Consider the following 144179-nt stretch of genomic DNA (forward strand, 5'->3'; position numbering starts at 1 on the left):
TGTGAAGTAGTCACCCAACAGCAACAGCACTGTCAACAACCGCGAATAGGAAAAGGTAATGGATTAAATTAATATACATAGTGCTGCTACTAGAAAAGGAAAGCTGTCGCGTATAATATTGGTCTCTAAGATTAATAATGTGCAAGAGAAGCTACGCTGTCACACATAAAGTTGATATTTTTTGCGCGAGTTACACTTTAAGATTGTTGCTGTGGTCTTCAGTCCTGAGACTGGTTTGATGCAGCTCTCCATGCTACTCCATCCTGTGCAAGCTTCTTCATCTCCCAGTACCTACTGAAACCTACATCCTTCTGAATTTGCTTAGTGTATTCATCTCTTGGTCTCCCCCTACGATTTTTACCCTCCACGCTGCCCTCCAACGCTAAATTTGTGATCCCCTGATACCTCAGAACACGTCCTACCAACCGGTCCCCCCTCCATGTCAAGTTGTGCCACAAACTCCTATTGTCCCCAATTCTATTCAATACCTCCTCATTAGTTATGTGATCTACCCATCTAATCTGCAGCATTCTTATGTAGCACCACATTTCGAAAACTATTCTCTTCTTGTCCAAACTATTTATCGCCCATGTTTCACTTCCATACATGGCTACACTCCATACAAATACTTTCAGAAACGACTTCCTGACACTTAACTCTATACTCGATGTCAACAAATTCCTCTTCTTCAGAAACGCTTTCCTTGTCTTGCCAGTCTACATTTTATATCCTCTCTACTTCGACCATCATCAGTTATTTTGCTCCCCAAATAGCAAAACTCTTTTACTACTTTAAGTGTCTCATTTCCTAATCTAATTCCTTCAGCATCACCCGACTTAATTCGACTACATTCCATTATCCTCGTTTTGCTTTTGTTGATGTTCATCTTAAGATAGATGACACAAATGTGCCAATAAAATTTTTAACGACGACATAATTGTCTGATGTTTTGGGCTCGAAAATATTCTAAATTGCCATCCTCAAAGATCTGATTTTTGAATGAGAGTCAAACGCTCTGATTTTAAAAATTCATCCGACATTCGAGCACAGAGTTCATCTTGCGACAGAGGAAATTTACTTTGAAAGTAACGCTCTTCAAACAACTATTCGGAATACTTCCCCGCGACCTGTTAGGAACGGATCCGTTTCAGCAGTTGCCAGAGAGCGCCAGATGACAGCCGTCGCCGTGCTTGCGCAGCTACGATGACGCAGGAAGTCCGTACATTCGTGCGCATAAAACATTAAAGTATCTTACATTATATCATAAAAGAAACAAGACATGGGAATTTTGCGAACCAAACTAAAATGCACAATTCGCCTTAAAGCGCACATTCGTATGTCCAGATTCAGATGTAAATTTTTTTGGAGTACCAGTACTGTATTATCTCATGTTTGGTTCTTTATTATGGCATAACGCCATACGTGCTAGAAGACGAAAAGGTGAACTTGAAATGTAGGCAACAGTTGAAACTAGCCAATAGTGCTGAATTAAACACTTTGTTTCAAATAAATTGACTGCCTCAGCAGAGAAGATTAATAAAAGTCAAATTTCTTTAACAAACCGACAAAAATAAATTCACTGTTCTGCAAAGCGATTAACGCTTGACTCTCAGAAAGGTGGAAACAAAATATGATCTGCAAGTAATAACATATTTTACCCTTCCGTAATATGTGAATGTATTTTAATTCACTTGATAGCTCCCGCCCACAGAAATCCGTTTTGTTTTCATTTGATGTGAGAGCAATAAACGAAGAAGAAAGAGCAAAATCACTAAACGTAAAGACAGGTCACATGGAGACTACCACCTCCCCACTACAACTCAGATTGCTCTGTGCATCAAGTCCAAATCTACAATATTTCCGAACCGCGGCAGTATTAGATAGTGGCACTCCCCTCCCTCGAGCGTTTGACGTAGGAAGCCAAAAATTTAAAAAATCGACTTTTCAAAAATATCTTCATTTTGTAGTTCACATCTTTCTGAAGAGTCTGCTACATAAAATATATATGTTTGAGGGAACGTAATACATGTTATTTGGCCTTCAGTGTGCCGAAGTGCAGTGCCACGCCTCTTCACACAGCATTCTTCCATCGCACGTCTCTGTGGAATTCGAACGTGCAACATTTTGTAAAGGGCCCATCAAACTATATTCAGGCCAGTGGAAATTAAAATGTCCTGTGGTGCCTCTCCTGCTCCCAGTAGGCCGGTTCGACATCCTGCCCCTCTTAAAAAAATCTCGCAATTAATACTGGATGGTATTATTTGCAACCGGAAGAACAAAATTTGCAGTCTTTGCTGCCTGTTAGCTAACAACTTGCTGTTTTGTGACATAGAATTAAATATGGGATACATAAAATGAGTGAAAACAAGAGCCAAGCAAGACAGAACACATTTCTTCAATCCTTAAGTCCTAGCATTTTTTTTCTCTCTAATCTTGCCACAGCTTTATATGGCGTAGTTTCCTTTCTGGGAAAGGATCTATTACCTCATCACAGTTCGTCAACATTTTTCAACATGAAAAAAAAACGAAATGTCGTTGTCTAATACTAGAAACTCTGTCAATACAAATATTACCCAAGACTGGTGTGGTTTCTCGGTCTGATTACGTGTATTTTGTCACTGTCTGCTAGATAAAACGAAATGGGCCTGGCTAATATTGCAGCAGTTGCTACACACACCAAATAAACGAGACTGTTTTGGCATAAATGGTCATTTTTATAACACGACAGAATATAATTCATGAAGTACCAATATCAAATGCCTATTAGGCATACTACAAGCAAAAAGTTTTGTGTTAGGAAATAGTTTCACACTTTATTCATACTCTCTAGCTTCTGAAGCATGAGATCGAAAAGTAGTAGTACGAAATCTTTATATACATTTTGAATTGTCATATTCTTCCGTAATTTGTGTGAGTCTCCTTTTCTTCTCCTTCCATGTTCTAACAAACAATCTTGTCATCACTAACTCTGTAACTAGTCCTGCCAGTGTCAAAACTTATTCTCTGGTTAACTTCACCGACCCTGCCACAATCACCGGTTTAGTTATCCCGCATTTATTCTCCGGCTAGACGTTATTATGTGTTCGTAGAACGCGTTTTCCGTGCGACTCCCAGAACAGAACTTTAGCGGCTGCTAGCTGGGGATTGTATAACTGGCCCTTAGTAGTGTAGCAGTCTGGCCAAAAATTTTCTGTCGAAATTTCATTTCCTTGGACACTCGGAGAAGACAATACATAATCTTCGTTGCCTGTTATTCCTGTCAGTCATTTATTTATTTCCACTCTGGTGGTCTCAATCTAGGGAATTCGCTAGTAATTATAACAATGCTGATCATTTGTAAACCCACTGAACCACATCAACAGTGACTGGCATTCACCCGTTGAGCTCTATTCGCTCAGCTCGTGTAGCCCCATCCTCTTTTGTCTGCAGGGAAGTTTATTTGTAGGTGCGGCGGGGATTCCCCTGGCAGACACATCACGTACACTATGCACGCATTCAGAAATCAACTTAAAATTTGATCAAAAATGTTAAAAGAACCAACAGGGATGCGTTGAAAACCATATGAGTAATCGATAGACCAACGTGTGCTGCATGCTAGGAGCTTTGTGAAACAAAGTCTTTTTCCTCAATAATATGAATTTGCCTCTCAACCCCCCCCCCCCCCCGAAACTGCCGTCCGGGGTAGATACCCGGTTTGTCCTCGCTCCCTACCCCCAGTTCCGGGCCTGTTGCGCATACGTGAATCTGGCAGCTTAGGCGCACCAGTAAAATTTTTGCTGATAGCATCTGCCTGCTTGCTGCTATTGCTTATGCTTCCATGCGGCTAACTGCCACATTTCTGCAGCCAGAAGCGGGAGAAGGTACTACTCATACGCGACTCAACTGCACATGCGCATAAGCTCGCTCCAACATCAGAGGCAATTTGTTGTTATGAAGTATTGCGTAGTCTTCGTAAAGCCTTTGACACATCTTGCTGTTGGCAGACGCTTGTATGAGCACTGTCTTGTTGTATACGGCGCATTTCCTTTGCAACTTAAGTTTTATATTCTTTTTTTCTGTCGTTCGTGTTTTATTGCTGCAGTATTATCCTGCAGTAGCGATATACAGTACTACTCTTCGTTATAGTATTGGTTCTTATCAGTCAAAGTTACAAAAATTTAACTGAAAACTAAAACAATGAAAACTTCCCGGAATTCTAAAAAATTTCCGGGTTTTTCCCGGTCATATACACCCTGGTATTCTACAATGCTCTTGAACTGCTTCCACTGATACACACGCTGTTAGTGCTACAGAGGAAAGGTAATCTGAAGACTGTTTCTCGTCTCTCTTGTTACGCACAATAATATTCCCAACTTACTTTCTGTTTCTGTTAAAGCTCGCATTCAGTGATACTGTATCAGTCTTGTCATCGCTGATTCCCTCTTCTGCCCTAACAGATTGGAAAAGTTCCGGTCCATCTGTTAGCAGCAGGCCTAAGATGTTATCTTCACGAGTCGGTTTTCAGATGAATGGCTCGAGGCAGTTTTTGGGTAAACCACTTGCATCAGTTTGTCATAATTCTCTGGCCCTGCCACCAGGCCCGGCTACCCGAGTCTCCCACTGCAGAGGTGGCAGGTTAAAGGTTCCATCTAAAACTATGAATAACTAGGAAGTGCACGCCAGATGTTCTTACTTTCTATTCAGAGCTCTTCATAGACGATATTTCTCGAATCGTCAGTGAGGACTAACCTGAGGCGGTCTTTTACATAATATTCTACAATCCTCCATTCCGAAATCACTGATATTTGGGAAGCACGTCAATACGAATGGCAAAATTTCAGCTCGGTTCTTGATTGGTGGCTGAGTTACAGTAAGGCTAGTGTGCGAAAGGACCCTGCCTGCTACTGTTCTGAGGCAGCTTTTAGGAAAAGCAGGACAATGCAATTTCACAGTCAGTGTTTGAAAGACGTACTCGGCCCTTCTGCTAGTCTTAACGGGAACCGATAAGTTGAGCAAAGACAGATCAAAACTGTTTATTCATGTCGACGTGAAATTTTTCAGTCGATTGCAAACATTTTTATGAGAGTACAACAGGGACATGAAGGAGACTTTAGCTCTATTTGAGTTTCTCTACACCTGACTCAACCGATATATTGCTACCTGCTGCGCGCGTCTCGGGAGGAGCGTGAAAGTAAAAATTAAGCAGGGAGCGTGAAAGTAAAAATTAAGGAGGGAGCGTGAAAGTAGAAATTAAGGAGAATGGAGGTCACACGGTGGCTTACCAGCAGTGTTTCACACCGCGACTGCAACAGGAAAAGGCCGGAACAGCTGTGGTACTCAAACTGTCCTCCGCCACACACCAGAATGTATCTGTGAAATCATCATATTTCAGACTTACCGATTTGGAAAGTTATTTCAGAAAGGCGTTATCTTGTGAATTTTGGAGCAGTTTTGACACAAAGCGGGATGCATTACATTTTATCTTCATTTGCACTATAAATATGATAGCAGATCTGGTGCATTTATTGTTTACAAGCCTGAAGATAAAGATTTACAATATTCAGGACTCAATATTTTAAATTGAGTTATCTGTTTTGCAGATAAATGGTATGTATAAATTACGTAGAAAACGACCTCCTCTCTCGCAGGCGAATTGTTTGATGTACCGGCTAGCCTGGATTTCGCATCGTGTAGCGTGTGCTTCGCATACTTCGGTACAAAATTCAATATTTAGACTTTTCTGTCGCACTGGACTGAGATTTACGTATTTATATATCAAAATAAATTTTAGCCATTTCTCAGATACCAACCACACACTTAGAAGCACTAGTTTAAATAAATGCGAACACGTTTCAAAATATATGACGTCCGTTTCGACAGCGGATGTCTGCCGTGAGTGCTATTGTGTTTGACGATGCGAAGAACGCAGGTGGAGTTCTGGGCTGTTTTCCGTCTGCTGAAGCGTGCCATACCGTTCCAAAGTGCCGTAATAGCAGAGTGCAACAGGTGAATGGCGTTAGGCGCGATCCGAATTTTGGGGAGTCACCGTTTTTTTAGGACGCTCTAGTGCGGTCATCACTCGCCGTCAGAAAATCACTGCTGATTGCTGCATGTTGTAGAAGAGTTTGTCCAATTTAATTTTGTGTTGGGTTTTCAACTTTGAGAAACACGTAGTCTTTGTGAAATAAATGAAAATCTGAGAAAAGTCTGAAAATTTTGAGGCTTTCGTTGTGAAGCCAACATACTACAGGGCAGGAAGCACGAAATTTGGATTTAGGAGCCCAAAACATATGATTGTGGAATCGCTGAGAAAAGATCTATTGCAGTTTCTTACCAATTGGTATCTTTTGGTCATTGCACGCAGTATGGCTCTGGATAGTTACTGCTAGATATTTTACGGTAGGTGACTTACTGTTTCCAGCAATTTGTGATCAGCAGTGTAATTGTACAGTAGTGGATTTCTTTTCCGGTGTATGCACAGTATGTTACATTTATTTATGTTGAGGATCAACTGGCAGAGCCTGAAGCATTCATCAATGCTGTGGAGGTCACTCAGCAAGTCAATACTGCCTTCTGCCGTCGCTGCTTCCTCACAGAGAATGTTAAGGAGCTTCTGTCTGTAACACCGCCACATGAGGGCCACAGAAGCTCTTGTTCAGAATGCAGTCTGCCACTTTGGTCACACATGCATGCACGGGGATGCCAAGTCTAATTGTATCACAGCAGAAAGGGGAATGAATGTTCCTAATGTGGTCTGCTTCCAAAACGCCTACAGAGACGCGAAAGTGTACTTTGGGAAACTGCCGTATAATTCCAGTGATCGCTCCATGTCTCACGTGATTGAGTATAATTCCCTGAGAGATGGCAGTTTGTTCTGTAAGAGCAGCAAGCGAGGTGTGTGGGAGAGGAATGATTTTAGGTGGATCTTCAATTCTCTTTATTTGAAGGTGAGCTCGGAAGACTGCTGCAGATGGTGTGAGCGAGATGTGGTGTGAGCACTGCTACAAATGTGACATTGCAGTTAAACAGGAAAAGTACTTGTGCAGTGCACGCACAGAAGTGAATTCAGTGTGAAATCTTAAGTGAAGATACATTCTAACTGAACAGCTTATGTGGCAGTAATCTGAGTATGGTGCAGTTCACAGTGATGTGATGTAGCAACATAGACACTGCTAGCAAACAGTTTGCAGTAATTAGGTAATGTAGCGGACTGGTGGGAAGAAGTGATGTTATTGCGGCTGGGTGACGTGTTACCCAACAACCGGTATTCTCGCATTTGTGTCTTGGAAGAGATTGGGCGTTCGTGTTTCGAAATACAGGCGGTTGTGAAAGACGTCAGCTGTATTCTTGTAAGCTGTTTGAATATTGTATGTGGGACGAGAAACACAAGACAGAGAGGGAGAGAGAAGTGGAGTTTATGAATGAGTATTTGTCAATTGTTGCTGAGCTTTTGCGGACATTGCTTCTGAAATGTTTTACAGAGTGAATTCTCAAAAGGAAGGTTTGTCACGCTGGTTTACAGGTATCTCCTGTTGTTGCAATAGTTGTGTTACTGGAGGAATTGTGTGGACTGCAAAAGGTAGAAATGAATAGAGAAAGTGTTCATTTTTTCAATTTTTTTTATTTTAATATAATGTACAATGAAGTACATGATGTCATTTCCCCTACTGGCACGTATTAAGGCTCTGTTAGCATCTGGACGAGCTGACGATGGTTGCACAGTACGGCGTAGTCCAGTGGGGTCCTCCCGTCATTAGTCCACACCCCCCTGTCGGCTCCGGCCTCCAGCAACGCAGCCGTCGCTTCTGCGCGGCCACAGTATGCCGCGAAGTGCAGCGGCGTCCACTCCTTCAGAGACCTGGCGTTGGGGTCGGATGCCGCAGAGAGCAGCAGCCGCACCACAGCCGCGTCGCCTCTCTCTGCAGCCCAGTGCAGGGTGGTGCACCCGCTCTCGTCCCTCGCCCTCACGTCCGCCCCAGCCGCCAGCAACAGCCGCACCACCTCCACCGCCCCCACCTTAGCCGCCTGTATCAGCCACCTGCCTCGCTGTGCCCCAGAAAGGCTCCTGCACAAAACATCGACACACTTACTCTACTATCGAGACACACACACCAAATGAAAGAAACTGTCACAGCCACAAAACTGGCAATAATTCTGAATACACTTCTTCCGAGCAACAAGTCAAAAGTCTAGAAATCTCGCTTCTGCGATATGGGTTAACCAGCGTATTACAAACAGATCCACAGCACTAGCCCATAATCAAAAACTTTAGCCATCTCCCATCAAAAATAGGTGCACTTCATCTCCTACAAATTCATCTGGCACATTTCCTCATAATTCACTCCACAGATCCGCCTCCTTTCACCTTGGCATGAAGTTGCTATCCAATCCTTCATCTACATTCAAACACACCCCTAAAACTACCTTCTCTGAGTACCAATTCCTTCTGTCACTTAGGAAGAAAACACTGGAAACTAAACATGTCTGTAAGCACTGAAATACTACTTCCTCACCAGACAGCTAAGTCATTCAGACCAGTAACACGGAAATTTTCTGACATGCCGACAAAAAATATAAAAGTCACTGCTTCGTACACAATAAGTTGGTCGACCTATCTGAAATACAACAAGGGCACGAGGTCGACTCTCCCTGACACACACACACACACACACACACACACACACACACACACACACTCACTCACTACCCGCTGCATAATAATCGTCACATGTGCTCATATAATCTTGCATGCAACAAGAGATACATCCACTTGAACATTCATCTCGATCTACTTACACACTTTGCAAGCCACCATATGGTCTGTGGCAGACGGTATCCTGCACAACTACTATACTCAGTCATGTTAACTTTGTGTAACTTCTTGCAATTTTTGAAAATTCTGGACACAAACTAAGTTACACACCGCTACAGGCAGCGTAACACTTTCCATTTAGAGTTAAAAAGGTCTTCGGAACTGTAAACGTACACCAACTATGTTGCTCTCGAGTAAAATTTCTGTTTCAGTTGTAGTAGAAACACTTAAACCGTAACTTTAGACCAATCTCAAAAAAGTACTATATTTCCTGTATCTAATGCTATGCATAGATTAGATCATGCCAGAAAGAAATTAGGTGTCTGTAAGAAATAGAAACAGACAGTGTTGATTCATTATCGCATGTTCACTTACAAATATCAAAATGCTTGTATAGATCTGGCATTGCTGAAGTTGAACCAATGTCGCGAGAATCTCTCCCCACATCTGATGCAAGTTAAAGACTAATCCAAGCAAGAGTCGGCACAGAGAGAACTCGGGGCTAATGTTGCCTGTCACAATAAAAAGATTGTAGTTTAGACAAAAGTCAGCCTTACCGATATTGGACGATTCAACAAAGACGACCGAAAATAAACCACGCGGTTTGCCAGAACCGCCAAGAAAATCCACTAAGAAATTTGGGGAATAAATCCATCATTGCAGGCAGCATCTCAAAATAGGTAATTGGATCAACCATAGTGACTTTTGTATGGCTAAAAAAAATAGTGCTGACATTACACAAATTAGCTGTTGCTGTAAAAACAAAAAAATTATTTTCCTTGCAAGAAAGCTGTCTAGCGTAAGACACTGCATGAAATACGATTTACTTGCAACAGACCTCTAAGTAAAGGAAAGGTCCCTCTAGAGGGAACTCATTACTGACTGGCGATGCAAATACTTGATACAAGTCAGGAAATTAACAGAACTCTTTTATGTCGACGGTGGTGAACCAACGACATTCCTCTTAGAAGACGGTGACAGGGTCGTGACATTGGCACCAAAATGGACAATATGATAGTGGAAGCAACAGCGGTGAATGTTGTATCCAACACTGGGTTTATCTATAGGTCTACATCAATGTCGTCTTCACCGAAATATTTCCCATTACATATTATACATTTATTCCAGTGCTTCTTCCAATGCTTCAAACTATTCTGGAACAGTCCTTACAGTATAGTTTAGTTCTCTCAGATGTGCAGTTTGAATCTCATCTCTGATGTAAAAGACAGCTCTTTAAGGTTTGTCTTTATTTTTGAGAACAAAATGTCACACATGGAGCGAACGTGGGGCCAAGGACATCACTACAGTATTGTTTCTAGCCAAACATGCACAAGCACGCAACGAAGTGTGAGCAGGTGCGTTATCGCAGTGCAGAAACGGTGAACTGTTCCGCCACAAAGCCGGACTTCTTTCCGCATTGCTTCAAGCCATCGGGGTTGACCTGGTGAGAAGTTCTGCCTACTGGCCGTTTCATCTTGGGACAAGGAGTCGTGGTGCACTGTACTGTCAAAACCGAAGATTACTGTCAGAAACGTAACATTCACATTTCACTGGTCTCGGCCATCTGTCACCGAGACGATTGAGTTTTAGTTTACGCATCGTTTGGTTTAACTCTCAGTTCGTTTTCTATTATGAACTTCTCGTCATCCACATCTTCTTCTGAAGGTTTATACCGGCCGTTAACACCTATTTCACTCGTAGTATACTCACCAAAAGCAGTATATAATATTTCTAAAACCACGATGCATTTTAATCCGTCCTCATAGCAAATTTTAGTACAAATGCGGTAATCCGTTTTTACAGTAATACTCATAAAATACCAGTAACCTTTCTGACGCCTGACAACACACTAAATAACCGATACGCATAACCTCGTACACACAATGACAAAAAGGAAGTATGAATCTGAGTAATAAAACGCGTGAAATGATGAGTTTCCCGTTACTTCTGAGCACTACTCGTATCACAAGAATGGTTGCGCTTCAATCCACCCAATCAAGGGGTACTTTTACCTCTTAGAGGAAACACAATGGAAGAGCAAGTCTTCAGTTCTCCGGTATAATTACACCACATTTCGTTTATATTCTGAATATATCCATACATTTAGGAGGGAAGTGTAGATGAAAATGCATTCAGATGAACAGGCATTCGGTTCTGTCATATATTTGTAATAGATGTAGCAACCCTGGCTTTTGATTTCTATTCCTGTGTTGCTGTGATTTACTCCACAATGTTGTGTTTCGGGAGAGGGCTATCGTCTGCTGTCTTGCAGTGGTGCCAACTCATTTACCTAAAAATGAACACTGCCCGGATGGGTCTGCACAGTGCGTTGTCACCGATTTAAGGTGCGCACCGCGGAAACGCCGGCATGGCATTTCGGAACCGAGGTATATAGAAAAAGCAGGCAGGCCATTCTGGCCCCAAGCGAGTAAAAAAACTCGCAGACGGCCTCGCGCGCCTTGAGAGGAGAGAGGGGGGAGAGGAGAGGGGAAAGACGGGAGAGAGGAGAGGGGAGAGAGGGGGGAGAGGAGAGGGGAGAGAGCAGGAGAGGAGAGGGGAGAGAGGGGGGAGAGAAGAGGGGAGAGAGGGGGGAGAGGAGAGGGGAGAGAGGGGGGAGAGGAGTGGGGAGAGAGGGGGGAGAGGAGAGGGGAGAGAGGGGGGGAGAGGAGGGGAGAGAGGGGGGAGAGGAGAGGGGAGAGAGGGGGGAGAGGAGAGGACGGGAGAGGAGAGGACGGGAGAGGAGAGGACGGGAGAGGAGAGGAGAAGACGGGAGAGGAGAGGACGGGAGAGGAGAGGAGAGGACGGGAGAGGAGAGGACAGGAGAGGAGAGGACGGGAGAGGAGAGGACGGGAGAGGAGAGGACGGGAGAGGAGAGGACGGGAGAGGAGAGGACGAGAGAGGAGAGGAGAGGAGAGGACAGGAGAGGAGAGGACAGGAGAGGAGAGGACAGGAGAGGAGAGGAGAGGACGGGAGAGGAGAGGACGGGAGAGGAGAGGACGGGAGAGGAGAGGAGAGGACAGGAGAGGAGAGGACAGGAGAGGAGAGGAGAGGAGAGAGAGGGGGGAGAGGAGAGGGGAGAGAGGGGGGAGAGGAGAGGGGAGAGAGGGGGGGAGAGGGGAGGGGAGAGAGGGGGGAGAGGGGAGAGAGGGGGGAGAGGAGAGGGGAGTGAGGGGGGAGAGGAGAGGGGAGGAGAGACGGGAGAGGAGAGGAGAGGACGAGAGAGGAGAGGAGAGGACGGGAGAGGAGAGGAGAGGACGGGAGAGGAGAGGAGAGGACGGGAGAGGAGAGGAGAGGACAGGAGAGGAGACGACAGGAGAGGAGAGGAGAGGAGAGGACAGGAGAGGAGAGGACAGGAGAGGAGAGGACAGGAGAGGAGAGGAGAGGAGAGGAGAGGAGAGGACAGGAGAGGAGAGGACGGGAGAGGAGAGGACAGGAGAGGACAGGAGAGGAGAGGAGAGGACAGGAGAGGAGAGGAGAGGACAGGAGAGGAGAGGAGAGGACAGGAGAGGACAGGAGAGGAGAGGAGAGGACAGGACAGGAGAGGAGAGGAGAGGAGAGGACAGGAGAGGAGAGGAGAGGACAGGAGAGGAGAGGACAGGAGAGGAGAGGAGAGGACAGGAGAGGAGAGGAGAGGAGAGGAGAGGAGAGGACAGGAGAGGAGAGGACAGGAGAGGAGAGGAGAGGGACAGGAGAGGACAGGAGAGGAGAGGACGGGAGAGGAGGGGAGAGGAGAGGACAGGAGAGGAGGGGAGAGGAGAGGACAGGAGAGGAGAGGACAGGAGAGGAGAGGACGGGAGAGGAGAGGAGAGGACGGGGAGAGGAGAGGAGAGGACGGGAGAGGAGAGGACGGGAGAGGAGATGACGGGAGAGGAGAGGACGGGAGAGGAGAGGAGAGGACGGGAGAGGAGAGGAGAGGACGGGAGAGGAGAGGAGAGGACGGGAGAGGAGAGGGAGAGGACGGGGAGAGGAGAGGAGAGGACGGGAGAGGAGAGGAGAGGACGGGAGAGGAGAGGAGAGGACGGGAGAGGAGAGGAGAGGACAGGAGAGGAGAGGAGAGGAGAGGACGGGAGAGGAGAGGACGGGAGAGGAGAGGACGGGAGAGGAGAGGAGAGGAGAGGAGAGGAGAGGACAGGAGAGGAGAGGAGAGGAGAGGAGAGAGAGGGGGGAGAGGAGAGGGGAGAGAGGGGGAGAGGGGAGAGAAGGGGGAGAGGAGAGGGGGGAGAGGGGAGTGAGGGGGGAGAGGAGAGGGGAGGAGAGGACGGGAGAGGAGAGGACGGGAGAGGAGAGAGGACGGGAGAGGAGAGGAGAGGACGGGAGAGGAGAGGAGAGGACGGGAGAGGAGAGGACGGGAGAGGAGAGGAGAGGAGAGGAGGAGAGGACGGGAGAGGAGAGGAGAGGACGGGAGAGGAGAGGAGAAGACAGGAGAGGACAGGAGAGGAGAGGAGAGGACAGGAGAGGAGAGGAGAGGACAGGACAGGAGAGGAGAGGACAGGAGAGGAGAGGACAGGAGAGGGAGAGGACAGGACAGGACAGGACAGGAGAGGAGAGGAGAGAGAGGGGGAGAGGAGAGGGGAGAGGACAGGACAGGAGAGGAGAGGGAGAGGAGAGGAGAGGAGAGGAGAGGACAGGAGAGGAGAGGAGAGGACAGGAGAGGAGAGGAGAGGACAGGAGAGGACAGGAGAGGAGAGGAGAGGAGAGGAGAGGAGAGGACAGGAGAGGAGAGGAGAGGACAGGAGAGGAGAGGAGAGGACAGGAGAGGAGAGGAGAGGAGAGGACAGGAGAGGAGAGGAGAGGACAGGAGAGGACAGGAGAGGAGAGGAGAGGACAGGAGAGGAGAGGAGAGGAGAGGACAGGAGAGGAGAGGACAGGAGAGGACAGGAGAGGAGAGGACAGGACAGGACAGGAGAGGAGAGAGAGGAGAGGAGAGGACAGGAGAGGAGAGGAGAGGACAGGAGAGGAGAGGAGAGGAGAGGACAGGAGAGGAGAGGAGAGGAGAGGAGAGGAGAGGAGAGGAGAGGACAGGAGAGGAGAGGACAGGAGAGGAGAGGAGAGGACAGGAGAGGACAGGAGAGGAGAGGACGGGAGAGGAGGGGAGAGGAGAGGACAGGAGAGGAGGGGAGAGGAGAGGACAGGAGAGGAGAGGACAGGAGAGGAGAGGACGGGAGAGGAGAGGAGAGGACGGGAGAGGAGAGGAGAGGACGGGAGAGGAGAGGACGGGAGAGGAGATGACGGGAGAGGAGAGGAGAGGACGGGAGAGGAGAGGAGAGGACGGGAGAGGAGAGGAGAGGACGGGAGAGGAGAGGAGAGGACGGGAGAGGAGAGGAGAGGACGGGAGAGGAGAGGAGAGGACGGGAGAGGAGAGGAGAGGACGGGAGAGGAGAGGAGAGGACAGGAGAGGAGAGGAGAGGAGAGGACGGGAGAGGAGAGGACGGGAGAGGAGAGGAGAGGACAGGAGAGGAGAGGAGAGGAGAGGACAGGAGAGGAGAGGAGAGAGAGGGGGAGAGGAGAGGGGAGAGAGGGGAGAGGGGAGAGAAAGGGGGAGAGGAGAGGGGGGAGAGGGGAGTGAGGGGGGAGAGGAGAGGGAGGAGAGGACGGAGAGGAGAGGACGGGAGAGGAGAGGACGGGAGAGGAGAGGAGAGGACGGGAGAGGAGAGGACGGGAGAGGAGAGGAGAGGACGGGAGAGGAGAGGAGAGGAGAGGACGGGAGAGGAGAGGACGGGAGAGGAGGAGAGGACGGGAGAGGAGAGGAGAGGACGGGAGAGGAGAGGAGAAGACAGGAGAGGACAGGGAGAGGGAGAGGAGAGGACAGGAGAGGAGAGGAGAGGACAGGACAGGAGAGGAGAGGACAGGAGAGGAGAGGACAGGAGAGGAGAGGACAGGACAGGACAGGAGAGGAGAGGAGAGAGAGGGGGGAGAGGAGAGGGGAGAGGACAGGACAGGAGAGGAGAGGAGAGGAGAGGAGAGGAGAGGACAGGAGAGGAGAGGAGAGGACAGGAGAGGAGAGGAGAGGACAGGAGAGGACAGGAGAGGACAGGAGAGGACAGGAGAGGAGAGGAGAGGAGAGGAGAGGACAGGAGAGGACAGGAGAGGAGAGGAGAGGACAGGAGAGGAGAGGAGAGGACAGGAGAGGAGAGGAGAGAGGAGGGGGGAGAGGAGAGGGGGAGAGAGGGGGAGAGGAGAGGGGAGAGAGGGGGGAGATGGGAGAGAGGGGGGAGAGGAGAGGGGGAGAGGGGGGGAGAGGAGAGGGGAGAGGGGAGGAGAGGACGGGAGAGGAGAGGACGGGAGAGGAGAGGACGGGAGAGGAGAGGACGGGAGAGGAGAGGACGGGAGAGGAGAGGAGAGGACGGGAGAGGAGAGGACGGGAGAGGAGAGGACGGAGAGGAGAGGAGAGGACGGGAGAGGAGAGGAGAGGACAGGAGAGGAGAGGAGAGGACAGGAGAGGAGAGGACAGGAGAGGAGAGGACAGGAGAGGAGAGGAGAGGACAGGAGAGGAGAGGAGAGGACAGGAGAGGAGAGGAGAGGACAGGAGAGGAGAGGACAGGAGAGGAGAGGACAGGAGAGGAGAGGACAGGAGAGGAGAGGACAGGAGAGGAGAGGAGAGGAGGCTGCAGTGCCGTGCATTCAGCTTTGAGACAGCCACGAGCAAGGCTCGCTGTAAGTGTGCCGTGGCACATTGCATTAATAGTGCTCGAACGACGACAGATGTTACTTATCACGTTTTTCCCAAGGATGAGCACTTGCGACGTGAATGGATGGTTCGATGCAAACGCAAGGACAAAGTGAATGTGAAAACTGCACGTGTGTTATGAACGGGATTTGAGAAATGAGCTTCTAGGGTTACCTTCAAGGAAGAAGTTATCACCAGTAGCAATCCCCTGCATAAACATTCCGAATTGGCGTGGACAAGAAATTGCGGAAAGCGGTGATGCAAACAAAAGCGTAAGACGTCTGCACATACATAACACCTTCAATAATTGAAACTGAAAAATTACCACAATACAAACGAATTCACATAAATGCAACACTTTTTGACGCATTGCTTTACGGGAGTGAATGACTCGTTATGTTGTACAGGAAATTAATAATGTTGCTCAAGTTTATTTGCTTTTCCTCCTGGATAAAATAGCTACATTTGTCTTAGAAATAGCCGTTTTTTTATATTCTCGATATGTTAACTATTTTAAAGCTAGTATATAGTTCAAATGACAAATTCAGCATATTTCGCGTAATTTGTTTACATTTACTTCTGTAACAATAGCTGGTGCTGACCAGTTGACTTTGCAGCGTAGTGGTGTGGATTCTGACTCCCATGTTGGAGGTTATGGGTTCGTATACCTGTATTTCCTCTTACATTGTATTTTTACATTTTATCAAACTAGGCTATTGTAGCCGCTTATGCCACTGATATTTAATCCCTTTTGTCAATTGATCTTATTTTTAGCGAGAAATTAATGCAGTTGCATAGTACTTGGTCAAAAATTTTAGGAATAGTAGGCCTACTCGGTAAATAATTTTAGGAATAATAAAATTAAAATTAAATTTATGCTTTAGAGATCCGGAAGTCGTGCACAACGCTGTGGAGCAAGAAGTTTGCAAAAGCGAGCTTTGACGGCTTTAGAAACTGTGTCACCGAAAAAAAAAAAAAAAAAAAAAAAGTTGACCGAACCACATGTACAGATTCCGTTCATGCACCCACTGAACTAGTGACTAAGAATTTGCAAATTAATGAACTGAGGGCCGAGATTGAATGCACAGAAAGAAGCGGCACTAAAAAATGTGATGCAGCCTTACTTAGTAAAACAAAAGATCTCCGACGTTCTTTCGCTGAAGCGGGCAGAAAAGTCATCTGACGTGAAAGAAAAAGTAAAATTGCACAAAAGTGTAAATAGTGTATTGTCAAATTGTTTTACACCGGCGCAAATAAGATGTCTATTAAACGAAAATGAAAGGGTAAAGCGGAATTCAGAGGACATTGCCCATGCATTAACTTTAAGAGCTCTGTCACCTAAAGCATACACTTAGTTGCGAAAGCGAAAAATTCCTTTGCAGTGCAGGGCAACGCTTCAGAAATGGACAAAGGAATTTAAATGCAGACTTGGCATTCTTGAAGATATCCTGTGTTTATTGAAAGCCAAGTCACACACTTACTACTCTAGAGAGAGACAAGCTGTTGTGACATTTGACGAAATCAATGTTGATGGCCGCATATGTTACGATTCGTCTGAAGACGTAGGAGACGGACCACATTCCAATGTACAAGTTTGCACGATACGTGGGTTGTGGAAGCAGTGGAAACCACCAGTTTACTATGATTTCGACACTGTGATGACCAGTAATTTGCTTCAGAGCATCAGTAATGCAGTTGAGGAATCTGGAATCTGTGTTGTTTTGATGTGTGATATGGGCGGAAAAAATATAAAAGTTTGGAAGGAACTGTCTGTCAATACAGAGAGAGCTTATTTCGAAAATCAAGCAGACTGCACCACGAATGTATGGGTTTTCTTCGGTGTACCACACCTGTTAAAGTTATTACGGAACAGTTTCTTGGATACAGGTAATACGCTACCTGATGGGTCCAAAATATCTAAAGCAGCTATACAGGAACTTTTAAAGCATCAGAAGAATGACTTAACGATAACACACCACATTACTGAAGTGCACTGAAACTCAACTCGACAAGCAAGGCAGAATGTTCAGATGGCAGCGCGACTATTTTCACGACAAAAATGGTTCAAATGGCTCTGAGCAATATGGGACTTAACTTCTGAGGTCATCAGTCCCCTAGAACTTAGAACTACTTAAACCTAACTAACCTAAGGACATCACACACATCCATGCCCGAGGCAGGATTCGAACCTGCGACCGCGGCGGTCGCGCGGTTCCTGTAGCGCCTAGAACCGCTCGGCCACCCGTGCCGGCATTATTTTCACGACAAACAGCTCAGGCTTTCAAGTATGTTCTTCATAAAGACATCGAAAGTCATTTTATTGAACTCGTTAACGACGTCTTTGATGTCTTGAACTGTAGAGTTCCAAAATATGAATGCTCATCCCTCCGTAGTGGGTTGCGAATCCATCTCTCAATTTGAGAAAATACTTTGTACAGATTCTTAGACATCTGTCCAGCAATGTGCGTTGGTGACAAAGAAAGAATGTTGCCTTCCCAAAAAGGTTTTATAGCTTCAATAAAATCTCCCTTTGGTCTTTTCGAAAGTATGAAAACTGTGTAAGTTAGCTATTCATTAACTTGTAGACTGAATCAAGATTGCCTGGAAAGCTTTTTTCTAGGGTACGAGGATTAGGTATATTTCGTAACAATCCTACACCTTTTGAAGGAAGGAACAGGGCAAGTCTCCTTATACTGACGGGTAATGCAAGTGATATTTCTCTCTCTGGGAACACGTCAGTTACTAAAGAATTAAACACGGAGTCTTCCCAGTGTGACGTCGACCCGGATCCTGCATCCCTAAGTTTCATTACCAGTGAGCTCTGTGTGTATGTTGCTGACGAAGCGCCACTATGAGAAATCCCAGAAACTGTGAATGTGGAAGAAAATTTGGTGACATGTGGTAGCAATGGGGGATGACTCTGTAATGTGAGATGTTCTTCCGGATGCGGTAAAATACATTGCAGCCTATATTGCATTTAAGTGCCACAACATTGATAAATCACTAGGCTTTCCATCAGCAAAAAGTGAAGGAGATCATGCTACAGACTGGATATCAATTACATCTCGTGGGTCTTTACACTCCAACGCCAGTATGGGAAAACAACGGTGTTGCTGTTTGAAGAAGAATTTGCTGCTTTTCACGGAAATGGAGTGTGTAGACAAAAAAATGTCGTAAAGTCTCTGTGCTCTATTACAAAACAAAAGTTTCCTGAGGTCCATGAACCAGTTATTACTCTTTATGTAAAAACGAGAACATTTGTAAGGATTAGGCATCTTAATCAAGAAGCAAAGTTGGAAGCAATGAATAAATGTGCCGCAAAGAGGAAGCAGTTATGGATTGCATCGTCGTCTGGTAAACGGCAGTAGAAACAGACTACATTCATATTTGCTTCTTCATCAAACGAGCGAGTTATTTTTCAACTTAATTATCATTTATTTACTGTTAATGTGTGCAAAACCTCTCATGTCCCTTGTTTTGACTGAAAGATAGTGTCATGAATCCCAAGTATGTCAGATGATACGCGCCAGACCACACAACGAGGTATCATCCAATGTAGCTTGTCCAGTACATCTCTCTCTCTCTCTCTCTCTCTCTCTCTCTCTCTCTCTCTCTCAAACAGCCATTCCAAATGTGCCTAGCAGTCGATGGTGTGCAATTTGACTATATTCTCAATTAAAATGTAAAACCACACTTCACTAAGGAGAGTATTTAGTTTGTGGATGACAAGGCATCAGTTATTTTGAATAAATGTTTAGCTTATTTAAAATCTATTCTGTCTACGTACAATTTCGAGTAGTTTCTAATTTCTGACAGCAGGTCTTTTGCGTTGTAGAACCACCCGGGTGCTTCCAGGCAGAGACAGGCTGAGCTGACAGAAGGTCATGAGATACCGATATCTACACATACAGATGGCAGCAGTATTGCGTACACAAGGAATAAAAGGGCAGTGCGTTGGCGCCGCTGTCACCTAGAACTTACAACTAAGTATACCTAACTAACCTAAGGACATCACACACATCCATGCCCGAGGCACGATTCGAACCTGCGACCGTAGCAGTCGCTCGGCTCCAAACTGTAGCGCCGGTGCTGCATCACAGACTGGACCACCTGTGATGGTGTACTCAACGATGAACCTGGGTGCACGTTTGTCAAAACGTCATTTTTTCGGATGACTCCAGGTTCTGTTTACAGTATCATGATCGTCGCATCTGTGTTTTGCGACATCGCAGTGAACGCAAATAGGGAGCATGTACTCGTTATCGCCATACTGGTGTATCACCCGGCGTGATGGTATGGGGTGCCATTGGTTACTCGTCTCTGTCACCTCTTGTTCGCATTGACGGCACTTTCAACAGTGGACGTTACATTTCAGACCCGTGGCTCTACCCTTCATTCAATCCACACGAAACCCTACATTTCAGCAGGATAATTCATGACCGCATGTTGCAGGACTTGTACGGGCCTTTCTGGATATAGAAAATGTTCAACTGCTGCCCTGGCCAGCACATTCTCCAGATCTCTCACCAATTAAAAACGTCTGGTCAATGGTGGCCGAGCAACTGGCTCTTCACAATACACCAGTCACTACTCTTGATGAACTGTGGTATTGTGTTGAAGCTGCACGGGCAGCTGTACCTGTACACGCCATCCAAACTCTGTTTGACTCAATGCCCAGGCGTATCAAGGCCGTTATTACGGCCAGAGGTGGTTGTTCTGGGTACTGATTTCTCTGGATCTATGCACCTAAACTGAGTGAAAATGTAATCACATGTCAGTTCTAGTATAATATATTTATCCAATGAATACCCATTTATTATCTGAATTTCTTCTTGGTGTAGCAACTTTAATGGTCAGTAGTGTATCTTCTAACAGAAATCATTGGGTCATTATTGCCTCATATTCCTAGACATCTCCAAAATCCAAACTGATATTCCCCGACATCAGCTTCTACGAGTTTTTCCATTATTCTGCAAGGAGCTCATGTTAATAATTTGCAACCCAATGACGTAACTGGTATTTCATTAGTGCTCACACCTGTCAGCAACTGCTTTCTTTGGAACTGAAATCTCATATTATTCTTGAAATGTGAGGGTATTTCACCTCCCTCATACATCTTGCACACTAGATGGGAGATTTGTGTCATACAAGATGGGAGAGTTTTGTCATACCTTGCTCTCCCAAAACTGTCAGTAGCTCTGAAGGAATGCTGTCTGCTACGAGGTTCTTGAGGTCATTGGTCCCCAGACTTACACACTACTTAAACTAACATGCTAAGAACACCACACACACACACACACACACACACACACGCACACACACACCTTCTAGACAGTCCTCCTTAGCCATTTTGCACTTCTCGTCAATAATTTTTTAAACATTCATATTTCCTTTTGCCTGCTTTATTTGCTGAATTTTTATAGTTTCTTCTTTTAACAGTTGAACTCAGTATCTCTTGCATTAACCAAGGATTTCTATTTGGCCCTGTTTTTTACCTATTTGATCTTTTTCTACCTTCTCTGAAAGCTACCAATTCACCCCCCAAAACTTTATTCTTTGTTTTTCATTGTCATAGTTTGTTATTGTGTGTGCTGTAAGTCCATTGCTTCCTTCTCTAACAGTAAGTTTCTCACTTTTTTCGTTGTAACATAACCTGTTGTGTTTGCATCCCAATCATTTCCCCACTACTTACCTTTCCAAGTCTTGCATCTCATCCTGGCATTCTATTTTTTTATGCTTTGTTTCACATTCTCTACGGAGCATACTGATTTTGACATCAGCATGTGCTGCATAATTATTACTATTATCCTGGACACTAAGTATACAATTCGACACTATCGATTATGTCTTCAGTGTGCATGTACCACATGTAGGTGTGTGTCACCTTATATTGAGCCTTTTTAAAATTGCTTTACTTGTAGGTATGTACTTCTTGTGCCAAATTACGCGTTATTACCCGCATGATTTGTATGCACGAAAATTGAAATATTTCTGTTTGATGCCTGCTCCTGATATAATTTCAACACATTCTCTGTCTTCCATGACTGCCAGTCGAAATGGGTGTGCTTCTGTTGCCTGCCTGAGGTGCAGGAGGGTTTTAAATGTTCACTGGATTCCAAAGTCGATATCTGCAGCTGATTATCTTGGTCAATCAAAACAGGAAGTTCTTGAATCTCTATACAGGAGGGAATCAACATCTACATCTACATGGTTACTCTGCAGTTCACACTGAAGTGCCTGGCAGAGGGTTGAATGAACCTGTTTCATACTATTTCTCCACCATTCCACTCTCAAATGGCGTGTAGGAAAAAGGAACACCTCAATCTTTCCATTGGAGCTCTGATTTCTCTTATTTTATTATGTTGATCATTTCGCCCTACATAGATGGATGTCAACAAAAAATTTTCCATCGGAAGAGAAAGCTGGCAATTGAAATTTCGTAAACAGATCTCGCCGCAAAGAAAACCGCCTTTGTTTCAGTGACTGCCACACCAACTCGCGTATCATATCAGTGACACTCTCACCCATATTCCGCGATAACAAGAAACGAACTGCCCTTCTTTGCACTTTTTCGCTGTCCTCCGCCAATCGTACCTGGTAAAGATCCCACACGATGCAGCAGTATTCCAGCAGAGGACGTACAAGTGTAATGTAGGCTCTCTTTGGTAGGTTTGTCCCATCTTCTAAGTTTCTGCCAACAAAGTGCAGTCTGTTTCGCCTTTCCCACAATATTATCTATGTGGTCATTCCAATTTAAGTTGCTCGTAATTGTAATTCCTAGGTATTTAGTTGAATTGACAGCCCTTCAATTTGTGCGATTTATCGTATACCCAAAATTTAGCGGATTTCTCTTAGTACCTATGTCGATGACCTCGCACTTTTCTTTGTTTGGTGCCAACTGCCACTTCCCGCATCATAAAGAAATTCTCTCTAGATCATTTTGTAACTGGAATTGATCGTCTGATGATTTCACTAGACGGTAAATTACAGCGTCATCTGCAAACAATCTAAGGGGGCAGCTCGATTATCACCTAGATCATTTATGTAAATCAGGAACAGCAGAGGGCCTATGACACTACCTTGCGGAACGCCGTATATGACTTCTATTCTACTCGATGATTTGCCGTCTGTCAGTATGAACTGTGACATCTCTGCGAGGAAATCAAGAATCCAGTCACACAACAGAGACGATACTTCATACGTATCAAATTTGATTAATACCGGATGTACACGTGGACAAGGAAAAAAATTCCCGGATTTTTCCCAGATTTCCCACTTAAAAATACACTTTCTCCCGCGTGAAAACACTTTTTCCGTCTTAAGTGACAGTATATTTTCCCTCGGAAGTGCAAAACTTATCAATCCTTTGAATTGTTATGGTTCTGGACATGGGCGTAGAATTTACTGGCACTTTAGAAAACGAAACTCAGGGAAAAAGACACGTTTTGGAAATATCTTTGATGTGCAGCGACATGTACGTTGTGTATTTTCGTATTACCACAGCACACATTGGAATTCCACCAAACACCACATGTTACTTTCCGAATCACTGAAATCGAGATTGTGATGCGCTTTTGTAAGGCAGTCACAGATCATGTCACATGATCTTGCCAGCTCATGACAACGAGTATTCAGAGCATAGGACGCGTGATGTAGTCAGCCAATAGCAACTTCCTTGTTAAGCAGCGGTAACACACAAGTTAATGGCTTACATTAATATACATAGTGTTGCTACAAGAAAAGAAAAGCTTCCACATATAATATTGGTCACTAAGGTTAATAAGCTGCAAGAGAAACTAATCTTTCGATATAATGTTGATTTTTTGCGCGTGTTACACTTTAAGATACATCACACAAATGTGGCAGTAAAATTTTCAATAATGACAAATGTCTGATCTTCAGGGTTTGAAATTCTTCTAAATGGCTTGTCATCAAAGAGTTGATTTTTAAATGGAGTCAAACACACTGTGATTTAAGAATTTCGTGGTACATCCTCACGCATAGTCCAACTTGCGTTAAAGGATATTTACTTTGAAAGTAATGCTTTTCAAACCAGCATTCGCAATATTTTTCCACGACCTGCTGGAAACAGGTTCGTTCCAGCAGCTGCCAGAGAGCGCCAGGTAAGAGGCGCCCCGGGCTTGCGCAGCTAACATAACGTAGGAAGCCCGTCTGTACGTACATGTAAAACATTAAAAGATCTTACATTACGTTGTAAAAGCAGTAAGACGTCACAGGGTACTCCAAGAGATCATAATTTCGTGAACCATACTAAAATGTGCACATTTAAACTGCAACGTAAAGTGCACATTCGTATGTCCAGATTCAGATGAAAAGTTTCTTGGAGTACCAGTACTGCATTAGCTCATGTATGGTTCTTTATTATGGCATAATGCCACATGTGCTAGAAGATGAAAACTTGCACTTCAAATGCAGCGAACAGTTGAAACTAGCCAGTACTGTGGAATTAAAAATTTCGTTTCAAATACATTGGATGCCTCTGCGGAAAAGGTTAATGAAAGCCAAATTTCATGAAAGCCAAATTTCTTTAGCAAACAGACAAAAATAACTTCATTGTTCTGCAAGGCGATTAGTGCTCGACTGTTAGAAAGGTGGAAACAAAATAAAATCTGAAACTAATAACGTATATCAGCCTTTGGTAATTATGGGAATGTATTTTGATTCACTCGATACCTCCCGGCCAAAGATATCCGCTTTTCTTTCATTTGACGCAAGAGTAAACGAAGGAGAAACAGCAAAACCACTGAACATCAACACGGGTCACGTGGAGACTGCCCGCTGTAGTTCAGACTTCTCTGCGCATCAGCCTCGCATCTACGATATTTGCGAACCGGGTCAATACTAAAAAAAATCGAATTTTCAAAAGTACCCTATGCGCATCTTGTAAAGCACATCATTCTGAAAAATTTGAAACAAAAACATACGTGTTCGAGAAAATATAAGACATGTTATTTGGCCTTAAGTGTGCCGAAGTGCAGTGCCACGCCTCTTCGTACAGCGTTCTCCTATCGCACGTCACTGTATTTCGCTCTGTGGAATTGAAACGTGTATATTTTGTAAGCGATGACATTAAACTATATTCAGGACTGTGGAAATAGAAATGTCCTGTGCTGCCTCTCCTGCTCCCAGTCAGCCAGTTTGACAGCCTGCCCCTCTTTATTTTTTAAAAAACTCACCATTAATAGCGGATGACATTATTTGTAACCGGGAGAACAAGAATCCTTCAGAAAATTTGGACTCTTTATTGCCTAATAGCTAATAACTTCTTGTTTTGTGTGACAAAGTAAAATACAGGATACATAAAACCAATATAGACAAGAGACAAGCAAGAAAGTACACATTTCAATACTTATCTCCTGGCATTTTTTCTCTCTAATCTTGCTACAGCTTTAAATGGCGTGCTTTTGCTTTCTGCACAAGAATCTATTACCTCACCAAAGTTGGTCAAACTTTTTGCTGCATTAAAAATCGAAATTTCGTTACCTAATACTGAAAAAGCTGTTAATACAAATAATACCCAAGACTGGTGTGGTTTCTGGATCTTATTACATCTATTTTGTCGCTGGATGCTAAATAAAACAAAACAGGCCTTTCTAATATTGTACCAATTTAGCGAGACTGTTTTGACACAAATGGTCATTTTTAAAACACGATAGAATATAATTCACTAAGTACCAATATCAAATGCCTATTAGGCCTACAACAAGCAAAAAGCTTTATGTTAGGAAATAGTTTCACATTTCATTCATACGCACCAGTTTCTTAAGCACGAGATCGGAAAGTAGTATTACGAAATTCTTATATAAATTTGGAATAGTCTCGTCCTTCCATAATTTGTGTGATGTCCTCGTTTATTCTGCTTCCTTGTTCTAACAATCTTGTCATCACCAATTCTGTGGATATTCCTGTCACTGTCAAAATTTGTTCGCCGATCAACTTCAGTAACCCTGCCCGAATCACTGGTTTAGTTACCCCGCGATTGTTCTGCCATTAGGCGTTGTTACAAATTCGTACAAAACGTTTTCTGCGTTACTTCCGAATCAGAACTTAAGCGGCTGATAGCCGGCGACTGTACAACTGGTCCTTACTAGTGTAGCAATCTGGCCAGAAAGTTTCTGTCAAAATTTCATTTTCTTGGATACAACGAGAAGATAATACGTAATCTTACCCACTTGTTATTCCTGCAGTTGTTTATTTCCATTCTGGTAGACTGAATCTATGGATTTCGCTACGAATTATAACAAAGCTGACCATTCGAAAATCCAATCAACCACATCATCAGACAGCCACTGGCATTCATCCGTTCGGCTTTACTCAGCTCAGCTCGTACGGGCCCCATCCCCTTTTGTCTGCAGAAAGTTTATTTTCTAGATGCGATGAGGATTCTCCTGACGTATCACATACACCACGCACGCATTCAAAAATCAACTTACGATTCATTCAGAAATGAACTTAAAATGTGTTCAGAAACCAACAAGGATGAGTTTCAAAATCATATAAATGATCGATAGATCAACGTGGTCTGGATGTTAGGCACTTTGTGAAACAAGTTTTTTTTCCCTTGAGAACATGAATTTGGCGCCCCCTTTTCCCGGTACCATCTAGCTGCTTGCTGCGACTGCTTGCACAGTGGAGAGCCACATTCCTGTAGCCAGAAGCGGGAGAATATGCTTCACAAACGCGACTCAATTGCGCATGCGCATGAGCTCGCTCGTAACTGCTAACACGAATGTAATGTAAACAGTTGTGACTTCACGGTCATCGGAAGGAATTTGTTGTTATGAAGTATTGCACAGTCTTCCTAAAGCCTTTGACACATTTTGCTGTCGGCAGACGCTTGCATGAGGACTCTGTTGTCATCGTATATGGTGCATTTCCTTTGCATTTCAAGTTATTTTGGTTTTTTTCTCTCGTTAAGTTTCATTGTTGCAGTATTATTCTGCAGTTGCGGGATACAGTAATATCATTTGTTAGAGTAACGGTTCTTGCTAGTCAAAATTACAAAAATTTAACTGAAAACTAAAACAATGAAAAATTCCCAGAATTCTAAAAAATTCCCAGGTTTTTCCTGGTTTTCTCCCGGATGAAAAAATTCCCGTGTCCTTGAAATGCAGCAAATAGTTGAAACTAGCCAATAATGTGGAATTGAACACTTCATTTCAAACAAACTGGCTGCCTCAGCGGAAAAGATCAATAAAAGCTGAATTACTTCAGCAAAGCGACAAAATTAACTTCATTGTTCTGCAAGATAATTAATGCTTGACTGTCAGAAAGGTGGAAATTGTATTAAAATCTGGAACTAATGACATATTTTAATCTTCCATAATTGTGTGAATGTATTTTAATTCACTTGATATCTCCCAGCCACAGACACCACTCCCTTTCATTTGACATGACAGCAGTGAACGAAGAGGAAACGGGTAAAGTCACTAAATGTGAACACAGATCACCCCCCCCCCCCCCAACTACAAGACAACCTGATCTGCGCATCAACCCTGGATCTATGATATTTCTTACCAGGGCAATACTAGATGGTTAGATGGTGGCGCCACCCCCCCTCCACCCCTCCCTCAAGCGCTTGAGATAGGGCGTAAAAAAAAACTTTTCAAAAAATGTTCATTTTGTAGCGCACTTCTTCCTGAAGAGTCCTATGCATAAAACATATAACTTCGAGGAAATTTAGGACGCGGTATTTGGTCTTAAGTGTGCCAAAGTGCAGTGCCACGCCTCTTAACACAGCGTTCTCTTACTGCACTGCACGCCACTGCACTTTGCACTGTGTGACTCAAATGTGTATTTTGTAACAGATGCCATCGAACTACATTCAGGACAGCGGAAATTAAAATGTCCTTTGTTTTTTAAACAAAATAATCTCGCAATTAATACTGGATGGAATTATTTGTAACCGGAAGAGGAAGATTTCTTCAAAAAATGTCGATTCTTTATTGCTTAATAGCTAATAACTTTCCATTCTGTGTGACATAAAATGAAATACAGGATACACAAAACCAGGTAAGACAAGAGACAGACAAGCAAGGCAGAACATATTTCTTCAATCCTTGCATTCTTTTCTCACTAATCTTGCTCTAGCTTTACATGCCGTGCTTTCCTTTCTGTGAAAGAATCTGTTACCTCATCAAAATTCGTCAACTGTTTTGCTACAAGAAAAATCGAAATGTCGTTGTCTAATACTAAAAAAACTTTTAATACAAATAGTACCAAAGACTGGTGTGGTTTCTCGATCTCATTACGTCTATAGCCACTGTTTGCAGGATGAAAGAAAATAGGCCTTTCTAATATTGCAGCAACTGTAACACACACCAAACAAGCGAGATCGTTTTGGTAACAATGGTCATTTTTATAATACAGCAGAATATAACTCTGCCAAGTAATAATATGAAATGCCTGTTTGGCCTACTACAAGCAAAAGGCTTTATGTTAGGAAATAGTTTCATGTTTCATTCATAAGCTCCAGTTTCTAAAGCATGAGATCGAAAAGTAGAAAAGTAGTAGTACGAAATTTTTGTATAAATTTGGAACCGCCCCGTTTCTTCTCCTTCCTCGTTCTAACAAAATCTTCTCATCCCTAATTCTGTAACTATTCCTATCATTGTCAAAGCTCATTCTCCAGTTAACTCTACTAACTCTGCCAGAATCACCGGTTTAGTAATTATCCAGCGATTATTCTCCGGTTAGGTGTTATTACGTGTTCGTACAACGCGTTTTCCGCGCTTCTCCCAGAATGGAACTTAAGCGGCTGCTAACCAGGAAATGTGCAACTTGCCCTCTCTAGTGTAGCGACCTGGTCAAAAACTTTGTCAAACTTTCATTTTCTTTGATACAGCGACAAGATAATACGTTAATATTTCGTATCTGTTATTCCTGTTAGTCGTTCATTTCCACTCTTGTAGTCTGAATCTACGGACGTAGCTATACGCTCATCATCTGCATACCAGTCAGTCACACACACACACACACACACACACACACACACACACTACACTCACCCGTGCGGCTTTATTCCGCTCAGCTCGTGTAGCCCTGTCCCCTTTTGTCTGCAGGAAAGTTTATTTCCAGATGCGACGAGGATTCCCCTGGCAGGTACATCACATACACTATGCACGCATTCAAAAATCAACTTATGATTCATTCAGAAATCAACTTAGAATGTGATCCAAAATGTTCAAAAATCAACAGCGATGAGCTTCAAACTCTCTTGAATAATCGATAGACCAATGTGCTCTAGATGCTAGGTGCTTTGTCAAATAAGGTTATTTTTCCTCAACAATACGAATTTGCCCCCCCCCCCCCTCGCCACCGAAATTGCCGCCTGGTTCAGATACTCCGGTTTGCTGCGTGCCGAACCAACAGCGACATTCCTCTTTCCAGAAGTGAAAGAAGTTACTACTCAGACGCAACTCAACTGCACATGCGCGTGATTCCGCTCGTAACTGCTTAAATGAATCTGATGTAAACAGTTGTGACTTAACACTCATCGGAGGTAATTTGTTGTGACGAAGCACTGCATTGTCTTCCTACAGCCTTTCACACATTTTGCTGTTGGCAGACACTTGTATGAGCACTGTTTTTTTTTGTTTATATATGAACCATTTCCTTTGCATTTTAAATTTCATTCCCTCGTTCATATTTTGTTGCTGCAGTATTATTCTGCAGTAGCAGGATACAGTAATGTCCTTTGTTAGCGTATCGGTTATTACCAGTCAAAATGACAAAAAATTAACTGAAAACTAAATCAATGAAAAACTCCCGGGATTCTAGAAAATTCCCGTTTTTCCCGATTTTCTTGTGGATGAAAAAATTCCTGGGTGTTTCCCAGATCTTCCGGGCCGTATACACCATGTAATAGTCTTGTTAGGAATGGTATCAAAACCCTTCTGGAAATCAAGGAATATGGAATCGATCTTAGATCCCTTGTCGACAGCACTCATTACTTCATGGGAATAAATAGCTAGCTGTGTTGCACAAGAACGATATTTTCTGAATCCGTGTTGGTTATGTATCAATAAGTCATTTTCTTCAAGGTGAGTCATAATGTTCGAGTACAGTATATTCTCCAAAATCCTACTGCAAACTGAGGTCAGTAATATGCGTCTGGAATTCAATAGGTTACTCCTATTTCCTTTCTTGAGTAATGGCGTGACCTGTGCTACTTTCCAGTCTTTAGGAACAGACCTTTCGCCAAGTGAACGGTTGCATATGATTGCTAAGAAAGGCACTATTGTGTCTGCATACGCTGAAAGGAACCTGATTCGTATTCCATCTGGACCAGAAGACTTGCCTTTCTTAAGTGATTTGAGTTGTTTCACAACACCTAAAATATATACTTTTATGTCACTGATGCTAACAGCTGAATTCTTGAATAGTTACTTTGCCTTTTTTCGTGAAGGAATTACGGAAAACTGTATTTAGTAACTCCGCTGCAGTGGCACCACCATCGGGAACATTTCCATTGCTATCGCGCAGTGACGGTGTTGACTGTTTTGTCACTGGTGTACTTTACATACGACCAGAATCTCTTTGGGCTTTCTACCACATTTTGAGACAATGTTTCATTGTGGAAACTATTAAAAGGGAATTAGTCAAGTCCATTCAAAAGACTCCTGCCACATTAAATTACTTGTTTGGCTTCCACGTTTCCCTTTGTATAGGGGAGAAATTTCTGTATTATACAATAGCTTATTGCATTCTGCTCTGGTTAATTTGAAAAGTCAAGTCTCACTGCTGTTGGTCCTGTGTGTGTGTGTGTGTGTGTGTGTGTGTGTGTGTGTGTGTTACTGAAGCATAAATTGGTCCGTACTTTATTTTGAAACCCACCAGCTATTGAGTCATCTTGCAAACATGTCAGTTCACTTTGAGATGGCAGTATATTTTCAGTAGGACCAACTATCTTTGCCCACGTCGGTTGCTCTTTTCTAAAAATAAAAGTTAACTATACCATGGAATTATACAAAACTTCTCCTCGGTGAATCAAAACCACTACTCATCACACCTGGTGACCTCCATCATCCATCAGTTTGTTTACGAGTGACGATCCATACAGTGCTGTACGCATCTCCACTCAGCCACACCCACTGCATTTCTCACTTCTCGAGAGCAGATGCCTCAACCATTAGACCAGCTGAGTGTGTTTGCTGGCGTAGATGGAATTACCATTGTGGATGATGTTTGTACCCATGGTTTGCAGACACCATCACAAGAGGTTCTCCCGTACATCATCTGAAGTAAGATAACAAATCCACGGATCCGATTTTCCTCTTGCTACTCTTCCCACAAGTCCCCCAGGATAAACTCTAGTGCAAGTGTCGATGAGAAGCTGAGTCAGAAGTGGAGGTGTGCTCAGGCAGCCGACTGCTCAAGGAGACTGCCTGCAATAAGCAGCAAATCTGGGCTCCTGTTACAGTGCGGCACAGATTTCCAGTAGTCACTACAGACGTAACTGACCAGGGAACCATTTAAGGAATATTTGAATTACATTTTAAGACATACCCAAAACAAGCTGTATCCTCATTACTGTACTAAATATTAACTTTTTGTCATTATTACTTCTATTTCTGTTTACCTTTCTTTTGCCATTTCTTCCGGAGTGTCTTCAACAACATATCTACAACCATTCACATAGGTTCTGTTGAGTGGAATTGCGTGAAAAATCCCGTTTCCATACCCATTTAATTCAGAATCAATTTGTAAAACACACAGTCATCACTCAAAACAAAATCTAGATTCAACACATCAATATATAAAGAATCTTTGGAAATGGGTATGATTTGTATGGGACACTTCCTACGTAACTACAATTGAGTGACTGAACTGAACGTAATTCTCACTGCAAATACAGAGAACGAGAAAACTTCTGCATATGTGCTCAATCTTCAAAATATCACAGCCAAAAAAGTGAGAAAGGAGTAATGTTTAATGGCAACTGTAACCTCTATCCAAAAACTGAAGGAATCTGTATTTTATTTTATTTACTGTATCAGCTGGTTAATGCCAAAATAAGCAGTACTGTGAGGGTAAGACTTTGGCACCTGTGGTAACACAACTCACCGGAAGCGCGAGACGGCTGCGTCATCAGGTGGAGGGGTGTGTCGGGCAGACGTGGGAGGCGCAGCTGCAGCAGGAGTCCGGCTGTGGCCGCTGTGGGGTTGACGGTCAGAGTTGGGGGTGGGCCCGCCCCCTGTGGCGGTTGGCGAGCTGCACAGAGAAACACTGTGTGGATGGGCGTGTTCACACAGGGGCTCACTGCAGGCGGTACAGCAGAGGGACTGTCCACCGGGGCAACAGTACACTCAGTGCCAACAACACCAGCCTGTCACTTAACGTGACTGTGCCACCAATTAACTGATCTTTTTCTGCACTACTTCTGCTATATTCCCCATTAGCGTAGCTTAACATGCAAAACAAAAAATTGTTCAAAATGAAGCACAAACCAAATTCTAAACATAAGGGCCAACAATTTTGCTGCCCTGACAGAACAACTTTCAGACAGAATTTAGAAGCAGTGAAAGTCAACTGGCTGCTACTTTTGGTTGTGAGGTAATTTGAAAACTGATATATGGATGCTGAATTATATCACTGGAGGGAGAGAGAGAGAGAGAGAGAGAGAGAGAGAGAGAGAGAGAGAGAGAGAGAGATCCAGCGATAGAGAAACAAACTGATAAGTTGGAATATCAACTTACTGTTGAAACTATATGGTCATGGATATGCAGGCGCTGTTTTATGTGAAGCCTGAGGGAATGACGAAGATGGACAAGAATTACAAGAGCTATGCTATAAAAGTTATCAGGAGTATATTCAAAATCTGCATTTGAGTAAAGCAAATAGAACTGTACATATGTGTGTAATGTCTCTACAATTCGATTCATTGAAAAGAGAGCAGTGGTGATGTGTTTCTTAAACAACAATTTTCGTGTTGAGCAGTTTGCAGTAGAGGCCACCATTAAAAGAAAAAAATGGATTACGCAGTGTATGCAATTTTTATATGATGGACAATGTTTACAACTTGTGAAGTAACCTGTAGTCTATTGAATATGGATTTTTTTTTAATTGAAAAGGAAACAAAATAGACTTGTATGGAGCATATGTATCCGAGAGACAGAGGCAACAAACGATAGCTGGATGAAAACGTCACATCAATACTGACGTTGTGGGAGATATGTCTTACACCTGTAGGTGGACAGCAAATATAATCTGCTGTATGCCAGTAGCAGGAAACCTGATAGGATTCCCTGGACGACCTCTGGTGACGCCACAGGGAACTTCAAACAAGACCAGGGGGGGGCAGAGATTGCCTCTCTGTTTAGTGAAAGGGAATGCACGGAAAACATTCAGGGTGATAGCTGAACAGAGACAAGAAGGAAATGTGATTGTAAAGCACAGCATTGAGTGTGACAATATTATTGTGCTGGCTGGATTATTCTCTTCTTGTTTGCCCCCAGTGTGCATGAGTAGCCCCAGCGCTCATAGCTCCTGCTTTACTGGATATCTCAGGGAGTCATACCCTGCTCTTTGGTGCCAGTCACCTAGGGGTAGCGTCTTTTTTAGTAATCAGGAAAGTCCTCAGTCCCGGGTTTGAACCTCACAATCACTTAAATTTTGAATAAGAATCATCAGCATTGGTGTCTGAAGACTTCCAGCATAAGGTGTCACCCTCTTTCAGCCAACAGCCTTTCCAAAGAGGGCGGAGGGCCGACAGAGGTTCAGGGCACACTCTTTCCCTTGAGGTCTGAAACTGCCCCTAAATGAGGAAGAATTGGCAATGATCAACAACGTGAGGATACAGAAGGCAATGTAAACCACTGCTTAAAGATACATAACGTCCGTCAATGAGGCATGTGATTCAATAAGTCTGTGCTGTACAGACTCTCCATTGGCAAGACTAGTCCCCCATTCAAACCTCCAGGCAAGGAGGCCCAAGGGGGAGGTGACCATGAGAAAAAAGTTGAGTTATCAACGAAAGGATAACGTTCTACGAGTCGTCATGTGGAAAGTAAGGAATTTGTATGTGGTTGGGAAGCTAGAAAATAAGAAAAGGGAAATGCTGAGGACGTATCTAGCTGTAGTGTCTGTCAGTGACGCGGAAAGAAAAGGGGAAAGGGAAAGGGGAAAGGGAAAGGGGAAAGGGGAAAGGGAAAAGGAAAAGGAAAGGGAAAAGGAAGGATTTCTGGCCACATGAGAATAGGGTAGTAGCAACAGCAGCAGATAACATGAGTAGGATTCAGTATCAATAGAAAGGCAGGGCAGAAAGTGAGATACTGTGAACGGATGAGTATAGATGTTCTCGTGAGAATCGAAAGCAAACCAACAACATCCATAGTTCAGGTATACATGATGACGTCGCAAGTTGAAGGTGAAGAGAGAGAAAGTATGAGGATATTGAAGACGTAATTTGGTACATATGTAATAGTCATGGAGGGATTGAAACACAACTGTAGGGGAAGGAGTAGAAGAAAGGGTTACACGAGAATATGTACTTGACAATAGGAATAGGAGAGAAGTAAGGCTAGTTAAGTTCTATAGTAAATTTATCCTAGTAGTAGCTGGTATAGTCTATTCAAGACAAGGGGGTATACTTGGGAAAGGACTGAAACATGGGAGGTTTAAAGTCAGATTTTGAAATCAGATACTGGACAGTACAGCAAACCCAGGAGTAGATTTAGACTCATAACAATTTAGCAGTGATGAAGAGTAGGCTGAATTTTACGAGACTGGTCAGGAGCAATCGGTGTACAAAGAAGTGGAATACAGTAGTACTAAGGAAAGAAGAGATGAGATTTATGTTCTCTGAGGCTACAGATACTGCGATAATTAACAGCTCAATAGTTGGAAAGAAAAACGTAGGTACAAAGAAGCTAACTGTGAAGAAACCATGGAAAATACAGGAAAACCTTTAGTTGATCAATCAAAGAAAGAAATTCAAGAATATTCAGGAAAATTCAGTAATTGAGAAATATGTCACTTAAGGATGAAATGAATAGGAAGTGCAGAGAAGCTAACGTGAAATGGCTGCACGAAAAATGTGAAGAAATCAAAGAATAAATGATCCTTGGGACGACTGACGCAGCATATAGAAAAGTCAAAGCAATCTTCAACGGAATTAAAAGCAAGCGTGGTAACATTAAGAGCACAATGGGAATTCCAGTGTTAAATACAGAGGTGAGATCGGATAGTTGGAAAGAGTACACTGAAGGCCTCTCTGATTGGAACAACTTGTCTGATGGCGTGACAGAAGAACAAGCAGGAGTCGGTATGGAAAATATTGGTGATTAGAATCAGATTTTAAAAGCGCTTTGGAAAATTTAAGATCAAAGAAGGCATAAGGTATAGACAACATTCAATCACAAGTTCTAGAATCATTGGAGGAGGTGGCAAAAGGTCTATTCTCACTGGTGTGTAGAATGTATGAGTCTGGCAATATACAATCTGACAGAGAGAGAAATATAATCATCACGATTTGGGAGACTGCAAGAGCAGAGAAGTGTGAGAATTATCGCACAATCAGCTTAACAGCTCTAGCATCCCAGTTGCTAAGAAGGATAATACACAGGAGAACGGAAAAGAAAATTGACGTTCCGTAACATTCATAGGATTTGTGGTCCTGGCGAAAGCGTTCGGCAATATCAAATGTTGCAAGATGTTTGAAATTCTGAGAAAAATACGGGTAAGCCACAGGAGAAGTCGAGTAATTTGCAATATGTACAAGAGGCAAAAAGGTAAAATAAGAGTGGAAGACGAAGAGCGAAGTATTCGGGTTAAAAAACGTGTCAGATTGGGATGTAATCTTTCGCCTCTACTGTTCAATCTATATACCGAAGAAGCGATGACGGAAATAATGGAAAGACTGAAGAGTGGAATTAAAATTCAGGGTGAAACGATATACGATTTGCTGATGACTGATTCCCTCAGTGACAGTGAAGAACAATTACATGGTTTGTTGAATGGAATGAACAGTGTAATGAGTACAGAATATGGAATGAGAGTAAATAAGAGAAAGGCAAAATTGATAAGAAGCAGTAGAAGTGTAAACAGCGAGAGACTTGGCATCGTGACCGACTATCAGTAAGTAGATGACGTTACGGTGCTATGCAACGTAGGCAACAAAGCAACCCACGACGAACAAAGCAAGGACGACGTCAAATTCACACTAGCACTGCCAAAAATGGAATCGTGCTTACCTGGCTTCTGCTGGTGGCTCACCGAGCAGACGGGTGACTTTGTTGACTTCTTGTGGGTAGTCGAGCACAGCGTCTGCCCAGCCCCACGTGGCCATCACCTGCGGGTGGTGCTTTATGAAGGCGACGGCAGCCCTGGTGGCGTCCGGGCACGAGTGCCTCACTGCCCTGACGGCCGTCGCCGCTGCGGTCTCGACGGCCAACTGCGAGATCAGCTGCCGCTCGCAGGCAGCCTTCAGGCCCGACAAGCCGTACTTGTCGGCCGCCGAGAGCAGCTGGGCGGCCGTGTCGGGCAGCTGGGGGGCCTGCAGGGTATACGTGTAGGCCACCAGGAGCCTCAGCACCGGGCCCTCCACGTCGTCGATCCTCACCTGGCCGCAGCTGGCCTCCAGCATGCCGTGCGCGAACATCGCTGCGAACACGGGGCTCGCGGCTGCCAACACGGCCCTGTGAGCCGCCACCCTCGTCTCGCCCGCCACCAGCGTCACCAGGGCGCCTTCACCCCCGTCTAGCAGGGCGGCCAGGGCCTCGGTTGTGGTGTTCTGAACCTCCGTAACTGCCGACATGGTGGGTGGTCCTGAAACACAGTGCCACTGAGCAGCCCTCACACTGCACCCTCAACACTTGTACGAGGCGCATGCATACCTGCATGAAACAACAGCTGTTGAAGTGTTGTCCACCCTAAATCAAATGCAACGTCACCAGTTTCCTTCAAATGACAATGGTCCGTACTGCTTCGTGATCACCTAAGGTTTGTAACTACCAGCGTGGTACTATGATAGACTGCTTTCACCTTCTAAAAATGTTATTGTTCTCAGTCAAAAGATGGTTTATATATGTCATAGCAAAAAAATGGCAAAGCAACAAACTTCCTTCAGCACTAAAGTTACAGGACTTATATTTAAATCTAAGCTCGTGGCACCTCTGAGAAAAATTTTCTTCCTCCTTATCTCAGGTTCCACAGATCAGTGACACATCAGAAGCAATGTACATGTAATGCAGAAATCAGTTTCCTTGGTGAATGTCTCAGGGTAGGCACGATTAAACTTGACAGGCCATCGTGGCCGAGTGGTTCTAGGCGCTTAAATCCGGAACCGCGCGCCTGCTACGGTCACAGGTTCGAATCCTGCCTTGGGCATGGGTGTGTGTGATGTCCTTAGGTTAGTTAGGTTTAAGTAGTTCTAGGTTCTATTGGACTGATGACCTCCGATGTTAAGTCCCATACAGCTCAGAGCCATTTGAGCCGTTTTGAACCACTGTAAGTCTAAATTCATTGGTATGTTTAACTCTCCTTTGAACAGATTGATATCTGCGTCTTGTTTCTTCAGAAAAAGATGCAGCGCCCACCTCCGTGGTAAAGAATGCTGCATAATACTATCGTAAATCATGTCGCCATTTTATCCGAATGTTGCAAGCTATGGTGTACCCAGGTTTTTCCAGGTTGAGCAGTTTAGGAATGAAACTCGTTGTCTCCATTTCCAGAACATGTGTTGTGGAACTTTCGCACAAATATATATTTGCATCTCCTTCTGGCGTGGACATGTTTGTATAGCATCTTTGCCCCACAGAACGTTCGGATACTTATTAGATGATAGATACGTCATGGCTAAACCAAAGTAAGCTCCATCACAGCTCCAACAACACTCTTGACTCTCCTGGTCGTATGAGGGGGCAAACGACGGAGTCAGTGAAATAGTTCCACACACTACAGTGTAGCTGGTTTCCTAAATTCAGACAATTGGGTTTCGCGAGCACGGCGTCCACTTTTTTCGAAACCTGCCGACTTAGCATCTCCATTCCACCAGCGTAAGACGTCTGCCGGACCGTTACGGTGCCAGGAGAGCGCCTAAGAATTCGTGCCAAGGCTTCTGTGGCGGCCGCTCGAAGTGGATGGAGACTTCGAGGCAGTGCTGCACAGAGTGTAGCGCCGGAGGTCAGCGCAGGGTCGCAGGCCAACACGTGCACTGCAGGCTTCTGGAAGCCACCCGACCAACCCAAGTCTTCCTTTCCCATCCCTCATTAGTTAGTTGTACATTTGCTTCCGTTTTATATCGCTTTTTGGTTTTTTTCGCCTCCCCATACCAAGTATCCACTCAACGTTATAGGCTCAAAACTTGGCGTTGTAATCGCATAATGAACGGCTTTTTACTGTTGTTTACAGGTATTGTTACGGTATTTTCCTACATCCAAGTGCTGCTGCATGTCAATGAACGAAGTGGTAAAAGCTGTAAAGCCGTTTACATTTCCATACAGTCATCGAGCATCGACATGTTCCTCGTCTACGAAACAGACGTCATTGTCTTATAAATCTTTAATATATCCCGAGATCAGTGGTGTAGTATTCTACTTTATTGTGACACTCGCAATGCGACTGTAGTTTACACTGAGCTTTCGCAGATTCTTTCACTCAAAGAGTTTTCTAGGTAATCACAAATTTGCCAAGATACTGAGCAAGATCGTGTCTGAATTATTAGTAGACAGAGAGCCATGGTCCCGATCACCTTCAGCATATTTTGGAGACACAATCTTCGTGCGTGTCTGCGCCAAGTAACCGACAGAGAAACGTGTGTGAAACTCAAGTAGTGGACTGGATATGCAGGGCGCGGCGGTGAGACACTCTGGGCTCACATTCGGGAGGACAGTGGTTCGACCACACACCGTGCAGTGGTCCGCAGCAGGTCTTCAGACAGAGGGCGAATGAGTGGATGTGGCTGCTTGTCATTTGTGTCTTCTGCACCGGTTTTCTGTTTGCTGTCCACCCACACAGGTTTTTCTTCATGGAGTCTCTCTCAATAGGAGTGCCGTGATGGTGCCCTAGAAGAGGCATTACCTTTAAGGTACCTGTCTTCCATTATCGAATGTTCCAGAAATTACAACAGGTATTTAGCTGTCTGTGTGTCTTTTCCCAGGAAAACCGTGAGGAAGTGGTCTCATTTCGTCCATCATTAAAGTTGTTTACAAGGTTTCCAATGAGTACGACGTGCATTAAACTACTTTTCAATATTGATACAATTTCCAATGGTGGTGATGTTTCCTTCTACAGTGTAATTTCTGTGTGTGGGTCACACAAGTCAGAAATGATTTCACGGTGCCATCAATTTGGAATCATTACAGTCGTCTCATCAGTATGAATTGCAGAGTTCCTTATTCTTTTTCCATCCGAATTAGAAATTAATCAGCAAAAGCACTCTACGCCCTCTCGAAGGTTTTTTATTAATGAGAAAACATTTGACTGAGCTTTTGATATTAATGTTATCACTTTCTTCCACCCCTCAGAGGCGTTTTCGATGTGATGGGGCCTTCCACTGTAATTCCAAATGTCTGATGGCATCTGGTCTTTACCAACCAACTAGTCCAGAAATAGTCCAACAATCGACGAAACTAGTTTTTCAGACAGTATTTTCTGAATAGATAGCCAACCATGGTCCAATATTTCTAAGATAATATATCGTACTCCGGATAGATTGTTAGATAACAATGTCTTTCTTAGTTTTTCTTAAGAGGGGACTTCTTTCCACGTTGTTGATTAAAATGAAAATTGCAACTCGTAATCTCTGGTTCAGGAAATAAATTTCCAGCTGATTGGAATGGACATTAGCAACTTCCAGACTCACGATGAGAGAAGAAGGTTCGATCCGAGCACATTAATTTCATTTGTAAAGTAATAGTAAATATTAGAGGACTATGTAGTATGTCTCAAATACTGAGGTGCATTCTGACTCCTAACACGTACACAATTGTCTTCATGATTCAAACCAACTGTTAGTGGTTAAATTGTGCTCTAAGCAAAATTCTGCCAGGCAGCTTCCCCTTTCATTCCCTTACTTCAGTTCTTTTCTCCTCCAACTTTTCTTCCACTTCGTATCCCGACTATCGATTTCGAGTGCCGCATCACAAGTTTTCATCTCGCTTAACGATCTGACCAATTTCTTTTCTCTCTAAAAGCATTTCCTTAATCTCTTCGTCATTTTCGGAACCAGTTGACGTGCAGGCCAGTACTTCTGTAACTGGTTTGGCTGTGTGTCTGTCCTGGCTGTGGTAGCGACTTCACTGTGCAGCTCAGATAGCAATAAGATGTTAGTGTTTTCGGCCGAGAACGATATTAAACAAATTTCCAGTTACCTCGGAGAGAAATCTAAAGAGGAGCTATTCTCAAACACACACATTTCTTGCTACCAGATGCTGAAAAGAAGACAGGCATTGTGAAGAATCTAGCCACATCAAGATCAAGGACCCAGAGTAAAATACGTAAGCATAATCATCCGACTGAGCTACTTATAAAACTACGGGGGCGTTCGATCTGCAACGCTACACTTTTTTCTCGGCCAATTTCTGTTGGAAAAATGCGAAATTTGTGAGACATCGTGGAATATTCCCGCTTCAGCCCCTACAGCTTCATGAAATTCCAACAGCTGACAGCACTGTATGTAGCCTCCAAAATGGCGTCCGTAAAGGAGGTGCGACCCAAGCAGAGAGCTGTCACTGAGTTTCTTTAGGATGAAAACCAGAGCATCGGAGATCTTCATATCCGCTTGCAGAATGTCTGAGGAGATTTGGCAGTGAACAGAAGCACCGCGAGTCTTAGTGCGAGGTGTCTGTCAGCGTCAGAAGGGCTTACTGGTGATCAACGCCTGGCCTAGCAGCGTCATCGTCGCAGCAGGGTTGTGCATATCTGGCCGACCTCCACGTGTCGGTCAGCTGCAGACGGCTGTGACTCCTGCGATGTGGGAACGTGCTCTCATTCAAGGTGACCGGTGGATCACTCAGAGCTGAACAACCCGCATCTCGCACCTTCCGACTTCCGTCTGTTTGGTCCAACGAAGGATGCACTCCACGGCAAGCAGTACACGGATGATGGGCAGGTCACTGATGCAGCAAGACGTGAGTGGCTGGTCAACTGTTTATTCACTCCGTCAGTTTTATCAGTTTAATGAAACAACCAGATGAAACTGGCCATGTCAGCTATATCAACACTTTTTCAACCACTCTCTGGGTTTGCAATGTAGCTAATTATTACGAATTGTCATCTCACATCGAAAGCGTAGCTTACCACGGAGCTGGGAGGAGCAGAATTTTGGTTCTCACGCTGGCACAGCTGATTTCAGGTGAATAACTTCAGTACTTTCGGAGATATAAATTTTTACCTAAGGGACGACTGTGATTGGTTCATCTATAGCATCAATTGAAACTACAACCAGAAGTACAGGTCCATAAGATCTAATTGTCTGGAATTTTCTTTAGTTTCATTACCACAGATTTCTGACTAAATAGAAAGTACTTTGGAAAATTATTATTTCATCGTGTTTTGGTTGTTTAAGTGTTTTGCAGGGTCTGAGGACATACGTTGAAATTTTATGGAAATTAAGTAAATGTATGTGTGATAAAGTTTCTTGTACAATAGTGGAATTTGTGGCGTATGGCCGACTTACTTTGGTTTTGTAAAAGGCAGCCAGAAGTGTCGTTGAGTATTAAATCTGTAAGTAATTTATGTTGCGGAATGGAATCTAATTTTGTCTTCATTAAATTTTATTTAGTTTTGGAATTACGTGATTTCCAGTCTAAATTACATCCAGTAATCTGATTGGCTGACATAAAAATACCTGAAGTATACAAGTGCTCGAAATGATCTGATTGGCTGTTTAATATATTAGCCAATAGGAATTAAGCATATCCTGTGCGTATCAGTATGGCTTTGTGCCTCCGATCTACGAGCCGATGAAGTCGTTCGGGAGCCATCTTCTGGTAAACGCCTATGTTAAATCACGCTGATCAAATTTATTCCAAAATAAAGAAATTTGCGCGTTTTATTGCTTCTCTTGCCGTTGACAAAGAGCGACTACAGTACAGAATATTTTGTGAAAGCTTGAGATTTGTGAGTGATTTATTTTAGGAGATATTCGCATGTGAACATTTTATTTCGTACACAAACACTGCGCGGCGTGTTTCGTGCTGATTACGAGACATTATATGCATTATAGGAATGTTTCTATACTGAGTCTGGGCGAGTGATTTCACTGACTTTTGTTTTCAAGGTTTATTGGAATGCCGCAATTGTTAAATCAGCCCAGAATTTCGCCATTCTGCATGGTTTTCGAGGAGCTAAGGGCTGCACTGAGTGCAGGTGATTTCTGGAGGAGACAATATTCCATAAAAGCACATTTAGAAAGTCTGTAGAACCAACGTCAAATCCTGACTCTGTGAATACATCACAACTCCATTCGTATTGCTCTCGCACAGATCACGAAGACAAGTTTACACTGATCACTGCACACACAGAGGCACTATAATGATTCTTCACACACCCCTGAACGTGAATGGACCATGAGAAACTCCTAGTAAGTGATACGATGCATGTACCCAGTGCCATGCACTTCACAGTCGTTTCAAGGGTGTAGATAAGTGAGACTCAGTTTGGGAGGAGGAAGAATCACACTTATCTTTTAAGGGACTGCAACTGATTGGTTCCTCCAGTAAATATAAGGACCTTGCTGCTCTCTCACGTAAACAACTCTGATAATACGTAGCGAGTCCGTAATTATGAGCAATACATCATCCATCCGCGGTAACTATAGACTTTGCATTACTGTACTGAAACTTCCTGCAGAGCTGAAAGGAACAGTTAGAACTTAACGGTCGTTAAATACTGGAAGAATCCCATAGTGTGTGGCGTTTTCAGTCCTTATTACGACCATGTGCTCCCTCTGAACGTCATCACGTCACCAGCGCACACAAATGCAACTGTGAGGCCACATAAATGGACGGCTGTGTGTCTATCAAACGTCAGTTTTCGTCATTTGGTTTTTTCCCTGTATGCAGACATCGTAAAGTGATAAATGGGCAGAATTACTCACAACAGAGTCAGTGCCCATACTGACACATACGATGAGTTTCATTAAGCACTTAGCCGGGGAACTGCGATTGTGCAACACTAACGCATCGTAGGTAACATATGACACACGTCGCCCGGCTAAAAACCAGGACGCCCTTCCTGCTGAAAAAGACACACACGAGATTCTCCTGTCCTCCGGCAAAGTGGCTCTGCTTCCCCACTGTAACCACCAACCTCCGAATACCATGCAGTCCTTAAAGGACTGCTTAAAACCTGTTCGTGTCTAGAAGTCAGATCCCTTATCAGTGAAGAGCCGTCGAATGACTAATCAGTTGAGTGGAAAAAGCTAGTGAAAAGTCGAGAGGTATCGATTACATTTATCAAATCACCCACCAAATGTCTAAAGTATGGCAAGCTGCAATCATTCTGGAGTCTTATACATGTGAGAAACAGATTTTCTCTAGAAAAAATTAACAGCAGCTACTGCACCTTACAAACACATTTTCTTTTGCGAACTTCCAGCGTGTTGCAGTACCTTAGGGCGACAACTACTATTCATCAGTACATAAAAAACCAGCCCAAGTTGCAAATTTTTACTTTTTATTCATTCGATGACCAGTTTCGAGCCGAGACCAATTTTGAAATCGTCGCAACATAATCGGAAATGGGATTTCCGAACGTTTCAAAAATGTACTACGAACATTTGACATGTTCGTAAATGCTATGATTTGAAAATGGGTCTCGGCCCGTAATTAATCATCAAATAAATAAAATGTAAAAATTTGCTACTTGGACTGCTTTCCCATTCTACTGACTTTTTTGCAACAGACTTTTTGGTCGTAAGTTTCTCTGTATAATAAATGCCTCTGAAAATCCTACACGAGGCAAAATTCTAACTTCAATAAAAGTCAAAGGGAAGAATCGTTAATCTCACGAAATAATCTTTTTTCAACTGCCGATGTCAGTTATTTGAAGTGTGCGCGCACGCGCGCGCGCGCGCGCACACACACACACACACACACACACACACACACACACACACCAAAAGTTGTCTTGCCTCACCTGAGTCCCGCGAGTTCTGGAACCTGTACAGAAAAATGGAATAGACAGCAACATGAACATCATGTCCGCCCTTTTTATTGCTCATGAAAGCCACACATTGGATGATGTACCACCACACAGCCAGACCTTCAGAGGTGGTGGTCCAGATTGTAATACCTCTAATACCCAGTAGTACGTCCTCTTGCATTGATGCATGCCTGTATTCGTCGTGGCATACTATCCACAACTTCATCAAGGCACTGTTGGTCCAGATTGTCCCACTCCTCTATGGCGATTCGGCGTAGATCCGGCAGAGTGGTTGGTGGGTTACGTCGTCCATAAACAGCGCTTTTCAATCTGTCCCAAACATGTTTGGTAGGGTTCATGTCTGGAGAACGTGTTCGCCACTAGTCGAGCGATGTCGTAATCCTGATGCACGATGGGGGCGCGAATTGTCGTCCACCAAGACGAATGCCTCGCCAATGTGCTACCGATATGGTTGCATTATCGGTCAGAGGATGGAATTCAGGTGTCTTACAGCCGTTACGGTGCCTTCCGTGACCGCCAGCGGCATACGTCGGTCGGCCCACCACATCATGCCACCCCATAACAGCAGCGAACCTCCACCTTGCTGCACTCGCTGGACAGTGTGCCTAAGGCGTTCAGACTGACCGGGTTGTCTCCAAACATGTCTCGGGCAATTGTCTGGTTGAAGGCATATGCGACACTCATCGGTGAAGAGAACGTGATGCCAATCCTGAGTGGTCCATTCGGCATGTTGTCGGGCCCATCTGTTCCACGCTGCACGGCCTCGTGGTTGCCAAGATCCTCGGCATGGACGTTGGGAGTGAAGTTGCGCATCATACAGCCTATTGCGCACAGTGAGTCGTAACACGACGTCCTGGGGCTGCACGAAAAGCATTGTTCAACATGGTGGCGTTGCTGTCAGAGTTATTCCGACGCATAATCCGTAGGCAGCGGTCATCCACTGCGGCCTGAGCGAGGCACGTCATAGACAGTTCCTGTCTCTCTCTCTCTCTCTCTCTCTCCCTCCCTCCCTCCATGTCCTAACAACGTCGCTTTGGTTCACTCCGAGACGCCTGGACACTTCCCTTGTTGAGAGCCCTTCCCAGCACAAAGGGACAATGCGGACGCGACCGAACCGCGCTGTTTACCGTCTAGGCATGGTTGAACCACATAGAACACGAGCCGTGTATCGCCTTCCGGGGGTGGAATGACGAACTGATTGGCTGTCCGACCCGCTTTGTCTAACAGGCGCCGCCCATGCATAGCTGTTTACATTTTTGGGTGGGTTTAGTGACGTCTCTGAACTGTCAAAGGGACTGTGATACAATATCCACAGTCAACGTTTATCTTCAGGAGTTCTGGGAACCGCAAAACTTTTGGTGTGTGTGTGTGTGTGTGTGTGTGTGTGTGTGTGTGTGTGTGTGTGTAGGGGGGGGGGGGGTTGTAGTTACACTCACCGGACGAGAGGGCTCCCATGAAAAGTGAGTCATGGTAGGGCAATGAAACAATGTTGAAACATTGTGAGGTTGTGAGGACATGGGGAAGAGTAACAGTAAACAAACCATTAAAAATCGCATTTTAATTTCCACATGAGAGGGTAAACGTTGTTAATTGCGTTCAGTGTTTACATTCCACGTTACGAACTTCGGTCAGTGTGGAGACGGTGTGCATCGGCGGCAGCCTCGAACCTCCCCTGGACACGCGCGGCCCCGCCCCCTGCCTGCGGCGCCACGGGCAGTGCTGACGCGGCCCGCGCCACAGGCAGAGTTGAGGCGCGCCGAGTCACAGCTTCCTGGGCGCTACGGACGTGCGTACACGCACAGCTGTCTTTCCGCCCTGTTCTTCTCGTAGCTGTTCAGTGGTCTGACTGTAGTTCCAGAGTGCACGTTGCTGTGTTCGCTCTCTGCAGAATCCCACTTACATTCCTGTAATTTCGTCAGTTTACTTGTTTCCTACGTGAGAAACGTCACGTCGCCGTGGTTGCACAGAAAGAAATCCTGGATATGCGCACTAAGAGCGACAGTGAGTGTGGATTATCTGACGTTGCTAACAGTGATGGGTCTTCAACAGAATCTCGAAGCTGTAGTCCTCAGCCATTTACGTCAGAGGGGAGAGCGAGAGTTAAAGTCAGCAGTTCCTCTGAATCCGAGGAATCAGAAAGCGACAGTGAAACGGTTCAGAAAAATGCGCACTTACGTGACACATCTGACTGGAAAGAAACCAATTTCCAGCCATTAAACCATTGCTTCAATGACGAGTTCAGGACACAAATACCAGATACTGACCGAAACATTCTTTCATTTTTTGTGATATTTATGTCTCAAGAACTTTCAATTTATTGCAGACGAAACAAATTCGTTTTTACGTTTACACCAGAAAAAATACTACAGCCGGTGTGGCCGTGCGGTTCTAGGCGCTTCAGTCTGGAACCGCGTGACCGCTACGGTCGCAGGTTCGAATCCTGCCTCGGGCATGGATGTGTGTGATGTCCTTAGGTTAGTTAGGTTTAAGTAGTTCTAAGTTCTACGGGTCTGATGACCACAGATGTTAAGTCCAATAGTGCTCAGAGCCATTTGAACCATTTTTTTGTGAATTCTCGACTGTCAAAATGGAAAGACACTGGATTTGAGGAAATGTATCGTTTTGTTGCTGTTTGCCTTCTAATGGTGCAAGTTAAGAAGTTAAAATTAACTGATTATTGGTCCAGAGATACACTTTTGAACACACCAGTTTTCAGCGAAATTATGTCCCGAGACCGTTTTTGTCTACTTCTGAGAATCTTACACTTCAGTGATAACTCTGCGAGTACTGGAAGCGACAGTCTATTGAAAATTAGGGCTAGTGTTGGCAAAGTTCGTAAGACATTTCGTAATTCATGTCGCCCACATCACAAGATTTGTATAGACGAAAGTCCATTGCTGTTCGAAGGACGAATATCTTCTAAGCAAGTTACTCCAACCAAGCGAAATAGATTCGGAACAAAGACATTCGGACTGTGTAACTATCACAGTGGGTGTATTTTATATTTGGAACAGGGTCACATTCTGTATGTCAGTGACTGGCTGGTACCGCAGCCGGGCCTGCTCCTCTGGCTTCACATCATGGAACAGCCGCGTGTGGCACTGTTCGTGAGAACAGGCGTAACATGCCAAAACTGGAGACGAAATTAAAACGAGGAGAAACTGAGTTTAGGTCCACTGACAAGGTCCTTGCTATCAAGTGGTGCGATACGAGAGACGTGTACATGTTGACCACAAGTCACACAACACGAATGGTTGAAACAGAGAAGACTGACAAATACTGACGAAAAAATAGAGAAACCGCAATGTATTGTAGAGAACAATTCGAGTATGGGTGCAGCTGACCGTTGTGACATGTAACTCAGCTCAGTGGAATCAGCGCGTAAGACTGAAATGGTATAAGAAGTATTTTTTTCACATTCTCGACTTGTGCATTCTAAATGTTCATGCTCTCCACCGGTGGTAACAGGGCGAAAACTGGCACCCGTAGTGTCACCTTTCTCTCGTAAGGGTGATTGTAGAAAAATATGCTACAGAGCGGAGGAAAGCTTGTAGGGGAAGGTACTGCGATGACGAGAATCCTCTGCGATTCACACAGAGACATTTCCCGGCTGTTGAGAGTGAACATTCGCAGGAAAGTACGCTAATGCGCAGATGCGTGGTTTGCACGAAACAGTAAGTGCGCCGGAAACAAATAGAGACCGACGCAAAAGTTGCGACGCTCCATTACGCGTTGCACCCTGGTTTGAGACTAATCATACAAAGAAGCATTACTCATCATTGGGAACTAAATCTGAGAAAATTTATTCACACTTCTGAATTAATCACTAAAAAAAACGCAAAAATGTAAGAAATATAAACCTATTTTTATGTCCGCCAAAGCCCGGTAGATGCAACAAGTGTACAATTATTTAAACGATACCTGACTTCTTCATATGTAGCAGTTTACTGGCGAATGAACGGACTTGGTGATTGAGATGGCACAATATCTGTACTGTGGGAAATGTAATTACGCCGAGTACTTTGCGCCAGTATAACAAAACCCTTCATTAATCTGCATACGGTACATTTAAATTATTAACATGTAACATGGGCACATTCTTTCATCCTGAACAGTACAAATGTATATCACGCTATCTACTTGTACAAAACATGTTTTCCATAACTGATTTAAACGCCTTCGATCAACGAGAAACAACACGCCAAAGTCAAAACTGTTTTCTCAGTGCGATTTTTCTTGCTACTTTGCCTCTGTTGTCAGTCAATACTGAAAATTAAACTCTTTGTTCTGGGGAGGATGGGGGGCTTAAAATTTGTTGTTCGAATGAGAATGGCTTTGAATAATTAATAGAAGGAGTGTGTAATACACCCTGCTTTCATCTTGTCATGAAAATCAACATATTTTCGACTAATTTGTGGATTATTGGAAAATAGTAGGGGAATAAAAATTTTTATTCCTTATCTTTGTGCAGTCAATCTATTGCACTCTAAATTTCATTTTCATCGTGCGTTCACACTACTAGACATGCTAACCCGAAGTTTACATTGTTTTCGGGCCTGATTTTCACGCCCAACTTTCTTTCCAGTTGTACAGCTTGGTATGATCTATGGAGCAGTTTTTTTTAGGAAAATCGGAATGAAAATGCCGCATTTCTGACGTTTTTACGAAATCTTCAATTCTGTGCTAAATTCATTCAGTACTGAAAAGTGCTTTGGAAATGTAACTTTGTATTTAAGAACCTTTTGTTGTTAGGTTACTACATGCCAAGTTTCACGTTCGTCATAGCATGAGTTCAGGAGATGCAAGAAGCCAAACTGAAATTTTTTCGGGTGCCTAATTTTTTGGCCGATTTACCTACAATTTTCCGGCTGAATATGGTTCTTAGGAGAACGCATAAAGTTGTACAAGATGGCCGGCCAAATTTTATTTCTTTACAAAAACGATTGCCCGAGATATTACAGCTCAAAGTAGGCACAATTTCACGCTGGCTCTGCGCGGGCCGATCCGGTGAAAGAGCTGCGTGCGTTAGATCCAGTACGTCTGGGAGCTTAACAGTCTTTTCATTTCTGGGGCCAAATAACTTCACTCGGCTCCAGGTCAGTTCTGTTGGGTTCATACTGTAATGGTACAGTAGCAAATGCAGCATTTGTAGGCTGCGCGCGATGCTGTGAAAATGAGTGTTATTCATGTTTCTACGACACACATCTGTGGCATAGAACAACGGAGACCGTGCAAATAAGGAGTATTTAGCTTTTCATTTTTGCACAGAATAATTAAATTGTTATGTTTTCCTAATTTGTTAACTGTCTTTCATAAAATATCGATAGTTGAGAATTTATAATTGAAATGAAATTTCGCGTGCAATATGCACTTAAAAATAAGAAGTTGTGCATTATTCATAAAAAATGATGAATTTTACAAATACGAGATGCAGGTAATTCAAATTGAACGAGACTAACCTACCCGAGGCAGTACTTTAACCAGTGAACCATGTATTGCAATAAATAACCAAGCCATTACGTTCCGCTGTACATTCACTTTTAGTTACGTTGTAGCTATATGTGACAGTCCCTCGGAAAACTTCAAAGCCGATTATCTATGTGAATTTATGACAAACAGCAAGAACAGCCAATTTATCGGCACTTCTTACCCGTGTTCCACGCGCGCGTCTCACCACGCAACAGGAAGCGGCCTCGGCCATTTTGGTACAGCGCGGCAGTAGAAGCACAACGATGCAGGGGCCGTGACTGCACACGATGTCTGAAATAGAAACTACGTAGCTGAAGCGTGGTTAAGAAAAACGTTGGTGGCTGTTAATGCGTTTGAATATCTTCATGGGCGTTGCCGTTGGTGGGGAGGCTTGCGTGCCTCAGTGATACAGACGGGTGTACCGTAGGTGCAACCACAACGGAGGGGTATCTGTTGAGAGGCCAGACAAACGTGTGGTTCCTGAGGAGGGGCAGCAGCCTTTTCAGTAGTTGCAGGGGCAACAGTCTGGATGATTGACTGATCTCTCCTTGTAACACTAACCAAAACGGCCTCGCTGTGCTGGTACTGCGAACGGCTGAAAGCAAGGGGAAACTACGGCCGTAATTTTTCCCGAGGACAAGCAGCTTTACTGTATGGTTAAATGATGACGGCGTCCTCTTGGGTAAAATATTCCGGAGGTAAAATAGTCCCCCATTCGGATCTCCGGGCGGGGACTACTCAAGAGGACGTCGTTATCACGAGAAAGAAAACTGGCGTTCTACGGATCGGAGCATGGAATGTCAAATCCCTTAATCGGGCAGATAGAAAATTTAAAAAGGGAAATGGATAGGTTAAAGTTAGATATAGTGGGAATTAGGGAAGTTCGGTGGCAGGAGGAACAAGACTTTCGGTCAGGTGAATACAGGGTTATAAATACAAAATCAAATAGGGGTAATGCAGGAGTAGGTTTAATAATGAATAAAAAAAATAGGAGTGCGGGTAAGCTACTAAAAACAGCATAGTGAACGCATTATTGTGGCCAAGATAGACACGTAGCCCATGACTACTACAGTAGTACAACTTTATATGCCAACTAGCTCTGCGGATGAAGAAATTGAAATGTATGATGAGAAAAGAAATTATTCAGGTAGGGAAGGGAGACGAAAATTTAATAGTCATGCGTGACTGGAATTCGAGAGTAGGAAAAGGGAGAGAAGGAAACATAGTAGGTGAATATGGATTGGGGGAAAGAAATGAAAGAGGAAGCCATCTGGTAGAATTTTGCACAGAGCATAACTTAATCATAGCTAACACTTGGTTCAAGAATCGTGAAAGAAGGTTGTGTACATGGAAGAATCCTGGAGATACTAGAAGGTATCAGATAGATTATATAATGGTAAGACAGATTTAGGAACCAGGTATTAAATTGTAAGACATTTCCAGGGGCAGATGTGGACTCTGACCACAATGTCTTGAGCTGTAGATTAAAACTGAAGAAACTGCAAAAAGGTGAGAATTTAAGGAGATGGGACCTGGATAAACTGAAAGAACCAGAGGTTGTACAGAGTTTCAGGGAGAGCATAGGGGAACAATTGTCACAAATGGGGGAAAGAAATACAGTAGAAGAAGAATGGGTAGCTCTGAGGAATGAAGTAGTGAAGGCAGCAGAGGATCAAGTAGGTAAAAAGACGAGGGCTAGTAGAAATCCTTGGGTAACAGAAGAAATATTGAATTTAATTGATGAAAGGAGAAAATACAAAAATGCAGTAAATGAAGCAGGCAAAAAGGAATACAAACGTCTCAAAAATGAGATCGACAGGAAGTGCAAAACTGCTAAGCAGGGATGCCTAGAGGACAAATGTAATGATGTAGAGGCTTATCTCATGAGGGGTAAGATAGATACTGCTTACAGGGAAAAAGAGAACCACTTGTATGAGTATCAAGAGCTCTGATGGAAATCCAGTTCTAAGCAAAGAAGGGAAAGCAGAAAGGTGGAAGGAGTATATAGAGGGGCTATACAAGGTCGATGTACTTGAGGACAATATTTTGGAAATGGAAGAGCATGTACATGAAGATGAAATGGGAGATACAATACTGCGTGAAGAGTTTGACAGAGCACTGAAAGACCTGAGTCGAAACAAGGCCCTGGGAATAGACAACATTTCATTGTAACTACTGACGGCCTTGGGAGAGCCTGTCCTGCCAAAAATGTACCATCTGGTGAGCAAGATGTATGACATAGGTGAAATACCCTCAGACTTCAAGAAGAATGTAACAATTCCAATCGCAAAGAAAGCGGGTGTCGACATGCGTGAAAATTACCGAACTATCAGTTTAATAAGTCACGGCTGCAAAATACTAATGCGAATTCTTTACAGACGAATGGAAAAGCTGGTAGAAGCCGACCTCGGGGAAGATCAGTTTGGATTCCGTAGAAGTGGTGGAGCACGTGAGGCAATACTGATGCTACGACTTATCTTAGAAAATAGATTAAGGAAAGGCAAGTCTACGTTTCTGGCATTTGTAGAAACGTAGGTTTCTGGCATTTGTAGACTTAGAGAAAGCTTTTGACAATGTTGACTGGAATACTCTTTCAAATTCTAAAGGTGGCAGGGGTAAAATACAGGGAGCGAAAAGCTATTTACAATTCGTACAGAAACCAGATGGCAGTTATAAGAGTCCAGGGGCATAAAGGGAAGCAGTAGTTGGGAAGGGAGTGAGACAGGGTTGTAGCCCCTCCCCGATGTTATTCAATCTGTATATTGAGCAAGCAGTAAAGGGAACAAAAGAAAAATTCGGAGTAGGTATTAAAATCCATGGAGAAGAAATAAAAACATTGACGTTCGCCGATGACATTGTAATTCTGTCAGGGACAGCAAAGGACTTGGAAGAGCAGTTGAACGGAATGAACAGTGTCTTGAAAGGAGGATATAATATGAACATGAACAAAAGCAAAAAGAGGATAATGGATTGTTGTGGAATTAAGTCGGGTGATGCTGAGGGTATTAGTTTAGGAAATGACACAGTAGTAAAGGAGTTTTGCTATTTGGGGAGAAAAATAACTGATGACGGTAGAAGTAGAGAGGATATAAAATGTAGACTGGCAATGGAAAGGAAAGCGTTTATTAAGAAGAGAAATTTAACGTAGAGTATTGATTTATAAAAGTGTCAGGAAGTCGTTTCTGAAAGTATTTGTATGGAGTGTAGCCATGTATGGAAGTGAAACACGGACGATAAATAGTTTGGACAAGAAGAGAATAGAAGCTTTCGAAATGTGGTGCTACAGAAGAATGCTGAAGATTAGATGGGTAGATCACATAACTAATGAAGTATTGAATAGAATTGGGGAGAAGTGGAGTTGGTGGTACAACGTGACTAGAAGAAGGGATCGGTTGGTAGGACATGTTCTGATGCATCAAGGAATCACCAATTTGGCATTGGAGGGCAGCGTGGAGGGTAAAAATCGTAGAGGGAGACCAAGATATGAATACACTAAGCAGATTCAGAAGGATGTAGACTGCAGTAGGTACTGGGAGATGAAGAAGCTTGCACAGTATAAAGTAGCATGGAGAGCTGCATCAGACCAGTCTCAGGACTGAACACCACAAGAAGAACAACAACAACAACAGTAATAAGATATCTAATAAATAAGTAAGACCTACTTCCAAGAGCGTAACAACACCAGCGTAGATATTCAAACCTGCACACTGCGGAATAAAAGACGGAAAGTGTATCGTTCAAGTTTGGGAAGAAGAATTTCCAGAATTTCGACTATTTCCAGGAAATGTATACAAAGCAATGTGTAACTTTGGTGTTGGTAAAGGTGGAGAGGGATTTTCGATTTCACACGGCGGCATAACCGACGCCAGCTGTTATTTTAACAGTGTCAACCACAAACCAAGGCGCTTAACATCGGTTCAAACCACACTGATGGGAAGTCTCTACAAGGTGGACACCGTGACAGCAGACAAGGTATGTCGTAGTTGAATGCTAATTTCAAAATTTCTGATTTTCAGGGTGATAATAGACCTGCTTAGGCAATTACAAAAACGCTATTAATATAGCTTCTTTATCGTTTACAGATAACTAGTCTGAGCTTACATTCGCATTTCACACAATTAAACAACAACATAGCTCTCACTGCAATGTTAAAGTGTCTTCTCAGTTATTCCCGAATTCGACAAGTGCAAGTAAAATCACGAGTGGAAAAACAAAATGTGAGGCATTAATTGACGCTTCCAACAAAGGTAGCCTAATCAAAAGTTATCCAATTTATGTAAGCTGCTTCCATGCGCAAGCACAGAATTCTCGATTTCTATGAGGACTCTGGCCGATCTGCAATGCCTGGGCAGAGCTTGAAAAGGATTCCAAAACACAAGGTGAGTTTGTCCCAGGTTTCTAAGTTTTACTGTAGACAATGCAAACGCATACTGTGGGAAAAAGAACTCTACGTTCATTTAAAAAAAAAATCGTGGGAGATTGAAATCAAATGGCTGCGCACATATACTCCATACTGATTTAAATGTGGTACGAACGCTGTATCAACAGATACTGAAATGTTAGTAATTACGACTTTCAACTATTTCTCAAATTCATCTAAAAGGTTATCCAAGTTGAAAGAGTTCTTTCAATTTGTTGATACAGAATACAATGCTTTGTCAAGATATGTACCTACAAGGTGGTTAAGCCTAAAGCCTGCCATAGAAAGTGTGTTGAAAAATCTTCCTGCAATCATGCCATACTTTCCTAGTGTAGATGATTGCCCCAGCTTTACCAAAAACAACTTGATGGGTGTGAGTAGTTCAGGAATACAACTTCTTTTAGTGGAATTATATGTTCAATTTTCCTTGCACTTGTTGTTGTGGTCTTCAGTCCTGAGACTGCTTTGATGCAGCTCTCCATGCTACTCTATCCTGTGCAAGCTTCTTCATCTCCCAGTACCTACTGCAACCTACATCCTTCTGAATCTGCTTAGTGTATTCATCTCTTGGTCTCCCTCTACGATTTTTACCCTCCACGCTGCCCTCCAGTACTAAATTGGTGATCCCTTGATGCCTCAGAACATGTCCTACCAACCGATCCCTTCTTCTAGTCAAGTTGTGCCACAAACTTCTCTTCTCCCAATCCTATTCAATACCTCCTCATTAGTTACGTGATCTACCCACCTTATCTTCAGCATTCTTCTGTAGCACCACATTTAGAAAGCCTCTATTCTCTTCCTGTCCAAACTATTTATCGTCCATGCTTCACTTCCATACATGGCTACACTCCATACAAATACATTCAGAAACGACTTCGTGACACTTAAATCTATACTCGATGTTAACAAATTTCTCTTCTTCAGAAACGCTTTCCTTGCCATTGCCAGTCTACATTTTATATCCTCTCTACTTCGACCATCATCAGTTATTTTGCTCCCCAAATAGCGAAACTCCTTTACTACTTTTAGTGTCATTTCCTAATCTAATTCCTCAGCATCACCCGATTTAATTCGACTACATTCCATTATCCTCGTTTTGCTTTTGTTGATGTAGTGGTGTGGAAATGTTGGGAATTTGGATCTCACGGGGAGCGTGCAAGAGATAAGTCCCTGCAGACGCACCATCCTCTGTGCCCGCGGTGGCTCAGATGGATAGAGCGTCTGCCATGTAAGCAGGAGATCCCTGGTTCGAGTCCCGGTTGGGGCACACACATTTTCAACATGTCCCCAATGAAGTAAATCAACGCCTGTTTGCAGCTAGGGTGTCCATTTAATTATCATTTCATTTGTTGATGTTCATCTTATATCCTCCTTTCAAGACACTGTCCATTCCGTTCAACTGCTCTTTCAAGTCCTTTGCTGTCTCCTGACGTATTTACAATGTCAATGGCGAACCTCCGTGGACTTTAATACCTACCCTTAACTTTTCTTTTGTTTCCTTTACTGCTTGCTCAATACACAGATGGAATAGCATCGGGGAGAGGCTACAACCCTGTCTCACTCCCTTCCCAACCACTGCTTCTCTTTAGTGTCCCTTGACTCTTAGAACTGCCATCTGGTTTCTATACAAATTGTAAATAGCCTTTCGCTCCCTGTATTTTACCCCTGCCACCTTCAGAATATGAAAGAGAGTATTCAAGTCGACATTGTCAAAAGCTTTCTCTAAGTCCACAAATGCTAGAAACGTAGGCTTGCCTTTCCTTAATCTTTCTTCTAAGATAAGTCGTAAGGTCAGTGTTGCGTCACGTGTTCCAACATTTCTACGGAATCCAAACTGATCTTCCCCGAGGTCGGCTTCTACCAGTTTTCCCATTCCTCTGTAAACAATTCGCGTTAGTATTTTGCAGCTGTGACTTATTAAACTGAAATGACAAAAAAAATGAAACAAAAACTGTCAATTTGTGAAATATACCGTGTGACGTAGAAAATAAAAACGGAGGTAGAACATAGGATAAATGATCTTTTTTTGTTATAAGGTGCAACAGTTGCTAGACAAATTGGAGGACCAGATCCCGGATGAAAGAAACGCGACTGGAAAAATGCAGACATATACAGGGTGAGTCACCTAACATTACCGCTGGATATATTTCGTAAACCACATCAAATACTGACGAATCGATTCCACAGACCGAACTTGAGGTGAGGGGCTAGTGTAATTGGTTAATACAAACCACAAAAAAATGCACGGAAGTATGTTTCTAACACAAACCTAAGTTTTTCTAAATGGAACCACGTTAGGTTTTGTTAGCACATCTGAACATATAAACAAATACGTAATCAGTGCCGTTTGTTGCATCATCCGGAGATATTGTAACCTAAAGTTGACGCTGAGTACCACTCCTCCGCTGTTTGATCGTGTGTATCGCAGAGCACCGAATTACGTAGGGATCCAAAGGGAACTGTGATGGACCTTAGGTACAGAAGAGACTGGAACAGCACATTACGTCCACATGCTAACACCTTTTTATTGGTCTTTTTCACTGACGCACATGTACAATACCATGAGGGGCGAGGTACATGTACACACGTGCTTTCCGTTTTCAATTAATGGGTGGAATAGAGTGTGTCCCGACATGTCAGGCCAATAGATGTTCAATGTGGTGGCCATCATTTGCTGCACACAATTGCAATCTCTGGCGTAATGAATGTCGTACACGCCGCAGTACATCTGGTGTAATGTCGCCGCAGGCTGCCGCAATACGTTGTTTCATATCCTCTGGGCTTGTAGGCACATCACGGTACACATTCTACTTTAACGTACCCCACAGAAAGAAGTCCAGAGGTGTAAGATCAGGAGAACGGGCTGGCCAATTTATGCGTCCTCCACGTCCTATGAAACGCCCGTCGGACATCCTGTCAAGGGTCAGCCTAGTGTTAATTGCGGAATGTGCAGGTGCACCATCATGCTGATACCACATACGTCGACGCGTTTCCAGTGGGATATTTTCTAGCAACGTTGGCAGATCATTCTGTAGAAACGCGATGTATGTTGCAGCTGTTGGTTACAACACGCAACTGAACGTCGGAGGTTTCAAGCGTCAACTTTAGGTTACAATATCTCCGGATGTAATTAACATTTTACAATGCAACAATCGGCACTGATTACGTACTTGTTTATATGTTCAGATGTGCTAACAAAACTAACGTGGTTCCATTTAAAAAAACGTAGGTTTGTGTTAAAAACATTCTTTCGTGTATATTTGTGTGGTTTGTATTAAACAATTACACTAGCCCCTCTCCTCACGTTCGGTCTGTGGAATCGGTTCGTCAGTATTTGATGTGGTTTACTAAATATATCCAGCGGTAACGTTAGGTGACTCACCCTGTATATGAAGTATGTGTGAAATATTTAAATAAATAGTTCGTTTTTTATGAGTAACGTTCTGTCCTTAATGGATTGTGTATCACTTGGAAGAACCCTGTGTTTCAAAATATTTTGAAATTAGACGAATCACTTGGCATTGTTGATATCCTTGGTGTAGATAATACGTATTCAGGGATCGCTATGGTTTCCAATTTCTTTTGGGGGGAGGGAACGAGAACTTGAGAGCAAAGTTGGCTGCCGTGATTTTAAGACAGCATTGTCTCATGGAAATTGTTGAGATTTGCACGCTCAGCTGAAAAGTACTCCTCTTCGTTGTGTTGCGTGTGTTCTGAAGAAAATGTGCAAAAAAACAATTATTTTAAAAAGTGTCGGTTTCGATACATCTGTTCCCATTTTTCCTAACTGGAATCTGGGGGCACCAAGGCCATTCTGCGCTCCGTCGTCCCGTCAGCCTCGCTGCCGCACACTCCTCTCCCCCACAGCAACAGGTACTTTTTTTCCGCGGGTGTGGCCGCACTGCGCCAGCTGCCCGGGGAAGTCCCGGCCTCTGTGGAGCCTGGGCTGGCCGCGGCGGGCTGCCGCTCGCTCTCTCTCTCTCTCTCTCTCTCTCTCTCTCTCTCTCGCAGTGGCTGTGTGTCTCCTCAGTGTTTCGGCCTTGCAGCCGGAGTATTTGCTTCCGCGCCTCTCAGCAAAACCGTAACCACACCCGAGTATTCTGGCTTTTGAGTTTATATCCCGAAGGAGGATTCCGACGTAGAAGCCGGTTGAGCTACCCGCTCACGCCTTGTGACAATACCTTAAACGAATGTACATATCCGAGTTTCATCTATAGTGCCTCTCGAAAATAAAATGTCAGCTATGTTTTACAACAGTATAAGCAACCCTGCCGTGTTCACGATTCATTGTTAAGTTACCTCGTTTATACAGAAGATATACAAGCACAATGTGTGAGACACTAATGAAAAACTTCTGAAATCGTCATTTATTCTGATTTTTTCCACGACACACGAGTTGGTAGGCGCTACAAACAGACCTGTAGTAAAAACGTTCGTACTAATTTACATGTGTAAATGTCCAACTGTTCCCAGCCATTAGATTACAGTCGTTTTCAACGAAACGAATTTTAAACAGGAAATAAAATAGCTTCATACATCGAAAATACAGCTGAGCTTAAACTTTTTTAAACATGCACATTAGAAAAGATAAATATTCCCCTCTTGCAACTGAAAGGAGAAACTATAAGATAAAAAAATTTTATTTGAAAGAACAAGCATCTTCAAATGGTTCAAATGGCTCTGAGCACTATGGGACTTAACATCTATGGTCATCAGTCCCCTACAACTTAGAACTACTTAAACCTAACTAACCTAAGGACATCACACAACACCCAGCCATCACGAGGCAGAGAAAATCCCTGACCCCGCCGGGAATCGAACCCGGGAACCCGGGCGTGGGAAGCGAGAACGCTACCGCACGACCACGAGATGCGGGCAAAACAAGTATCTCTTGCCTCTTTTTCTGTCCCCCCCCCCTCCTCCAGCGTGTACAATCGCAAGATATTTCATTAACATTCAGTGCTCCTCACACCATAGTCAACCAAGATACTTAAAGAAGAGCACCAATATGTTCACAGTTTCTTGCAAAAGCAACCCAGTACAAACATAACTTCCTCAGATTTGCAAATAAGATAAAGAAGCACGAATTCTGTTGCTTCTGGTCCATGAAGTTGTTTTTGTATGTCAATCCCTAAAACAGGTGGAAATTTAAGTTCAGGAGTACACTATTTGTTAAGAAGTGTAATGAATTGCACAATTAATTGATTGCAGAAATTTCTCAGAACAATGTGTGTTGGTCAACTACCGCCAATAGTTTCACATTTACCTGTGTCATGGAGGGAGACACCACCATTACGTTTCTGCCTGCGACAGATCTGGCGTTCGCCGTGCCTAGATGACGTGACGTCACCAACAAGCGCCGAGGCCTTCCTTTGTTTGAGTCGGTGTTGCCGCGACCAGACAAGTGGATGTTTCTCAGACACCCGCCACTGGCCGTCTCACGTATTTTTTTTTTTTTTTTTCCACAATGCGCTTGTCCGTGACGTTCATAAAGGTACAAATATTTTGTGAATCTATTTTGATATTCTGTTGCAAAAACGTTCTCGTCCCTTACATTCTCGCATCACCTTCGCATGATTAACTAGTGACAGACTCCTTGGTGCCGAGTATAAGCAACTTTATTTCTCCACAATTTTTCGGCAACCGGACAGCCGATAACTGAAAACTATCCTCTCACGATTTAGCACCTTCCGACTACAGGTGTTCATGAAATATGCCTTATGGCGAAGGCTTCATGTCCTACAAAACATACTGTAGTTTGTAACCCGTAACACAAGATTCACACGTCATTTTTAACTTATTTTTCTTAAGCCTTTTGTGAAATATTGTGTTTCCAATATTACTTTTACCGTGAATGACCGAAATTGGAGAATGTCGACTTTCTCCGGTGAATGTCAACAGATACCAAATACGTCGGTGAAAGGTCGAATATTTCATTACACTGTTGTACATTCGGACCCTCTTCGGTGTGTGTGTGTGTGTGTGTGTGTGTGTGTGTGTGTGTGTCGACAGTCACATATGTTCTGGTGGAAGTCCAAAACAGAAGAGTCAAACAAACAAGCGACTGGCTCTCTCCCGCCAAGTCCTTTGTTCTGCTCGGAGTCAATCAGCTTTGTCAGTCTTACACAAGGTTTGATAACGCCAGCAACGTTTTCTTAATTTTTTTCCGGTACCCTAATTTATACTAAATGGATACTGCAGTAAATCGTGATCTTTTTCATGTAAAGTTAAATGCATTAATTGCGGGTGATGGAGAAGACACCCTGTTTTCATTTTTCTCAAGAAAAGTTTTCTAGAACGCTTTCTGAAGTGGTTTCCGCTAAAATTAAATGCAACACACCTTTGGATCGCTAACTATTAAAACGTTTTGGTGTTTTAAAAATTAATGATGAAGAGAAGTTAATTGTAGCATTAAAACCAGGGGAAACGAACATACAGTATTATCTTACCAATGAAGAATTGTACAGTATAGTCTAGTATATGAAACTCATGTCAGAATAGGCCACCGAAGAAGAACACACATGCTTAAAGAGTTGCAAGTTAAATACAAAAATATTACGTATGGACTTGTAATGTTGTATTTAAATTTATGCAAACAGCGTCAAATGAAACGCAGTGCACCTAAGAAAGGTATTGTTGTGAAGCCAATGGTTAGTTCTGAATTAAACTCAAGATGTCAAGTTGATCTGATAGATCTGCAGTCAAACAGAGATGGCGAATATATGTTCATAATGGTGTGTCAAGATCATTTAACTAAGTTTGTCCAGCTACGACCTTTGAAAAGTAAAAGAGCTGAAGAAGTAGCGCATCACGTTCTTTGAATATTTTTAACATTTGGTGCACCAGCAATATTGCAGTCAGATAATGGTAGAGAGTTTAGTAATCAAGTCATAACCGAAATATGCGCTATGTGGACAGATGTTAAAACAGTTCATGGAAAGCCTCGTCACAGTCGAACAAGCCATTCAGGATATACAGAATACGCTAACTGCATAGACGAACGATAACGACACAAATATATGGTCAGATGGTTTATCCTTTGTTCAATTTGCCAAGGACACTACATACCACGAAGGAATACGCCAAAGTCCTTATGAAGCCACGTATGGCGTTAAAACAAAAAGAGGCATAGCATCGTCTTTTTTGCCTGGCGAACACATAGCAAATACTGAAACTGAAGAACTCTAAGAAATTGCCAGTACTTCTGAAACCGAAAGATAGCTTGAAGAAGCTGTTAATGCTTATAAAAAAACTTGAGCTGTCGTCATACCGAAAACCACATTCCAAAGAAAAATGTTGAAGAGAACCTACAACGTCTTCAGATCAAATTCTGTCTGAAAAACACGAGTTGACTTCTACAAAAAGAGAGACAGCGAGAGAAAATCATCTACTGCAAGCAACAAAGGTGTTACGAACCTCATAAAAACACCTCACAAAAACAATTTCCATCCTGCTTAAATTGGTGATAATGTACGAATACGAGTCCCTGATGTCGACCGTGGTCGTACAGATAGCCAAAATGTGTTCGCGGTTGTTGTGGGAATAGAAGACTCCGACTTCTATAAACTGGCAAATAAAAATGGTACCTTCATGCAGCTTTACACATGTAATCAGTTCGTAATTTGTAAACAGAAGACAAGGCTATACAAGGCGTCGTTGCAAAAGGAAGAGTTCCACAAAAAAATGCAGTTGTAAAAGCAAGGGGCTCTTGTGCGATTGCAAGTGTCATAACAGTTCAAGTTGTTGCAATAAATAAGATATGAATCATATAATTAAGTAATTTTTTATAAATATTATTTTCTTATGTAGAATGTACTGTGTATTTTAAGTTCTTGGTCATTCCTTTCAGAAAGAGGCGAAAAAGTTACGTCACACTTGTGACGTTTTATAGCGACTGAATTACGGAGAAGAAAATATAAATCTCCAACACGTTCAACTTTCACCATTAGTGCATGGTGAATGTCAACATTTACCGGTTTAAGTCAGAATATTTCGGACATACACCAAGCGACTACGTGAATGTTGACATTCACCAGTGAAAGTCGACATTCTCCAGATTTCGGTGTTTCACTGTAACAGCACCACCACCAGATATCCGGCAATTGCTTCCGAAGTCTACAATGATACACTCGTAATGTGCGTTCACTGTCGCAGTCGAAAGCATGCTACGATTGCCCTCACATTTACTACTTGACAGTAGCGTGAGTTGGCTGCTACAACTACCAATGAAGAGAACCACAACATTCAGCTCCGTCTCCAAATTGCCATTAACGTTGATATCATTACCAAGATAGACATAACGCTATCACTCACACCACAGGCAATGAACAGACTTTAACAATGTACGGTAAAAGATTACTGAGTTAAGCGGGACAAAAATTTAAAATGTGGTGGGAGACTGGAATACGGTAGCAGGTATAAAAAGAGAAAATACTAAGAAAATATAGACTTAGGGGGAAGGGATGAAAGGGGAATGCATCTGATAGAAGTCTGCACAGACCATAATGTAATGACCGCAAACACTTTGCTCGATAACCTTGAAACAATAATACATACTTGGAACAGAAAAAAATTGTTTAAATGGCTGAGCACTATGGGACTTAACATCTGAGGTCATCAGTCCCCTAGAACTTAGAACTACTTAAACCCAACCTAAGGACATCACACACATCCATGCCCTAGGCAGGATTCGAACCTGCGACCGTAGCAGTCGCGCGGTTCCGGAATGAAGTGCCTAGAACCGCTTGGCAGCCGCGGTCGGCCTTGGAACAGAGTTTTCGAACCAGATTTTAAACTGTAAGCCATTTCCTGGTACAGACGGACACAGACGATAATTTATTGGTTACAGACTGCAGTTTACAACTACGCAAAGTTATAGTAAACGGAATCAGATTAAGGACGTGGAACCTGAATAAGTTAAGGCGCAGAGTTTTTCATTAATGTTACAGGCAACGGCTGATTGAAACAGAGGAAGGAATCGATTACAATGCGAACAGATATCTTCACTGAGACAATAAGTGGTCACTGCAGCAGAGAATGTCAATCGGAAAAAGGTACAGTTTAAATCTTTGGATGAAACACGAATGTTTAATTTAACAGACAAAAAATATAAAAACGTAGCAAATAAAGCAGACCATGGGGAACAGAGATGTCTAAAAATACGCTGACAGAGTCGAAAATCGCAAAAGCGATTTTGCAGTTGGAAAACTTGGGTGGCGACATTAAATAAGAAAAAAAAACTTTGCTCAAAGGAGAAGCAACTGCCGAAAGCTCATTTGGGTACCCAGAACTAAGTAAATAAGAAACGGATATATGGCGGAAGGAGTATGTAGAGAGGAGGGGGGGGGAGGGGCTATACGAACTGATATGAACGCAATGTTAGATTCCTGTAAAATGTCTGAACACGAGAGACAATACTGATCCTACCACTTAGCTAATTAGATAGGCTGAAGAAAGGCAAACCTGTGTTTATAGCATTTGCATATTTAGAGACAGGTTTTGACAAAATTAAGACACTCTTTGAAGCTCCGGAGGTATCAGTGGTAAAAAACAGGGACGCAAGATTATCTACAGCTTGTAAAGAAACCAAACTCCAATGACTTTGAAGGGAAGCAGTTATTGAGAAAGCAGGAGTAGAGAGGATACAAAATGCACACTGTCAGTAGCAAGAAAAGCGTTTCTGAAAAAGAACATTTGTCCACATCGAATAAATTTTAATGGTTGAGAGGTATTTCATAATGGAATCTGTGTGGAGCGTAGCCTCTTCCAGCTATGCAAGTGAAACATGGACGATGAACAGTTCTGTCAAGAAGACAATGGACGCTTTCTAAACGTGATAATAAATAAGAATGCTGAAGATTAGATACGAAGATCGTATAACTAAAGAAGAGTTACTGAAATAGAGGAAGAAGAGGATATTATGGTACAACTTGTCTACAAGAGGAGTAGGTTGACAGGGCATATTGTGAAGCATCAAGGAACCGTCAGTTTGGTAATGGAGGCTTAATTGTAGGGAAAGACCAAGGCTTGCGAATGGCAAGCAGATTAGAATGGATGTAGGATGAAGTAATTACGTGGCGATGAAGAGGCCTGCAGAGGATAGACTACTGTGGAACACTATCAACACACAGACGAATTGTTTTTCTTATTAATGAAGCCAAACAGCAAATAACATCACTTTTCATTAGTAGGTCAGTTGCGTATTTATTGCCAGAATATTTGTTTAATGTAGCCTCTAGCACATATACTTGTGATGTATTTGTGTATATATCTCTGTTAGTTTCTGCAAACGGCCTTAGGTTAGGGAAAAGTTATGACTAACGCAGTTTTCTTATGGCGACTGTCAGCAAATATGAAGGTTATTACAGTGTGTATACGTGCACAACGAAAAAGAATTCCCAGATTTTCCGGTAAAAAATAAACTTTCTCCCGGGTGAAAATACACTTTTTCCGTGTTAACTGACATTACACTATTCCTCAAAACTGTAAAACTTATCAATCCTTTGAATGGTTGTGGTTTTATACACCGGCGTGGAATTTCCCGGCACTTTAGGAAACGAAATTCAGGGGAAAAAACACGTATTGGAAAGATGGCTGATGCGCAGCAAAATGTACACTGTATATTTTCGTGTTACAAAAGTATCAATTCGAATGTCACCAAACACGGCATGTTACTTTCTGAAGCATTGAAATTGAGATTGCAATGCGCTTTTCAAAGCAGGTCATAGCTCATGTCACGTGATCTCGCTAGTCGATGTAGTGGATATTCAGAGCAGAGGACACGATGTAGACAGCCAACAGGAACATTACTGTCAAGTAGCGCGAACACACAAAAACACGAAACGCTCATGGTTTAAATTAACATACATAGTGTTGCTACAAGAAAACGAAAGCTTTCACCTATTAGTGTCTAAGATTAATAAACTGCAAGAGAAGTTAAACTTTTACATATGTTTATTTACTTTTTTTTCTTTTTTTTGCGCGTATCACTTTTAAGATACACTACACAAACGGGCCAGTAAAATTTGTAACAACGACATAAATGTCCTATCTTCTGGGCTCGAAATTATTCTGAATGGTCGTCCTGAAAGGGTTGATTTTTAAATGAGATCAAATGCTCCGTGATTTAAGAAATCCATCGTACATTCTCGCACATACATAATCTTGCGTAAAAGGAAATTTACTATGAAGTAACGCTTTTCAAACAATCATCCGCATTATTTTCCCGCGACCTGTTAAGATAAAGGATCGTCTCAGCAGTTGCCAGAGAGCGACAGGTAAGAGGCGTCACCGCACTTGCGCAGCTACGACGACGCAGGAAGCCGGAATGTTCGTATGTATAAAACATTGAAAGATCTTACACTATGTCATAAAAGAAAAAAAGACACTAGAGAATACTCCAAGAGCATGGGAATTTCGTGCACCATACTAAAATGCATAATTCGGCTTAAAGTCCACATTTGCATGTCCTGATTCGGATGAAAATTTTTTGGAGTACCGGTACTGTATTCTCATGTTTGGTTCTTTATTATGGCATAATGCCAAAAGTGCTAGAAGATGAAAATGTGCACTTGAAATTCAGCGAAATGTGGAAATATACACTTTGTTTCAAATAAGTTGACTGCCTCTGCGGAAAAGGTTAATAAAGCCAAATTTCTTTAGCAAACCGACAAAAGTAACTTCATTGTTCTGCAAGGCGCTTAATGGTTGACTGTCAGAAAGGTGAAAACAAAATAATCTGAAAGTAGTAAATTTTAGCCTTCCGTAATTATGTGAATATTTTCACTTGATAGCTCCCGGGCACAGAAAAAATCCGTTTTGTTTTCATTTGACGCGAGAGCAATAGACGAAGAGCGAACAGCAAAATCACTAAAACGTAAACATGAGCCACGTGGAGACTACCCACCTCTCCACCACAACTCAAGACTGCTCTGTGCATAGCCCCCCGTATCTACGATATTTCCGAACCGGGGTAATACAAGAGTGTTTTTTTCATATTTTCAAAAAATTTTGATTTTGTAGCGCAGATCTTTCTGAAGGGTCTGATCCATAAAACACATGTTCGAGGAAATGTGAGACATGTTATTTGGTCAGCAGTGTGCCAAAGTGCAGTGCCACGCCTCTTCACACAGCATTTTTCTGTCGCTCGTCACAGTATTTCGCTCTGTGAAATTCGAACGTGGGATATTGTGTAATGGAAGCCATCAAACTATATTCAAGACAGTGGAAATTAAAATGTCCTGCGCTGTCTCACCTGCTACATGAGAAAACGACATGTCGCTGTCTAGCACTGAAAAAGCTGTTAATAGTAACAAGACTGGTGTGGTTTCTCTATCTGATTACGCGTATTTTGTCACTGTCTGCTACACGAAGTAGGCCTGCCTAATATTGGAGCAGTTTTTACACACACCAAATAAACAAGATATTTTGGCATTTTTTTATAACACCAAATAATATAATTCAAGAAGTACCAATATCAAATTCGTTATTCGGCCACCTACAAGCAAAACGTTTTTGTGTTAGGAAACAGTTACACATTTCAATCACACTCTCCAGTTTCTCAAGCATGAAATCGAAAAGTAGTAGTACGAAACTTGATATATATTTTGTAGTCATATTTTTCCGTAATATGTGTGATGTCCCCGTTTCTTCTCCTTCCTCGTCCGAACAAACAACCTTGTTATCACTTATTTTGTAACTATTCCTGACAGTGTCAAAAATTATTCTCCGGTTAACTCCACTAACACTACCGCAATCACCGGTTTAGTTATCCCACGTTTATTCTCCGGTCAGGCGTTATTACGTATTCGTACAACGCGTTTTCCGCGCTACTACCACAATACAGCTTTAGCGGCTGCTATCCGGGGACTGTACGACTGGCCCTTACTAGTGTAACAGTCTGGCCAAAACTTTCCTGTCAAAATTTCCTTTTCATGGATACACCGACAAGATAATAAGTAATCTTTCTTACCTCTTATTCCTGTTACTCGTTTATTTCCACTCTGGCAGTCTCAGCCTATGGATTTCGCTAGTAATTGTAACAACGCTGATCATTCGCAATCCTAGTCAACCATATAAACAGCAATTGGCATTCACCCGTTCGGCTTTGTTCCGCCCAGCTTGTGTAGCCCTGTCCCATTTTGTCTGCAGGCAAGTTTATTTCCAGACGCGACGGGGATTCCCCTGGCATACACATCACGTACGCTACGCACGCATACAAAAATTCAACTTATGATTCACTCAGAAATCGACTTTCAATTTGTTCAAAAATGTTCAAATCCTACAGTGATGCGTTTCAAAATCATATGAAGACTCGATAGACCAACGTGCGCTGGATGCTAGGCGCTTTGAGAAACGATGTCTTTTTCGTCAAGAATACGAATTTTACCCCCCCCCCCCCCAAATTGCTGCCCGGGACAGATACCCCGGTTTGCCACTCGTCCCCTAGACCCGCGCCTGTTACGCATGCGTGAATGTGCCAGCTTAGGCGCGTCAGTGATATTTTTCCGGGCAGCACCTGGCTGCTTGCTGCTATTGCTCATACAGCTAACTGCCACACTTCTGTAATCAGAAACGCGAGAAGGTACTGCTCATACGCGACTCAACTGCGCTTGAGCTCGCTCGCAACTGCTCAAAAGAATTTAATGTAAGCAGTTGTGATGTCACGCTCATCGGTGGCAATGTGTTGTCATGAGGTCTTCCTAAAGCCTTTCACAGATTTTGCTATTGGCAGACGCTTGTATGAGCACTGTGTTTTTATGTTGTACATGGCGCATTTCCTTCGCAACTCTAGTGTTATTTCCGTTTTCTATTCTCTCGTTCACGTTTTACTGCTGCAGTATTATTCTGCAGTAGCGAGATACAGCAATAGCCTTTGTTAGAGCGTTGGTTCTTACCAATCTAAGTTATAAAAATTTAACTGAAAACTAAAACAATGAAAAATTCCCGGAATTCTAAAATATTTCCGGGTTTTCCCCGGATGAAAAAATTCCCGGATTTTTCCCTGATCTCCCAGGTCGTATACACACACACTGGTTAGTAACCATTTTGGCCACTCTGCCATTTGTAGCATTTTCCGTAAGACGTGTATTCCTTCATGAAACAACAAACAATGAATGGTTACGTATTATCCATCACTTTCGAATGCACTGGCAGTACACACATTTTTTTCTTATTGTTTATTTTTTTGTTTACACGTCAAGCTCCGTAGGGCCAAACTGAGGAGCAAATCTCCACGGTCATGCAGCCTGTCAGTACATGAAATTACAACATAAAAGTGATGACAAAAATAAAATGTTAAACGCGAAAAAGTCAATCCATAAAGTCAATCAACAATACAACAAAAATCACCTTAATTTTTCAAGGAAATCTTCGACAGAATAGAAGGACTGGACCAATGAGGAAACACTTCAATTTCGATTTGAAAGCGCGTGATGTACTACTAAGATTTTTGAATTCGAGCGGTAGCTTATTGAAAATGGATGCAGCAGTATACTGCACACCTTCCTCCACAAGAGTTAAAGAAGTCCGATCCAAATGCAGGTTTGATTTCTACAGAGTATGAACTGAGTGAAAGCTGCGACATAAGCACATATTCACATTAATTTTTTTTCTTTACAATTTTAATATTCTTTGCGCTATTTGGTGTGGACCACAATTTGTCTTCTATCACTACCGGTGGATATTTTGCCAAAAATTGAATCAAGAGTCGTAACTACCGTGTGTTCAATTTATGTCTCTTATTTGATTTATCTACACGTTGGCAACCTAACGAAGTATATGCTGAAACTGAAGTCTGTTCCCTGTGTGTGTGTGTGTGTGTGTGTGTGTAGTAAGGGTGCGTTGTAGGACGTTGAATGTGAATGTAGTATTTGCCAGAGCGTAGGTAAGAGGTTTCATGTTGAGCTGATTTTCGATTTTTTGTTTAAATATTTTTGGAAGGTTCTTGAGTTTCTCCCGGCGTATTTGATAATCAAAATATCCACGGGTATGCTGCCGGTCTATAGTGTCCAACGGGCACAATATTTCGGCGATCATACATGTCGCCATCATCAGGTGAACTGACGGACTGAGCTCCTGTGAACGTGCCGGCACGGAGATCCGTACGCTATGGCTGAGCAGCCAGTTCCCTCTGAGCAGCCATAGCGTACGGATCTCCGTGCCGGCACGTTCACAGGAGCTCAGTCGATATTTTGATTTTTGGAAGGGTTCATGTAAGAGTAGGGACAAAGGGATTGGGCGTTAGTATTCTGATAATAATCATCATCCTTTGAAATGTTATTCTACTATTGTATCTACTAATGTAAGTAGTGAATTACATGAACTCCACAAAACACTTAAACCAAAACTGAAATCAGCTGAACACCAAACTTTTCAACCACTCTGACAATTATTGCATTCACTTCTAACTTTCTATACCTCTCACCGAACAGAAGTAAACAAACGTTAGTTTTCAGCATATAATTCGTCAGGTTGGCAGCATGTACATAAACGAAAGAAGAGGAGACATGAATTGAACACACTGCAGTGACGACCTTAAATTACAGCTTTTGGTAAAATGTCAACAGCTACTGACAGGAGAAAAAAGAGTGAACACAAAAATGTGTTGACCAGGTGAGAAGAAACGCAGATTTGCGCCAAAAACTATTTAACTGTAAGTAATTACCTTTTCACACAAAAATACGATTAACTTTTATAATCTACAATCGTCACATATCAAAACAAACTGAATCATTCTACATTCCACCAAAGATGCCTTAAAGCAAAGGGCAAGACGCGTCTTTGGCAAATAAAGTACACTGCAGCAAGAAAAAAAGATTCATTACTTACCAAAGGAAACGATCAACAGCTGTACATACTTAGCAAATTACATCGTATGACATACCATCAAATTAGTTTCTGTTTAGCTTCTGTAGGTCAATTTAGAGTATCGTAAATATTAAAGTGTTCCATGTCACTGCAATTCTCATTTGACTTGTTATCAAATGCCGTTTAAAAAATTAAATCGATCCATGCTGAAAAACTGTAGTTACCTTCACATCTCGATAGGTAAATAAATTTTGGATATTTATCATGCGACCAAATAATGGACTCATTAGAAGTTATCATTCGCAAAAAAAAGGAAGTTTCGATTTCTTGAACCGTTTAGGAAATCTGGGGCCGATAGCAGCCACGTGGTTGACGAGGAGCAGGGCCAAGTGTGGGCCGCGTGGCGGGCGGCCCGCCGACGTACCACCGAATATCTCGAGAACGCTGATAGCTACCGCTCTGCTCTCAACTTTAGAAACAATTTCGGTATGTTGACTGTATTTCATACGCAATAACGTACTACCTAAAATTAATTATACGCAAAGCCCACGCAAATGCCTTTTCACCTGTGAAATTTACCGTACAGTAATACATTTGTGGGGCTGAGAACCATGAAGCACCTAATCGTCGATTGTTAGACAGTAGCATTTATTCATGCTTCTGACATCTGTTGGGTCAGTTTATGTGTACTGAAGGGCCACATTGTACCTATATCTGAACACTCACTGAGAGCTGTCACTGGTTTCTCTGATGTTCACTTAAATATAGGGGGTCGAAGACTAATTGCTCTTGGCGCTTACAGCTCTTAGCGCCTCACTTGTCTTCTAGTTAAGTCACCTTGTCGGCAAATGGTACCAACTGAATTTAATCATTTACGCAAAGGGCTGTATATATCTGGAGTTGGCTGTCTACTGTGAAGAAATCGGCTCTCTAGTGGAGTAGCAACATGAACTCTATTGAACGTGTATTAAGTGGTAACAGAAAAGAAAATTACCTGGAAAAGTTGGCCGCAAAGAATTTACGGCATTCAATACGAAATCCGTTGTCACAGAAAGTGACGAAATCAAGCGTGACTACAAGCCAACAGGGAAGTGTACAATAACCGTAAGTTTTTAAGTGGATGCAACGTAATAACGCCCGATTTTCGGCCCAGAAGTTTTATTAGTTAACTAACAACAAATGAATTATGAACATTGCCGAAAAAAATACAAAACCACGAAAAGTTACACAAAACACGCGAAACGGAGGGTAGTGGAAGCTCAAACATTATTCCGTTCTTACCATAAAGTACTTAATTATGGGCAAAACAACAAAATTATTTCTTCCTTTTTGCAGAGAAGTGACGCCTATTATTACTATTATTATTATTATGGACAGCTGCTGATGAATGTGTTGATGAGCATAGCTGTTACATAGCAGACGTTATTAATTTCGAGCTATCACATTTATCTAAATTTAAAAATTTGTGAACACCCAGAACGTATACCTGCGAGGGACTACAGGCACATCGAAACAATGTCCGACGGAATGTGGCGCTATTTTCCGTTCGTTCCACATTATCCTAATGTAAGCTTTCAGCTATCAGATGACTGTAGCATTACGACAAATAACAAGCAGCGAATTATTAACCACCGGACATTCGCCATTCGTTTGTTGGCAACAATTCTATTTTATATAATTAAAGTACGACAATGGATTAGGAGCAGGTCTGCCGTGAGTTAGGCGACAAACCAGACAAAAGCGTGCAGAACAGCACCCACAGCTCCCTGAAACTCCAGCACAGGCCAGCTGCCCGCCTTACCTTCCTCTGGAACTCTCGCGGAGAAGAGATGCTCTGGCGGCGCACTGCCCTCCCTACACGGCTGCTGCGTCACGACTGGGCCGCACCGACGGCCGGGGCGCGCGGCTGCCCCCACCCAGCTCTGACGTCACGGGGCGGCGTTGCCAGCTCGGCCCGCGGCAGGCGAGGGAACGGCTGCAGCAGGCACTGCCTGCCTCCATCCCTCCCCCTCGTACCGCGCTATAGAGCTGGCAGCACACACCCCTTCGCATCGCGTTTCAAAAACCGACTTTCTTATATCGACTTCCCGATACCGCTTCTGGGTGGTTATATACAGCCTTAAAAATCTATTTTTGGAAACCGCTTCTAGTTGCCTGTTTTCCAATTCCGCAATCGATTTTCGCTTCCATGTGGTTTTGAAACATGCTTCGGCTGAGAGGTTTCTTCTTATTTTTAAAAACTTTCAGGTAATATGGACGGAGTGACTTTTTGTACAGTGAAGGACAAGTAGAAATATTATACCAACTATTTACACCTCGTCTACGTGCATAGGAATAGCAGTTGCACAGGCTATATCAGATAACGTAACAGCTCTTTTCCTGGTGCCATATTTAACTGGGCAGCAAATGCGTTTCAGTAACCACGAGACCGAAAAGCAGTTTCCGAAATTCGGTTTTCGTCTTTCCGATGAGGTGTCGCATGTAGAAGCCATTTTAAGGCATGTACACACTAGGACCTAGGCTAGCGTCATCAGAAGCCCCGTCTTTAATGGGAATGGCCATTTTCTCGTTCTGTGTCCCGTACACTATCCAAAGGGATGCCAAATGCCCCGGCTTTTTCGTAATCATAAGTGACATTTTGTTTCATTTTGTGTTTTTAATTATTTCTACGTCAATTTCGCATGACAGACATTTTTTAAACATTTTCGTGAGTCTTGCTTTGTCTAGAATTCAAAGATGGAATACAGAAGCTGTATTTTGGTCACAGGATGAGGACAGGTGTGAACAGAAGATTTGCCGTCATCACGCTCGGTGAAAGTGACTCAGGCGTGAGCTTCGCGATTCGTGTCCATCACTCACTACTGCAGAAATAACGGACGGATGTAACAAGTTTTCGATAAAGAACGTTACAGGGCTATCAACGAGCAATTGTACTTGCAGTTACGAACTAGCTATTCACTGGTAGATGACATACATTTGCAATGATGCGACCGACACGATGTCTTCGGACTGTTTGAGAGAACAATGAGAAGCAGGCGGCAGTTTCAACACTAGATTTGGCAAACTTGCTTTAGTGCGCTCCAATCTCTGTTGTCCGTTGTGTGAAACTAGCTTGAGCCCGTTAAAACGGGGAAACGAAAGTCGTCTTGCTCTAAAACCATGGAAGACGAGTTCGCTTTTTTGAAGGAAATCACGACTATACAAAGGTGTGCTGCGACGTTCAGTTTTTTCCACTGAACAAACATCGATGGCTTGCCGATATAACGCATCACACGAAGAAAAATAAGTACCTGTGTGCAGTTTCTTCGCCGGCCGCGGTGGCCGTGCGGTTCTGACGCTGCAGTCCGGAACCGCGGGACTGCTACGGTCGCAGGTTCGAATCCTGCCTCGGGCATGGGTGTATGTGATGTCCTTAGGTTAGTTAGGTTTAAGTAGTTCTAAGTTCTAGGGGACTTATGACCTAAGATGTTGAGTCCCATAGTGCTCAGAGCCATTTGAACCATTTTGCAGTTTCTTCGGGAACTGACAGTGTAACTTCTTGCTTTGTTAGTACGAATGAACTACAAACAGACGAAGATGAAAGCATCGCTACCGCAAAACACACACGTTCTTTCCGCTAAAGGACTGCATGGTTCTTGTCATCCGAGACCTGTTTCAGAAGAAACATGTTCTAGGACAAAATGCGAGTCCATCTCAGAGAACGTTTTATGGCCTTACGCAGTGCGTTAACTTGAGTCAGGATATGAAGATGCAAAGTATCTGCCTGTGATGGCTGACGCATCAAATGACAAAACCTGAAAGCTGGTACCGATTCTAGCTGGATAATTCATTCGTGCAGAAAGTTGGTCAGCACTACATAATCCCTCTTATGAACAATGGCGGAGAAACGGTAGCATTATTAGCTAACTGTAATCTGGGTATTTTAAAAAAGAAAAATATATGCACGAAATGTGACAATCTCGTAAACTATAACTGTAATTTCAACGTTGGTAGGCATAAGATGGCAGGAACAAATAATGTTTATTGGAAACTGAACAGCGTTCTCTAGATGAGCATAGAAGGCATCCGTTGTGCTGTCCACGTGGCACAGAGCGGAGGTCAAGTGCAGAAATTCTTTGTACTGACACAGAAACGACAGTGAATTAAATTTTTCCAGTATTTTCACATTTACACTCAGCGTGTGGAGAAACTGAAATCCTTCTGTGATTTCGTTGGTACTGAATACAAACGAGTTCTAGGTAGTATTGTTGCCGGAAGTTGGAAGAGTTATTGATCTGTATAAACCTCTGAGATCTTATTTTCTGTTTCAGGATAGGTGTCTTACATTGGTGCAAATTTTGTGAGAATCCACGGACATGTCTTTGCCTTCATTTCACACAAAGCTAATGAAAATCTTTTCAGATTCAATCCAAAAGTTTGAAACAACCACGATTTCAGTTACACGTTCAGGTGAAGAGTTAGAGCTGCTTAAAGAAAAAAAATCAGTGGCAGGAAATTTGGTAAACTTCAAACTTCAGTTAGTTTTTCGATTTTAATTAACTTGGTAAAGGATGGCATTTTCAGTCCGGTACGAGCCTGTTAATTTGTTTTATGACACTTTTGTGACTTTTTTAGAGAAGGGAAGAACTTGTGTGTTTCATCCTCTGAAATAGTTTCATTGGGTGACACTGAAAATTTCCGTTTCTTGGGCTTAACTTTTAAATTGTCTGAAATTCTTAAGAGAGTAGACTGATGTGCAACATTTGAGTTCAGACAGGATGGCTGAACAAAATTGTATCCCAGAAACTTGAGGAATGGGAAAAAAGCTAATTTGAAAACTCTTGAGAGATGGTGTGATGTATTCCATACACTTTAAAGTACAGGTACTTCATGTAAAAATGTAGAGACGCATGTGAGGTTTGCTCGTGCTTTACCAGGCACAAATGCTGTTGTGGAAAGAGTATTTTCAACTGTGAATTCCTTTTGGATTGTTAGGAAAACCGTTTTACGACAAACTGTTGAAGCAATTGTTATAGACTCGTTATGAAGGTCTCACCTGCAAGGATTTCTGCAATCTGCTACTAACCTAGTCAAAGCTTTCGAAAGCTGTTAGGTCTTCTGTTCTGATAAGTACCAAGTTAGTAGCAGTGCACGCCGTACAGTAGCTGAACTGTTTGCTTATTTTTGATGTCTACATTATCGTCCATTTGTCAGAAATCGTTCTATCAGCTTCTCAGTATTTTCAATTGTAGTCAGTTTCTGGAAAAAGCAATGAATTATCATATGAAGCAGTGGAATTACAAGCATGTTTTGAAGTGCCTTGTTAGAATGTGTCTTTATGTGTATGAAGTTTAGTTTTTATTTATTTTAGTAAAGCAATGCAGTCATATATGCAGAATAGTTTCTTTTTGTCCAGTGTCCTGTTTATCCCAATTTCCGCAAATACCCCGCTTCCTCGTGTGTGAAGTGAGTCCGAGAACTGTTGAGTGTGTGCAGACGGCAAATCCGGCCGGCCTCTCTCGCAGCTGGGTCTGCTGGCGGGAACAGCAGAGCGCCGCCGCCTGGCTGCCGCCGGGTCCCCACCGCCGGTGCTCCCGTGTCCGTCGCCTCAGCAGCGACCAGCCGTGTGTCCGGGACGGCTGTGGGAGTTTTGGACGATAGCCACCGGTAGCACTGAGTGTGTTTTGTTGCCCGGTTTCGCTCTTTAAGTGAACCAGACTGCCATGAGAAGCTCTGCAATTTACAGTATCAAATACATTAGCTGGCCGTTATTCTACGATCATCGTAAGAGTAAACCGGACGTAAACATTACACTGTGTGTTATTCCGCTTCTGCTGGGATCTCATTGAGTCGCGTTCACGAGGAGCGGCAGCCGAGCTGACTGCAGTGCAGTAAGGATACGTTCTGCGCTGTGCGTTACCCGTACCAGCGAGCTGGTTCCATTAACCTGCCGCGATTTGAACGTTGCAGTTAAATCGTAAGAAGGGACGAGCAGACAATATACGTAGCTTAGAATGTCATTTAGTTTTTGAAGAGAATGAAGTAATGTTCGGCACTATTCCAGCAATACTGCTCGCTTCTTGGCGGACCGAACAGAATGCGTAACATTCTCTAGTTCTTTATCTTAGCTAAGAAGGGTGATGGAAATTCCAACTTAAACACCGTAAAATATATCTGCGTCAGATACCTGTAATGTAAAAGCGTATTGCACAGATCCAGTACGGGTATGTCAAGTGTTGTCCGGGAAACCTCACTACGTGCCGGTAACGTTGGAAGCGAAGATAAGAGCGTAGGCAGTCAGAAGGCTGGAACACCCTCGCCTGGTATAAGACATTCTGTACACCCGTATATCGGTGGTAAGATTGTCATCAACCGTATGTTTTGATATCTATCTAAAGGTTTGGTTCAAATGGCTCTGAGCACTATGGGACTTAACATCTATGGTCATCATTCCCCTGGAACTTAGAACTACTTAAACCTAACTAACCTAAGGACATCACACAACAGCCAGTCATCACGAGGCAGATAAAATCCCTGATCCCGCCGGGAATCGAACCCGGGAACCCGGGCGTGGGAAGCGAGAACTCTACCGCACAACCACGAGCTGCGGACTGTGTAAAGGTTTCACAAGGCCATTGAGTCATATTTGAAGAACAATATTTGTAAGAGGAGAAACGGCGAGATCGGAATCTTACGATGACGGCCTCGAAGGAATAAGACTAAATAGAAAAGTATGAGAACTACCCTGGTAAGGCACTTAGCCAAGAATCGCTCTGAAAGATGCGATGAATGGGGAAGTATGGCTTCTGGGTGAAAGTGTCCGTCGTGAGTACTCGTGACAGGTTCATTGCAAATTGTTGTATTTACATTCGTTATGCTCACGTATTTTTTTTTTTTTTTTTTGGGCGCAAAACTGCTATGGTCATTAGCGCCCGGTCTGTGACTTAGGAAACAGTAAGAAACCGAAAACGGAAACCAGCAGCAATGGGAACGAAAGTCAGAAAATTGGAGAAACTAAAAGCAGAAGGAAGGCTTAAAAATCCACTACAGAAAGGGGTTGGTTGTCCCAAAAAAAGCTTCAAATGACTGACGTTTTTTCACTGGCACTAACAAAGTCGAGAACGCGATCGGCTGAGCGCGTGTCATCTGCTAAAATGGACGATATATCAGGCGACAGCTGTAGACGGGCGCGTAACGGATTAAAATAGGGGCACTCAATTAAAAGGTGTCTTACCGTCCACAGCTGAGAGCAGTGGGGACAGAGTGGGGGAGGATCGCCGCTTAAAAGATGTCGATGGCTAAAAAAGTGCCCTATCCGGAGTCTAGTTAAAATTACCTCCACCCGACGACGCGTTCGGGAGGAAGAGGTCCAAGCACAAGGAAGAGTTTTCACGTCTCTCAATTTATTTTGGGGAAGTGTCGACCAATGCGCGTCCCATAAATGAACAACACGACGACATAAAACGCTCCGTAGATTGGCGAAGGTAATCGATTGAATAGCTGGCCGATGAAGACAGACTGCAGCCTTGGCTGCAACATCGGCCGCCTCATTTCCGCAGATACCAACGTGTCCCGGGAGCCAGAGGAACGCCACCGAGACGCCCCCCAGGTGGAGCAAGCGCAGACAGTCCTGAATCCGGTGGACCAGAGGGTGCACAGGGTAAAGAGCTTTGAAAAGAGAGCCGAGAGAATCTGAGCAGATAACGTACTGTATCCGCCGATGGCGGCGGATGTAGTGGACAGCCTGGAGAACAGCGTAAAGCTCCGCAGTATAAACCGAACAGTGGTCGGGAAGCCGAAAGTGATTTGGGGTGTCGCCAACAATATAGGCACTCCCTACATCTAACGATGTTTTCGAGCCGTCGGTGTAAATAAATGTGGCGTCCGTCATTTGTGCACATAGAGCAGCAAATGCCCGACGATAAACAAGTGAGGGGTCCATCCTTGGGAAATCGACAAAGGTCTCGGAGCAGGCAGATCCGGGGACGGAGCCAAGGCGGTGCTGTACCCCAAGTTGTCAAGAAGGTTTTCGGAAAGCGGAAGCAAAGAGAATGGAGCAGTCGACGGAAGCGGACTCCCGATGGTAGTAGGGAGGAGGGGCGGCCTGCATACCCTACATCAAAGGAGGCGTCGAAAAAAAGGTCATGGGCTGGATTAGCAGGCATGGAAGACAGATGGCTAGCATAACGACTCAGGAGGACTGCTCGCCGATTGGACAGCGGAGGTTCAGCAGTCTCAGCATAAAGGCTTTCCACAGGGCTGGTGTAAAAAGCTCCAGACACTAAACGTAATCCACGGTGGTGGATAGAGTCGAGACGCCGAAAAATAGACGGCCGAGCAGAGGAATAGACTATGCTTCCATAATCCAATTTCGAGCGCACTAAGGCGCGATATAGGCGGAGAAGGACCACTCGGTCCGCCCCCCAGGAGGTACCATTCAGGACACGGAGGGTGTTAAGCGATCGCACACAGCGAGCCGAAAGATAGGAAACGTGGGAGGACCAGCACAGTTTTCTGTCAAACATAAGACCCAAGAATTTAGCGACGTCTGAAAACGGAAGGTTGACAGGACCTAGATGTAAGGAGGGCGGAAGAAACTCCTTACGTCGCCAAAAATTGACACAAACTGTCTTACTGGGTGAGAAACGGAAGCCGCTTTCGATGCTCCACGAGTGGAGGCGATCGAGACATCCTTGAAGACGCCGTTCAAGAAGGCTGGTCCGTTGAGAGCTGTAGTAGATCGCAAAATCGTCCACAAAGAGGGACCCCGAGACATCAGGAAGGAGACAATCCATAATTGGATTTATGGCGATGGCAAACAGTACAACACTCAGCACGGATCCCTGGGGTACCCCGTTTTCTCGGGAGAAAGTACGGGAGAGAGTAGTGTTCACCCGCACCCTAAATGTGCGCTCTGCCATAAATTCGCGAAGAAAAAGGGGCAGCCGGCCTCGAAAGACCCAAGAGAACAGTGTGCGGAGGATGTCTGTCCTCCAACACGTATCGTATGCTCTCTCCAGATCAAAAAATATTGCTACCGTTTGGCGTTTCCGGAGAAAATTGTTCATGATATAAGTGGAGAGAGCAACAATATGGTCAACTGCAGAACGATGCTTCCGAAATCCGCATTGGGCTGGTGTTAAAAGACTGCGGGATTCCAGCCACCAAGCTAAACGGTAATTCACCATACGCTCCAAAACCTTACAGACACTACTCGTGAGAGAAATGGGGCGATAGCTAGAGGGGAGATGTTTGTCCTTTCCAGGTTTCGGAACGGGAACGACAACAGCTTCCCGCCACCGTCTGGGAAAGGTACTGTCGGTCCAAATTCGATTATAAAAGCGAAGGAGGTAACGCAGACTATGGGTTGATAAATGCAGCAACATTTGGACATGGATACCATCCGGTCCTGGGGCGGAGGAGCGAGAAGAAGGGAGGGCATGTTGGAGTTCCCGCATGGAGAAAACAGTATTGTACACTCCTGGAAATGGAAAAAAGAACACATTGACACCGGTGTGTCAGACCCACCATACTTGCTCCGGACACTGCGAGAGGGCTGTACAAGCAATGATCACACGCACGGCACAGCGGACACACCAGGAACCGCGGTGTTGGCCGTCGAATGGCGCTAGCTGCGCAGCATTTGTGCACCGCCGCCGTCAGTGTCAGCCAGTTTGCCGTGGCATACGGAGCTCCATCGCAGTCTTTAACACTGGTAGCATGCCGCGACAGCGTGGACGTGAACCGTAAGTGCAGTTGACGGACTTTGAGCGAGGGCGTATAGTGGGCATGCGGGAGGCCGGGTGGACGTACCGCCGAATTGCTCAACACGTGGGGCGTGAGGTCTCCACAGTACATCGATGTTGTCGCCAGAGGTCGGCGGAAGGTGCACGTGCCCGTCGACCTGGGACCGGACCGCAGCGACGCACGGATGCACGCCAAGACCGTAGGATCCTACGCAGTGCCGTAGGGGACCGCACCGCCACTTCCCAACAATTAGGGACACTGTTGCTCCTGGGGTATCGGCGAGGACCATTCGCAACCGTCTCCATGAAGCTGGGCTACGGCCCCGCACACCGTTAGGCCGTCTTCCGCTCACGCCCCAACATCGTGCAGCCCGCCTCCAGTGGTGTCGCGACAGGCGTGAATGGAGGGACGAATGGAGACGTGTCGTCTTCAGCGATGAGAGTCGCTTCTGCCTTGGTGCCAATGATGGTCGTATGCGTGTTTGGCGCCGTGCAGGTGAGCGCCACAATCAGGACTGCATACGACCGAGGCACACAGGGCCAACACCCGGCATCATGGTGTGGGGAGCGATCTCCTACACTGGCCGTACACCACTGGTGATCGTCGAGGGGACACTGAATAGTGCACGGTACATCCAAACCGTCATCGAACCCATCGTTCTACCATTCCTAGACCGGCAAGGGAACTTGCTGTTCCAACAGGACAATGCACGTCCGCATGTATCCCGTGCCACCCAACGTGCTCTAGAAGGTGTAAGTCAACTACCCTGGCCAGCAAGATCTCCGGATCTGTCCCCCATTGAGCATGTTTGGGACTGGATCAAGCGTCGTCTCACGCGGTCTGCACGTCCAGCACGAACGCTGCTCCAACTGAGGCGCCAGGTGGAAATGGCATGGCAAGCCGTTCCACAGGACTACATCCAGCATCTCTACGATCGTCTCCATGGGAGAATAGCAGCCTGCATTGCTGCGATAGGTGGATATACACTGTACTAGTGCCGACATTGTGCATGCTCTGTTGCCTGTGTCTATGTGCCTGTGGTTCTGTCAGTGTGATCATGTGATTTATCTGACCCCAGGAATGTGTCAATAAAGTTTCCCCTTCCTGGGACAATGAATTCACGGTGTTCTTATTTCAATTTCCAGGAGTGTAGCTTTCGTGATTTTGAGAGGAGAAAGCAAGATGTCGCACTTCCGCTGCACGTTGCTTCGGGAGAAACGCTGGCGGGTAATTTGAAGAGCTCGAAATCTCAGCAAAGTGCTGACCCAACGAGTTAGAAATTGCGACGGGGTCCACGAATGTATCATGCGCGACAGTGAGCCCAGAGACCGGGGAGAAACTAGGCGCGCCTGAGAACCGTCGAAGCCGACTCCAAACTTCCGAGGAGGGAGTGAAGGTGTTAAATGAGCTAATAAAGAATTTCCAGCTTGCCTTCTTGCTATCGCGGATGACGCGACGGCATCGCGCACGGAGCTGCTTATAGCGGATACAGTTGGCCAAAGTAGGATGGTGACGGAAAATGCGAAGAGCACGTCGCCGCTCACGTATTGCGTCACGGCATGCCTCGTTCCACCAAGGAACTGGGGGGCGCCGGGGCAATTCGGAGGTGCGTGGTATTGAACGTTCCGCAGCTGTAAGAATAACGTCGGTAATATGTGTGACCTCATCGTCGACGCTGGGAAAGCGACGGTCATCGAATGTCACTAGAGACGAAAAAAGTGTCCAATCGGCTTGGGCAAATTTCCAGCGTCGCGAGCGCATATATGGCAGTGGAGGCTGCAGTCTAAGGACACATGGAAACTGGTCACTCGAGTGTGTATCATCAAGGGCGAACCATTCGAAGCGCCGAGCTAGCGGAACAGTACCGACCGCAAGGTCCAAATGAGATAAATTTGTCGTGGAGGCAGACAAAAATGTGGGGACCCCAGTGTTGAGGCAAACTAGATCCGCTTGGTGGAAGACGTCTAGCAATAGAGCCACGTGGACAAGGATGTGGAGATCCCCAAAGCGGGTGGTGGGCATTGAAGTCCCCAACCAGCAAATAGGGGGGTGGAAGCTGACCAAGAAGATGAAGGAGATCAGCTTGTGCAATTGGTGTGGATGATGGAATGTATACAGTACAAAGAGAGAACGTGTATCCAGAAAGGGAAAGACGGACGGCGACAGCTTGGAAGGAACTGTTTAAGGGGATTGGGTGATAATGGAGAGTATCATGGAGAAGAATCATGAGTCCTCCATGGGCTGGAGTGCCTTCAACAGATGGGAGGTCATATCGGACGGACCGAAAATGAGGGAGAGCAAAGCGGTCATGGGGACGCAGCTTTGTTTCCTGAAGACAGAAGATGACCGGCGAGTAGGATCGTAAGAGGATCGACAATTCATCCCGATTGGCTCTAATGCCGCGGATATTCCAGTGGATAATGGACATACGGTGAACAGAAAATGAAGGAATGTGACCAAGGGTGCTGTCAACTCAACGACTGCTCAGAGCTTGCGACCGACAGCATGGAATGGCATTCAGCCGAACGCAGAAGATCCTGATCCATAGGTTGGTCAGGAGCAGCCCCTGCCACCAGCCACCAGCGACCAGCAGTGCGCCTCGGCGACACAGAAGACGGCCGAGGGCGATTTCCGCCAGGTGGTGCTGTAGATGGGACACGCCTTGGCGGAGAAGGGGAGGAACTGGGTTTCTTTGTAGCCTTCTTGGAAGTATGATGTTTAGATGAAGGAGGAACCGATGGTTGTGAAGTTGCGGTACATAAAAACTCTTCACGAGTATGCTCTTTTTTCGAAGACTTGGCGTCTGACTTTTGGGCTCGAGATTTAGCAGAACCCGACGAAGGGTGAGCCATAGAGTGGGCAGGCGAAAGTGGTGAGGTTGAATGGGCGATCTTTGCGCTGGCCGATCTGACGACCGCGGTACTAAAGGTGAGGTCGCAAGTCTGTGTGGCCGCCTCCTTTGTTGGCCGAGGAGAAGCAAGGACAGTGCTGTATTTTCCTGTCTGAGGCACGGTGGGCTGTCGACTGGCGAATAATTCTCGAGCAGCAAAGGTCGACACCTTTTCCTTCACTCTTATTTCCTGGATGAGCTTTTCGTCCTTAAAAACGGGGCAATCTCGAGAGGAAGCAGGGTGGTCACCCATACAGTTGATGCAGCGAGGAGATGGAGGTGGACAAGCACCCTCATGGGCATCCTTGCCACACGTAACATTTGGCCGGATTGGAACAGGACTGGCTGGTGTGATTGAACCGCTGACATCGATAGCAACGCGTAGGGTTTGGGACGTAAGGGCGAACGGAAATTATCTCATAGCCTGCTTTGATTTTCGATGGGAGTTGAACTTTGTCAAATGTCAAGAAGACAGTGCGGGTTGGAATGATGTTCGTGTCAACCCTTTTCATAACTCTATGAACAGCCGTTACGCCCTGGTCAGACAGGTAGTGCTGAATTTCTTCGTCAGACAATCCATCGAGGGAGCGTGTATAAACGACTCCACGCGAGGAATTCAAGGTACGGTGCGGTTCCACCCGGACAGGGAAGGTGTGGAGCAGAGAAGTACGCAGCAATTTTTGTGCCTGGAGGGCACTGTGTGTTTCTAACAACAGGGTGCCATTCCGTAATCTGGAACAAGACTTTACAGGACCTGCAATTGCGTCGACACCTTTCTGAATAATGAAAGGGTTGACTGTGGAGAAGTCTTGACCTTCGTCAGACCGAGAAACAACAAGGAACTGTGGCAACGATGGAAGAATCTTCTGTGGCTGAGCTGAGACTCAGTATACTTACGTTTGTGAGCAGACATAGTGGAAGGTGAGGAAACCATTGCAGAAGAATCCCCCATGATTACCGGCGTCTCCGATGGCGCGCTCCTCTTGTGGGGGCCCTCTCTGAGGGCACTCCCACCTTAGGTGATTGTTCACACCTCAGGTCACACCTCCCGACAAACGGACGGAGGGACCAATCGGCACTTTCGGAAGGTATCAGCTCGGGTAATCACCCCTCCCTGGGCCTGGCCGTTACCAGGGGGTACGTACATGTCCTACCTGTCTACCCAGGGCGGGGAATTACGCGTTACCCGGTCACCGGCTATGCACAAAGGGCGTGGGTCGGCCTTCAGACACGCACAGGGAGGAAGAAAGAGAAAGGGAAAGGAAAGAAGAGAGGTCTCAAACGCCGCAGCGGAGAAAAGGGTAAAGAGAAGAGGTAAGGAAAAGAGAAGGACAAAGGAAGGAAGAAGACATAAAAGCAAGGAAGGCGAAGAATGCAGTACATTTACGAGCGTCCGTCTCCGGACGTAGGCACAAACCATACTCCCAGATGGGGAGAAAGGGAAGGAAAGAGCCAGAGGTGAGGGGAGGAGGGGCGAAGAGAGGGGTGGGGAAGGATGCGGAAAGGGAAGGTATGCAGCCCGGAAAGGAAGGAAGGCCACATTAGCTCGGGGTCCCGTGCTCGCTATGCACGTATCCACAAAAGAGTTGTGGACCCCCTGGGGGGGAAGAAAGGGTGAGGGAGGGATGAAGGGCGCTGCCGGCTCGGAGGAATTCAAGCAGCGCGCTTTTGGAAACGAACGAACTACAGAATGCGCTCTCATCCTGTACCCCCCCCCCCCCCCCCCAGCCAAAAAATGGTTCCATATCGGAACTGACTTTCATAACTGATACTACCCAGGTGATAAGATTGGGTCACCTTTCGGCATTTTGTCCACTAATGCCAGAAAACTGGACAAAATTTTTGAAAGGAATACAGCCATCGCCATTTAGGCGATAGTTTTCTTGATGAACGCGATTCTTGGGCGACACAGCTGAATCCGAGTGTATTTTTGTGCACTGATTATAATTTAATGTTGTTTTCAATGATATTTACCGCTTCGCTGCCTTGTGAAATACTGAAATATTGCAACCCCAAAGCTCTACCAACCTGCAAGTAACGACTCCAGTGCTAACACTGAACTGCTGTAGGCAGGTAATTAGGCAATGACAGTAGTGCGTACAAATTTTTAACTTACCATAACGCTGGCGGACGAATCAAATTCGATTTGCCTCTTCTTTCCTGTTACTAACTTCTTCATAATTATAAACTATCACAACAGCACATAAACAATAAACGGTAGCACTTACATTACATTTGAAACGTCCCCTTTGAACAATTGTACAGGACTGTGCTTAAACTGACAATATTTTTTTAGCGCAACGCAATCTGACTTGTGAAAATCCCTACAAAAGAATGGCCCTGACCAACATTAACCTATACCTTTCACAAATCACTTACCTCACCAAAAATCTTCGTTACTCTAACTACTGCAATACAGCGAGCGCCACTACTGCCAGCTAAAAAGATTCAAACTACTGAAGGCACTAACTACTGATAGGCATAGTTAGCAAATGAAAGATTTTAATAGAGAAAAAACAATGTATTTACCTCAACAGTGTTCAAAGTCATAATGTATATAGCAGTTCATGACATCCAGTCTTAAAAATTTCAATCACATTCAACTACTATTAACTGAAGTGGTTAACAAAACTGAACAAGCAAGGCCAACATTTGGTTTTGGCTAAGAGAGCGACAGAGATCTGACAGTGCTACGAATGTGTAGACAGCTCAAATCTATCTTTGAGCTAACTGACTACTGACAGGGCGTATCCCCCTTTCGTCGTGTGATTGGAAATCAAAATATCTTTCAATTTCAGTACATGGTAACTACGTCTTAAGTACTTTCGTTTGTGACATAGGGGGGCCGCCCGGACATTCTGCACCACCCCTTTCCCTACCACCTTGCGCCATTTCGTGTAGTTTGTTCTGTTACTGCGGGATGCGTTCCTTTTTTGTTTACTTTTCGTGCCATTGGGAGCGGCACTCTCTCCCCCCCCCCCCCCATACTCTCTCTGTGCGTTTGTGTGTGTGTGTGTGTGTGTGTGTGTGTGTAGATTACTGCACCCGTGGTCTACGCGCCGCGTATTTCACTAATAACCACGATTTCCCTGGTCTTCGGTTCCAGCCTCGCCACTGATTAATTCTAGAATAAAGACAATCAGCAATGGCGGCGAAAGACTTCCGGCACAAAAAGTCACACTCGTTCCGCCAGCGGCCTTGTCAAAGGGGCCGGAGGGGGGCTGCGAAACTGCTTCAGAAATGTCGAAGAATCAGCAGTGATCAGCCAGCACGAGGATGCAGGAGGCAACGGAAACCACTTGTGATAGGCGGTAAAACATTTTGTCATTGCAAAAATTTGAAAGAAAGTACGTATTTGCTGCAAAAACTTAACTGTGATTTTATAAAAGAAGCATTATAATCATTGAAAATGGCAGAAAAACAAGACAAGGAGAGAAAACGGGAATCTTTACGATCATTTTCTGTTACTGTTTTTTGTGAGATGACCTCGCTAGTTCCGGCGAATGCCTGAACTGAGCAAAACTCTTGATTTCTGTGTTAATATATTGTACACCGCATCAGAGACGACACACAGTCGAAACCGGTTGTAACGGCGTACAAGGGACCGACGGTTTACGGTAGTTATAGCTGACAGTCGCACAAGCCGGTTTTTTTCTTTGGATTTTAATAATAATCTCACGTCTGTAAATTTTAGGCTGTTTTGGAGTTGACTTTCGGAAAAGCGGCAGAAATACGGTGCACCTACATACAGTTTTTACAATGCGGTATTTGTGGAGAGGGACTGAAGAGGAATTTTTCTTACGTTTCTCCACTACGTACAGCAATAGAATTCCATCAAAATGCAAAAACCTTCAATAAGTGAAGAAAGAAGGAGCAACGACGTGAACGGTTCACTCATATTGCGAGTGGTCTTGGACTGAACGAGGTAACGTGTTGAGCACTTTTAGAACTTGCAGTGAGTGCTGTGAGGTAGGGCAGCCAGGAAGCACACACCTCCGCTTCAGTTATTGAATCACAAAATTTAATCAACAGGAACAAAATCGTAAGACAGTATTCTGAACATAGATTACAGGAAGGCCTACACTTGCTCCTATGTTTCTCGTTAAAATGTTCCTCTAGAACTGACATGTGATTACATTTTCACGCAATTTGGGTGCATAGATCCTGAGAAATCAGTACTCAGAACAACCACTTCTGGCCGCAATAACGGCCTTGATATGCCTCGGCATTGAGTCTAACAGAGCTTGGATCCCGTGTACAAGTACAGTTGCCCATGCAGCTTCAACGCGATATGACAGTTCATCAAGAGTAGTGACTGACGTATTGTGACGAGCCAGTTGCTCGGCCACCATTGACCAGATGTTTTCAACTGGTGAAAGATCTGGAGAATGTACTGGCCAGGGCAGCAATCTAACATTTTCTGTATCCAGAAAGGCCCGTACAGGACCTGCAACATGCGGTCGTGCATTATCCTGCTGAAATGTAGGGTTTCGCAGGGATTGAAGGAAGGGTAGAGCCACGGTTCGTAACATCTGAAATGTAACGTCCACTGCGAAGAAGAGGTGACCGAGACGTGTAACCAATGGCACCCCATACCATCACGCCGGGTGATACGCCAGTATGGCGATGACGAATACACGCTTCCAATGTGCGTTCACCGCCATGTCGCCAAACACGGATGCGACCATCATGATGCTGTGAACAGAACCTGGATTCATCAGAAAAAATGACGCTTTGTCATTCGTGCACCCAGGTTCGTCGTTGAGTACACCATCGCAAGCGCTCCTGTCTGCGATGCAGCGTCAAGGGTAACCGCAGCCATGGTCTCCGAGCTGATAGTCCGTGCTGCTGCAAATGTCATCGAACTGTTTGTGCAGATGGTTGTTGTCTTGCAAACGTCCCCACCTGCCGACTGAGGGATCGAGACGTGGCTGCGCGATCCGTTACAGCCATGCGGATAAGATGCCTGTCATCTCGACTGCTAGTGATACGAGGCCGTTGGGATCCAGCACGGCGTTCCGTATTACCCTCCTGAACCCACCGATTCCATATTCTGCTAACAGTCATTGGATCTCGACCAACGCGAGCAGCAATGTCGCGATACGATAAACCGCAATCGCGATAGGCTACAATCCGACCTTTATCCAAGTCGGAAACGTGATGGTACGCATTTCTCATCCTTACACGAGGTATCACAACAACGTTTTACCAGGCAACGCCGGTCAACTGCTGTTTGTGTATGAGAAATCTGTTGGAAACTTACCTAATGTCAGATCACTGTAGGTGTCGCCACCGGCGCCAACCTTGTGTGAATACTCTGAAAAGCTAATCATTTGCATCTCGCAGCATCTTCTTCCCGTCGGTTAAATTTCATCTTCGTGCTGTAGCAATTTTAATGGCCAATCGTGTACTTAACACACGTAACCACAAAACATGAATGACGAATACCCTATTACTCCATCTCTGTTCTTTGAAAAAACAGCACACATTGGGATTTAATTTTCTAGTTTTCTCTGACCGCAGCCAAGTCAGTTGCTTTAAATGCAGTACAATAACGCATACTACAATATACTGTCCTACTTAAGGCAATCTGTTATATTTGTTTGCTTTTCGCATCTAAGATGTGCGTATGCACTTTGCATTTACAATGTATTCGTTGTGAGGCCTAATTTGAAGACAACAATCTGCTGAAATCGAAAGCTCAAAAATAAGCGTTGCGCCTACGAATACGCAACAACCAAAAACGAACATTGGGCGTTACAGCCGATGTGTTTCCCCAAAACTGGATTTAATATCGTACTTTTATACGATAAGTCGCAAAAAGCGATGTCGTACTAAGCGACTTTTTAAATATAGCGTTGGCACAGGCTTTAGATGGAACCATTAGATTTCGGTGTCACGGCCAACAAGTGGTTAAAAGTGATGTCGCTATAAACAGTCTCGAATGTCTCTATACGCAAGGACGTGTGACCTGTAATCGAGAAAGTGGCCAGATGATTCCTCCATTGGCAAAGGATTCCGGATCGGTCAGCCATTCGGATCCCTTTCAGGGGACTGTCTAGGGGGAGGCGACCAAAGGAAAAGGTGGAAAACGAACGAAAGGTTTACGTTGTATGACCTGGGGCATGAAATGTCACAAGTTTGAACTCGTGGTAGGGAGGGTGCAAAATCTAAAATGGCAAATGGTAAGGCTCAATCTAGATACAGGAAATGGCAAATAGTAAGGCTCAATATAGACACAGTGGGGTTCAGTGAAGCGAAATGGGAAGAAGACATGGGTTTCGGTCACACAGGTATACGGCAATATCAACGACGGCAGAAAATGGTACAACGGGAGTAGGATTCGTTATGAAAAGGAAGGTAGGACAGAGTGAATTACTGTGAACCGTTCGGTGACAGGGCAGTTTTCAGGGCTGAAGCGGCGATTCAGTATATAAAGGGAGATGAAAATGTATAATCCGTTAATCATAAGAATAAAGATGATGTAAACAAAGGCGATGATTGGTCAGAAGCCGTAGCACACGTACACTGGTGTTGTTGACACTCCTAGAAGTAGGTCCTACTTGTGTATCAGGTATCTTATTACCAAGTTGCGTTAAATGAAACGCAGATATTCTAATATATTAACAGCCGTCAATGTTTTTCGTAATCATGCTTTAGCTACGTGGTTTTTATTTCAAAAATCGTGTACAGTCGCTGTCTCTGGAGCGTTGTGATCTGATTGTTGCGCTCTTAATGCGCAGTACGAAAATGGCTGAGGCTGCTTTCTGTTCTGTGGTGAAACACGTATGTGGAATACCGCTAGGAAGTGCAGAGAAATAGGCTGTTGGTAATGTTTTTCATAAATTTACGGAGATTATCGGCTTATATAACGCATGTCACGAACGAATGTTTACTGAACGTATAGCGCAGTTGGTGGCGTAATGGATGGTTCAAATGGCTCTAAGCACTATGGGACTTAACATCTATGGCCATCAGTCCCCTAGAACTTAGAACTACTTAAACCGAACTAACCTAAGGACATCACACACATTGATGCCCAAGGCAGGGTTCAAACCTGCGACCGTAGCAGCAGCGCGGTACCGGACTGAAGCGCGTAGAACCGCTCGGCCACAGCGGCCGGCGGCAAGTAGCATAATGGAATATGAACCAAATGCGGTTATTCGCTAGTTAAAATCTCTGGTTCAATTTGAAATACCTACATCTCCTAATTATAAAACACAATTTTTCATGAATAATGCACCTCTTGTTTCTAATTACATAATGGACTCTAAATTCCTGTTTCCATTTCAAATACAAATTCTGAATTATCGATTATAGATCACGTAACTAATGAGGAGGTATTGAATAGGATTGGGGAGAAGAGAAGTTTGTGGCACAACTTGACTAGAAGGGATCGGTTGGTAGGACATGTTTTGAGGCATCAAGGAATCACAAATTTAGCATTGGAGGGCAGCGTGGAGGGTAAAAATCGTAGAGGGAGACCAAGAGATGAATACACTAAGCAGATTCAGAAGGATGTAGGTTGCAGTAAGTACTGGGAGATGAAGAAGCTTGCACAGGATAGAGTAGCATGGAGAGCTGCATCAAACCAGTCTCAGGACTGAAGACCACAACAACAACAACAATTATCGATGTTTCATGAAAAACTGTTCATACAAGTTGTTTAAATTAAGAAATCATAATTTAATTTTTAAGACAAAAATAAAAACCAAATCCTCTATATTTGGACTCGGTCCATCGTTTTATACCACAGACGTAGTATCACAGAAACGAGAAAAACAGTCATTTTCACAGCATCGAGCACATAATACAAATGCTGCACAATTACATTTGCTACTGCACCATTACAGTATGAACCCAACAGAACTGATGTGGAGCCAAGCTGCGCGATTTGGCGTGAGAAGTAACGAGACTGCTAAGCTGCCAGACGTACCGGAACTAACGCACCCATCTTTTTCGGACGCCACTGTGGAACGCTGGCGGGATATAGAACGGCTCGTCATAAAAGAAGAGAAAATGCTGCGCCTGGTTGGCTTTGTGGATTCTGATGATGATAGGCAGTGGCTACAATATTTAACTATACGGTGAAATCCTTCGATACTCTTTTGCGTTACACACAGCTTATGCAGAAAAATTTGCGTGCGGTTAGGAATTTTCATCATTCTTGTTTTCAGTTACAATCGTACGTAAGCTAAAAACCATAAAGTGGTGCGGTTTTCGTCTAGTTGCCAAAGGAGCGTATTGTGGGAAAATTGCAGTGTATTATTTCATCCAGCTTAAGAATGACATTCGAAGCTGTATTGCTCCTCTGCTCGCCTCTCTGTACGTGTGAACTGCAGCTGGGCACGCACTGCAGGCAGCCTGCACCAGCTGACCGGCCAGTGCTGTCAAAGTTAAATGCTTGTTCCAGCAAACGCGGAAGAATACATAGTGCAATGTTTACATCATGTTTATTCTTATGATGAACGGATTACACTAGTAATAGCGGAGTGGAATGCGGTGGTAGGGGGGAGAAGCAAGGGTAGCAGGAGAATATGGGCCTGGTATAGAAGGAACGAGGAGGAAGAAACACGAGTTCAGCAATAAAACTCAGACAGTAATAGCAAATACTCCGTTCAGGAGGAGGAGACAATACTTGGAAAGCGCCGTGAGATACAGGAGGATTCCAGTTAGGTTACAGTGTGGTCAGGCAGAGATTCCGAAATCAGGTATTGGATTGTCAGGTGTACCCAGGAGTAGATATAGACTCAGATCACAATTTAGTAGTGGTGAAGAGCAGGCTGAAGTCGGGAAGAACCAATATGCAAAGAAGTGGGAAGCACTAAGGAATGACGAGATACGCTTAAAGGTCTCTGAGGCTACAGATGCTGCAGTAATGTATAGCTCATTAGCCACTTAGAATGGACATCTCTAAAAAGGGCAGTGACAGAAAAAAGGTCAAGTAAACCAAAGACCTAAAACACGTACGTTATGAGCTATGAGCACTTTTTCATGGTCGATACTGTGAAACTAGCAGTAAATAGTTTTTCTATCACTCTTTACAATGTGTCAGTCGTTTTGAATTTCGTTTTTTGCACCTTACGAACACGTCTGTGCTAGTGGAGGAGTCACTTGTGTCCCCCACTTGAACGTCAATTCGGCATCGTGAGAATTCTGAGGGGCAACGATCAACGTTCATTAAGTTACTGCCTCTGTTTGCACACACACACCTGCAAATATACCGCTATTTCCGTTGGAAACGATTAGAATAAATATCTGTTGACATCGTGTATCAGCTATGTGTGAGCATTACGGATGCATTTGGAGCCGCGGAGCAGAGGAGTTTTGGAAATGGAAAATAGAGTTTAGAAAATGCTGTGTCGGCACAGAAACTTAGGACGACTCACGACAGATACGCATAGGCAGTCCAGTTACGCTGGATTCCCCGAAAAATTGCAGCAATCTTAGATAAATAAGGGTATACACGAGAACTGCGCAGGGGGAAGTGGCACCTCATCTAGGAATGGTCGCAAGTAAAAGTAGGCCGTCCTGCGAATGAGTTAGGAGGCAAGCTCGCAAATGAGCGAGCCCGTGAAAGCGCAATAGACAGCCAGAGCGGAAATTTTACGTCAGTGATGGAATTACAGATGCAGTGCGAAAGGAAAGTGCGAAAAGGTGGTCTGAAACCGTAAGAAAGAGACGACAAAAATTTATGTTTTATTGTTGAAGAGCTATTCTGCAGCAGCGGGACACAGTAATATCCTTTGTCAGAGTACTGGTTCTTAGCAATGAATGTTACAAAAATTTAACTCAAAACTAAAACAAGGAAAAATTCCCGGGGTTTTCCCGGATCTTCCGGGTCGTATACACCCTGTAATAAAATTCAGTGTACAGTGAGGCTGTACTTTTCGGATAGGCAATACTTGCACTGCCTTCGTGCGCCACGGCGAAGTGAGCGTCCGGCAGGGTTGCTCCCCCCCCCCCCCCCCCGTCCCACCCGCGTGGGGCAACGCGTGTTCGCGCCCCAGTCGGGTCGCGTCGCAATTTGCGCGGCTGCCCCGTCTGAACCTGTGAACGTACAGAAGGGCGCGCTGCGCCGCGCCACACGCGCTATACGCACCTGAATCTGCGCCTAGCCTCACGTACTTCACGTGGTCATCAGTACTGCACATACCTTCCTGTATCTTAAAATACTGCACTGCTTTCGGCTGTGGCCACATTAAGCACTTTTCCTGTAGCGTTAAAATAACGTATTAAGACTTCTAAATTTCAGAAACACACCCCTTACTCCCACCCTGGAAGGTCACAGTATCGGAAACATCTTTTCACAAATCAAGCACTAGCTGAGACTAAACGTGTATACCACTTACGAAATGCCCTTCGTACGTCATTACTTTTATCACGGTCTATAACATCTTTCAGTGTGTGCGTGACAGCAAGAGCGGTTCATCTCAACAGATTATGGCGCTGTGTAATGCCTCGTGGCTGATACATACCAATACATATTACTACTTACATATAGAATGGAATTTTGAACATAAAACGTATTATGCTATTGTTCACCTCTTATGCTGTTCTTAGTATATTTAGATCGGGAGATGACTCGTCAATGATCTGAAACTAGTAATCAGTAAAGGAGTTTCAGCGATTTTGAACTACGATTTTTATCGTCACATTTTAACACGTGAGAGCGAAAACGGTAACTTTTATGCTGAAAGGTATACATTGCACTGGGTTGGCGCCATCTGCGGCCATAACTAACAGGGTCCACATTTCATTTGCAACTTGGAATGTAAGCTTCATGGCGCATTGGGAGAGTCTAGTCTAGTTTCAGTTGGTGGTCGATTAATAGGCTAACCATTATTATTATTAGCCCTTTGTCACGGAGAGCAAAGATGTTTCTTCTAAAGGAGGTTTTCTACTATGAGTTACAGACACCTGAATGAAGCAAAAGTTCTTGCGTGACTTTTAGTGGACGAAAAATTATCAAGTTATTTAGAATCAAATTACATAGAACTTCAAGAGAATTCGTATAAAGAAGATGTGATGGGCAATGAAGAAACGATCCACACAGGTAACAACACTCCAAATATGCCACAAGATCTAGCAGAGTGCGTCCAGAAGAAGCTCCAAGAATATGTAGAAGTGGTCCCGCCATGAAGTCTACAAAAATCAGCGAATAACTGCTGCTGGGAAAGAAATATTTTAGCATCATTCAAAAAATTTTTCGCTCTTGAAAAAGTTGTGAAAATTAGTGACCATACAATTGTATCATCTGAATGCAAAAAAATGAATCTCTTGTTACAGATTCTGGACTATATGCTGTACAGTAACGCTTACTACAATATACTGTCCTACTTGACGTTATCTGTTACATTTGTTTGCTTTTCACAACTAAGATGTGCGTACTCATTTCGCATTTGATGATGTCTTCGTTGTGATGCTTGATTTGAAACCAACAACCTGCAGAAGGAGTTTGAAACTACGCGTTACGTCCATAAAATAGCAACAAAAAATGCAGAAAAAAACGAATATTGGACCTTACAGCCGATGCATTTCTCCGAAAATGGAATAAAAATACTTAGTTTTATTCGATAAGTCGGAAAAAGACGTATTAAGGGAGTTTTTAAATGTAGCGTTCAGATAGGGATTACATGGGACTGTTAGATTTCGGTGCTGTAGCCGAAATATAGCATTCACGTAAGGTTTAGATGGAACCATTAGATTTTGGTGTTATAGGAGACAAGTCGTTAAAAGTTGAGCGCTACAAACGGTCTCGACTGAATTTATCCACAGGACGTGTGGCCTGTAATTGAAAAAGTGGCGTGCCAAAGCGTATCTTCGAAGGTTTTAGGCTTGCAGTCGAATGACCGCGACGAGAAAAATCGAGAAATTGCTGTCGAAGAGACCTTACCGACGATTGCGCCACCCACGCGGCGTTCGCGAGCGGAACAAGTGTAAACAGATAATATTTTGAACAGAAATTTTATTGAGAACAGTGTTTTAGTTGGTACAAATGCCCTCTGTGATGATAACCGAAACAAACAGGACCCCTATACCGCCGGTAATTACGGAAGAATTACACTGGTTGCTTTTCAGGGATCGGATGCAGCAGACACCCATGCATTAAATACGAGGGAATTTTTATTCAGTCGAGACGTACTCCGAAGTATCCTACCTACTTCATCGGGAGTACTGTGTCAGAACTTCTCTTCTACACATAAAATAACGTCTGTTTTGGAAAAGATCAATTCTAAGGGAATCAGTAATTTTCTTTCATATCTGTTCTGCCACTTAGTACCAAGCTGAATAAATTCCAGATAATGAGCTAGGTAAAAGTTGTGAGCTGCATGTTGCTGCCTTCTGACATGACTAGAACAATGAGAAAACTGTTTTGCTCTGAGGTTAAAACTGAGAGCATACTGATAATTAAAATACTATTCTGTACTTTGCCGCTCTTTATGTCGAATCTGACATTACTACCGGCAACAGTTTTGACATTTTTTTGTGAACAAAGCTTCCACACTTCAGACAGTAGAACGTGATACGTGTCGTACAGGTAAGTACGTCGCTGGATACGCGATACTCTGTGTCTGGGCGAGACTGGGAAGGCAACACGGCTGTACTCAGCTTTAAAAATCATTTCGATAGAGCAGCGGCACATTTAGATTACATGCATTAAGACAATTCGAGCGTAAAATCACAGAAAAAAACTGAAAGATAACTGTCATTGTGAAAAATGAAAGCAATAAATAATGAGCGTATGGCACAGGTGGCTGGGGCGGTTCGGCCGCCGCTCCTCAAGTTCTTTGACGCCACTACGGCGACTTGCGAGTGAATGAGGACAAAATGACGATGAATGACACACAACACCCAGTCACCTCGAGGCAGAGAAAATACCTGACACCGCCGGTAATCGAACCCGGGACCCCGCGCGCAGGAAGCGAGAACGCTACCGCAAGACCACGAGCCGCGGACAACATGAAAGTGAGACTGCGACACACGAAGTTACTTAACAATACAACACTCACAACCACGTACGACATTATCAGTGCCATTGCGGGCAATCTCACACACACACACACACACACACACACACACACACACACACACGCCCTGCTGTAGGAAAGCAAATGTCCCAGAAGTGGCGGGGCAGCGGCTCTGACGTCACGTGACACCCCCCCCTTCCCCTTTCGTAACGGCCGCAACGAACGCTGCATGCCGTGGCCTTTGTGTAGTGCTTCGTTTAAGTTTCGTATTTTATTTTTTCCAAGAAGCGAGCACGGTCAGCGCTTCCTGCTACAGAACGCTGCATTCCGAGTAAACAACTCCGTCCTCCACTTGCCTCTAAGTCCGCTCAGCATTGCTGAGTAACGACACGGCTGGGATTGTAAGTCCCTGTCTCAATACCTGAGGCCCTACATTGCAGTTTAACGCGAACAATACTTTGCGCAGTCCACCTTATTTCTGGACAGTACAGAAATCACCTGCACCACGCCATACGTGTAGACGGGATACGATCGTCAAGACTCGAGCAAATTATAGGCTTACTGTTATTTCCAGCATTACAAGCGCTTGTAACTCTAAATCGTCTCCGCTTGTATTTTCCAAAGTTATTTTCATATCAGTCTTACAGAGAAGCTTATATGTAGCAAGTTTTTAACGTAATTAATTCGTATGAGCTGCCCATTCAGAACATTTTATCGATTCCGTTGACTGTTGGCTGCCCTGGTATTTATCCGAGTGCTTTAATTTTTCTGTCTGCTCACTAGGGCTGTGCCAAGTACGATGGCTTGAACGGCTGTTCTGTGGCAGCAGTTTTTGTAGCAACCGGTAGTTATTTTTAACAGTTCGTAACGCGGGGCCGTTTCTGGGCTGTGATTGGCTGATGCCGAACAGACTGAGCAGTCGCCATATTCGGTTTATTTACTACCGGAGCACTGGGGCCACATTTAGTGGCTTTGTATCGAAACTTACGTGCAAAGAAAAAAATCCACCGAACACTCCGTTACCTGTGCGGTTTCCCACAATATAACACGGCGACATATCGGTATACACACGCCTGCAAAGCTGCAGTAACTTCAGGGTCAAATACCAAGTTTAATTTCTGCCGCTTCAAATTAACTACAGTGAGGTCAACACTGTGGGTCACCACACACAACTGTTTACGTCATAGTGGTTTTGTTTAGTCCTGTCTGGAAAGTTTCGTTTGACAAAACCTTCATTAATAAAGCTTTGCATGAACTTATAAAAACTGCGACATTCTTCATGTGAAGACTGGGTACTGCATGTAACTGTGAGAACAGACACGGCTACACCTGTTATAGTTTCTTCGAGGTTTCCTCATTTTTGGTTATCATTCACTATCGTTGGTCTGAGTATTTACCTTTGCTGCCATTCGTTCACGCCCGATGATTAACCTTACCGGGTTCGATTCCCGGCGGGGTCAGGGATTTTTTCTGCCTCGTGATGACTGGGTGTTGTGTGATGTCCTTAGGTTAGTTAGGTTTAAGTAGTTCTAAGTTCTAGGGGACTGATGACCATAGTCCCATAGTGCTCAGAGCCATTTGATTAACTGCTGTTAAGATAAACAAATAAAGATGTCATTAATAAATATTAAAAATCGATTCCGTCATCCTCATTTCGAGTAAGAATTCCTCCCTAATTAATTTTGAGTCTCAAAGAAAAATATTCTGAAAAACCTCAAACAAAAGAGATTACAAAGATGATAGTAATTCTCTTTTAGGCGCATTACAGAGTAACTGACCACAGATACAATCTTCATGTTTTAAGTCTACCTAGGCAGTAATGATAATTTGCATTTTGTTCTATGTAAAGAAGTAAAAAGAGTAAATAATTTGTACAGGCGATAGGTATAAAGAAATATTCAATACTAATTTTCATAGTAGGAAAAGATGAAGAGAAATGGCTGTTTGAACTTGATAAATAAGGAGACCAAAATTATATCTCTGACTTGGCAGTTAACACATCCACTTGGAATTGGAAAAATTCACCCGACGAAAGAAAGGATTAATGAATGTCGAAGGGCCTATTTTCATAATTTATAAGTAGAACAACATTTGCTAACACCAGATTTGCCAAAGTATTCAGCAATTTAACCGTGAATAAACGAGAAACAGAATCATTTATGAGTGGTAACGAAAATTCATTATATTATCCGTATAAGTCAAATACAGTAGAGGTCGAACTGTGCTTTACACAACGTTGCATCACTTACTGTGACGTTTCGTATGTTGTATTCGGAATTAGCACAAGGGAAGTAACCACGATTCAACGATAATTAATTACAGGTTAACGAACAGAAACGCTGATAGCTCACTCTACATGTTAGAAAATAATATGATACATAAATTTCTCAGCATTATTTTGCAAGAAGAATGAAGCCATTGGTGCAGTGGTTTTTCGTACGTGACTTTGCACATAATAAATTTCTAGATCAAATTTCAGAATTGAAACACTTGCACGCAACCTGTTAACGATACCTGGGTCTTTGTCCACGTATACGTCAGTCAGACGCGAAACTGTGTTGGTTCCGTATAAGTACATACTTAAATTGTGTACCATAAAAGAGTAATGCGGCTCCGATACAAGGAGGCATATACTGACCATTTATGTACGTAATCGTAGATTGCTTACGGAGAGATTCCGGACAATAATTTACATAGTATACTGGCATTGAAGTCAGTACATTGAGTGTCGGCACTGAGTGGTCAGGAGCTACCGAAGTGCTAGCTAGTACTTTCTGCTAAAGAAATATTACGCGCAGCAGTGGCTAATAGTAAGGGCACCGAAGTACATGGATTGTAAACATTGTCGGGGGTGTTCTTGGGGGCAGATTAGGTGTGCAAATATTTTCTACGTCATTCAAAGAATTCGTAAATATAATTTGCTGAACCGATCTGGATAAGAATTTTTAAAAAAAATTTGGCATTATATAAAACCAGGAAGCGGATCTAAGCCGTAAGTTGAGTCGCTCAGTGACATTACTGCCACAGAAAGGGAAGACGACGGACAGAAGGCGAAATACAGAGCTACCATAAATCATTTGTTTCCAGAATTCTAAATTTTCCGAAACATTACATGTACAAATATGGTTCGAGCACGAATATAACGGCAAACACAGTGAGTTTAAACTGTGCCTACCACATGACATTAAGAATGCAGCGCCTTGCCAAAATGCCGACAAAGCGAGAGCAGAGTTTTCGTGTGTTGGAATTTGCGAAATATTTGATCAAATGTGGCAGCTGCAACCGCTGTGTGGGGGTGAGCGAAATTTTCGTAAGCAGTCCTAACAGCAGCCACAAGCCACGGACTCCAAATACCGCAGCAAAGTGTGTGGAAGGTAATGCGTCGGTGGTTACGGTTCGAACCACACCGTCTGCATCGCGTGCAACAACTGAAAGCCGCAACAGCAGACACACGGGCCGGAGGCGCCTTCAGATTTGCGCCACAAGGCAGGCAGGGAGCAGTCCAAGATGGACATTCCGCCTCCATGCCGATATTGGGAGACGTCACCACAAAGACGTCCACAACGACTAAAAATAATCGAGCAGCGGGTTTCGTTAACGTACGGTGGAAGATGTAGCGAATGTTCTGACTGCATAATAAATGCCCACAGTTGTGGAATTATGACACAAACTAGTTTTTCACTGGAACTTCGTAACTTTCCTGTACCACTGTAAAGGGACTCGGGTGCTGCCAGTGTGTGTTCGCTGTTGCGGCCGTCACATCGAGCGCTCAGAACGTCGACGTGGACGGCAGATATACGCAATAAACAGACTCCGGATAGACACCTGTGCACGTTGAATTTATTCTGGACTTCAGCAGTTAAGGGCCGTGTCACATCACACACGTGTTGGCAGCGTTATCTCGTAGACTTGTTTTAACTTGTCCGCTGACCTTTCTTGAAAACGGCAATTTTTCAAATCGCTTGGTACTACTCATCGTTCCAGCGGTCTGCGATAAACAGCTTCTGTGACGGGAGCAAGTTCTTCCTCAAAATTTGTGCAGAATCTTGAAGGTACCTCACCCAGTGCAGATGCCTTTCCACTGTTTAGTGTTTTTAGGTGGTTTTATGTTCTGCAACCACTTCACATCTGCCATTATTTGGGCGTTAGTGCGAAAACAGATGAGTTCAAATGGTTCAAATGGCTCTGAGCACTATGGGACTCAACTTCTGAGGTCATCAGTCCCCTAGAACTTAGAACTACTTAAACGTAACTAACCTAAGGACATCGGACAGAGCCATGCCCGAGGCAGGACTCGAACCTGCGACCGTAGCGGTCGCGCGGTTCCTGACTGTAGCGCCTAGAACCGCTCGGCCACCCCGGCCGGCAGATGATCTTCGACCGTGAAGTAACTTCGGAAAACAGTATTAACGATTAATTCCTTATCAGAGATCCATATTTTACGAAGTACCGCGTGTACACACAGGATCCGTGCTTAAATAGAAGCGTAAACCCACCAAGTTTACATTTTGCACACTACAAATCTTCTGTGAGGGACTTCTGACACGAAACACAAAAGCGGTAATAAAGTTCGTTACGCACCTCGCGTAGCAACACGCTGTCAGTGGCCAGCACAGAAACACTGACGCCTTCTCTGAGCTCTGGCAGTGGGGGTGCGAAAACGCGGTCCCCTGGTGGGCCCCCTAAGGAGGAAGCCACCTTTCCATATAAAGGCAACGTTGCTTCGTCACTGAAGTTCAGCACGAGGGCGACATGTTCTTCCTCCAGTGCTGCCTCCATTGTGGCGCGAATCTGAAGGCTCCGGCCGCAACCTTCCGCTTTTAATTGTCGTGCGAAGTGTTACCGCCGACGCATGATCTTCCCAACACTTTGCTGCGGTATTTCGAGTTCGCGGCTTGTGCCTGCTGTTGACTTATTTGGACTGCGTACAAAACTCTCGTTCACTCCCGTCCACGGTTGTAGCTGCCACATTTGTTCAAATATCTCGCGTATTCCAGCAAAGGAAAACTCTTCCGTCGCCTTGTCGACATTTAGTAAAGGCAGTGCATTCGTGCCGTGGGGTGGTCGGTACAGTTTAAACTCGCTGAGTCTGAGTTTACATCCACCCATCAGTCGTATCTGTAGTTGTCATACTTTGGAAATTTAGAATTCTGGAAACGAGTGAATCATTTATGGTAGTCCTGTATTCCGCCTTCTGTTTGTCGTCTTCCGCTTCCGTACCGGTGTGGTCGCTAAGCGACTCAACTCATGATTTCGACCCGCTTGCTGGTTTTATGTAAGGCCAAAAGTTCTCTTAATTATTAGTTAGACAGGTTGGCAATACTGTATTTACAAGTCCTTAGACTAATATAGATAATATTTGCACACATAACCTGCCTCCAAGGATGCACGTGACAATGTTATCAAAGCAAATCTGTGCGTGTCCAATTAATCACTGCAGCGCCTAATATTTCCATTCACAGAATGTACTAGCACTTCTGTACCAACTGACCACACAGCGCCAAAACTACGTACTGACTTCAATGCCCGTACCTATACTGCGTACATTACCATCTGCCATCTTGCCGTAAGCAATCGACGATTACGTACGTGAAAGTATCGGAACTATATTACTCCTTTCCAGAAAACTATTTATTAAGTACGTACATCCAACTCAACGCAATTTCGCTCCTGACTAACGTACTCTTAGACAAAGACGCAGGTATCATTAATAGGTAGCGTGTGTTTGAATTCTAAAATTAATGTCTAGAACTTCATTCAGTGCAAAGTACGAAAAATAAATACACCAATGGCTTTACTCTTCCTGCAAAATAATGCTCAGTATTTTATATATCACAGTGTTTTCTAGCACGTATGGTGACCTATCATTGTCGCTATTCATTGTTGTTCACGTCCTACTGACACTATGGTTTCCTTATAGTATCAGTGACGGATGGATCCTTTCCTTAGCTGAAATTTAGATTACAGCATACGAAGTGCCACAGTAACTGATCCGAAGTTCTTTTAAGAGCAGATGGACCTCTACAATAGCGCAGACTTTTACACATATACAAAATTTTCGTTACCACTCACGAATGATTCTGCCTCCCGTTTATTTATTCTTCACTGAAAACATACTGAATCTGTAGTTTAGTTCACTGTTGACTTCCATCTAGAAGTGTGGTGTCCGAACACGGAGCTCCGAAGTACCAGTCTGCATGGAAAATTTTTCTCGATAATTTCACATCTCCAGAGAAAAACCGATTGTGAAGGGACTTTTCCAGAATGCGATTTTCACTCTGCAGCGGAGTGTGCGCTGATACGAAACTTCCTGGCAGATAAAACTGTGTGCCGGACCGAGACTCGAACTCGGGACCTTTGCCTTTCGCGGGCAAGTGCTCCAACAAAAGATCGCGAGTTGGAGTCTCGGTCCGGCACACAGTTTTAATCTGCCAGGAGCTTTCGATTGCGAGGATTAGAGATTTTGTACGGAAACGAATTTTCTTTTAAATGGCGGTTAGCACAAGAACTGGGTGTCTTCAGTTTTAGAAACGTTCAGTCATAAATAAAGCAATTGAACAAAAGCAATGTGTTGATAGCAGACTTTCTTTTATAGAAAGTTTGGAAAAAGCATTCTTTACACCAATTGCTTCGTATTCAATTAACTAATTAAACCAAACAAGTAATACGCCTCCTAAATCAGGCGATAGCAAGGAAATGTGTTTGTATCTTCCCTCGAACCGCTTTTTCGCAATAAAGAACAGCGGTAATGGTTTATTTCCTATTGTACTTGGACGAAATACCAACAGTGTTTGTCGGTATTTTGCGTGGTATTTCAGAGTCCTCCAGGAGTTGTGTTGAACGACGAGCTGCCGACACGGTAGCTGAGCGTGCTCGGTCAGAGGGTCGGCTGCCCTCTGTAGTGAAAAACTGAGCGAACCTGAACGGGTGTCATCGGACGTCCGCCCCGAACAAATTCAACGAACAATACACAACGAAACGAAAAAAAAAGGAAGAACTGCGTTAGCGTAATGGTTAAGGTGTTTGACTGTTAATCGAAAAGTGCCGAGTTCAAACCTTGTTGGTTGCTTGATGTTTTCTTTATTTAGAAACAATATCGAAATGTCTTACTTCATGCATTTTATTCGTTTGAATGTAATTTTTTTAAATTTCTGGTGCTCTGTCTCTTCTTTATAAACATGTTTTCGGTTTTTCTAATTTTGTCCTCCAATATTTCTTTTCACAGCAATTAAAAACAATGAAAAGGCACACATACAGTATTCATGTAATCTGTTTTGTTTGTATATCTTCTCTTCCGCAGCCGCTGTTTTGCTATTCACATTGAGATATATTCTTTTGCGACAGTATTAAAAGTATTATTTAGAGCAGAATTTCGGCTCGTACGTTGCCGAGCTACTTGACTGACGCAATTCTTTGCTTCGCTGCTTTGAAACATCATATTCAATGTTTTCGTCGACTAATCGATGTTTTGGCAAGTATTTGCAGTCCGCTGTGACAAACACAAATTGTTGGGCACTGCACCTCACTGATCATATATTTTAGTTCTATGTTTTATTACGTTCACAATTCAGTTTTGTATACTTCGCCAACTTTGTTTCAATCAGAACGTTTTAGAAAAGCGAAATAACTTGTATAAATAAAAGTTTTATTACAGTCGCTAAAGATGGAATATTTCCCAATTTATAAACACTGTTAATGTTATAAAGGGTGTTCATTTTAACTGGGGACATTGAAATCTCTTGAAAACGACACACAGAGCCAAAAGAAATCCTAATGAAAATTAGTTCCTCTCGAAAGGGGCATCCAATTCTAACAAATTTGATCACAAATTCGTCGGATTTTGTATCATTGGATGACTTCGATGAATAGATACTTAAAAATATTGGATTCAAAGATGTACATACAAATGACGAAAGAAAGTTTTTCATGGAACGTAGTGATATCGCTGCTTCAAGGGCACAGTTTGTAACACGTATTATTGAAGTAAGAAAATCAGGGAATAAGAACATTTTTTTCTTGGACGAAACATGGGTAAACCAAAATCAAACAAGAAAAGCGTGTTGGAAAATGAGTGATGGTTCGGGTGGGTTTAAAGTACCAGTTGGTAAAGGTGGACTAATAATTGTGCTTCACGCTGGTTCTGCTTCCGGATTCATTCCAGAAAGCAAATTAGTGTTCCGGGCAAAAAAGAGCAATTCAGTGGATTGTCAGTCCGAAATGAACTCAGAGACATTTAAATTGTGGTTTAGGAATCAGTTTCTCCCTTACTTGCCTGCAAACTTGGTGATTGTAATGGACAATGCGAGTTATCACTCCGCTGTTGTTGACAAGACACCCACAACAAGTACAAAAAAGCCGATATGTTGTGGCTTGCAAGTAAAAATATACCACATACTGCAAAGCAAACTCGTGCCGAAATGTTGGAACTTTTAGCGCTCAATAAGCCTCGCACAAAAGTTTATGAAATCTATTGCATTGTTCAGGAAGATGGACATATAGTTTTGCGTTTGCCACCGTGTCATTGTTACCACAATCTGATAGTGTTAATTTGGGCACTAGTGAAAGGGTATGCCACAGAACGAAAAGTGACGTTTAAAATTGCCGATACAGAAAGGCTTTTGCACGAAGCACTTGACAGAATTACTCCTTCAGCGTGAGCTGAATGTGTTCGGCATGCCACAAAGGCTACAGGAGGAGGACATGGAAAGGGAAATTGTAATTGACAATCTGCTTGAACGCATCGTCATCACTCTAAGACCTGATGATTCGGAATGCGACACTGACTACAGCGATGCAGATGACAATCGCAGCCATTGACAACAATGAAAGGTAAGGCACATACACAATAATACTCACGTTCTTTCTTGTTTGTTACACAGTCGCTGTTTTACAATAATATTGAAACATATTCCTCTTCTGCAACTGTAATAAAGAGTCTCATTTAGACCAGACGCGTTTTTCTCTTTTGAAGCATCTTCAGTGGACAGTATTTTGTCGCCTCCATTGCTAAGTCACCTTTCGTAGTTTTGTGCTGCGGTAACAATATTCAACGTTTGTGTTGGCTGATCAGTGTTTTAGCAAATAAATGCCGTTTGTGTGTGCCACACAAAAATTATATTTGACATAGCTCAGAGCACTTCACTGATAGACGGTATATTCAAGTCCCAATCGTGCTGTAAGTCCAAAGTTTTGTTTAATGTATTTTGTCTACTTCATTTTGACTGATTGAAGTGATTTAAAATAAAGCCAAACGCCAGGTGTAAATAAAACTTATTACAGTCGCGAAAGACGGAATATTTCTCAATATTACCTACGACACCTATCTGGTACTTAAATTAAATGGGGGGAAGGTATCAATCAAGAAGATGTGTAAAAATGAAATTTTTGGGCCAAATAGTTTTTGTGAAATCGAATGATAAAGTGTGTCAAATCAGTGGGAACACCGTGTGTCTGCACAGGGCGAGCAGTGCAGTGATGACAAAATCGCACACAGCACGGAATGCGGGGAGCACGTCTCTGTAGCAGCGAAAGGCTTAATGCGGCCGTGGTGGCTTTACTTCATAAACTGCGCGCTCCCCCCTAAACGTTATTGTTTCTAGAATCAACATTAGTTGAAGACAATTAGTAATCAATGTGTTGCCACTGCATTGGAAAGCACGTTTCGTCGTAACATCAGCAGTAAAAAGTTCAACTCAATTATTTTTTTATTATTCAAAGCCATACTGATTGTTACCGATAACTCGAGTCGTAAGTATGCGCGGAAATATTCTTCAGATCCATTTTGTTTCTTTTTAGACCACTCGACCAATGAGCTAACGAAAATTTGAAAGCACACGAAAAAGGGTAACTTAATAGTGAGACGCAATAAAACAGAGCAAACGAAACAAAACCGTGGACGGAACAGCCCCATCTGTACTGTAGACTTGGCCGCTGTTTCTATGTTTCGGTACAGTGTATCGATACGTGGAACTGTTTCAGTGTTTCGAAACGGCTGTGGTTCTGTGTTTCCAAACAGTGGTGTTTCATTCTGCCCTGTCTCGAACAACGGAACCAGATTCGATCTCGAGCCAGACACAAAAACTGTATCGTTGTTTCAGAATAACGCTGTTTCCCTCCACTTAAGCGTGGAACGGACTAATTGTATAGAAACAGTGATGTTTCATTCCGCTCTGTGTCGGATGAGATTCGGGCACAGATACTGAAACACATATAGCGTATCACTTCATCAAACACTTTCAAGAGTGTCGAAATCTTTTTCACGAACAACAGCATGAAGCTTAAGACTTCAGAAAATAAAAATTCGTTTCTAGCTGACTGCCCGATTCCGAAATGGCGGAATATCTACTTTATAAACACTAACCAAACAATAAAATAACGCACACTATTCACATTCAAAATAAAAAATGTGTGAAAATCATTCAGTTAAATTACACATCTTTAATAACATACGCTTCTCTGTTCATGTACAGTAATGATATCGAAAAACGCAAGTAAGCCTACAATATCTTGAATAAAAAAGGCGTGGAGTGGCAGTTTTAAGACATACGTAAATCAGATGTAGGTATAACTGCAAGCAAGCCGCTTGATGTATCACTGGTGGTGTTCTGGTGAACGGGAAGGGCTGGGAAGCGAGGTGAATTTATAAAGTAATGGTTCGAAAAACCTTGAGGGACAAAAATTTTTCCCGTTATATATTCGAACTACGTGGCGTTATTTGAGAGTATAGTTAATGTGCCTATTCTCCACAATGATTTCCTTTGTGTGCATGGAAACTAGCTGGATGGGTATATTACCCGTACTAACGGAATGTGGGAATCCCAGAAGCGTATCCGTTTTTTCTGCAGTTTGCTCCCGCCTCCAGTTCCGTTCGTGGTGGTTCTACGGTCTTCAGCTATGGCGTTATGAAGCACTGTGTCGGATTATTTTAAGAGGATGAATCCTGAGGAAACGTTCGGCAGTGTTGTCGTTTAATAGTTCAACCTCTTGCAACAGACTTTTGGGACATTAGCATCCAACAGTCAATTTAAGTGAAACTCTGACGAAACCAGTTTTTATGAATCTGGAAAGTGACGAAGCTAGTTAAACTCCCACAGCAATTGTTCAGGAATCTGCCGATTCAGTTACTGGGTAGGTGTGGTACACAGAGATGGCTGGATTTGCAATAAGAGCAGTAGCTTCATCCAAACGAGCCAAAATAGACGAATAGATGTTAAGACGTGTTAAAGAATAGTTGAGAGTGAAGAGATTAGAAAAATGACTTGTTTATAAATGAAAACTATTTACCCCCAGTAGAAAAACCGTCTCCAACAGTTTACTCTCTCAAGTGTTCGACAACACCCTAACACGAGTACGATCTGCAGTGCAAGCTACATCCTACATCTGCATTACGACTGATTGAAAACTGCAATCGTAAGTCATATTTGATATCTAGTTTTAAATTTCATAACAAACATACAGCTAAAAACATTTCCAGTGAATTACAAAACGTGATATCAGCTTTGGGTATTACCAATAAAATTATAGCTTGCACTACAGAGGCAGTGATGTGCAAATGGTGGCATGTACCTTGTTTTGCGCATACAAGGAATTTAACTGTGGAAGTAAGCCTTGAACAAATTACTGAGACAAGAGCAAAAGTAAAGTCAGTAACGGAATTTTTCAAAATAAGTCCTCAAGCATTTGAGAAATTACACAATATTCGGAAGCAAATGGGTGTCCCTATTTTAACGACGAAACAACATTGCCCTACGAGATGGAATTCCTTGTATGAAATATTTGACAGGCTTTTGAAAATCAAATAGCCTTTACACCCTCACCATCTTCAGTGCGGATTTACAAACAAAACTGTCCAACGGTCAGGTATTAAAAAATCTTGTGAAATACTATCTCCTTTTGTGCAAGTCACAACAGAAATTAGCAGCGAAAGAAATGCAACCTTGCCAAACGTTGTCTTATTAAGCAAAGGTTTACAAAGTCATTGTCTGAGACTTAAAAACTCATTAGAGCAATGAGGCCATTAATACAGTAACTGCTAAACTTGAGGATGGAATCTGTACCTGCCTGTACGAATTATTTAAATCTTAGTCTGGATTTTATACTTCAAGGAAACATACCGATCTGTGCATTTCAGTTACCTTGAAATGTTTTAACATGTTTTCCAGTTCTATCACGTGTACCCAGCTGACTAATGTTTGATGAAAAACTGCCATATTTGACCATTGCGTTATATGCTCCAGTCTGTTGTGGGAATTTTTTGATCTGTGTAGGTCAGTCACTTTGCAGGCCTGCTCTGTGAGACAAACAATGGTAAATTGAACTGTAAGAAAAGAGTGAGTGGCAGACTCATAAATGTTATTTCAGTGCATCGCTTCCCAGAACGCTATCTCAGTAAATTACATCTCCTGACATGCCTTTTCAAGAGCCCAAACACATTTTCACTCATAAAACTATCAAAATTAGGAGCTACAATACAGGGAAACGAGTTTGGGAAAATCTGCTATGTCAAAGATACAGACTCTGTCCTCAGCCAGTTGGAAAGTATAAAAGTCACACGACACGAAAGCAGCGCATTTGCTGCAGGAAATAAACTGTCAAGACACCTAAGTGAAAGTTTCATACTTTCTGCGATTTAATTAGCACTCTCACATCTGATTTCTGTTTATACGGAAATATTTATACAGTACACATTCAAGATGACAATGTTAGGTCTACACGACTACAAAACAAACTGTTTCGAAACAGCGTATCGAAACATTACATTGTATTGTTTTATTTGTTTTGAAACAGGTACGTGTTTCAGTTGGCCCACCTCTGCTGTACTCGCCTGGGACGTGGGGACTCCCCCGGGGCGCCGTGCTCACGTGTCAGACGCGTGCGGGGCTGGCTGGCTGCACCGACGCCTCTTCGTGCAGAGGCTGCGCGCGTCTTGTCCAAAATTAAATGGCTCTGAGCACTGTAGGACTTAACAGCTTAGGTCGTAAGTCCCCTAGAACTTAGAACTACTTAAACCTAACTAACCTAAGGACATCACACACATCAAGCGGTCACGCGGTTCCAAAGTGAAGCGCCCAGAACCGCACGGCCACACCTGCCGGCGTGCCTTTACACTAGGGACGAACGGTGCCCACCAGTGAAAAATAGTGCCGATTCCAACTTATTTCGATCCATGACATCAAAATGGACATAGAACACTCTTGGAAATCTAACATGCGTAAAATACGTGCCACAGCAAGATTTCTTGTTACTATAACATTGCATTTCTTTGGCTCCAGTAACTTACAACGATACTGTAACCTGTCGGGCTAGCCTAGACCTCGGGCTATGCAACAGATGACTTTTCCAGCACAGCATACGTTACAAAAAATAATATGGCAGCCATGAGAACATCACTGCGTTCTGCTGTGTCCGTAAGTGTGTGTGACGTCACACATCACATCATTACGCCACGAGTCAATGTGGAAGTCCGGTATCGGCAGCTGCGACCTACTCCAGTTCAGACAGCCGCCTGTACTGAAGACACGGGTATATACAGGACGTACCGAGAGTTGGTGCTCTAACAGAAATGAAACACACGACGGAAGTCAGACAACTGTAGATTCCTGTTAACTGACTGACTACTGAGTGGTTTATGACCAAACGGGCCACACAGGCGACAGCGAACTTCTCGCCAATCGCTTTTTTCTTCGACAGAGGCGGCTGGTCGGAAGTAAAATGCACCTACTCGCGAATGTCCACTGTGGTCTGTAATTATCGTATGGCAACGCAACTTCGTAGATATGCTAACGCGTTAATGCGATACCAGTCTGCGCTGGAAAAAATTTGTTCCAGTTTTGGTTACCAGGCGCCAATCTCTCGCTGTGCAACATCTCCGGTGCTCATACTGAACGAATTGTGCAAGTGGCGGTTAATAATAAAATCAACATTCTGCGTTCCTCAGCTTGTTTCGCCCTTGCTGCCCACGTTCCGTTCCCAATCCATTACTCATAGAAACATTTACAAAATTGGAAATACTTTCCAATAATAAAATCAACATTCTGCGTTACTCAACTTGTTTCGCCCTTGCTGCCCACGTTCCGTTCCCAATCCATTACTTGTAGAAACATTTACAAAATTGGAAATACTTTCTTTCCAGTGTAAATCCGTTCCCCATTGACGCATCAGTACAGCTACCGAGGTTCGCGGCCATACGACAGCTGACGGCCCACGCCGGACCTCTGAACGTGTGAGTGTGGCCAGCCAGTGGGGGAGCCCCGGCACTGCCTCAGCCTCGCGTCAGGGCGCTGCCTCGCCACCGTCTCCACCTGAGTCGCGGCTACTGCCGGCCCAAGTACCGCGTCAAGCACCGCACTGAGAAAAGTTACGCAACTGTCACACTTTGCCCGTGGACAAAACACCTAAAGAATTAAAAGCACCAGGAAACACTGTACACACTCTTAAGACGTAAGTGATCTTAGTCCCTTATTATGGACAATCTATGTGTGACAAAGCGTGGATTCCACGCATTCACGAGTAACTGGCGGCCTTTTTATGAAACTGTTTTTCTGCTGCGGCTACTGTTCATCCGTCAACGTCACATTTCCGCACACTTCGACACAACTAATCTCGCTGCACACGAGACGTTTTGGAGAGGTCTTTAATACGTTGTGCATCAATTGCGTTGCATATTTTCTGATACACCAGTATAAATACGAAAGCCACCACACAAACATCAACGTCAAAAGAAAGCAATTTAGATCACCGATATCTATTTATCGGGGTAATTATTATTCACAGAATTCGTGCTACTTTTATCAAATCATCCTGTCCCTGCGACATGGAAGAAAACTTAACATCGAAAACCGATACATCAACACACCGATTGTCCAATTGAAAATTATATACTTGTGGTACTCAAATTTGCGTTTTATGGCGATGTGCACTCTGATACACATTTTCAGCACTGCGTCAGTAAGACGTTAGTGCCAGCCCGTAATTCCGAAACAGAGACTTAACATCGATAATGGGTAAGGCTTCATTAACAGTAAGTGGCTAAACGAAAATTTACTATAGGTTTTAGTCAAATATAATTAGCAAATCTCTCTACAAATGTTACCATTCTGACGTGATTCACACCTCTGACGGAAAGCGACAACAGAAATCTACCTCCACGTTCGATACTATTGCACTGGAAATGAGAAATTAAATCTCTACTCTACCGTCGTCAATAGCCTGCACACAAAAATTTACACTGCACTTTAAATCGTGTCATTTGAACCTCAAGTACAGAAGTTGGTGACAGTTTCACAATCGGTAATATTCGTTCTTTCGTCACTTACGATACGACTGATGCGCAAGCACGACAAGCCACGCAGAACACGACGCGTCTCAGAGAGATCGCCGATGCGTTGCTTTGTCGGCACACCAGGCCCTCTTATCAGACAAATATTAACACCAGAACGAACAGACAAAGCGCTGCAGCATCGTGTAGTGCAGAAAAATTGTGGTGTGTTATCGCTTCCCTTTCATTAGTAATCTCATACTAGGAGACGTGCCGGCCGGTGTGGCCGTGCGGTTCTAAGCGCTTGTTTGGAACCGCGTGACCGCTACGATCGCAGGTTCGAATCCTGCCTCGGGCATGGATGTGTGTGATGTCCTTAGGTTAGTTAGGTTTAAGTAGTTCTAAGTTCTAGGGGACTGATGACCTCAGTAGCTAAGTCCCATACTGCTCAGAGCCATTTGAACCTAGGAGACGTGACGTCACAGAACGATAAACAACAATACGAAAGGTTTACTTCAAGAGGCACAAAATATTACGATAAATTCTCAATAATTCGTCAACTACTAATCAAATCTTCGCCTCAGTCTAACCAGGATATTAAGCAAAGCAACAGATCGCTCGCGCATCGCAACCTCAACTCCAGAGAATCTAAAAAGTAGTCAAATGAACGTGAGTGCTGCGTTTCAAAGCCAGAAGCACGTCGGCATGGCGCCACGTGTTGTGATCCGCGAGTGGACTACACGGTATTCGGAATGCCCATGCACAAAACAACTTCCGACGTCTGATTACTTTCCAGACGATTTAACGTGTGAAATACTTGTTGATAAGCCTGTAGGCGAGAAATTGTTTAGGGACGGTTTGAAATTATTCTTATCGTGTTTTCGAAGTCGCCAAAACAAAAGCCAGTTTTTCGCACGGCTAAACGTGTGACGTCATAACTGTACGATGATGTTAATTTTGCCGACACTTTGTATGGTGTGTGTGGACACTGTCTGCAAACTGTTGGTAATGTAGAGTCAGTTGCAATGAAGTAATAAACTAAAACGTTAAGTCTGATGCGGAAGGTGACCGCATGAGCGGCGAATATGTGCTACTTCGCGTATATGTGTGTGTGGGGGGGGGGTTACCGAAAAACATCTTGGGGGGGGGGGTGTTACCGAAAAATATCTTAAGTGTTTTAAATGTCGTCCGGAGTTTACTGCAAATCGCTAACTGCCGTCATTCTGCAAGACTGGCTGAATAACGTCAGCGTATTTCAGCGCCATGACTTACGTCACCTCGAGACACGCCAAGTTACCAACTGTGGTAGTTATGTTACTGTGTGGACCCCGTAATGTCAGATTATATCTCTGAATGAGTACGGTAGGACAACATTGTAGATGTTTAATGTCGGCAAAGGTAAGCGAAATATTGAAAAACAAATTTTTGTCATCCCTGCAAACCGCTAGATAGGCAACCTGTAGCCGACCTTCGGTTCCAGGCTGGCGATCCAGTGTTACAGACAACCACGGCTGCTGGAACCAGTGGCAGCAGACGCCGTGCCGCCATAAAACTCACCCTGTCACAAGTGCCGAGTTTGATGGTTTTCGCAAACTTGCGTCCTACGAACATAATCAAGAACGCGAGGTTTTCATATTAAATACCTTTGCTAGGAGAAATCTACACTGCCATCGAAATACTAGCCGACTGAATGTGGCGGTATTTTCCATCCGTTCTACCTTATTCTTGCTCAAGTTTTCACTGGTTAAAAGGCTCGAGCAAGGCGATAAATAACGAGCAATAAATTACTGAACACTCAAAGCAGTAATTTAACACCCTGTTCGCGACCCCTTTGTTCGTAGCCATCGTGATTTTTAAAAGTAAGACAATATATTAGACGAGCAGTTCCTTGACGTTGCCTTCGTAAGTTACGCGAGAAACCACACAAAAGCGTGCAGAACATCGGCAGCGTCCAGAAATTCCAGTAGCCAGCTGGCCGCCTTACCTTTCTCAGGTCGCACACTCCTGTCCTCTCGGCCGCTCCCTCAACAGTCAACTGTGAACTGGGCCGCAGCGACAGCCGGGGCGCGCGGCTGCCCCCACCCAGCTCTGACGTCACGGGGCGGCGTTGCCAGGCAGGCGAGGGAACGGCTGCGGCAGGGCGGGCGAGGCGTCGACGTCGGTGTCGGCACGGCCGGGCAGCCTGCGTCCCATCCACGCCACAGGCCGTTCATCTCGTCCCGCGCTATACAGCTGGTAACACACACCCCCTCCTACATGGGGCTCCCAGAACCGGATTTTGTAAACCGATTACCAAATACCGCTTCCTGTGAACGCAAAGAGGGAACGAAGACGCTGTATTTTGGTCACGGGTTGAGGACGGGTGTGAACAGATGATTTTCCGTCGCGATTCGTCTCGATCATTTGCTACCCCTGAAGTGAAGGACGGATGTAACAAGTTGTCCTTAAAGAACGTTAAAGTGCTATCAACGTTCAATTGTATTCATAGTTACGGATTAGCTATTCACTGTTGTGTGACAAATTTGTAGTAGATGCATCCGAGGTGGTGGCGTTAAGTTCCTATCGGGCCAAACTGCTGAGCTCATCGGTCCCTAAGCTTACACACTACTTAATCCAACTTACACTAAGTTACGCCAAGGACGACACACACACCCATGCCCGTGGCAGGACTCGAACCTCCGACGGGGGGAGGCGCGCAGACGCAACCGACACTATGTCCTCAGACTGTTAGGGACAACAGTTAGAAGTAGCCGTCAGTTGCAACACAGGGTTCGGCAGGCTCGCTTTAGTGCCCTCCATTGTCTGTTGTTTGCTGCATGTGAGGGAAACTCGTGCCCGTTAATACGAGTAGAAGAAAGTGTTCTTCCTCTAAAACCATGAAAGGAGAGTTCCCTGTCGAAGTAAACCACGACTATACGAAGGCACAATGTACGCTGTGTCGTTCAGTATTTTTCATTGAACACGGGGGACGTGTCGACAAAACGCAACACATAAAGAAAAAGAAGCGACTGATCGCCGTTTCTGCGAGAATTTCTGGCAGCATAACTTTCTTTTTAAGTACGGATAAACTTCAAACAGAGGAAGACTTTGGCGTATCAAGTTGAAAATGTTAGCGGTGGAAAAGTTGTGTGCTTGTAGGTGAAGCCAAGGAAAACTTACGGCCACTTACGTGACACGTTTTGAGAGTCGAAATGACGCACAGCCGAGAGAAGTAGCGTTCTTTGTGTTGACCTATAACAATGAAGACATGAGACGTGGAAAGAAACAATGCTCCACGGTGCCATTAAAGGAAAGTAACGGAGAGTTTTTAATCTGTAATTACATAGCCCGAAAAAGTACTTTGGTTTTTCTTTTATCCGTTAGTCGTTTTACATTTCGTTCTTTGTAGAGTCTTTTTCTGTGGGACAGTTTGGCGTATCAAACTGAAATTTATGTCACATACAACAAATAGAGGAACAGAAACGTATCGCTGCGGAAGAAGTCCTGTTTGGCTTCCGTACCACAAAACACAATTCTTCTTTCCGTTCAATGGACAGCACCACTGTTCTCGCCACAGGGCAGTTTGAGAAGAAATTTGAATGTTCTGAGAGAAAGTAGGAGTCGATATTAGTGAGCGTTTTAAAAATGCTAAGTGTGTGTCTGTCATGTTGGATGCACGAAATCACGGAAGCTTAAAGTTATTACTGCGAAAGGTCTGCAGTGCAAAGTAATTTGTCTTCCGAGCACCGGTGGAGAAACAGCAGGATTATTAGCTGGGATATAACCTGCATATTTTAAAAATTAAAAATATAGTTGACACGATTGTCACGTTTTGGCAGGTAATTGTGATACCACCTTTGGTGCCACAAGATGCGTGGAGTAAACATTGTCTGTTCCTAACTGAACAGTGTTCTCGAGGTGAGCATGGAAGGCACCCGTTGTGCAGTCCATGTGGAACACACTGGAGATCAAGTGCAGAAATAAGTTCTTCCCACTGACACAGAAACAACAGTGAATTAATTTCTTCATTATTGTGACATGGGTGAACTGAAATCGTTCTGTGACTTCGTTGATACTGAATACAAAAAAGTTATAGGTAGTATTAAAACTAGATTGTTGACATTGTTCAGAGGAGTTTTTAAGAGGAGCTGATATGTATGAACCTTGGAAATCTCATTTTCTATCTCAGGGTAGGTGTCCTACGTTGCTGAAACAATTTGTCGAAAAGCCACAGTCACTTATTTGGCTTCATTTCACACAATGTCAGTTCAAAATGTTTTTAAATTCAATCCAAAAGTTGCAAATAACCACGATTTCAGCGTGCTTAAAGAAAATAAACCATTAACAGGAAGTTTGGTAAATTTCAAATCTTCAATAATTTTTTCATTTTTATTTAACTTGGGAAAGGAAGTATTTTTACTCAGTCAAAATACGAGCCTGTTATCAATTTATTTTAAGACACTCAACTGACTTATTTGGAAAAATGGAGTTCTCCACTTCAACCTCTGAAAGCATTTCATTGTACAACGCTAAAAAATTCTGTTTCTTGGGCTGAATTTTTAAATTTTCTGATAATTCTGAAGACAGTAGACTGATGTGCAACATTTCAGACAGGATGTGTGAACAACATTGTGTCGCAGAAACTTGAGGAATGGGAAGCAGCTAATTTGGAAACAGCTAAGAGATAGTGTGATGTATTCCACCCCCTTAAAAGTACAGGTACTTCATGTAAAAATAGAGAGACGCTTGTGAGTTTTGCTCTTGCTGCACCAGTCACAACTGCCGTTGTGGAAAGAGTATTTTCACCTCAAATTGCTAGAGATTCTGAAGACAGTGCGCGACGAAACAGACCCGTTTTATCGGCTCTGAACACGTCTTTCGGATCATAATCCGCAGTTAGGTCGCACAATATTGTCTTCCGTTCTGTTGCTACACTTTGCTGCACATCCTTAGCTTCCCCACACACTTCACTCCACACGATGTCGTGCCTAGCTCTGGAACTGTACAGCCTTCCCGTGTATGCATAAACCCGGTGTTTCCAAGCTCTTTGGCTCACTATGCAACGTGGGTCCAGAAAAAGGTAAGTTATTTTCCCACGTACTTACGAACCATTCCCACATTATTCCGTTAGTTTCTTCATCTCCCGTCTTCTTCGCCTTTCTTTTCATTTTCCCCCTCCCAATCATCCATTCGTCCAATATCTTCTTCTTGTTTCTTGAAGCATCGTCAATTTGTTTTTTTACCGCATTTGAAACGCAGCATTATTTCGTGTCTATCTCACTCGCCTCGATTATCTTAATGTTTTCATTAAGTGAAAGTGTTTCCGACTTGTACTTTTCCTTCGAATCATTTTATCACTTAAGGCGCTACTAGTGAAATGAAACGGACAGAAAATAATGCTGTTAGTGCGTCACCGGAACAACACTCGTCTCCCTCACTGCACCGACTGCAGCAGCGTCCACAGTGTTCCAGCGTGCGCCCCCCCCCCCCCCCCCCCCCCGTGCGTAAATAATAATGGAAAACCAGAGACCCTTCCAAACCGAGCGCTCACGAACGAACCATTTCCTTTGATGTACCGACATTGCGCGCTAACCTGTTCGTCGTTGCACAGAGCGGTGCAGTGTGATGTCCACGCCCGCAGCACATATGCTCTTTTCTCGGTTTTGCGCCGCCGAGCAGAGAGTCAGGCATGTATTGTCTCTGCGTCAAAATTAACTTTCGGCGTTACACAGTGAATTCTTAATAAAGTCGTAGAATTAGCGATCCGTTTTAGACACCTTCTGCTGTATATATATATATAAAAAGAAGTTAGCTTGTAAAAGTGTATTGAATGTGTCGGGACTGAACTACTTCTACGGTTTGGGCAGATTTCCGACTTATACACGTTCTGAATTGATCAAATTTTACTGTATTTTATTTTGAGTCCACTCTCGCATGAAAATATTGTCTGCATATTTCGTGTAAAATCACCTTGTGATGCAATCAGATTACCTTAGATTTGAATGTTGTTGGCAATCGTAACAGATCATAGCGACATTCTACAGCTGCGTACATTTGTTACGCACATGCTTTGGCAGTTTTTCCGACAGCATTTAAAGGAAGCACACTTCAGATTCCATCACAAAAAAATGGCTCTGAGCACTATGGGACTCAACTGCTGTGGTCATAAGTCCCCTAGAACTTAGAACTACTGAAACCTAACTAACCTAAGGACATCACACACATCCATCCCCGAGGCAGGATTCGAACCTGCGACCGTAGCGGTCGTGCGGTTCCAGTCTGTAGCGCCTTTAACCGCTCGGCCACTCCGGCCGGCATTCCATCACAAGTAATGCGGTTTCAATGTATAGTGTCAAAAGAAAAAGTCGTGCTTTCAAGTCAAGCAAGAAATAGAATTGCGTGCAGTTCACCTGTAAGAATGGTAAAAGTGACAAGAAAGAGCCGGATTGGCTATGCAGGTGCAGGATGAAGAAATTATTTTACAAAAGCAACCTCATATTTGCCAGCTTTGTATTCTAGGGCCGCCGAAGCCTTGAGAGACGTGGGGCCTCCCGTGAGGCGTGATGCCCGGTGATTTTGCCCCCCCCCCCTGTCCCCCCCCCTCTATCTCTTCTGGCCTTCCCTTCACCTCTTCTGCGGTAGTGCTTCTCTCCATAGTTTTGAAAGTTTGCTAGTTTCATAATTAAAAATTGCTTTCCCCGTAATAATGAGCCCATCTTAAAAGCGTTTTACTTGCAACACGGGTAATCTACTGAAGTTATATTTCCCGAAACTTTTACACAGCAAATCGTGGCCAAATCTGTACACTTTGGGGAGATCTCTAATTCTGCCCGTGAGTTACGCTGCACATTTTCGTATGGCGTACGTATAACTGCTGAGACTATCAGATACGCAATTCATCCTTAAAAACACCTAAAGGCTACACAATCAAATAGTGGCACCCAATTTTACTCTGTGTGCCAAATATTTGAACGTTGTGGGTTTTGTATGAATATCAAGAGCTCAGATGGCAACCCAGTTCTAAGCAAAGAAGGGAAGGCAGAAAGGTGGAAAGAGTATATAGAGGGTTTATACAAGGGCGATGTACTTGAGGACAATATTATGGAAATGGAAGAGGATGTAGATGAAGACGAAATGGGAGATAAGATACTGCGTGAAGAGTTTGACAGAGGACTGAAAGACCTGAGTCGAAACAAGGCCCCGGGAGTAGACAACATTCCATTTGAACTACTGATGGCCTCCGGAGAGCCAGTCATGACAAAACTCTACCATCTGGTGAGCACGATGTATGAGACAGGCGAAATACCCTCAGACTTCAAGAAGAATATAATAATTCCAATCCCAAAGAAAGCAGGTGTTGACAGATGTGAAAATTACCGAACTATCAGTTTAATAAGTCACAGCTGCAAAATACTAACACGAATTCTTTACAGACGAATGGAAAAACTTGTAGAAGCCGACCTCGGGGAAGATCAGTTTGGATTCCGTAGAAATGTTGGAACACGTGAGGCAATACTGACCTTACGACTTATCTTAGAAGAAAGATTAAGAAAAGGCAAACCTACGTTTCTAGCATTTGTAGACTTAGAGAAAGCTATTGACAATGTTAACTGGAATACTCTCTTTCAAATTCTGAAGGTGGCAGGGGTAAAATACAGGGAGCGAAAGGCTATTTACAATTTGTACAGAAACCAGATGGCAGTTATAATAGTCGAGGGGCATGAAAGGGAAGCAGTGGTTGGGAAAGGAGTAAGACAGGGTTGTAGCCCCTCCCCGATGTTATTCAATCTGTATATTGAGCAAGCAGTAAAGGGAACAAAAGAAAAATTCAGTATAGGTATTAAAATTCATGGAGAAGAAGTAAAAACTTTGAGGTTCGCCGATGACATTGTAATTCTGTCAGAGACAGCAAAGGACTTGGAAGAGCAGTTGAACGGAATGGACAGTGTCTTGAAAGGAGGATATAAGATGAACATCAACAAAAGCAAAACGAGGATAATGGAATGTAGTCAAATTAAGTCGGGTGATGCTGAGGGAATTAGATTAGGAAATGAGACACTTAAAGTAGTAAAGGAGTTTTGCTATTTAGGGAGTAAAATAACCGATGATGGTCGAAGTAGGGAGGATATAAAATGTAGACTGGCAATGGCAAGGAAAGCGTTTCTCAAGAAGAGGAATTTGTTAACATCGGGTATAGATTTAAGTGTCAGGGAGTCGTTTCTGAAAGTATTTGTATGGAGTGTAGCCATGTATGGAAGTGAAACATGGACGATAACTAGTTTGGACAAGAAGAGAATAGAAGCTTTCGAAATGTGGTGCTACAGAAGAATGCTGAAGATAAGGTGGGTAGATCACGTAACTAATGAGGAGGTATTGAATAGGATTGGGGAGAAGAGAAGTTTGTGGCACTACTTGACTAGAAGAAGGGATCGGTTGGTAGGACATGTTTTGAGGCATCAAGGGATCACAAATTTAGCATTGGAGGGCAGTGTGGAGGGTAAAAATCGTAGAAGGAGACCAAGAGATGAATACACTAAGCAGATTCAGAAGGATGTAGGTTGCAGTAGATACTGGGAGATGAAGAAGCTTGCACAGGATAGAGTAGCATAGAGAGCTGCATCAAACCAGTCTCAGGACTGAAGACCACAACAACAACAACAGGGTTTTGTTTGACACGGGGCGTGTTTGACGTGTTTGAGCGAAATTTTGATTGATGGAAAAATTGAAAGCGTGGCTGACTTGTGTGATGGTGTTTTGCCGCACATGCTTAGTGAAATACTTTTGTTAGAATTTATATATAAGCGTATCGTGAGTCACCACATCCAGTGCAAGCTACGATCAAGCAAGAAAGTAAAATAGCACTGGCAGTTACCAAAATAGTAGACGTGTCGCATCTTTCCCAGCCATAGTTTACGCAGGATAAGGTTAAGAAGAAAATCAGCATTCTACGCATAACACGCAGTAAAATAAAAAGTCGAAATTCTTCCAACGGCGATGTAGGCTTCATGTTCCCACATCGTGGTACCTTAATAATCTGTCATAGTAGAAGAGAATAAATTTTCTCGTACTTGTGTCTTCAGGTGCTCCAAACAAGTTATTCGATGTTTCCCTGTCCATTCGCAGAAAGCTGACGTAGCCGTCACGTTTCGAGTGTAACATTTCCCTTTAACAGGTTACAGCTTGTGTATTTCTCATTCTAAATCACCACTGGACCAGCATCTTGTTTTCTTCTTCTTTAAAGACAGTGCCAGAGTATGTTAGAAATGTTTTACCTGCATTTGGAGCATAGACAAACAGCGTCTGCTCCAAAAGTGAGATTAAATTAACAGACTCGTTGGTTCACGATTGACAAATAAGTGCGCGGATCTTAAATCGACACGGCAGCCGCTTCGTGTTCTCCTGTCGGCCGGTCACAGCACGGGACACGTGACGCCACACGGACGTGCTTCTGGCGGTACGACGCAGCACCGAGGGCGCTCACCGCAGTATTCGTGCGGCATTATTTTCACTGTCCTGTCAAATGAAGTTTCTGGTGACGGCCTGATGTGTGGCAAACCGCGGGTGGCTGAAAGAAGCAAAGCGACGCGCCGCCGCGTTTGTTTACGTGTTTGCAAAGCTAAAGTACCTTATTTGGTGGACCTATACTTGCATACTACGAAAATATGCAGTTTAATTAATGCACCGCAGTAGAGACCTGTCCAGAACGCGACGTTTTTTCTGCGATTTGTCGTACAGCAGGTTGAGGGAAGTTTGTTCAGCAGTTGTCGCCACATCACTTTTTTAAACAGAAAATGAAAATCACTTTAATCGCGAAATTTAAAGTGTTCATCTTATGATGTATCATATTCGGATGACGTGGGACCACTACGGAACGTTTAGACTCGCTCTCAATTTTAAATATGCAACAGTCTTGTAGCAATAAAGTAGACATTGTTGACTAACGTGCTGTGTTGTGTGCACTGCTTACTATTATTGTCGAGAAAAATGTGCGGAAAGTCCGCACCTGGACGTTTTAGCGGGTCGCTATCAACTTTTCTGTCACGTCTGGTATGCATTGACGCATTTCGTAATCTTTTCTTTTATAAGGTGTAATGTGTTAATTATAATGTCTGAAACAGAAAACCGTCCCCAGTTGTCGGAAGAGAGCGGAGATCAGGAGAACAGCAAAAGCGATTCATAAAACTGCCGCCAACTATCCTCCACATCGATTTGTTGTGGAATTTTAGCAGATAATCTGAGTTAAAACATAGTGAGGTGCCTCGAACAGAATGAGGTCCTCTATGTCAAGTAGCACGCATTTCGGAAACGTCAATCTCGTGAAACCCATCTCACTTATTTCTCTCACGCCATACTAAAAGCCACGAGTGGAGGCAGTCAGGTATACCCAGTACTTCTCGATTTCCGAAAGTCATTTGAATCAGTACCACGTCTACTCTTATTATCAAAAGTATAATTGTACGGTGTATCGAGCGAAATTAGTGACTGGATCGAGGATTTTTTGGTAAGGAAAACGAAGAAAGTTGTCACGCATTGGAGATTCATCGGCGGATGTAGAAGTAATTTCTTGCCTCAGGGAACTGTGTGTTGAGATCGTAGCTGTTCGTATTCGTGATGTCCCATTAATGACCATGCAGACAGTATTAATAATAATCTCAAACATTTTGCAGATGATGCAATTCTCTGTATGGAAGCAGTGTTTGACAAAAGATGCATAAAATACTCAGTCAGGTTTTTAAAAGATTTCAAGGTGTACAAAGATCGGTATCTTGCTTTAAATGTTCGGAAATGCAGTATTATGTACTTCACAAAACGAAAAAAACGTAGTATCCTTTGACTGCATTATCGATGAGTCACAGCTGGAATCGTTTACAAATGGCTGCGTGTCACACGTTGTAGGGACACGGAATGGAATGAGCACGCAGGCTGTGCAGTGAGTGGAGAGGGTGGTGGGCATCGATTTGTTGGTAGGATACAGAGGGAGTGCAGCCGGTCCGAGCCTGGTTCACGAATCACACGTGCGGCCCACCCTGGAGTGGGGCGTGGCCGCCCTGGCAGCGCCTGTGCTGCCCGCCGACCGCGGGCTCCTCCGCGAAAGGGCGGCGTCAGCATCTCAGTCTTCAGGACAAAAATCCAGGTCTAACGTCGACATTAAGTAACTACCACTTTACAAAGTCTCTAAACTACTGGCATCCGATTTATAAGATTTTGCGCTCGAACGAGGAAAATGACAAATTTCGCCATTTTTCGTAAAAATTATTGCTACAATTGAATGAAGATGTCAAACAGTGGAGTGAAAAACAAAAAAACCATTTCAAACAACTTAATGAAACTCTCAAACAGTGGAATGAAAAACTAAACAACAATTTCGACACAACTTAATGAAAAACAAGACAACAATTCCAAACAGTTGAATAAAAAACACGACAACCATTTTAAACAATTTAAAGAATCGTGCAAACAATTTAATGAAAGTTTCAAACAGTCGAACGAAAAACACCACAACCTTAATGAACACAACAATCAACTTAGTGAACAGATTACAGCCGTTACCCTGCAATGTCACGATACTAAAGAACAATTACGTGAGGAAATTAAGGCTTGTGCTAGTAACAGTAGTGAAGAAATTAGATCTGTTGCACAAGAATTAAGTAATACACATGCAGCCACAACAGAATCACTTAGAGATGAAATTAGTGCAGTCACTGAACAATGTTCAGAAAACGCAACACAGATACGCGACGAGTTTAAATTAGTGTCAGCAGAAGTTTCACGCGCTCTGGATACGAAAGTCGATAAGAAATTTGAACAACAGAACAGCCAAATTGACGAACGTTTTAAAGTGATAGAAATGAAAAATGTTTCAGCCTTTAACACATCACAGCATACGGCACATTCCGAACATTTGTCACACTCACACAGCCAGTGTAACTTAGGTAATTTACAGAGACTACGTCACTGAGAATACGAAGTGACACAGACAAACAGATTCTCACACAAACCTGAACCTGTTCACAAATTCAGAGACGATAACGTTGATTATAAGCAATTTTTATCCGTGAAAAAATCTAAGGTATTTGAAAATGACAGAGCACAGGTACACGCTTTGAACTGGATACGTCGATTTATTTTTGTACTTTCACCAGATTGGCCTGTAACGCAGAAACAAGCTTTGGACTGGATACGACAATTTGCTTTTGAATTTTCACCGGCATTGCCTGTAACGCAGAAACTAAAATTTATTTGTAGCGCGTAATAGACCTCAGGGGATTCATTACGCTTTAATGAATATGTGCTGTAGCGTGCACAGGGCCCCGAGCCGTAGTAGTGCTATTTCATCTTTAGTTTTCTGCACTGCTGCCTTCTCTTCTACTATCCTTTATATCTATTAAAACAGCTCTTCAACTATCGATCTATCTATGATTAAGAATGAGTAAAGAAAACCTGATACGACAAGTTATACCGAAAGTGACAGTTTTCGTTAGACGCTCCAGAAATGACAACCACGAGAACTTTAATACCCGACAAAAATTTAATCATCAGTATGTACAAAATTTTCAGCAGTCGCAAACACATTTTGGTAACAATAGAGGTTTTTCCCAACAACAGCAACAAAATCAGCCTGTTAGCATACCTAACCAACAATGTAATGCACAAGGTCAACCAAGCTTTAATGTTTCGCCGCCTGCACGTATAGCGTCAGCTCCAACAAATAGTAACGCACAGCAACAAGGAAATAACTACGTACAGGAAACACACCATTTAAACTCCTATCGCAATGCACCGTATAGAAATGACTATCATGACAGACGTAAAAGTATCGAGCACAATTTTCAGCGTACGTTTAATAACAGTCGGTCTTATCAGCAGCAGAATCATCCACAGCAACAAATTATTATGAATGAACCAGACAGTAGATATCATCCCGAAAGTAATACGTCAGGAAGAAATAACAGAACCGTACAAATAGTTGAAATGCCACAGCATCATCCAGAAAATAATAGCACGTCAGATAGAATTTGACTAGATACAGTACAGGTTGCATCTTCCAGCAACGCAAGCAATACTTTTGACACGCAGAATCTTGTTCACGAAAACGTTGTTACTTTTGACGACATCCGAGACACTCTTTTGCAGGAAAAACCAGTTATTCAAAAAACCATTTCAAAACCTGTCATCGAAGTAAAAATTGGATCGTCCAAATTTTCAGCAGTAATCGATTCTGGATCTCCTATGTCAGTCATAAATGAAGAAACTTTCAACGAATGTAATAAAGAGAATACCTATCTTACGTTACCATTAGTCAAAATTAAAGTAAAAGGAGCAGTCAGTATCTGGTAAAGGAGTAGATGAAAAATTACAGACACATTTATCATTTTGTATTGCAGGTCATACATTTCATTCAAATTTTTGGATTGTTCCCTTATTGACAACAGACGTTATTTTAGGTACGAATTTTCTGATACAACACGGCGCAATTATTGATTTTCAAAACTCGTATTTAATGTTAAAGGATGAAAATGTACAACTGGCTTTAGAATTTCAGCACTCTTTATCTGCAGAAGAACAAACAATTAATCGTACAGAGGTCATTTCCGCATCACGTAACATAGACTGTCATTCGACATTGTTAACTGATACGTACGTACACAACTATAATACTCCAGACGAAGCCGACTATGACGTTATAGAGATGATTTCTGATAAAGTTAAACAGAGCAGTGCAAATACAGACGACGAACGCACGCAACTACGCAGAATTCTTTTACAGCAAGCTCCGGTTTTTGACAACGTTCCTGGTACTATGTCCGGTTTTATGTATGAGTTTCAAGTTAAACAGCACGACACATTTAAAGCCAAGCATTATCCCATTCCGTATATTCACAGCGAACAAGTTAAGAAAGAATTGCAAGCTATGTTTGACCAAGGAATTATTGAACCGGCAGTTAGTCCGTACATAAACCCGCTCCATATTGTTAAGAAAAAAGGATGGTTCACTTCGCCTCGTACTTGATTCGCGTCACATCAACGACATTATTATTAATGAAACGGATCGCCCACAGACACTAGAAGAACTTCTACAGAAATTTCATGGTACTGCTATTTATCCCACATTAGATTTGAAATAGGGATTTTGGCAAATTCAACTCCATCCGTACTGCAGAAAGTACACGGCTTTTCTCTGTTTTGGTGACTGTTATCAATTTTGTAAATTACCGTTCGGTTTAACTATTTCTTCAGCAGCATTTATTCGCGGTTTGAATACAATACTTCCGACAGAGCTTAATGACAGAATCACGACGTACGTAGACGACATTCTTATTGCAGAAGCTAACTGGTCTGAACACAATATGATTCTTGAACAACTGTTACGAACTTTACGTGCACAAGGACTAACAGTTAATCTCAGTAAATCGCACTTTGGCAAAACTTCTATAAAATTTCTTGGACATGTAATTTCAGCAGAGGGCATTGCGCCTCACCCGGAAAAACGTCAAGCTTTACGTGACATTACTGTTCCTACGACGAAGAAACAACTACGCAGCTTTTTGGGTTTAATTAACTTTTTTCGTAAATTTATTCATTACTCTGCTTTAGACACCCTTAGATTATGTCAATTGACAGGTAAAAACACTATTTGGTCCTGGGATAGCCAAGCACATTCTGAATTTGTGATCCTGAAACAAGCTTTGTTGAATCCACCACTTTTATCACATCCAGATCTTACTAGAAAGTTTTCCATTGCGACAGACAGTTCTAACACCGCTTTAGGCGTACACATTTTTCAGGAAATTGAAGAAGATGGCACTACAGTAATTAAAAACATAGCCTTTGCGAGTCGCATTCTGTCAGCTGCTGAACGCAATTACTCTGTTACAGAACATTATGTGTTGTATGGGCATTAGGAGATTTCGGCATTTTCTTTATGGAAGACATACGACCGTTTTCACAGATCATAGAGCTATACAGTTTTTACTTTCCGCTAAATTTACACACGACAGATTAAGCAGATGGAAACTTTATTTGCAGGAATTTAATTTTACAATTGTTCACATTCCCGGCACACAAAATATTGTAGCAGACGCACTATCCCGTTCTCTCAGCAACAATCAGCAAGACATTGCAACCAACTTCTGCAAAGCAAATTTCAGCGTCATGTACATTCAACAAGTTGCATTTGAGAATTTCATTTCGTCGTCATTACAAGACATAGCACAAGAGCAGAGTAAAGACAACGTGTGGAAAGAAATTAAACACCTTTGGCAAGATAGGAATAATGTTACCATTAGAAACCATTACACTGTACGCAATGACATTCTGTTTCGCTGCTCTCATCCTGTCAGCAACAATTGGTTATTATCCATTCCTGATGAACTGGTTAACAAATTAATCTGGTATACTCATTTAAGTTACGCGCATTACGGAGCCAGAAAATGTTTTCTTATACTGAGACAGAACTGTTATTTTACCAACATGGAGAAACGTATTCGACGAGTTTTAGAGTCATGTAAAATCTGCCAGAAAGCTGTCAGATACGACTTCACATATTCCTCCATTACATCCCATTGTACCTGTTAAATTGAGACACATGGCCACTGTAGACATTTTTGGTCCGATTCCCAGAACTAATAGAGGTTTTTGCTACATCTTTGTCGCTGTTGAACTCACCTCAAAATTTGTTACCTTCGCTCCGTTACGCAAAGCTACCGCTAAAACTGTTTCGAAAGCATTTGTAAAACATTTTCTATTCCATGTAGGGCATGTGTTGAAAGTAATTTCCGACAATGGACCACACTTTCGATCTGCTATATGGACACGTTTGTTACGAGCTAGAAACATTTCTCCGATCTATATATCCAGGTACCATGCTTCTTCGAACCCTTGTGAACGACTAATGAAAGAAATTGGTAAACTATGTAGAATATACCGCCATAAAAGACATATTGATTGGGACACACACATACTCTCATTCCAAGATGTAATTAATTCTATACCAAATGAATCTACTATGCTATCTCCGACTGTTATACTGAAAAATGTTGAACCACCTAACAAAAGTAAAGAATTAGTAACCTTTCCTACATCTCGTCGACTACGACACCATGAAGTAATTGACATTGCGCTGAACAACATCAAACGTGCCGTAGAGTGCCGGAGAAGACAGCAAAAACAGGTTTGTACACGCCGTGACTTTCGCATTGGATAGAAGATATTAGTACGCACACATTATTTATCTAACAGAGGAAAAGGTTGTTGTTGTTGTGATCTTCAGTCCTGAGACTGGTTTGATGCAGCTCTCCATGCTACTCTATCCTGTGCAAGCTTCTTCATCTCCCAGTACCTACTGCAACCTACATCCTTCAGAATCTGATTAGTGTATTCATCTCTTGGTCTCCCTCTACGATTTTTACCCTCCACGCTGCCCTCCACTGCTAAATTTGTGATCCCTTGATGCCTCAAAACATGTCCTACCAACCGATACCTTCTTAAGGTCAAGTTGTGCCACAAACTTCTCTTCTCCCCAATCCCATTCAATACCTCCTCATTAGTTACGTGATCTACCCACCTTATCTTCAGCATTCTTCTGTAGCACCACATTTCGAAAGCTTCTATTCTATTCTTGTCTAAACTATTTATCGTCCACGTTTCACTTCCATACATGACTACACTCCATACAAATACTTTTAGAAACGACTTCTTGACACTTAAATCTACACTCGATGTTAACAAATTTCTCTTCTTCAGAAACGATTTCCTTGCCATTGCCAGTCTACATTTTATATCCTCTCTACTTCGACCATCATCAGTTATTTTACTCCCTAAATAGCAAAACTCCTTTACTACTTTAAGTGTCTCATTTCCTAATCTAATTCCCTCAGCACCACCCGATTTAATTTGACTACATTCCATTATCCTTGTTTTGCTTTTGTTGATGTTGATCTTATATCCTCCTTTCAAGACACTTTTCATTCCGTTCAACTGCTCTTCCAAGTCCTTTGCTGTCTCTGACAGAATTACAATGTCATCGGCGAACCTCAAAGTTTTTACTTCTTCTCCATGAATTTTAATACCTACTTCGAATTTTTCTTTTGTTTCCTTTACTGCTTGCTCAATATACAGATTGAATAACATCGGGGACAGACTACAACCCTGTCTCACTCCTTTCCCAACCACTGCTTCCCTTTCATGCCCCTCGACTCTTATCACTGCCATCTGGTTTCTGTACAAATTGTAAATAGCCTGTATTTTACCCCTACCACCTTCAGAATTTGAAAGAGAGTATTCCAGTTAACATTGTCAAAAGCTTTCTCTAAGTCTACAAATGCTAGAAACGTAGGTTTGCCTTTTCTTAATCTTTCTTCTAAGATAAGTCGTAAGGTTAGTATTGCCTCACGTGTTCCAACATTTCTCCGGAATCCAAACTGATCTTCCCCGAGGTCGGCTACTACCAGTTTTTCCATTCGTCTGTAAAGAACTCGCGTTAGTATTTTGCAGCTGTGACTTATTAAAGTGATAATCCGGTAATTTTCACATCTGTCAACACCTGCTTTCTTTGGGATTGGAATTCTTATATTCTTCTTGAAGTCTGAGGGTATTTAGCCTGTCTCATACATCTTGCTCACCAGATGGTAGAGTTTTGTCATGACTGGCTCTCCCAAGGCCATCTGTAGCTCTAATGGAATGTTGTCTATTCCCGGAGTCTTGTTTCGACTCAGGTCTTCCAGTGCTCTGTCAAACTCTTCACGCAGTATCTTATCTCCCATTTCGTCTTCATCTATATCCTCTTCCATTTCCATAATATTGTCCTCAAGTACATCGCGCTTGTATAAACTATATACTCCTTCCACCTTTCTGCCTTCGCTTCTTTGCTTAGAACTGGGTTGCCATCTGAGCTCTTGATATTCATACAAGTGGTTCTCTTCTCTCCAAAGGTCTCTTTAATTTTCCTGTAGGCAGTATCTATCTTACCCCTAGTGAGACAAGCCTCTACATCCTTACATTTGTCCTCTAGCCATCCCTGCTTAGCCATTTTGCACTTCCTGTCGATCTCATTTTTGATACGTTTGTATTCCTTTTTGCCTGCTTCATTTACTGCATTTTTATATTTTCTTCTTTCATCAATTAAATTCAATATTTCTTCTGTTACCCAAGGATTTCTATTATCCCTCGTCTTTTTACCTACTTGATCGTCTGCTGCCTTCACTACTTCATCCCTCAGAGCTACCCATTCTTCTTCTACTGTATTTCTTTCCCCCATTCCTGTCAATTGTTCTCTTATGCTCTCCCTCAAACTCTCTACAACCTCTGGTTCTTTCAGTTCATCCAGGTCCCATCTCCTTAAATTCCCACCTTTTTGCAGTTTCTTCAGTTGCATTCTGCAGTTCATAACCAATAGATTGTGGTCAGAATCCACATCTGCCCCTGGAAATGTCTTAAAATTTAAAACCTGGTTCCTAAATCTCTGTCTTACCACTATATAATCTATCTGATACCTTTCAGTATTTCAGGGATTCTTTCAGGAATACAATCTTCTTTTATGATTCTTGAACCAAGTGTCAGCTATGATTAAGTTATGCTCTGTGCAAAATTCTACAAGGCGGCTTCCTCTTTCATTTCTTCCCCCCAATCCATATTCACCTACTATGTTTCCTTCTCTCCCTTTTCCTACTGACGAGTTCCAGTCACCCATGACTATTAAATTTTCGTCTCCCTTCACTATCTGAATAATTTCTTTTATCTCGTCATACATTTCATCAATTTCTTCATCATCTGCAGAGCTAGTTGGCATATAAACTTGTACTACTGTAGTAGGCGTGGGCTTTGTGTCTATCTTGGCCACAATAATGCGTTCACTATGCTGTTTGTAGTAGCTTACCCGCACTCCTATTTTTTTTATTCATTATTAAACCCACTCCTGCATTACCCCTATTTGATTTTGTATTTATAACCCTGTAATCACCTGACCAAAAGTCTTGTTCCTCCTGCCACCGAACTTCGCTAATTCCCACTATATCTTACTTTAACCTATCCATTTCCCTTTTTAAATTTTCTAACCTACCTGCCCGATTAAGGATCTGACATTCCACGCTCCGATCCGTAGAACGCCAGTTTTCTTTCTCCTGATAACGACGTCCTCTTGAGTAGTCCCCGCCTGGAGATCCGAATGGGGGACTATTTTACCTCCGGAATATTTTACCCAAGAGGACGCCATCATCATTTAATCATACAGTAAAGCTGGTAGATGTAGTAAATTTGAGTTTCTATATGCAGGTCCATATCGAATTCACAGTATTCCTCACCCCAATGTAGTACACGTCGAAACTCTGAGAACCAGAAAAAGTAAAGGCATACACCATGTCTCCAATATGAAACACTTTATTAAATGAACATACTTTATGATTTATCAAACTGTAAAGCCATTTCCTGATTTTTTATATAACCACTCATGCAATTATATTTACATGAACACTTACTGATGATTATCGTATTTTTTCTTGGCAAGTGCCCGGCAAGGTAAGGTTAGCAGGTAGCTTTTCTTGTCGTTACACATCAGACCGTGCACATTTTCCATTCTCCATGTATGTATGATTGTTTTCCTGTTTTGTCTGTATTCACTATCAAGTGTTTAAGATATAACAAACACCAGTTGACTTTCACATCTTGCCTTATGATATCTCAACATCGTGACTATTTTACATTTTTTTTTTTTTTTGCTGCTACATTGTGATACTCTGTGTACATTTTTGCACCTGCACACTGTCTATATTTTTGACATATTACGTTTTCTGTCATGCTATGCTGTATGCTTAATTATATCACTAGAAACCAGTTTTCATTTAATGGGTAGATGACTTAAATGCAAGACATTAATCATTGTTTATCATCTTCAGAAAGAAATAACGTGTAAAAGAAATAAATTAAACAGACCACAGTGGATTAGTATGAAATGGGAATTTCACCTTCGGAATGAACGAAAGAAGATGCAATACCTCGTCACGAAGAGTAAATGGATCAGAATTAACAAGCATTAACAAGAATATACTATACACATCGTATGATAGCGGTCTTAACTAATTTTTTCTTTCAGCATACGAGGCCATTGATGCAGGCTGTCAGACAGAACTACACGTCTTAGTTTTAGTGATGAAATATACTAGAAATAAGGAACTCTATACTATGAATATTTGTATGACGAAGTGTCTTTTTGCAGATGATAATGAATGATGATGAATAGTGATGAAGAGTATGCTAATATGGATAATGAAGTTTTTCTGTACAAGTGATGATAATAATGGAGTTATGGTGATATGAATAATGAAGTTTTTGTTTACAGGTGTTGATAGTGATAAACTTTATATGGCCACTAAACACACCACTTTTAAGTTTTTCTTTGCAGATGAGGATAATGTTGAAGTTTATGTATTTATGCTATGTAGTTATTTAAGTATTTGTTGTAGATCGTCTTGACAGTATGTCTTATGTCGCATGGTATGATGACTGAAGGTTTTGGAAAGGACAGCTAGAGAAAATATATATTTAATACACATTTCATTACCTGTTAATTCGAAGTTCACTACTTTTCAGCATAATATGCGTTTCTTCTTTCAGCTTAATAGTCCATTTTGTATTTTTTTTTCCCAGAAGAAGCTATTCATGAAATTAATGTGCTATAAGCAGTTGGTCATTAAACCTGTTCTAGTACTTGCATTTTTTTTACCCATTTGTGTGTGTCATTCATGAATGTGATCACATATACTTTATTTGTTTCATAACCTTGCTACAGCTGACTCATGACGAATGACGTTACCTATCCTCATTTGCAGCAATAAGTCAAAAGCAAATATTGTTATGCCCCAGCAATTATTTATCGATCCCAACGCAATGCATTGCTAGCACAAAAAAAAGTATTACCAGTCCCAAATAATGCTACCAGTTTAAGAGAGTTCTGAGTAATACTGAATGATGTTTTCTAATCACAGACCTTGAGTAATAGTTACAGTGTGTTACATTTTAAATATGTCATATGTCACTTGAATGATGAGTTCTGAGTAATAGTGAATGATATTTTGTAATAATGCATGCATGTTCTACACTATTTAACTCCTGTTTTGAAGGATGACTTCTGATGTTTTGTAACTGACCAAGGAGTGCCAATAATTATTTTAAATATGTCACTTGAATGATGAAAAATGTTTTGTAATATTCAATACTTGCTGGCCAACGAATGCCACCGTTTCTTATATTTTAAATTTATATTATGTCACTTGCATGTATGAATACCAGTAGCTTGATGCAACACTCATTAGCTCCTGTTTTGACTGATGACTTCTGATGATTTGTAACTGATCAATAAGTGGCAATAATTATTTTAAATATGTTGTATGTCACTTGAATGATGAAAAATGTTTTGTAATATTCAATACTTGCTGGCCAACGAATGCCACTGTTTCTTATATTTTAAATTTGTATTATGTCACTTTCATGCTATATATATGAATACCAGTAGCTTGATGCTACACTCATTAGCTCCTGTTTTGAATGATGACTTCTGATGGTTTGTAACTGGTCAATGAGTGCCAATGTTTTCTGTAATCAGATGACTTATGAACATTATTCTGTAATAGTTCATACATGGTACAGAAATGTTCAGTAACTGGGCGATGAGTGCCACCAATTACTCAAATCAGTTGATAGACTAGTGAAATTCTCAATGATGACTGGCATAAGACTTGATGTCCTTCACCTTCTGACCTAATTACCAGAAATTACTGCAATATCCGTTTGTCCTGTCTATCCTCATGATCATGGAGCACTATATTTGGTTTTTGCACTAATTCTACGTTGGTGTACCTTACAAGAACGTGGTGTTGACACGACATGCTGTCCACCACCTTGAGCGATGGAGATGTTAATATGGTCCCACTGTTTGGTGTACATAATGTACTACCAAAATGATAACATGGAATATTAATACGACATTTCAGTGTCTTGGCTACACTGATTAATACTTCAGGGAAAAGAACTTCAGATTGTCTCACTTGGTGTTGTGCTTCTGTAGAAAGATATGGACTTTCAGTGCAGCTGCGTGCAACCTGATGTGCTATAACCATGATGCAATCCTTCCCTTTCCTATCCTAGTTCTTGTAAAATAGTAAAAAAACTACAGTGCGCGTGCACTTTATGTCATTTGTTAATATGATTTGTACTCATTGCGTATACATTTTGTGATTTCCTGATATGTTCTGTACTACAGTGCGTGTGCACTTTATGTCATTTGTTAATATGATTTGTACTCATTGCGTATACATTTTGTTATTGCTTGATATGTTCTGTACTCAGTGCATGTGCACTATATTTTATTTCCTGTTCTGCACTTACATATATGTATATATTGTGTGATTGTAAACTTAGTTAATTAAGAAAAATTTGTTGCTCATGGCAAGTCCAATTGACTCACCATCGCTGCCAAATTTTTGCCCCCCCCCCCCCCCAGTGGAGGGTTATGTAAGAGGTATGCGCTGCCTGCAACAGGTAAGGCATAGGAGAGTCTCTGACCAGAGAGCAGTATGTAGTTAGTTGTTGCTTGTCGCTAGTCTGCAGTAGACTGCGAGTGTCTGCAGTAGTCTGCCCTGGTCGGGACTCTGGAGGATGAGTATTATTGTATAAGGTAAAGAAGCAGCCTTGCGCATATCTAGTAATATATGTGAACTGTCATCCAATTTTTTTAAAAAAAATACCCTAATAATAATTTTTACAATATAAAGTAATTTTTTTAAAAAAAAGCATTCATTTCAATGTAAAGAATTTATCCAATGCATGATCATTCCTTTCACGAATCACAAATGTATAGGCCAGCATTGCACGGAGCTGTGCAGAAAATTTTGTAGGGAAGAGCAGATATATTCGCCGTTTTTATTGAGCTAAGAATTTTTGCTTTTTTATTCAGAATATAGGGCCGTGGAGCAGCGCTTCTGTCGTCCTAAAATGTACCAGGTTACAGAATTTTTATTTTTTTATTTCGGGGTTTAGGAATTTTTCTGTTTCGAACTTAACATTAAATGAGAAAAGAATTTTGTGGGTACATCAAATGTGAATGCATTTCTGCACGGAGATTATAAATGGGAACCAATTTTGTTCAGAGGTTACATTAAATTAGAATCACATTCAATTATTCATATTTAAATTCATTTTATTATTACGTGTGGGGAGGTTACAACGTGTCGCATCTTTCCCAGCCATAGTTTATGCAGGATAATGTTAAGAAGAAAATCAGCATTCTACGCACAACACGCAGTAAAATAAAAAGTCGAAATTCTTCCAAGGGCGATGTAGGCTTCATGTTCCCACATTGTGGTACCTTAATAATCTGTCATAGAATACCAAGTAGAAGAGAATAAATTTTGTCATACATGTGTCTTCTTTTTCAATGTGAGCGGGAAGGTGCTCCAGACAAGCTATTGGAAGTTTCCCTGTCCATTTGCAGAAAGCTGACGTAGCGGTCACGTTCCGAGTGTAACATTTCCCTTTAACAGGTTACGGCTTGTGTATTTCTCTTTCTAAATCGCCTCTGGACCAGCATCTTGTTTTCTTCTTCTTTAAAGACAGTGCCAGAGTATGTTAGAAATGTTGTACCTGCATTTGGAGCATAGACAAACAGCGTCTGCTCCAAAAGTGAGATTAAATTAACAGACTCGTTGGTTCACGATTGACAAATAAGTGCGCGGACCTTAAATCGACACGGCAGCCGCTTCGTGTTCTCCTGTCGGCCGGTCACGGCACGGGACACGTGACGCCACACGGACTTGCTTCTGGCGGTACGACACAGCACCGAGGACGTTCACCGCAGTATTCGTGCGGCATTATTTTCACTGTCCTGTCAAATGAAGCTTCTGGTGACGGCCTGATGTGTGGGAAACCGCGGCTGGCTGAAAGAAGCAAAGCGACGCGCCGCCACGTTTGTTTACGTGTTTGCAAAGCTAAAGTACCTTATTTGGTGGACCTATACTTGCATACTACGAAAGTATGCAGTTTAATTAATGCACCACGCTAGAGACCTGTCCAGAACGCGACGTTTTTTCTGCGATTTGTCGTACAGTAGGGTGAGGGAAGTTTGTTCAGCAGTTGTCGCCACATCACTTTTTTAAACAGAAAATAAAAATCACTTTAATCGCAAAATTTAAAGTGTTCGTCTTATGATGCATCAAATTCGAATGACGTGGGACCACTACGGAACGTTTGGACTCGCTCTCAATTTTAAATATGCAACAGTCTTGCAGCAATAAAGTAGACATTGATGACTAACGTGCACTGCTTACTATTATTGTCGAGAAAAATGAGCGAAAAGTCCGCACCTGGACGTTTTAGCGGGTCGCTATCGACTTTTCTGTCACGTCTGATATGCATTGACGCATTTCATAATATTTTCTTTTATAAGGTGTAATCTGTTAATTATAATGTCTCAAACAAAAAACCGTCCCCAGTTGTCGGAAGAGAGCGGAGATCAGGAGAACAGCAAAAGCGATTAATAAAACTGCCGCCAACTATGCTCCACATCGATTTGTTGTGCAATTTTAGCAGACAATCTGAGTTAAAACATAGTGAGGTGCCTCGAACAGAATTAGGTCCTGTATGTCAAATAGCACGGATTTCGGAAACGTCAATCTCGTGAAACCCAACTCACTTATTTCTCTCACGGCATACTAAAAGCCACGAATGGAGGCAGTCAGGTATACCCAGTACTTCTCGATTTCCGAAAGTCATTTGAATCAGTACCACGTCTACTCTTATTATCAAAAGTATAATTGTACGGTGTATCGAGTGAAATTTGTGACTCGATCGAGGATTTTTTGGTAAGGAAAACGAAGAAAGTTGTCACGCATTGGAGATTCATCGGCGGATGTAGAAGTAATTTCTTGCCTCAGGGAACTGTGTTGAGATCGTAGCTGTTCGTGTTCGTGATGTCCCATTAATGACCATGCAGACAGTATTAATGGTAACCTCAAAGATTTTGCAGATGGTGCAATTCTCTGTATGGAAGTAGTGTTTGACAAAAGATGCATAAAATACTCAGTCAGGTTTTAAAAGATTTCAAGGTGTACAAAGATCGGTAACTTGCTTTAAATGTTCGGAAATGTAGTATTATGTACTTCACAAAACGAAAAAAACGTACTATCCTGTGACTGTATTATCGATGAGTCACAGATGGAATCGTTTACAAATGGCTGCGTGTCACACGTTGTAGGGACACGGAATGGAATGAGCACGCGGGCTCTGCAGTGAGTGGAGAGGGTGGTGGGCATCGATTTGCTGGTAGGATACAGAGGGAGTGCAGCCGGTCCGAGCCTGGTTCACGAACCACACGTGCGGCCCACCCTGGGGTGGGGCGTGGCCGCCCTGGCAGCGCCTGTGCTGCCCGCCGACCGCGGGCTCCTCCGCGAAAGGGTCGCCTCAAAGGGCGGCCGGCGTCAGCATCTGAGTCTTCAGGACAAAAATCCAGGTCTAACGTCGACATTAAGTAACTACCACTTTACAAAGTCTGTAAACTACTGGCATCCGATTTATAAGATTTTGCGCTCGAACGAGGAAAATGACAAATTTCGCCATTCTTCGTAAAAATTGCCGATTTCGCGTCGTTTGTCATGTTGTCGTTTACGCGAAATCTCTCTGTCCACAGCCTTAACATAAATACTCATCTCTGTTACACTAAACTTAGGTAATCTACACCTGCGCGTTCGCACAGGCTATCGTTAACTCTGTCCTGAGAATAAAGGAAGCTCGGACTGAAATGTTTCGAAATGTGACATTCCGGAGCCCTGGGTGATTAGCGATGACTTCACCTGCACAGCTTTGTTAATAGAAAGCTGGTGGCACAGTAGCGCCTGACAGGAATGGGAAAAACCGACTGGTTAAAGCCGATACCGGTATTTTAGTTCCGAATAACCGGTATTTTCCGGTATTCCTTTGGTCTTCGTTGTAAAAGGCACTTTTTTTATTTTTTACTGAATACAGAGTGAAAAACCGCAATATCAGTTCGACATATTGCTTTATTATACAAAATGGGAAAGGCGATCAGTGCTATTTTACTAACAACGCCGACAGAAACGAGGAACAAACACACGGCGTAAGAACCGGCACGGAACTGCTGAGACAGCGACGTCCCCGGCCGTACGGCTGCCATCGCAGCGGCGCCGACAACGGCCGTCAGACGCCGTCGCCAGACGTCGCCCGACAGTGTCTGCCGACAGCGTGCGCACACTGGCTGGGCCCGATCTCCTTCGTCATTTTTTGACTGGACCAAAGGAGGTTAGGTTAGGTTAGAAACTACGAGGGTTGTTTTTTAAGTAAGCGCCGTTCGCGCGTATAGTCCCGTAGTTCGCGCGGACGCCGCAACAAGCCACCGCGCCTCTTGCCGGCATCCTTCCCGTTCACACTGATGCAAGTTGCAGCTCTGTAGCTGACGTGTACGCATCGCTGTGCTACCTTATAATGTTTACGATTATTGAATCGCCCGCCGCGTGTGAGATACGGGCAGTGATACGTTTTTTGACCGCGAGAAGCTTATCAGCTGCAGAAATTCATCGTCAGTTAACAGAAGTCTGTGGCTTGAATGCAATGAGTTAAGGTAAAGTGCGTCAATGGGTTAGAGAGTTTAAAAATGGGCGTCAAAACGTCCATGACGAAGAACGCTCAGGCCGGCCGTCTGTGATCACTGATGATTTGGTGGCTGCAGTCGAAACAAAGATTCGTGAGGACAGAAGATTCACAATTTCCACTCTTTCTTGGAGTTTCAAGATCGGTTTTGTACAAAATTGTGTCTGAAAACCTAAACTTTAAGAAACTGTGTTCTCGGTGGATGCCCAGGCTCCTCACAGAGGACCACAAAGGGAAGAGATTTGCCACTTCATTGGACTTTTTGATTCGTTACGAGAAAGAAGGGGATGACATGTTGAGTCAAATTGTCACTGGAGATGAAACATGGGTATCCCATATCACTCCCGAAAGCGAGCGACAATCGATGGAATGGCGACACACAACCTCACCCGTCAAGGTCAAAGCCAAACAGCCGCTGTCAAAGCGCAAGATTATGGCAACTGTGTCCTGGCACCAGCGCGGTGTTTTGCTAGTCGACTTTATGCCACGAGGAATGACAATCAGCTCAGATGCCTACTGTGCAAACTCTAAAGAAGCTCCGCAGAGCAATTCAAAACAAAAGGCGCGGCATGCTGACAAAAGGAGTTTTGCTCCTGCACGATAACGCTAGGCCTCACACCTCTCAAAAGACTCGAGATTTGATTGATTCTTTTGGCTGGGAAGTTTTGGACCATGCACCATACAGCCCCGACCTTGCTCCTAGCGATTTTCACCCTTTCCGGTACCTGAAACACCATCTTGGCGGGCAGCGCTTCAATGACGACGATGAAGTGAAAGCGGCCGCGAACTCTTGGCTCTCGGAGCACGCGGCCGAATTCTTTGAAGAGGGAATTAAAAACTTAGTTGTAGGGTATGACAAGTGCTTAAATAGACAAGGAAACTATGTAGAAAAATAGGTAAAAGTGTGTAGAATCAGAAAATAAAAGTTTTTTTTACAAAAGTATTTGTATCTTTTTTTAAAAATAAAAACGGTCCTTACTTGAAAAATAACCATCATGTACTATGAATCAAGTAGGTTAGATTCTAACGACGCCTCTCTCATTGGATACGAGTGCTGCATAGCGGCTTCTCCTATTAAATAGACGCCAAATGCGTGGAATGAGCTTTCCTGTCTCGTAAAGAACGTGGTGAGTACTGCATGCTCTGTTGTCGGAATAACCAGCCAAGTTGTACGGATATATGAGACGACGGGAGAAACGTTTCGTTAATACTCGAGATAAAAGCAAGTTGTAAACACTCTGGTTCGCTGTGTTTGTTTAAAGTTGTACAGACGTGCGTCAGTTAACCGTCAATGAGTGTCACTGACCACACGAGTAAAACACAAATATAAGGTGTAGCGTAAGATACTGTGATAACCTACAGCACTTACAAGTCGAAGTACACACTGTGCACCACCTTTGCACACCACTTCATATCAACAGAATCACTGTCCTACTGGCATAAAACGCCAGTAAGGAGTAATAATAAGTTGTGCGCAACTAATGACAGCCTGCCCCAAAAAAAGACCCAGTACAGACCTTGGCAATTTCGTGAGGATTTCTGTATTAAGTTAATTTAAAGCACATAAAAAACATTTTAAAAGCCTGCTGAATTATATATGTAAGCCTGTCCTTAAATGCATTACTCAGTATGCACGATGTTATGATTAGTTGATTCTATATTCTCTCCCTTATGATTTCATGAACTAATAATTTTGTAGGTAATTTCGTGACACACCTTACAGTAAGTTCGTGACATTACTTGGGTAATTTCGTGATAATGCATTAATTAAATAATGAAACCATTGTATTTCTATAAAAGATATTATTCTGTCATTTTACGACACTGAGGCTTATTTATGATAATAATGATAAAGTACTGACGAATTAATGAGAAAAAACACTGCATTGAATTTACTAATTAAATGAAAGCCTCATTTTAGTCTGCATCTGAAAGGTTTCGACACTTGTTGCACATAAAAACGTCCTCACTCTCTTCAAAAGTATGTTGACACTTCGAATGTTACCACATGAAACAAAAACTAGACTGTATCCATAGTGTCCTGATTTTTTCCTCACGTCTTCTAAATAACTGTGGCCACAGGATCCACATTTATTGGTATCTTTTGTCCTCTTCTTTGTCACTCCAGAGGTGCTGGGTATCTTCATTTCATGGCCTACCTATAAACCAATAAATTTCATTAAAATAAATAACAACTCAAAGGAAGAACTGTCAACTCTGTTAATGAAGCACGCAGGACAATATTTTAGAAAATGCATAGGCCTATCTCTGGTTCCTTTTGGAAGCTGCTTCTTGAATTGGAGTCAGACATTTTACCTTGCTATCTGTCTTTCTCCTCCGCTTGCATTTGTTCCCATCATCTGTTAAGACAGGCAGAGCACGAAGGTCATTCACCTTTGAATGACTTTCTGGATCATCTAATGCTGGCTCCAGATTGTCTGCTGCAGGTTTGTCTGTCAGCTTTGATGTTGCTATTGCCTCATCAGTCACAGTGGCAGGATTAAATGGATATATCCCAGTCTTCCTAAAAGCTGATATGATGATCTCAGGACTGAAAGCACTGTAGTAAGAAGGTTTCAACAATTTGTGGAAATCAGATCTGTTGGGTCTGAGACCTGGATTCTTGACCATGTAGCTATTTAAAGATTTTCCCCATGATCTTTTAAGTTGCCTAAATACCCCTACAGGTTTCAGATAGATTATATAATGGTAAGACAGAGATTTAGGAACCAGGTTATAAGTTGTAAGACATTTCCAGAGGCAGATGTGCACTCTGACCACAATCTATTGGTTATGAGCTGTAGATTAAAACTGAAGAAACTGCAAAAAGGTGGGAATTTGAGGAGATGCGACATAGATAAACCGACTAAACGAGAGGTTGTACAGAGTTTCACGAAGAGCATAAGGGAACAACTGACAGGAATGGGGGAAAGAAATATAGTACAAGAAGAATGGGTAGCTTTGAGGGATGAAGTAGTGAAGGCAGCAGAGGATCAAGTAGGTAAAAAGACAAAGGCTAGTAGAAATCCTTGGGTAACAGAAGAAATATTGAATTTAATTGATGAAGGGAGAAAATATAAAAATGCAGTAAATAAGGCAGGCAGAAAGGAATACAAACATCTCAAAAATGAGATCTACAGGAAGTGCAAAATGGCTAATCAGGGATGGCTAGAGGACAAATGTAAGGATGTAGAGGCTTATCTCACTAGGGGTAAGATAGATAATGCCTACAGGACAATTAAAGAGACCTCTGGAGAAAAGAGAACCACTTGTATGAATATCAAGAGCTCAGATGGAAACCCAGTTCTAAGCAACGAAGGGAAAGCAAAAAGGTGGAAGAAATATATAGAGGCTCTATACAAGGGCGATGTACTTGAGGACAATATTATGGAAGTGGAAGCGGATGCAGATGAAGATGAGATGGGAGATATGATACTGCGTGAAGAGTTTGACAGAGCACTGAAAGATCTGAGTCGAAACAAGGCACCAGGAATAGACGACATTCCATTAGAACTACTGACAGCCTTGGGAAAGCCAGTCCTGACAGAACTCTACCATCTGGTGAGCAAGATGTATGAGACAGGAGAAATACCCTCAGACTTCAAGAAGAATATAATAATTCCAATCCCAAAGAAAGCAGGTGTTGTCACATGTGAAAATTACCGGACTATCAGTTTAAAAAGTCACGGCTGCAAAATACTAACGCGAATTCTTTACAGACGAATGGAAAAACTGGTAGTAGACGACCTCGGGGAAGATCAGTTTGGATTCCGTAGAAATATGGTTACACGTGAGGCAATACTGACCCTACGACTTATTTTAGAAGCTAGATTAAGGAAAGGCAAACCTACGTTTCTGGCATTTGTAGACTTAGAGAAATATTTTGACAATGTTGACTGGAATACTCTCTTTCAAATTCTAACGGTGTCAGGGGTAAAATACAGAGAGCGAAAGGCTATTTACAATTTGTACAGAAACCAGATGGCAGTTGTAAGAGTCGAGGGACATGAAAGGGGAGCAGTGGTTGGGAAGGGAGTGAGACAGGGTTGTAGCCTCTCCCCGTGCTATTCAATCTGTATATTGAGCAAGCAGTAAAGGATACAGTGGAAAAGTTCGGAGTAGGTATTAAAATTCATGGAGAAGAAATAAAAACTTTGAGGTTCGCCGATGACATTGTAATTCTGTCAGAGACAGCGAAGGACTTGGAAGAGCAGCTGAACGGAATGGACAGTGTCTTGAAGGGAGGATATAAGATGAACATCAACAAAAGCAAAACGAGGATAATGGAATGTAGTCGATTTAAGTTTGGTGATGCTGAGGGAATTACATTATGAAATGAGACACTTAAAGTGGTAAAGGAGTTTTGCTATTTGGGGAGCAAAATAACTGACGATGGTCGAAGTAAAGAGGATATAAAATGTACATTGGCAATGTCAAGGAAAGCGTCTCTGAAGAAGAGAAATTTGTTAACATCGAGTATTGATTTAAGTGTCAGGAAATCGTTTCTGAAAGTATTCGTATGAAGTGTAGCCATGTATGGAAGTGAAACATGGACGATAAATAGTTTGGACAAGAAGAGAATAGAAGCTTTCGAAATATGGTGCTGCAGAAGAATGCTGAAGATTAGATGGGTAGATCACATAACTAATGAAGAGGTATTGAATATAACTGGGGGGAAGAGGAGTTTGTGGCACAACTTGATTAGAAGAAGGGATCGGTTGGTAGGACATGTTCTGAGGCATCAAGGGATCACCAATTTAGTATTGGAGGGTAGCGTGGGGGGTAAAAATCATAGAGGGAGACCAATAGATGAATACACTATGGAGATTCAGAGGGATGTAGGTTGCAGTAAGTACTGGGACATGAAGAAGCTTGCACAGGATAGAGTAGCATGGAGTGCTGCATCAAACGAGTATTAGGACTGAAGACCACAACAACAACATATACCCCTACATCCAATGGCTGCAGAATGTGAGAAGAAAATGTCAGAAGAAAGATCTGGTTCTTCTTGGCCAGATCAATGACCTTTTTTTATTTTTATTTTTTATTGTTCCGTGGGACCAAATTAAGGAGACGTGTTCATGATCATGGAACGAGTAAATACATGAAATTATAACACAATAGTAGAAACAGATAAAATGAAATATCAGAAACATATTCAGGTGACAAGTCGTAAGTTTAAATAAATAAAATCAACAATGTAACACTGGAATTTGCTTAATTTTTCAGCTGTTCCAGGAGCTCCTCGACAGAATAGGAGTAGTGAGCCATGAGGAAACTCTTCAGTTTAGACTTAAAAGTGTTTGGGCTACTGCTGAAATATGGGATCCATGGGAATCCATTACTAAAATTATAGGTCTTGCAGGAGGTATGCATTGTATGAAATGATTGGTCCATTCCAGAAAAAAGTTCTCCATGTATCGTCCCTTTTGGTGATGAACGGTGCCAGGAATTACGTCTTTCAGAAGATTTTCTGACATTCGAACACCCTTAAATATTACCATAGGTGGTTTCCAGTGACCGCTAGCATTGACATAGGCAAGAACTGTGTGAATTTCACCTCGATCAACAAACATTCTGCTATAAACATTATTTTTTCCAATTGTTGTAACGATCTTGGATGCTTACACCACATGTAAGAGCCCTGTCTTATCACAATTCCATACTAGATCTGGACGATTTTGAACTCCTAGATCTGTGACTAATGCTTCTAATTCTTGATAAAAGTCAGTAATTATTGACTTATTTCCCACTGAAGACCTATAAGCAGCTATATTTCCAGGCAGTCTTAAGGGAAGCCCATAACGTGTTTTAAAATCTTTCCACCACCAGTCCCCTGCAGCTTGTTCTTCTTCACTGAAGGGATGTTTCCTACCAGTTGCTGTAGCTAGCTTATATGCCAGTCTTAGAATCTGAATTACAGTCAATTCCTGCATGGAAAGTATTTAATTGCATATTCTTTGTTCCATTTGTACAGGTAAAGCAGAGGTTTCCCTAATTTAGGTATGCCTACACATTCACCTTCAGTCCTGCTAAGAAAGTCTTTTGGGGTAGGCCACGGCACTTCACATTGCTTTGATGCCTTGTAAATTGAGTACTTCTCCTCTTTTACCAACCTTGCTGCTGTAATAATATTTTGGTTGGCATAATAGCGATATTTTGGAAACATCTAACATGCAGAAGAAAATAAATGGTTAAGTCCGTGATAGCTTGTTTAATTCGTGATATGTAAATTTAATATATTATCTGGTTTAAAATGAAGTGCTCTATCTATACCATGGGCATGCTGCTACAAATAATTAAATATCCGCTTTTAAAAACGTTTATTAGCCAGTATTTGCGAAGACTGTCTAGGGTGGCGCAAGATGGCAGTTAAAATGCTAAGATGTTTACTATAGTTCAATTCTTTTATCTTGGCGGCTCGCGCATGCCCGCCCAGACGCGGGAGATTGCTGCGTTGCCAGTGGCAAACGACGCACGCGCCAAGAGAAGCAGCGCCATAGTATAGTAACTTACGTTTAGGGGGAGCGCGCAGTTTATGAAGTAAAGCCACCACGGCCGCATTAAGCCTTTCGCTGCTACAGAGACGTGCTCCCCGCATTCCGCGCTGTGCGCGATTTTGTCATCACTGCACTGCTCGCCTGTGCAGACTCGTGGTGTTCCGACTGCTTTGACACACTTATCATTCGATTTCACAAAAACTATTTGGCTCAAAAATTTGATTTTTACACATCTTCTTGACTGATTACCTCCCCCCCCCCCCCCATAAATGATTTAATTTTGTTTCGATGTTCAACGCAGTTATTGTGCAGCATTAAATGTAGTAAACCATTGCACGAAATTTTGAAGAGTTTACAGAGGTTAAAGTCCACAGTGTATACTTTCTGTATGGTTGATTTTAGTTGCCACTAGATATTTAAAAATATACATTCAAACGAATAAAATTCATGAAGTAAGACACTTCGATATTGTTTTTAAATAATGAAAATATTAACCATCGAATAAGGTTTGAATTCAGAGCCTTTTGCTTTCAATCCAAACACCTTAACCATTACGCTACCGCAGCTTGTCGTTCAATTGGCTTCCTGGAGGACTTTAAAGAATCACGCAAAATACCGACAAACACTGTTGCTATGACTACGAATTACTCACGTTTCGTCGAAGTACAATAGGAAATAAACAATTACCGCCGTTCTTTATTGCGAATGAATGTTCTTACTACCTCCTGAATTTGGAGGCTTATTGCTTGTTTGGTTTAATTAATTGACAGAATATGAAGCAATTGGTATAAAGAATGCTTTATCCAAACTTTCTTTTATAGAAAGTCTGCTATCAAGACATTGCTTTCGTTCAGTTACTTTATTTATGACTGAACGTTTCTAAAACTGAAGACACTCGTCCGTGCTCTGCACTGCAGTCGAGCTCT

The 144179-nt window shown here is 43.1% G+C and overlaps 1 protein-coding gene across 1 annotated transcript; it reads right to left on the reverse strand.

Annotated features, from left to right (window-relative positions):
- Window positions 1–7633: 7633 nt before the first annotated feature.
- On the reverse strand, window positions 7634–71149 carry LOC126159888 (ankyrin-1-like). The gene is made up of 4 exons (XM_049916699.1): window positions 71084–71149; window positions 35672–36245; window positions 31545–31691; window positions 7634–8044 (listed from the first exon to the last, which is right to left on the reverse strand). The coding sequence occupies exons 2-4, from the start codon at window positions 36232–36234 to the stop codon at window positions 7657–7659; spliced, it is 1098 nt and encodes a 365-aa protein (XP_049772656.1). The 5' UTR covers window positions 36235–36245; window positions 71084–71149; the 3' UTR covers window positions 7634–7656.
- Between the last annotated feature and the right edge of the window lie 73030 nt (window positions 71150–144179).

The sequence above is a fragment of the Schistocerca cancellata genome, unplaced genomic scaffold, assembly GCF_023864275.1.
Source record: "Schistocerca cancellata isolate TAMUIC-IGC-003103 unplaced genomic scaffold, iqSchCanc2.1 HiC_scaffold_1148, whole genome shotgun sequence".
Classification (NCBI taxonomy): Eukaryota; Metazoa; Arthropoda; class Insecta; order Orthoptera; family Acrididae; genus Schistocerca; species Schistocerca cancellata.

Coding starts and splice junctions, on each gene's coding strand:
- LOC126159888 (XM_049916699.1), bottom strand. CDS start 36,234: ATGTCGGCAGTTACGGAGGTTCAGAACACCACAACCGAGGCCCTGGCC. Junction 31,692..35,671: donor GAGCCACCAGCAGAAGCCAG/GTAAGCACGATT, acceptor TTCTCTGTGCAG/CTCGCCAACCGCCACAGGGG. Junction 8,045..31,544: donor GCAGCCGTCTCGCGCTTCCG/GTGAGTTGTGTT, acceptor TGTTTTGTGCAG/GAGCCTTTCTGGGGCACAGC.